The 144,179-nt window shown below is 44.7% G+C and overlaps 5 protein-coding genes and 1 non-coding gene across 8 annotated transcripts; 3 read left to right on the top strand and 3 right to left on the bottom strand.

The window, feature by feature from the left end:
• The first annotated feature begins 7,294 nt into the window (after positions 1–7,294).
• Positions 7,295–23,252, top strand: fam193a (family with sequence similarity 193 member A). The gene is made up of 22 exons (XM_029259151.1): positions 7,295–7,671; positions 9,429–9,494; positions 9,774–10,025; positions 10,338–10,492; positions 10,579–10,746; positions 11,078–11,309; positions 11,524–11,648; positions 12,111–12,258; positions 13,551–13,628; positions 13,841–13,956; positions 14,045–14,302; positions 14,559–14,703; positions 14,970–15,149; positions 15,349–15,600; positions 16,815–17,028; positions 17,247–17,462; positions 17,639–17,927; positions 18,515–18,701; positions 18,887–19,117; positions 19,399–20,227; positions 21,682–21,763; positions 22,194–23,252. The coding sequence occupies exons 1-22, from the start codon at positions 7,480–7,482 to the stop codon at positions 22,285–22,287; spliced, it is 4,509 nt and encodes a 1,502-aa protein (XP_029114984.1). The 5' UTR covers positions 7,295–7,479; the 3' UTR covers positions 22,288–23,252.
• A 4,333-nt stretch (positions 23,253–27,585) lies between these two features.
• On the bottom strand, positions 27,586–33,316 carry tnip2 (TNFAIP3 interacting protein 2). 2 transcript variants are annotated; one of them, XM_029259307.1, is made up of 7 exons: positions 33,196–33,316; positions 32,512–32,945; positions 30,033–30,335; positions 29,845–29,934; positions 29,421–29,681; positions 29,196–29,312; positions 27,587–28,846 (listed from the first exon to the last, which is right to left on the bottom strand). In XM_029259307.1, the coding sequence occupies exons 2-7, from the start codon at positions 32,824–32,826 to the stop codon at positions 28,580–28,582; spliced, it is 1,353 nt and encodes a 450-aa protein (XP_029115140.1). In that variant the 5' UTR covers positions 32,827–32,945; positions 33,196–33,316; the 3' UTR covers positions 27,587–28,579. The 2 variants fall into 2 exon arrangements, with proteins under 2 accessions (XP_018591152.2, XP_029115140.1); XM_018735636.2 differs by lacking the exon at positions 33,196–33,316 and having other exon boundaries at positions 27,586–28,846; positions 32,512–33,178.
• A 496-nt stretch (positions 33,317–33,812) lies between these two features.
• On the bottom strand, positions 33,813–33,886 carry trnai-aau (transfer RNA isoleucine (anticodon AAU)). Its single transcript has one exon. It is a non-coding gene; the product is annotated as a tRNA-Ile (tRNA).
• Positions 33,887–34,459: 573 nt separating this feature from the next.
• LOC108924385 (uncharacterized protein DDB_G0290685-like) lies at positions 34,460–43,631 on the bottom strand. Its single transcript, XM_029259284.1, has 6 exons — positions 42,342–43,631; positions 42,084–42,131; positions 35,402–40,354; positions 35,160–35,213; positions 34,704–34,799; positions 34,460–34,606 (listed from the first exon to the last, which is right to left on the bottom strand). Exons 1-3 carry the CDS (start codon positions 42,393–42,395, stop codon positions 37,418–37,420), a joined length of 3,039 nt encoding a protein of 1,012 aa, XP_029115117.1. The 5' UTR covers positions 42,396–43,631; the 3' UTR covers positions 34,460–34,606; positions 34,704–34,799; positions 35,160–35,213; positions 35,402–37,417.
• A 15,095-nt stretch (positions 43,632–58,726) lies between these two features.
• sparcl1 (SPARC-like 1) lies at positions 58,727–64,637 on the top strand. 2 transcript variants are annotated; one of them, XM_018735764.2, is made up of 11 exons: positions 58,727–58,812; positions 59,792–59,884; positions 60,223–60,288; positions 60,446–60,865; positions 61,126–61,228; positions 62,053–62,174; positions 62,362–62,482; positions 62,702–62,838; positions 63,682–63,830; positions 64,163–64,311; positions 64,563–64,637. In XM_018735764.2, the coding sequence occupies exons 2-11, from the start codon at positions 59,831–59,833 to the stop codon at positions 64,589–64,591; spliced, it is 1,350 nt and encodes a 449-aa protein (XP_018591280.2). In that variant the 5' UTR covers positions 58,727–58,812; positions 59,792–59,830; the 3' UTR covers positions 64,592–64,637. The 2 variants fall into 2 exon arrangements, with proteins under 2 accessions (XP_018591280.2, XP_029114938.1); XM_029259105.1 differs by lacking the exon at positions 58,727–58,812 and having other exon boundaries at positions 59,749–59,884.
• A 67,593-nt stretch (positions 64,638–132,230) lies between these two features.
• On the top strand, positions 132,231–135,700 carry cnga1a (cyclic nucleotide gated channel subunit alpha 1a; the record flags this gene model as incomplete). Its single annotated transcript, XM_029259285.1, has 7 exons — positions 132,231–132,331; positions 132,453–132,515; positions 132,661–132,717; positions 132,809–132,919; positions 133,017–133,121; positions 133,573–133,679; positions 134,250–135,700. Coding segments are annotated over exons 1-7 (1,995 nt in total), but the record flags the coding sequence as incomplete, so codon positions are not given.
• Between the last annotated feature and the right edge of the window lie 8,479 nt (positions 135,701–144,179).

A 144,179-nucleotide genomic window follows, 5' to 3' on the forward strand; every position in this document is an offset into this window, starting at 1 on the left:
CTGTATAAATAAGAAAATCCTTAGGAATAGTTTGATTGGTGGCATAGAGAGTATAGCAGGTGCCTCACAGGTCTTTATTTTGAATCAAGCTTAGTCTTTGGAGCTGGCATAGACAACAGGGTGGCACAGTGAGTAGTGCTGCTGTCTCACAGCCCCTGGATGGGGTGAGAGGATGTGGGTTTGATCCCCACTCACTCTGTGGAGTTTGCATGTTCTCTCTGTGTCTATGTGGGTTTCCTCTGGGTGCTCTGGTTTCCTCCCATAGTCCAAAGACATCCTTTTCAGGTTCACCCCTAGTGTGTAAGTGACAGAAAGTGTGCTCCACTGATGTATGAATGAGTGACCTATTGTAAGTAGTGTATCTAGCAGTGTAAATCACCTTGATGAATAAGGTGTGTGGGCTGATAACACTATGTAGAGTTTGTTGGAAGTCACTTTGGAGAAAAGTGTCTACTAAATAAATAAATGTAAAGGTATGTTACTTGGGGGTGCGGTGGCGCAGTGGGTTGGACCTCAGTCCTGCTCTCTAGTGGGTCTGGGGTTCGAGTCCTGCTTGGGGTGCCTTGCGACGGACTGGTGTCCCGTCCTGGGTGTGTCCCCTCCCCCTCTGGCCTTATGCCCTGTGTTACTGGGTTGGCTCTGGTTCCCTGTGACCCTGTATGGGGCAAGTGTGTGTGTGTTACTCTGACTGTCCTTTGGGTGCTCTGCTTTCTGCCCACAGTCCAAAGACATGTTTCCTGTGAGCTGGTAACACTGAGTTGCCTGTAGCGTGTGTGGATGAATAAGTGTGTGCTGTTGTAATGTGATGGACTGGCATCCCATCCAGGATGTACCCTGTCTCACACCCTATTCTTCCAGCATAGGCTCTGGACCACAGTAACCCTACACTGGACAACTGGATTAAAGGTTGCTGCAAATTTGTTTTGTTATTAACAAGGGGTGCAACCAAAGGGCCTCAGAAGCCTTGAGGAAAACAATTACATGGGTCTATTCTGAGTGTTCACTGAGGCTCTTACTTAACCTGAAGGATCTGATCACCTACATAACTATGGACAAAAATAAGTGTGTTTGTCCTGATAAAGGCTCTTAGTCCAGCGTGTCCGTGTGAAAAATGAGTTTAAGATCTATCCGTACAAACATTTTTAATGGCGCTGCACAATAGGCTACCAGCTGCTTTTGTGCACTTTTATTTCCACTAAAACCTACCAGATAATCCAATCACTGTGTACACAATAAATATGCAGACAGCCTAATACCGTAAATCTGGGATTTGCTTTGACTGACAGCAAGGCTTCGCTTAGCGCTGACGCGTAATTGAAAGTAAATAAACGTCTGGATAATAATGTGCCCGGTGTCTGGATATATTTAGGCTTCGCGGGAAATCATTACTGCGAGTACATTCAGTTTAATCATACCTGTAATTCCGAGGAAAACGGTTCTCACCGCCACTGACGCGTCGACGGGGAGAAATCTTCACTTACTTATTTGTTCATTTTGAAATAGGTACCGGGCGGGTACATATTATTGATATTCGCCTCAGCAGTCGTTTTGGACGTTGACATTCGGCCGCTCTCTCTGCTTCGCGCTTGGGTGTGTTTCTCTCTGGTTTTGCAGTTCAGGTACCTTCTCTCGCAGTGCTGCCATAACTTTGCGTTTGACCGTTCCTTTTTGTTACTGCGTAACTTATTGTTCTCCCAAATCTCTGAAAACTCGTCATTTTCAACGTGTCCTCGGGCGCCGATGGTCTCGCGCTGAACTACTGCGCGGGAAGAAGCGTCGGCGCGAGAACATGATTATGTCGGTTACTGTAGCGGATCATCGACGAATGTAGAAGGTACCAAAAGTGGTGAGCTTTTTCTCATTCGTGTTGCGTATTATTTTAAAGCTCTTTTTTATGAATGTACGTTTTAGTTTGCTAGTGGCTTACCTACCAGCAAAACACACACATCATGATCAGAAACCGCTCGTCTCATACCCGGTCGCAGGGAGGCGGAGCCTAACCCGGCAACACAGGGCATAAGGAGACAAACCCAGGACGGGACGCCGGTCCGTCGCAAGGCACCCTAAGCGGGACTCAAACCCCAGGCCCCGGGGAGAGCAGGACCCAGTCAAACCCGCTGTGCTACCGCACCCCCCTACCAGCAGCCTCCCTGTTAATTCTATGTTATGGATGGATGGATGGATGGATGGAATCCGAGGCCATGGTTCTCAGTCGGAAAAAGGTGGATTGCTCCCTCCGGGTTAGGGGGGAGTTGCTCCCTCAAGTGGAGGAGTTTAAGTATCTCGGGGTCTTGTTCACGAGTGAGGGAAAAATGGAGCGGCAGGTCGACAGACGGATCGGTGCGGCGTCCGCAGTAATGCGGTCATTGTACCGGTCTGTTGTGGTGAAGAGGGAGCTGAGTCGTAAGGCGAAGCTCTCAATTTACCGGTCAATCTACGTTCCTACCCTCACCTATGGTCATGAACTCTGGATCATGACCGAAAGAATGAGATCGCGGATACAAGCGGCAGAAATGAGTTTCCTCCGCAGAGTGGCTGGGCGCACCCTTAGGGATAGGGTGAGGAGCTCGGTCACCCGGGAGGAGCTCGGAGTAGAGCCGCTGCTCCTCCGCATCGAGAGGAGCCAGTTGAGGTGGCTCGGGCATCTGTTCCGGATACCTCCTGGACGCCTCCCTGGGGAGGTGCTCCGGGCTTGTCCCACTGGGAGGAGGCCTCGGGGCAGACCCAGGACACGTTGGAGAGACTATGTCTCCCGGCTGGCCTGGGAACGCCTTGGGGTTCCCCCAGAGGAACTGGAGGAGGTGTGCGGGGAGAGGGAGGTCTGGAGTACTCTGCTCCGACTGCTGCCCCCGCGACCCGGCCCCGGATAAAAGCGGAGGAAGATGGATGGATGGATGGATGGATGGATGGATAAAAAAAATATGTGTTCGTGAAAGAAACTGCACAAATATTGCAATATTTTGACATTTTTCTCAACCTTGCCTTCAGATGCACTTTTCACGCCCCAAATTTCATTCTTCAAATGTCCACTTCGTATAGCCTACTTTGGGTGTCTCATGGGAGAACAGAACCAGTCCTTAAACACATTAGCAAGTCACTAATGACACTATCAATTAAATATTACTGCAGGCAGAAAAAGCACCAGAAGACACGCTACAATGTGCGTTTCACGGTAGGTTATATAAATATGCAAGGAGGCCAGGTTTGCAACAGGTTGAAGTGAACTAATAGGTAGGGTGTACCTTGCTCGAGGATGTTCAGCAGCTGTGCTCGGCACTTTTGTAACAGGTTCGTCACCATCAGGCACGAGGACCGGACGCGGGTAAGTCTGTGGACCCAATTGCGGGTTGGACTTTAATCTCGTAGGTCAGGTTCAAGGGACAAGGCAAGATCAGAGTCAAGAACAGGCATGGGTCAATCCAGGGATGAACATGGCAAGACAAGCAATCCAAACTCAGTGGTCAAACAGAGAACAAGGGTCAAGACACGAGCAGAGGCCAGATACAAACACTGACTACCGCCACTGAGACCACAACAGCACAGCGCAATTGCAAGAATCCATATCGGCGGGTGGATGCGGAGCTCCTTTTATCCTGTGTCTTCTTGATTGGAAGCAGGTGTTGCTGCTGCGCTTGTTGTCGGGGGCGTGACAGTTACTTTCTGAATAAAAACTTTTTCATAAGATAGCCACCCTTCTCACATATCTGAAAAAATATGCATCCTTGAGCAATGAATTTAATCTGGGACTGAGAGTTTCGGTTTTTCATCTTGCATTTTCTGCCGCAGACAAGGCCAACACGGTCAAATTTACCATCGATGATTTATTGTCATTACAGCGTTACAATTACAGATAAATAAAAACTGTCACGGGAGCATTAGGAAATTAAGTGCCTGAGATTCTTGTTTAATGGCAATATGTTTGGAAGCATTCATTAATTGATTAGAATCTAGGCAGTAACCACCGTTCTGAGGAGGCAGGAAGCCCCAAGTTGGAAGACAGATGCCGTCACATTTCCAGAATTCTCCCCCAGATGCCTTTGTTGACAGATAAAGCGGGAAACAATGTGCACCAATTCCGGGGAAAGAAAGACCATCACGCAATAAATACAGTCTAATCCTCAGAAGACAAATTTGGAAACTGCAGACAAACACTGTGCAGCAATGCAAATGATAACAACAAATAAGCAGAAGGATGGAGACTGACAAAGCTGCATTTTAACAGCACGCGCACACACACACAGACACACACACACAAATGCGCACACACTCAGGCAGGCACACAAACTAACACACTGAAAAGTCTCAAACTTTCCCATTTTCAAAGCACAAGCCTGGGATAGACTACCTGTGTTAACCATGTTTGTCTTTACAACAAAAAGTGCTTTAATATGAAATATGTGTTAAAGGGCTCGTGTATTACCTTTGGATAGATGCTGTATTATGCAGTACACACACACACACACATTTTCAGAACCGCTTGTCCCTTACGGGGTCACGGGGAACCGGAGCCTACCCGGCAACACAGGGCGTAAGGCCGGAGGAGGAAGGGGACACACCCGGGACGGGACGCCAGTCCGCCGCAAGGCACCCCAAGCGGGACTGGAACCCCAGACCCACCGGAGAGCAGGACTGCGGTCCAACCCACTGCGCCACCGCACCCCCGTATTATGCAGTATTTACAGCAATATCATATTTAAATGTAATATACACATTTATTTTTCTTTTTTCCAGAAAAGTAGCTTTGAAATTAAATCATTTTTACATAGGGTGTGCAGTGATGCAGTGGGTTTGACCGGGTCCTGCTTTCTGACCGGTCTGGGGTTCGAGTCCTGCTTGGGGTGCCTTTTGATGGACTGGCTCACCATCCTGGGTGTGTTCCCTCCCCCTCCAGCTTTATGCCCTGTGTCGCTGGGTTAGGCTCCGGTTCCCCGTGACCCCATTTGGGACAAGCGGTTTCAGTCTGCGTGTAAGTGTAATTATCATATATAACTTAAGATATATATTCTATTGGGAAAATACTGACATGTAATTTAGTTCTGCAGCCTATACAGCATTATATATAGTTCTTTAGACTATATTAATGTTTAACATGCTTAATGTGGCTTTTTTTTTGAGAACCTTTGATTAAAGAAATATAAAAAGCATTGCAGGGCAAAGAAGGCGAGGAAACTGCCAGTACAATGCCCTGCATTAAACACCGTTTTTTTCTGTGTTTTTAGTGTTTTTTCCACTAAAACTTCTGACTCCTTTCACTCTACTTCTCTAATTCTCTGTGTTGCCTTATTCATTTCTTTGTACCTTATGATTGTCTGTTCACTCTAAGGTTCACTGTTCGGAGCCACACCTTAAAAAATTACTATGATACATTTGTGAGACTATATACAGTATTTAAGTGGATTTGGTAGAACAGATTTAAGAACGGGGCTTAATGGAGTTTCTGATAGACAATCTTGAGACTGAGGACCTCTAGAACGGCCACTGCTGGAGATATTGTTTGTGGAAATAATCTCCACTGTCCTGGATGAGATGGCAACTATGATTAAGGTTACAGTGCTTGAGATGAGGGGCGATAAATAATTGGCGGTAGAGGAGGACCTTGAGGTGGTGAGCAGGCTGAACATTCGACATTTCAAAGCTCTATAACCTTTCTGCACGCTCACTCACTCTCATTGGGCTGTCAGGGTGGTGTTTATAGCTCCGAGGCTCTCCGTCTCCCAGTCTGCTCCTCATGCATGAAAAGTTCAGGGGGAAGACAGCTATGTTTCTTTCCAAGGATGCCGGAGACTTTGTTATGAGCGGAAATCAAAGGTGCAGGCTGAATCCCAACGGCATGAAGCAACCTGCTCTGTCTTACACACAAATCATTTCAGATGCAAAGTGACTGAAACTAAGACAGCAGTGATGCTTTGCTGCTTGCACTTAACACACATGATCCCTCACACAAGAACACCGAAAAGGTTCAAGTCGGCTGCAGTTCACCTGTCAGGTGTTCACTAGGAAACTGTACGCAAACCAAGATGAGCTTTTTATGTAGTGTCAAAAGATGCATCTGTTTTTGGGGCAGTAGGTGGCGTAGTGGTTAGACCGGCCACCGAAGGACCCAGGTTCAAATCCAGTATGCTGCCGCACCTCTCTTGAGTAAGACACTTTACCCTGAACCAATACAGTAAAATCGTCCTACTGTAAAATATGTATGTATTATAATCATTATAAGAAGCTTGTGTTGGAGAGAAGTGTCAGCTAAATAGTCATAAATATTTTAATGTAAATTTGTGAGTGTTTAATTAACATATTTAATATTTTCCTGGGTGTTGTACTTACCTCTATGCCAGACTCATGTATTTTGTGGTTAAAGCACCATGACCTTGTCTGTTACCCAGATATAAAATGTTTTGAATATCATAGTCATAGGAAAACATGACTCTGATGGCAGAAGTACTTAATATGAAATATAAATATTTTAAAAGCCGCTCTCTATTGGTGCAACACCTGCATAAGTAATAAATCCAGTGATAGATAGATAGATAGATAGATAGATAGATAGATAGATAGATAGATAGAGCTGAACTTGGGTAAGTTTTGTTAGACAGTGCCACCTATAGACTGTCGAGGATCTTTACATCGTCTCATCATTTCAACAAATGTATTGTTGTACATTGTACATGTATTGTTGTATGAAACAAACTGATACGAAACATTGACAGCATTCAATCAGAAAAATCTCTTACTCTAAACTGTAAAATCAATTTCTCTGCTCAAAAATTCGGACATATCAAGTCGGATTAAAAGAATTGCGGTGGAAATTAAAAAGCTAACCCTAACCGCCAGTCAATGTTTCATGTGTAAGTATTCCATCGTATGTAGTGTATTTTCCATAAGGTATTACGTCGGCATTTATTACGTAAAATGTAAAAATGCATTTATTTTTTATCCAAGAAATTTCGTTTCGCTAATTTATAATGGTAAATCGGTTAAAAACTTTATACAATAAAAAAAGAACAGGCCATGTGGCTTATACTTTTGTTCAACCGTGAAATTACTTTTTCCACCCCACAAAAGTAACATAGCAGGAAAAAGAAACTACACAAAACTACAACCAATAGAAGGTACGATGACGGGAAATAGCTGTCAACAGCGAATAGCGCGCTGGGTGTTGTAGTTTACGGCATCCAAGAAAGAAGACCCGCGGAAGTCTTCGAAAAGTCTCAGAAACACCCTTTCCCATAATCCTCCACTTTACGCGCACGAAAAAACGTTCTACGCAACGATACGCGAGACGCAAGGTCCAGCAGCCTGTGGGGTCGGCCATATTGGAATCTGGAGTCTGTATAGTCCCCTGAAGACACTGAGTGACGGCTTGTTTTGGAGGCTCTAATAGAGGTATTCTTTGCCGATATTGTGAGCATTTGAGCCAAGACAATTCCAGCCGGGCGTCCGCCTTCTCCAGACGGCAAGCTGTCTCTAACTTAAGTCGGAGCGATGAGCCCCACCGACGCCAAGCGAGGAGCTAAGCGCAGGAAGAACAAGCGGGGCGGTGGCAGCGGCAGCTGCAGCGGCGGAAAGGCCGGAGCTCCGGGCGCGGGCCGCGCTCCCCAGGCGCCCGGGACGCCCGCGGTCATGGGCTTCCTATCCGGCGGCGACGCGACCAGCGCCACGGGCCTCAGCGCGGAGGTAAGGGAGGTCAGTTCGGGTGAGGAGACTCACTGCGTCTCTTCCCACATCGGGAGCGCGCCCGTCGCCGCACCTCGAGGCCTACGGCGGGGGCGCGAGGGCGGATTCGCTACTCCTGTCTCCTCCTGTGGCGACAGCCGGGCTCGCGCTCTCTGTCACACGACAGCCGCCGTCGAGGACACCTGCCCGTGGGTGGGGACCACCCTCTCCTCCTTTCCGTTCTCCCTCCGGCGGAGCCCCGTCACTCCTGGGGTGCGGAGGCTGCATGGGTGGCCCTTCCTTCTTCGCCGGGCTTGCTGGGAGACTCGGTCCCCCGGGTTCCCCGCGTGCCGTGTGCACCTGTGACTGTGTGTGTGTGTGTGTGTGTGTGTGTGTGTGGGGGGCCTGCCCGCCTGCCGCCCTGCTCCTGGTCAGTGGTGGGTCACGGGTTCCTCTGCAGGGGCACCAGGCAGGAGAACATGATCATGAGGTGGAGGTCAGGAAGAATGGCTACTGGGGGGGGCAGGCAGGTGTTGCCCTGTCACTATCCTATCCTCCCTACATCCCTCACGGTATTCAGCGTTCGGGGTGAAGAAGATCCCAGGCTCGTCCCGGAGAGGTTGCCATTGTACAGTTTCACACACTTGTCAGAAAGGTGTGTTTGGGTGCAGATACCGGTGGCTACGAAATGTGACAGTTGAAGATTGCCCTAGAGTCTCCGATCGGAGGGGGAGTCGATCACATTTGTATCTTTTTTTTTTTTTTTGATTCGTCTTCATACTAATTGACGTTCAGATTTTGACTAATAAGTGATGCAAATAATTTTTTGTTGATCTTTTTGGTCATAAAGAATGTTTTTCCACATTTTATCCATATTTTATCCCCTTAAGGCTGTGTGACAAACTCAAATCCAGCTGATGCTCAGTGAGCTGAAGCAGGTAACTCCATTTACACACATAAAGCCCTTAGAGGGAGCCATTACTTTGTTTACCCCACCTGATTAAGGTAAGGGCAGAAGAATGCAGCCGATTATGTCGTCTTACACTGCGATACAGCTGGAACACGTAGTGAAGGTGGATCCTCATAATAGGATGGGTCCTGAACCTTCATCACACTGTGCTTGACCCTTAACCCGAGTAGATCGGTCTGTGTAATGGATCGATTATCATAAACGACGAACCGGTCGGATTGACTCGACCTGGGGTGAGTCGCGATGAGCAAATCATTCCTGTCTGGCAGATGCTCTTGGACTTTGGGTTTAATATTTACCCATCAGCACCCTGTGTCAGGCACCAAAACCTGGCAGGTACAGCAGCTGGGACCTGAACCTGTCACCTTGTGGGTGCAGGCCTTTCGCCGGCACTTTACCACCGCTCAAGAGGCAATGCCCCGTAGCCCAAGTCTCCCCCTGTGGCTCAGCTGCCGATATCGAGGGGGTCGATATCGCCAAGCATGAAAAACTCTGGGACGAGACCAGAGGACAAAGGCGACTTTCCTCTTTCTGTACCCTGCTGCGCTGTTGGCACACTGCATTCTCTGCCATTCAGTGCTCTGCCTTTAACATCTGTGTGATGCTGACCAAAGAGACTTATTAAACATCTGTTTTAGTTAAACTGTTGTCCTGGTGATACCCACTGTTACGGTTTACATTGCGTTTTACATGTCTCTACTGTATTAGAGAGTCGGGGAATAGGTCTAGTGCAGGTCTGTGGGCACTACTGCTTGTAGGAAGTTATGAGTGACGCTGATTTTGTTTATTGCACTGCTGTTGGGTGTAGGTCTCGGTGAATGGCGCACAGTTTCCAGAGGGTCCGGTGAATCCCGAATTTTCGAACATGATGCAGGTAATGGAACGTCGCTCTTTCTAGTGCCGTCTCTAGAACGGTGGTGCTAAACTCAGGGAAACCCTTAAGCGGAATGGTGATTATCTTTGTCTTGATGCTTACTGCCCTTCCAAGACAAATAAACAGCACCATAATAATCTCAAGATAGCGATCGCCTCTGATTGAAGTGCGTTTTTAACGTTTCTATGAGCGTTTATTTTTCCTCACCTTTTGCAGGTTGTTACTACTTCCTTGTACAGCATTGATGTTTGGTCTCCATGCTTCTCCTCTCTACCTCAGACCCCATTCACCTTTGGTCTGGGACAGAGGGCACCATACACAGGTGGCGAGCGCTGCCTCCTCTGCAGGAGCGAGAGGAAGGACTGCCCCTCCCTGGATGGGGGCGTTGCCGGTTCTAGTGCGGGGCCGCTGTCCGGCTCCTCCTCCTCCTCCCCCAACAGTCTGCTGCAGCTGCCCCTGTGGGTGTGTCCCGAGTGCCGGCGCACCGTGGAGACGGAGGAGCGGCCTGTCACCCGGGACCAGCCAATCTTGGTGAGTTTAGACCCCCCCACCTCCGCCCAGGTCTCGGGGGAACACTGCTCCTGTTCACTGCCAGGGTGGGTCGCTCGCTGTTGCTTTTCGCTGTGTGGAGCTCAGTGTTATACGTTAGTGCCCTGACATAATGCGTAATTTGGAAAATGTCCCACAATCCCTCTTGATGCTCTTGTCTGAAAATCTGCCGGTAAAACTGTTTTTTGGTCCATTTCTGTGTCTCTTTTCCCCTCTTATCCTGCTCAGCTCTTGTTGAAGTTACTGTGGACTCTGCACTTCTATCTCAGTGCCTTTTCTTGCTGCTCTGGTTAGGCCCAGAACCAGGACTACTTGTTGCACATGCCCTTGGGCAGCGGCGCCTCCGCTACGGAACCCGTGGCAGGATCTCCGACACTCCCAGGCTCTGGGCTCACTACCCCGCTCTCTTCGGACCCCACGTGCAGCTGCGAGGCCTGTGTTGAGCGCAGGTGAGACCCGGTGCCTGCGTCTCTGCATTGCGGTCCCCATGCCACGAGATGATCCATCAGCCACCGCCTCTTTGTTTCTCTTTCAGGGAGATTTCGGTCGAGTCTGAGAGAGAGTCCCAGCAGCTGCAGAATTACTGGTCTGAGGTGCGCTACTTGGTACGGTGCATTTACCGGCAGACGGGGACACCGCTGGCTGACGACCGCGACCAGCCTTTGGACCGCGACAAGGAGGGCATGAAGGAGTTGGTAGACAGGTGCGCCGTGGGGCCGGGTGCCCCTAACATGAAGCACCGCGTTGCGCTCTCCGCTCTACTGTGTCGTGCAGCATCATTTGCAAGCAGCTGCAGTGCAATGCTCATTATTTTGGTTTTGGTGGGTGTACACATGGCTGCGTTTGACTCGTTCCAGTGGAGTCAGAAGTCTTTGACTCTTTGCACGCTCCAAGTCAGTATTCATGGGTATTAGTAGTTTTGGAAGGGCGGGCTCATGCCAGAATGAGCAAAAAGTTCTGGGCTTGGGAGGTGTGATGTGTGGATGGGGAATGTGCCGTGGTGTAACTCCCCGCCCTGACCTCTTGACCCCCAGGCTGTGTGAAAAGGACCCCTACCAGCTGTACCAGCGGCTGGAGCAGCAGGCCCGGGAGTACGTGCTGGAAATGAAGGTTCGGCTCCTGAAACACCTGTCTGCGGGCTCCAAGGCGTCGGCACCGGCTGTACAGGGGCCCTCGCAGGCCCACCAGTTCATGTCCCTGCTGCTGGAGGAGTACAGAGCCCTGTGCCAGGCAGCTCGCACCATCAGCTCCTTCCTCCTCACGTTGGTGAGAAGGGGTGGGGTGGACAGGGAGGAATGACTGTAGTTCAAAGAAATCCAAGAAAAAAAATTCATACAAATTTTCATCTGGTGCATCTGTAAATGTCAAAGGTGGATGTCTTAACACAAATAAACATTATTATTATTACTGTTATTTTCAAAGAAGTGCAATGGTGAGGTGTTGTAGGCTCCCATTTAGCATCTGCCTTTGTGTCCTTCAGGAAAACGAGCACTTGCAGAAGTTTCAGGTGACCTGGGAGCTGCACAACAAGCACCTTTTCGAGAACCTTGTGTTTTCAGAGCCCATCCTGCACAACACTTTGCCTTCCCTGGTGGCGCAGCTCAGGTAAGGGCAACACGGCTGGACATCCCCAAGCGCTGGCGTAAGCAGCGAAGTAGTTGTGAGTGTTCGTGAACGTTCAGCATTCGTTACCAAACATGAACGCTGCTCTTCACTGAGAGAAACCCCAGCGCTCTCAGGCAGCAGCTTATTTGTACATTTGTTTATTGCTATTTTAAACTGCTCAGTAATGATGTTGAGATGTAGCTGCTCCTTCAGGGCTCATATTTTCTAAGTACATTTTTTAATGATGTAGTTGCATAGAGGTGCCGTTAGAGATTGCTGTGGACCCCAGAGCAAAGTACAGGGTAGATGTTTCCAGCAGCCTCAGGACTTGTGTAACTGCTCAGTGGTGACAGGAAGTGCAACTGTTTTGGCCCCAGAGTTTACGTTGATGCTCAGCTAATGAGAGAATGAACTATAACTCATGTTTGCTTGTGTCTTTGTGTACGTACGTGTGCTATACAGGCACGGGACGGCCTCCCGCGACTCGTACAGTGAAGACATGTACCGCACATTGCTGGAGAGCTACCACCAGCTGGACCGGGAGATGAACGTGGTGGCAGTGGAGTGGCTTGAGTGCGAGAAGCGCATCGACGACTATGTGGACGAGCAGGTGGGTGGCTCGGGCCTCGTAGAAACACCTGAGTCACGCAATCACAGCGTGTTACACCTTGGATGTGGATCACTGTTTCGGGTGGTTAACACCTCCCACCCCCCACCAGCAGTCCTTACCACAACTCTTTAACCATCATGAATGTTTTTTTTCTTCAACATTAGCTGTTCAGTGTTTTGGGAAAAAAAGGCATAAAGGACAGAAAAAACCCATAGCTCGTTAACAGATGAATCACACGTGCATGTAGTGAATGACAGAGCTCATAAATTTAATATGAATCTGACAGCCACCTTGACATTTATTCATTTGGCTGATGTCTTTCTCCAAAGTGACTTACAATATTATTTAATTATTTACCCATTTATACAGCTGAGTAATTTTACTGGAGCAGTTTAGGGCAAATACCTTGCCTAAGGGTACTACAGCTGGAGGTAGGACTTGAACCTGCAACCTTTGTGTCCAAAGGCAGCGGCACTAACCACTACGCTACCAGCTGAGAGCCACTGGCAGTGCTTTTCTACCCCGAGATCTGAACAAAGTCACCACGGTGAGGTGGTACCAGAAAGATGCACAGCTTATTTATTTGGTAGAGCAATCATCTAAATAAATGCATGATGGCTAAAGCAGCTAGGAGACTGAACAGCAGGAAAATTAAATCACCCAGGAGTGTGAACATTAAAGGGCAGCATTAGCCTCTGTTAAAATGAACCTTTTCTTAAAATCAAAATTTTTAGGGTTTTTTTTATTTTTTTAAAAGCTTTTTTTCCCCCAAGTGGGACAATATTTGTTCAGGAGTATGAACGTTAGCTTCTGATACAATCTTTTTTAAAATCCACAGTTTTAGTGCTTCCGGGTTTTTTAATGTCTGTCAAGTTTACTGCCTACAGTAGGATCTGAGGCAGAGCTGTACCTCGTTGTTGTACATCTCTGTTCCGTTACCATAATTTCAGTTCTCAGGCAGAGTAGGCAGTGGTGATCGATAGGTGTTTTGGAGATGAGATATCACATCGGAGAAGGGATGGCGCTCACAGGGATAAACGGTGCGAGTTGGTCTTGTCTGTGCGCTTTGTCAGGGTGCCGGTTTGCCTTAAGACTGCTGTGCTTCCTGACAGCCGTTACATTATATTCTGCGAACTGTGGCTTTTCAACAGTCACCTTCCCGTCCTTCCTCTGGATCAAATACTCAATGCTGCCTTCCAAAATTACCCTGAAAGGCTCTGTTCAGGGAGTCAAGCACCGGTTCACAAGTCCACGGTGCGATTTATTTTTTTGTGTCTTTGTTTTTCCGAAAGGTGTCATTGAAAACAAAGCAGCGCCTGTTGAAAGAAGAACGGGAATTCTTTAAACAAAGAAGACTTATTGAGGAACAGGTAAGATCCTGTGCATGCTGCTTACAGCCTCGGTGATGGAAATAACTCTTCTTTAGATCCTTTATGACTTGGTGGCATGTCTCCGGCACACTGGATTGCTTTGTGTTGGTGGAACAAAGCTCGAATGTTGCTGATGTCAACTCGTGTAGCATTTCTGAGAAGTTCCTGCTTCCCCACGTCAAGCAAACACGTTGTTATTTATGTGTTTTCAGTTAACAGTGAGTAAAAAGTCTCCGGCTGGAGAAGGCAACTTCACAGACACCATGAGGCAGATGCTGTCGTCTAGGCTCAACATACCAGACTGTCCGAATTGTAATTATCGGAGAAGGTTAGTGGCAAGGTTACCTTTTTCCTCGCTTTGTTTACCCGCGTGCAAATTTGCACGAGCGCCTGTTGGTCACGTGACTCTGCAACAGGTGCACCTGCGACGACTGCAGCTTGTCCCATATCCTCACCTGTGGCATCGTGGATTCGCCTGTCGCTGACGAGCACGACGTCCGGCTGCCTCGGCTGCCCCTGCCCCCAGGGGCGACACCTGGCTTCCTGCACGAGGCGCACCCTCCCAGCGTGTCTTCGGCTAGCTCCGGATCTGGCTCGGCCTCCAGCTCTCCCGTCACGGTCCAGCAGCACCCCCGTCTTCTCCTCCTCCCTGATAGCGGTGCTGCCCCTGCCTTGTGAGTCACACCTTCTTCCCAGGCCTCTCCACCATCCACGCTCTGCCTCGTACCCGCTCCCTCCCCCCTTACTGCTTCCTGCGATGGGAGCTGCTCCGCTGCTGGTGCAGACTGACATCTGCCATGCGAGTCGCTGCTGTTCCGGTGACATCCTTTGTGAGGCATTGCTGCGCTCCGGAGGGGGCTGCATTAGTGCACCCTGTTTTGGCACAAGTTTTGCTGCAGAAAGTAATTTTCCTTCTTTTTGTTGACGCAGCAGTAACAATGATGACGAAGTGCCTCTGCTCTCGGCGGACATCTACCCGCTGAACAGCTACTCAGACGCCAAGGTGGTGGCAGTCATGAATGGAATACACGGCGAACTGAACGGCGGGGGAGAGAAGATGGCACAAAAGAACGAGGTGTGTGTTCCCTTTAGGAAGTAAAAGTTTTTAGTATGCCCCTAGTTGACTCTTGGTTGGTTTGCTGAGCTAGTGATTCGCACTCTTTTCTCTCCCTTTGGAGAACCGTATTCGAACACGTCCAATAAGCAAAGACCACTTGAGAACTCGCTAGTCCCTCTCTGTTCATGAGGGCTAAGGAATAGAGCTTAAAAGTGTTTAAATGTTATTGGGCACCTCCCTTTGGTGGAGAATCATTAGTTCTCCCCCATATCCCCGATGCCCAGTCTCCCAGAGCCAGCAGCAGCTCCAGCTCCAGCTCTTCGGAGGCGGATGAGGAGGAGGCTGATCGGGAGAGCGCTGGGGAGCCTCCGGGGCAGCAGGGGGTGCTCTCGCCAGAAAAAAGGGGTGCCTCTAAAGAGACTGCACAGGCTGAAAGTCCACCTCCTTCCTACTCCCATCAGCAGGTGGGCATCTTAGCTGTTGCTTTGATGGTTATGTGGATGAATTATAAAAAATAAGGCAAATAACATCGATGGAGCAGCTGTAAACTTTAATGTCGTTTGTTTACTGAATTTGTGTGCAAAATTGTTAATGTTGAACTAATTTAGTTAATCAGCATTAGATTGCATCCTGATATCCTGATGGGTGTTTGGTCCTCCGCAGACGGAGCCCAGCCCACGACCCTGCGAGTGCCACGCCTGCAGCCAGGCGCTGTCCGGGCCGAGCCCGCCGGGTCCTCCTCCAGCCCGCTCGCACCACACCGGGCACCCGTTCCTCCCAGAGAAGGCCTCCCATCCTGCCTTGCACCTCTACCCCCACATCCATGGCCACATGCCCCTGCACGGCCTATCGCATCTTCCCCGGCCCTTGCATCACCCCACAGTTTACCCCGGCGACCCGCTGCAGCACAGCAAGGTGAGGCAGCTGTGCGCCACCTGTGTCCTCCATGATTACCTTCCTGAATACATCACCTGTATTCTTCATATCAGAGGAAGAAGGTGGGCAAACGTCTCTAGTATCTGGGTTAGCAGGCGGTACAGCGATTACATCTGTTACTTTGCAATGAAGGACCCAGGTTTGAATCCCACCTTTTGCTGTTGTACCCCTACAGCAGAACCTGGTACTGTTCCGGTACAGTAAAAATTACCCTGCTGTACAAATGAGGAAATTTTATGTAAATTAGTTTAAAAACCCAGAATTGTATGTTGTCTTGTTCTAATGGTCAATAATGACAGCTGAACCTGTCCAAAAGTGAGACGCTTCACCTCCCTACTGGTCCGTCCAACTCTGAGGGACCCTTTATGAAACTGAGCGACTTGCTCATTTTGTCAACGCCATCGCTTAAGGGCCTGCCAGTAACAGTCGATGGCGGTGCTCTGACGACTTTCCACTGTCCAGAGACGTGTTTCAAGTGGACCGGTAACTCCAATTGTCCATAGTGTGTGTGTGTGCGCGTGCGCGCGCGTGCATGAGAGATGGTGTCGCTCTTTTGTGTAGATGAGTGGCTGTAGCGTGTCTAGCCCGTAAGTCATCTTGGGTGGCGAAAGTGTCAGCTAAATACTATATAGTTTTTGTTGTAAGTCACTTTGGAGAAAAGCATCGTCTAAATGAAAGCGTGCATGTGTGTCTGACTGATCTGGAGTCAGTCTCTGTTAGTGCCGTTCGCCTGTCCACCACGAGGTGTCGCTCACCATCCAGCCCCAATGATACAGAAGCGTTATAGTGGAGTGAAGTGTTCAGCAGTGCTGTTTCCTCTAAATTCAGGTGTTGTTAGTCAGTCAGACCATTTTATTGAAAACTACTTCTCTGAGGTTTGTACATGACAGCATGGTGTAAATTTACTGTCAATACTGTGTCATTTTACTTTCAATACGGGGAAGTTTCTTGTTCAAAGGTATGTAGTACAGGAGGAATGAGATCTGAACCTGGGTCCTTCGGGTCAAGGATGACGCTGCTAACCACTGTGCCAGCTACTAGCCTGTTTTGTCACAAGTTATCCACAGTTGAGTAATAAGTAATTTAGTAAATAACTTAAGTGTTTCACCTGGTACATCAGAGTTAACGTAAGGGTATATAATGTGCTTTTATAATCCGCAAAAGGAATATTAATGGTCTTGCTGGGCTTTCAGACTCTGCCATCGGCCCCAATATCCAGCCACGCCAGCGGTAAGCACCAGGTGTTTGCTCCGTCGCTGCCGGACCACGTGTACCAGAGCTGCTTTGGGAACGGCGGCGACTGGAATGGTGCCCTGCAGTGCCCTTCGCTCAAGCTGGACAACATCTGGGACACCAATGTGATGAAGAGCTGGAACCCTGCCATCTTCCTGCAGGAGTCGCTTCCAGGTGAGAAGCGGTGCCACGATACTTTGTCGAGGTCCCTCACCTGACTTGCTTCCGTAGATATCTGCCTCCACAAATGGATGTAAATACAAGTAGATTAAAGCGTGTTGAAGCTCAAGCTTCTGGACGTTTAACGTGTCCGAGACCCGGAAAGCTTTCTCGAGCGTGACCGCCCTTCTCCGTGTGTCCCTGGGATGTCTTTGGATGCACCCCTCTTAAAGGCGACATGCCTGGACCGCCACTCCCCGAAGTCCCGCTGCCGTCAGCCAGCAGCATGGCCCCCGTCACCACGGAAACCAAGGAGAAGAAAAACGGGGCCAAAAAGAAGTGTCTCTTTAACTTCCAAGATGCCTTCATGGAGGCCCACAAAGGGGTGTTGGCGACCTCCTCGTCTTCCCCTCCGGTCTCCTGCACAGCCACCACCACCACACAGTGCAGTAAGTTCCCCGGCCCTGTCTTGCACACCTCATCCTAATCCTGCTGCCATGCAGACGGCAGCATATAAAATATAAAAGCGCTGGAATCAGGCAGGTGTGAATTTTTGTTGTGTGATGATTGCAAAACTGGCTCTCAAAAACTCACTCTGTCTTACACACACGCTTTTGTCTCCCAGGTGAAGTGTTTCACAGTGTAGGTAAAGAGGACCACAGACATCCATCCCCAACTGCCCCCCGCAACAGCCCCACAGGTCTGGCCTCCCTGCCCCCCCTGTCCAGCACACCTCTCCCTCCAGTGTCCACAGCGCACCTCCCCAGTGTGGCCTCGCCGCACTTTCCAAAGAGAGCAGCTCCGGCCCCCGGCTTTCTAGATGCCTCGCACCAGGGCCTCTACCTCTCCTCAGCCGAGCCTGCTGTTGCACCCCAGGCTGAAGGCTGCGTCAGTGCCCCGCCCAGTGTGTGCAGGTGAGTTACACCAGCGTCCCTCTTCCATTAACGTGCTGTGTCAACGGCAGTACAAGTTTGAGGGGTAAGAAAAGCAGCTGTTTCTGTTGTACCATGTTCCTGTGAAACATGGCATTATTGCAGTTCCTGTCAATGTATGAATCTCCTGCTAAAAACCCCATCTCACCCAAAAATAAATGAAATGTCAGTGTAAAACCTACTGAAATATGTAAGGCACATGAAATTAATGAAAGAATTGCTGGTCTTGATACTTTGTTCTTTTTTATAATGTCCGGCATCTGTTCCAGCTTTTCTTTTAAGATGTTGCCTGAGACTCGAGGAGATGTTTCCATGCTTTTACCTCTTGGGCCAACCATGTTTTACTGTAGTACAGTAGAGCACAATTAGATGCTAAATGTAAGAAAGTGTAATTCCCAATCTGCGCTCACAGAGTAAGCAGTATATATGTAGGCTTTCCTCCGTTAATTGTGCTATATCTGCATTTCGTTATTAATGCCTGTTACGACACAGCTCACCGTATTGAGCGATCAGAGATAGGGACACATCTCACCCTGATCCTTCTGTGCAATTCCTCCCGGCTCGGGCAGCGACCCGGACTGTGACGGACACCGGTGCGAGGCCAACAGCGGCTACGACCACCAGCCCTACGATGGCGAGGAAAGCCAGGACGAGGACAGCTGCTCCGAGCACAGCTCCAGCACCTCGACCTCCACCAACCAGAAGGAGGGAAAGTACTGTGACTGCTGCTACTGTGAATTCTTCGGCCATGGTGGGGTACGTAACTGCAGTCTTTTCCAACTTTAGCTGTTTGGATGCGCCTGATTATTGGTGGGTGAGAGCAGTCTGTGTGTTCGCTTTTCACACCAGAGCACCTATTCGTAAAAGTGCATTTTACCTGTGTAGGTGCTCCTGTAGCTGTACAGTGCTTTTCTGAGCCCCGAGTTGTTCCTCCCGCACAGCCCCCTGCCGCCCCGACGAGCCGGAACTTCGCAGAGATGCGTGAGAAGCTGCGGCTGCGGCTCACGAAGCGGAAGGAGGAGCAGCCGAAGAAGGAGGACCACGTGCCTGACCGAGACGGCCTGGAGGACAACCGCAAGGTGGAAGACTTGCTGCGGTTCATCAACAGCACTGACAGCAAGCCCACCAGCGGAGCGAAGGCTGCAAAGCGAGCCCGGCACAAGCAGAAGAAGGTAGCGCCTATGGATTTCCTTGGAATTTCGTGCAACGTTAACTATTCAGCAGTTAAGGTGCAGTTTTAAAATACATCACGTTAAAGCTGCACCAGTGATATGATGTTCTCTTTAATGTTGTTTAGAAGGAGGTAGACATGATTAAATTTGGAACCAGCATTATTTGCATGCAGTTAAACCAGCAGGAAATTTGAAGCCCATCAGAAATGAGCTTTTTACGAGTAAAAGGGATTCTGTTCACTTTTCTCTGTAATCGTGTGTGTGTGTGTGTCGTGTTTCAGATGGAGGAGAAGGCGCGGGTGGAGGCGGAGGCACGAGAGAAAGAGGAGCGGCAGAGGGAGGAGGACGCACTGAAACAAGAGCTGCTTCGCCTCCAGGAGCTTCAGCATCTCCGAGCGGCGAAGAAGAAGAAGAAGGACAAGGCCAAGGAGGCGCAGAAGCCGGACGCAGCTCCTCAGAATCCGCAGCCCCTGAAGGAGTCTGCGCAGAAGGTCCTGGACAGCTTCACCAACGGTAAAACCCACCTGCTGCACAATGTCAATCAGATACCGGCACCATGTACAGGACAGGCGGGGCCCAGGGCAGAGCAGGATGGCAGCGTTAGCAAGCAGCCGCTGGCAAACGGGAAGGACACAGGACCGCAGCAGGTCCAGCTGAGTTCCAGTCCAAACAGCGACCGCGAGAAACTGGCAGAGGTGGGCGCATCGCCTCGCGGGCACAACGGCAAGTCCCGGCTAAAGCAGCCTCCAAGCGGGCCCTTGGTGGAGAGCGGAACGAGGTCGACAGAGAACACCAAGAGAGCGGCAAATGTCAGCCCAGCTACATGCGATCCTTCACTGTTGGAGGCCAAAGCCAGGCCCTGTGAGGAGCCCGGAACAGACGTGAAGAAAGAGGACCGGACAAACACCTCGGGGGGCAAGAAGCAGCTGAACCACGTCAAAGAGGAGAAGGTGGAACTTCCACAAACAGCACCACCACCACAAGCACCACCACTGCAGGCCGATTCACCACAGCTGAATGGCAAGGCCCACACAGCCGAGTCCCCGCAGCCCAAAGGAAAGGCTAAGAAGAACAAAAAGAAGAAGGGAGACAAGACAAATAATTCCATAGGTAAACAGGTCACATGCCAAGCTCAGCTCGTACCCTTGTTCACGTAGTGGGAATGTACTACAGGCATGACATACATTTACACAAACATTGATTCATTTAGCAGATGCTTTCCTCCAAAGCAGTGTACAACTCAAGAGCAAACAGCAAAAAGTACATTTCACCATCAGACAGATTAAGTGCAGACATGCAGTTGTCAAAGTACAGTCAATACCACAGTTTAACCAGTGTACGTTACACAGGTAGCTGCATATGGAGTTGGTAGAGAGTGAGGTTTTTGAACAGGTAATGTAGTCCTAGTTTATAGAGCATGTAGGAGATGAGAGAAGTGAGTCTGAAAGAGATGTTCTGAAGCCATTCTTGAACACTGAATGGGATTCAGCAGCTCTGAGGGAGCTCATTCCATTACATTAGAAATCAAAAGCTTTGGGCTCTTGTTTATTTGGCCCTTGTGAGTGGGACCACCGAAGGTGGAGGAGTGTAGCAGTCTGGAGGGGGCATAGCAAACAATTGGCTCCAGTAGGTGTTGGGGAGCAGATCCATTGCTGGTCTTGTAGGCCGTAACCTGCATGGTGAACTGAATATGGGCAACTTCAGAAAGCTGACGAGAAGGGTTTGGTAACATGGATGGACTGCAGGAGCTTCTAAGTAGCTGGTGCACGCACATGGGTTTCATTTAATTGTTGTCAGTCCAGTGTGGGGTTACCGTGGCACATCTAAGTGAAAGCCCGAGTACATGCTGGATGGGACAGTCCATTACAGAGCTATTGCACTTAGTCTCTCTCACACACACACACACACACACTACAGGCAATTTGAAACACACATCATTGGTTTGTGAGAGGAGACCAGAGTGCCTGTGCAAACCCCCATGAAACACATGAGAGCACACAAACTCGACACAGTCCGAGCTGGAATCGAACCCATGTCCAAACGCACAGCTCAGAGCTGTGAGCCACCAGTGCGACCCGTTGCCCTATTGTTATGCCCACGACATCATTACACGTGTGCTCACATTTTTTGCATCTCGTTGGTACATTTATGTGTCACAGTCCGCAGGCAACTTAGACTTGCAGTACTACTTTAGCTGGTTGTATAAGGAAACTCGTCACTTAATATTGTAAGGATGCAAAGCAGTTCAGTAGTACTGATATTACTCTGGTAAAGTTTTACTTCTTCCTTTGCTCGCTTAGTTGTCGCAGTGTCCAGTTTCGGTACCTGCTTGCACAATCAGGGTGGAGACCAGGGGCATCTTCTGGGAAGGAGCGTGTAGAGTTGAGGTGCTTCCTTGGTGACGCACAAACACACAGATGGACAAAGAGTGACTCATGGAGGAGCACTGCATGACAGGAGGAAAGTGAAACACACAAAACACTGTAAAATAGGGTGAGTGTAGTAACAGGCCTTGGACCACATTCTTGAGTTACACATATTTAACACGACTTCCCTTCTCCTAGATGATGTGTTTCTACCCAAAGACATTGATCTGGACAGCGTCGAAATGGACGAGACGGAGCGCGAAGTGGAGTACTTTAAAAGGTATTTATAACGGCAGTGGTCTGTTTTTGTTTGTCCTGCTTAGAAACATTTCCATGGCGACATTATTTTTACTGATGATCGGTCTGTAGCTGTAGCATCGGTCTGTATCTGTGCTGTGACACCTGTTACATGTGTGAAGGAGGAGACGTCATTTTCTTATCAGCATCACAGTGCTGAGAGCGCGTCGCCTCTAGGTGAATAAAAACACACGAAACGTCCCCCTGCTCTACTTTGCTGGGTGTGATGAGCGCTGTGGTCTGTTGTCACACTCGTATCTCAGGAAACAGCGCTGCTCTCGTCTTACGCTCCCTGATGTTGAGATGTCTGTTGACAGTTGGTGTGTTGACCTACATCACCCTCAGTGTTGTAAACACACTCTCTCTCTCTCTCTCTCTCTCTCTCTCTCTCGCTCACCCTCTCACCCACTCAGGTTCTGCCTGGACTCAGCCAGACAGACACGACAGCGACTCTCCATCAACTGGTCCAATTTTAGTCTGAAAAAAGCCACGTTCGCTGCCCACTGATGGACATACAACGATATTTGTTTAGAGGGGAAAAGGAAAAAAAATACACAGAAACAGAACTTTGGGGGGAACGATTCTCCCTGAAGACCTGTGCCCTCGGCCCCCACCCCACCCCCCTCCCCCTGCTGTGCGAAACATGCTCCTCTGGCCCGCGAGGCCACCGCTGCCTTGCCTTGTCCCTGCTGCTATGCGGTTCCTTTCTGGAACACGTCTGCCGTAATATTCTAGCAAAACTGGGAAAAAAAAAAAAAAAAAAGAGAAACGACAAAACTCAAAATGCTTCTTTCTACCGGGATTTGTTTGCTTGTGTGCTTTTCAGTCTGTGCAGGATGTTCTGGAGGCAGGATCCCTGTTTATCCTGGCTTTTCTTTGGCTTCTAGGGTCCCAGCTGCTTCATATATGTTTGGATACTGATCCCTCCAAAGCAAAACAAACAGGAGGCGAAAGATCAGTATAAAAAAAAAGCCCTTTGAGGGAGAAGCCACATTATCAAAATTCACACACACAGACCCCTCCCCCCAATACACGCTCACGCCTCTGAATTCAGATTACTGTCAAGGAACTGGCGTGGTCAGCAAATGCTTCTGTTGAGCTCCAGCCTTAACATACACACACACACACACACGCACGTGCGCGCGCACACACAACGCCCACATCATTTTCCTCCAAGCAGGAGGGAGGCCTCTACTTGACAAGATTACTTAGTTCCATTTTACAGTCCACAGAGTGTACAAGTTGTGCAACTTTTTTTTGTCTTTTTTTTTTCTTTTTTTTTTTTTTGTTTGTAGCCAGCTTGTATCAGAATGAAATTGAAAAAGAGAACAATACTCACACTATCAATCTGTTATAGAGTGTATATTGTGTTAACACTGAAGCCGGATTGGCTACTTTTTAACATATTGTTAAGTAATATAAAAAAGAAACTCTTGTCTTTCTTTTTTGAAAGATGGAATACAGTAGTATGGCAGGACATGTGTTGTGTCTTCATTGGGTTCGCTTTGGCCTTTTAGTGTCGACAAAAAAAATCAATGGGCGCCTGCTGGGGCGATGTTTACAGTGAGTGCCCGTAAGCACGCGGTGGTTAATGTCATGGGTAAGAACTCGACATGCGGAACAAAGCGGAATTGGCCGACCATGTCTGAGCGTAACGCTGCGTCACCCATCAGTCACTCGGTTACTTGAGAACACGCTTGAGTTGCATGCGGGCATTCCGCTTTGATCGCCAGGTCGCGAGCGCGTCCCAGCACGGTGGGCACAGATTACTGATTTCTTTCATAATGTGTTGACTCCGCATAGGAACATTGATCATTCTGAAATCTCGGTGCCCCAACGTGTCAAATCACAGGCGGTGGTGAGTCATGATTGACGGCTGCCTCAAGTGCAACTTTCCAGTAAAGCTGCATAAATATAGTAAGAGGTGTCTCACACACACACACACACATATACAGTGTGTGAAATTACTGAAGGAAAACATCTCATCAGCTCCTTCGGGTGCGGAATCTGTTGACTCCACATAATGTTTCTCAGATAGAGCTGTTGAAGGGATGTGTTTGTTCTTTGAGGTTCGGATCTCCAGCTATAACCCATAAATCCTCCGACTTCCTGTGAACAAGAGCAGAAACTTTGGATGGGGGTGGGTTCCACTTCGTGCCTTAGTATGATCAGGAAGCCGTAGTGAGAAAATGTAACGTCGTGTGAAGCTTCACGTACCCATATATTACTGACTATGAAACTATTTCTGAACGTATTTTTTTTCCAGAAAGGACGTCAGTTCTCGACAAGAGGGACTCGGCTGTAGCCGAAGCAGAAAATATCGAGCGGAGAGCGGGTCGGGGCACCGCGTGGACACCTTTCGGAGAGGGAACTTTTTGTGTCATCTTTGAACTTCCTTAGTTATTTCACACATCCTGTCCTACAGCACAGTGCGTGGTTCAACAGCCACCCTCGCATCACATGAAAAAGTGAAAGATTGAATTAACACAAAGACTTTTGACTGGGGAATTCATTTTTTTGCAGGTATGCAAACAAAAAAAAACTCCTTTGTAATTCCCCTCACGATTTTTCTTTTGGGATATTTACCGGTGTCATCGGAGCACTGACATACGTGAAGTCATATGCTTGTGTCAACCGACTATGCTGGATTCTACGGTGTGATTAATAAGCAGAATATGTGTGACGTCACACTGACAATGAGCTCATCGTGCTGTGGTACCCCTGCGAGAGGCAGCCTGCTGCAGCTTGGGGATGTTTTATTATTGCATTCCGTTTAGAGCTTTTCATTCAGCCTAGACTGCTCATTTTTATTCTCCAGAAATAAGAAGGAATGAGTAACAAAGTTCTGAACTTTCCGTAGGGAGGACTTTTATGAGTATGTGTGTGGGGCAGGGAGTGTGTAAGGAATTTGTTGCCGTTCTTGCTCTTCCTGTTTCCACACTTCTATAAAGAACTGAAACAATCTTTTGTCGCTGAAAATTTAGCGATGGGCATTTTCTGTGAAACCAGTGCAGACAATGTCCTCGCTTGGATTTTCACATAAATGTTGGGTCTGCGCATAAATCAATGCATTGTTATGAAATACGGCAGTTGAGGAAAGGAAAACAAAAACTCCCAGGACGAGAAAAGGGGAGGAGAATAAACCCCTGGGATCTAAGCGGCAGTAGCTGCCCATCCCTGCTGGACTAAACGAACAGTCGTATCATTCATTCGTCATCCGGAGCTATCACGAAATGTTTAGCATTTATACGGCAGGATATCTGTACTAGAGTTCAAGGTAAACGTGCTGCTCAAAGGCAGTACAGCAGTGACCGGAGTGTAATTTGGACCAACTGTAAATATCCCAGGGTGCCACACTACAGGTGGTCCCCAATTTATGATGGTTTGACTTGCGATTTTTTTCAACTTTACGATGGTGAGCTGGCAATAGACATTCAGTAGAAACCGAATTTTGAATTCAGATTTTTTTTTTTCCCAGGCAAACGACATGCGGTGCAATACTCTTTCGCGATGCTGGGCAGCTGCAGCGATCCGCACCTCTCAGTCTTGTCACGCGGAGGTGTGTATTAAATACATTTTCGACTTACGATATTTTCGACTTATGACGGGTTTCGAGGAATGTAACCTCATCATAAATCGGGGACTGCCTGTACTGACTGTAGACAGAACTGTGTAGGGGTGTCATAACGGTGGGTAGCTGGGGGCTTAGTGTTTAGAGCTCCTGCCTTTACACTCAGAGGTCACGGGTTCCAATCCCGCCTCTTGCTGCAGTACCCTTGAAGAAGGTACTTACCCTGAACCGATACAGCAGAAAAGTACCCAGCTGTATAACTGGGTAAATGACCATGTAGCTAAACGCCAAGCTTCTTTAGTGAAGAGTGTAAAGAGTAAATGAAATAGTGTGAACGGGCTGGTGGATCCAGAGGCCCATGAGGAGCCCATCAGGGAAACTCCTGTGTTTCTGCAGCAGCAGATGTTTCATTTCCCAGAAGTGGTCCTCTACCCTTCGGGGTCCCTAAAGCGAATGTTCCGACAGACATGGTAAAAATGCAGATGTTGCCGGCCCAGCACTACGGTACTAGTAATTCTACTAGTAAGTGCGCATGCGGTAGCTACAAGCGCGATCCACCGAGCTTTGAAGTAGCAGACGGCGACGCGCCGTGTTTTGGGAATTCCCGCTTTTATGGGAATTTCCCGGCATTATTGGACACCCAAACCATTAGAAGTCATATTTGCCCGTTGGGTGCTTTCGGGCCACGCGTCAGCCTTCCCAGCCCCCCGGGACGCCGAACCGTAGGACTCGTGGGACGACCTGCCCTTTGACACTTTGACACGGGGACCCTTTGCGCCTCCGCCTCCCCACGGTTCGCAGCCCGTCATCGATGAGCTCCTTTGAGCTGCGGACAGAGGGAGGAGACGTCGTGCTGCTGAGAGACGCCGACAGTTAGAGCTTGAGATGAGTGAAATGAAGGCTCTTTAACCATTTCCTAGTCAAGGATCATGACCTAATTGTTTCCAGACAGTCAAGTGGTGTGTGTATCGCCGGGGGAGAGCGAATGAAGATCTGCTCTGAATGTGGGGAATCCCTGGCAAGCGGTCATGTTTCTTTTTTTATGTCAGCGAATGGGGAGGGGGTGGCGCTGGCGGTGTTGTTGGGGGGGTCCTAACATTTACCTTTCTTTTACCCTTTATGGAGCGGTTAGCTGCTGTAACTGGCAGATGAGAAGTGAAACGAAAAAAGTGGTGACTATTTCCTGGCGGGTGTCACATGGGAGTCCTCCATGGGTTCACATCCACCCCCCACCCCAGGGTGAACCGGACCACCCCGCGCAGAAGCAGCTCGCCCTGCACCCCGTGGGAAAGTGACGACGCGCGTCCCTGAGAAAATGGAAAGAGCAGCGAATACGAGTCCCTTTGCGTAGCCTACTTGAGTTCTCCGCCCACTGGTGCTCTTCACACGCTTCTGACATCGCTGTGAAATTTCGTCGGAGGGTGGAAAAGGACTGAGCAGCGCAAGACGTGTCCCTTGTTGGGCTTGGTTTTGACGCAGGCCGTGTGTCCATGTGAACCAGGCCAGCGGCACCTTTCTGTTGACCCATTTGTGACGGTCTTTCCTACACTGTTTACATTCCTTCGGTGAGACGGCAATTTTCTCTAAAGCCACTTGCCACTATTTACCCGTTGATACAGCTGGGTCATTTCTACTGAAGCAGTTCAGGAGTAGTACCTTCATCAAGGACACTACAGCAGTAGGAGGGACTGGAACCTTCAACCAAAGGTCACAGTAAGCACTATGGCATCTGGTGCCCAGCCACTTCCCAGCCCCTTCCTAGCAGCATCCACCATGGCAGGAGCTTAAAGTCCCTCGGCCCAAATACCCTTTGGAAAGACCCCAAGTGCCCCAAGGCCCACTGATGATGCCCTTTTTAGGTGCTTCATATAAGCGAGGAGTTCCCCTCTCCCTGCCTGGTCTCCAGCCCTCCTGCTGACCACTCCGGCCCAGCAAGAGCCGCGAACACAAAGCCGGTGACCGCTTTGTCCGCATCAAGGTTCATTCCACTACCTCTGGGTAACCTGCATCGTTTCCTTTCCATAATACTGTACTGCTGTAGTTAACATCAGAATCATTTAAAAAAACCAGTCATTTACTTTGCACAATACTGTTAATCAATGTATTTACCCTGAACTGATACAGTAGAAATTACCCAGCTGTATAAATCCCAGTATGTAGTGGAACAGAGAAATAGAACATTGAAAGTAACCTTGGAGAAAAGAAGTTCAATCTTTACAGTCTTGGATCGCCATGGGAAATTGTTTATACACCAAGTTATAACATCAGCAGTACAACAAACTTTCCCACTACCTGGTGCCTGAACTGCAAAACTGGTATTTATTTTTGGGGAATGTCAGCAACAAAGATGAACGCAAAGCTGAATCCATCTGAACAAAACACGTCAATGTCCATAACGCAACTGACAATCAACACCATCCTATTGGAACATTGACGGCTTCATGAAATACCCTGTAATATTTTTAGAGAAAAGAAAAAAAAAAAAAAAAACTTGCACATCTTCAGGTATCACTGCCAGTGCCAAACACAATACTTATAAATCCACAAAGTGCAATGAGTTTGCAATGTCTTTACAGTCTGTGCGTTTCAACACAACTCGGTACGAAAGTTGTACATATTTAGTTGAGGTATATTAAGTAAACAGTTTCTCGCTGGATTCGGTGACTTACCAACTGGACAAACCACCAAACTTGCCAAAAAAAGATTTTTAATGAACTATAAAGGCATGAATAGTTAAATTATTTATAACTAGAAATTTATAACTTAATATTTATTACTACATTATGACAAACAGCATGTCAAGTGCCCCACAAGTGCAATCCCAAAAACATTTTAAAACAGTGATAGCAAACCAAGACAAATGGCACGTCGACGTCGGGCTAAACGTGTGCAATGACGACGTGGTCTGGCTATCACCTACACACGTCAAAGAAAGGGCAACAGTCTGCTGTATAAATTACATAACTTAGCTTAAACAGTACAGCTTGCATACATTTATAATCTTGATAACGACAACACAAAAATATACAAAACAAGGCACGTCAGCATGTTTGGTTGGGCAGCCTCTAGCGGCTCTTCACTCGAAATACGAAATATAAGCTTTCGGTTCACAGAGCCCTCCTTCTTCACACCTCTTGGACGCTGTAGTGCTTATGCGTTGGTACTCCCAAATGACAGTGTGAGTTTATCATCAATGTTTGTTCCATCCCCACTGTATGATGGGGGCTGCTATGAGCGGTCGCACTCCTGGGTGCGGTCACCCTTGTACGTCTTGCGGCAGTGTGGACACTGCAGCTCCTTGGGGCCTCTGTGCTCAGTCCTTCCCAAGCCCTGTGCCGAAGGGCCCGCTGACCGGGAGCTCCCTGGATGGCTGCCACCGCTGCTGCTGCTGCTGCTGCTGCTCCTCGCCAACGGTTCCGTGGCATCCATGTGCGTGCGACTCGGAGCCCGGCACGTGCTGTGTGCTCGACACGATGAGGACAAGTCCCTGGGGTCCTGGAAAATAGAGGGACGTGGATTAGTTTCAAAATCTGCTATTTTCATATTGCTGCTTCCACCGATCCGAGAGCGTTAACCACTGTGTAACACAACATCAGGTGGTCATCAATGTTTTCTTCATTTCTTTATCAACAGTTATAATGCACCAGCCAATGTTGAACGAAAAAAGAGAACGGAACACAAACCGAGCGCTATTGTGTATGACACACTAGACTGACGTGGGTGAGATCTGACTCTAGGTACCAGGTAAACAACCTGTAGCTGTAACTGATTTGTTGTGGTAAGGAGGGCACCGTCCACAAGGGAGCACCGGGGGGACTTCGGGGGGTTGGAATGGTGCGCGTACCTGTCCATGGAGCTGCTGCTGGAGGTGGTCCACTTTTTCCTGCAGGCTCTGGATCCTGCTCTGTGCCCTCTCACGGTCCGCTCGCTCAGAGTTGAAGTCATCCACGTAGGTGAGCACCTGCAGGGGTGCAGATGAAGGGAGTGGGAGGTAAAGGTTACATGCAGTTGGTGGGTGGAGGGTGGCATGAGTCAGTCCGTAGTCGGTTACCAGGCATGGCCTCCTCACCTGTTGCTCCAGCATCTGTATGCGCTCGTGGTCCTCTCTCCTCACTTCCTCCAGTTCTCGGCTCAGCCTGGAGCAGTCGGCCATCTTCTCCTCCAGCAGCCGGTTGAGGCGCGCTATCTCCTGCTGCAGCAGCCCCCCATTGGCTGGGGCCAGACCCAGAGCAGCCTGGGGGCTGACCTCCTTCAGCTTGAGGCACAGGGCCTTCACGTACTCCTCCCTGCTCGAGTCGTACTTCTGCCACTTGGCATTCAGGCTTTCTACCTTGGAAGAGGAAGTACAACAGAATCACCCGTTAAGGCCTTCAGTATTTTCAACTTGGCAAACAAACAAAAAAAACAAAAAAAAAAAAAGGGGGGGGGGGGGGGACCCCATGGAAGGAAGAGAAAAGCCCAGTTAAAATGACAATATGGAGAAGTGCTCTTACATAGGCCACCCGTTGCCTCAACAGCTGATTTTCCTCCTTCAATTTGTTTTCCATGCTGCTTGCCTGAGGACTGGCCTGTGATTCTACAAGCTGACGAGATGGGAGGGAGAAAACAGAACACAGTCAGCATTCTGGGGAGGTGCAGCAAACAGTTTCAGAAACACGCATTCCTCGGGAATGTGATGCACCTTTCCGCCCTCCGGCAAACAGGACAGGCTCTGCACCAAGTCAGACCTCTGCTTCTCCCTGTCGAACCTCCTGAGGAGGCCCTGACACACTCGCACTGTGGCTCCCAGCTGCAACTTGAGCTGCTCCACTTCTTCTGTCAGAGAGGTGCACAGCACGTCCTTGGTGGCCTGCATCCTGTCGCGCTCCTGCAGCGTGAGCTGCAACTGCTGGATCTCCAGGTCCTTCTCATGACCAGGCCGGAGCGCGAGCGCCACCATCTCCTGTTCCTGCTCGCTCACCCGCTGCTGCAGCCGCTGGACTTCCTTCGGGGGAGAACAGAAGAGAGATATGTTGAGGCGCCAAGCAGCAGCCCGTTATCAATGCCATCTCTGAGAGCAAAAAGTGGCAACGGCCCACTCTCACAGCACAACCCACACAGAGCTGCTTTTAGCATAAGACCTGCAAAGGCTGGTTATTTCCATCGCAGCCCCTGCTTGCACCACGTGGGCTGTGAGGCCATTGTGTGATTTTTTTTTTTTTTTTTTTTTTTGTGAATTTACAAATCATGTTTTTACACCGTGCCCCATTTACATACAATGAAACAGTAACACTTCAACACCACTTATGGACAAAAGCTGTTTTTCCCCAACCACTTATTGTTATTATTTTCATTTAGCCGACGCTGTTTCCCAAGGTGACTCAACAGGACTGTATATTAATCTAGTTCCAGTAATCTATTAGAGTGGAATAAAAACAGAGGAACTAAATGACACCATGCTTAATTTCAGTTCTCAAAAAAAAAATTCCCAGATACTTTTTACACTTCAAACCATTGAGTGCTATATCCAGGAACTACATATGAAAACAGATGCCTTTCCTTGGCTCAGTGCTAAAACTTTCAGCAATGTCATACATCTCTGGATACAATTTAGGTGTGTTACTGTATTTTTAGGCCATGAAAAGCATTTTAAAACCTGTGTGTCACACTTAGGTCACTGCCTCCATTTTAAATTTATTCAACAATGATTTCAGTGTAATATGGGCATAGTGTGCTTATTAATGTTGAAGTTACATGAATAATGAAAGAAAAAGAAGGAATTTCTGTAAACTCATTGCCAGACTGAGAAACTGTTGTACTTCTGGGTAGAAATCCCCTCTGGTTTTGGGAACAGCGCTCTGCATTCATTTCACACAGACACACACACACTCTCCTCTGGAAAGAACATTCTGCAACTCTTCGAACCCTTTGCATTTTCTCATAGCTGCTTTGATGTTTTTACTTGGAAAGTTTTGGTAAACGTGACCAAAATCACATTTATACTCACAGTTGTATCCAAACGGCCCCGGGTTACTGTAGACCCTTCCCTGCACATTTCGTAAATAATGTTATGTTTACTTGTCCAAGGTACGGTAACCTCTTGGGGGGCTTCAGTTTACCCTCCCCAAGTCTAGATGCCCCTGGGGGACAGCTGGTAGTGTAGTGGTTAAAGCTGCCGCCTCTAAATCCACAGGTCACAGGTTTGAGCCCCACCTTCAGCTGCAGTACCCCTGAGCAAGGAATTTAGCCTAAATTGCTCCAGAAAAAACTACCCAGCTGTATAAATGGGTCAATAATTGTAAGCTTGTAATAACTGTACCCTTAACATTGTAAGTTGTTTTGGAGAAACGCGTCAGCTAAATAAATAAATGTAGATGGAGGAGACATGCACTAAATGACCCACTCCATGCAGGACCAACCCAGAGGAGGTCTATAAAAACCATCCAAAGAGAAGAAATCGCCTACTGATCAGGTTATTGATCAGGTGATTGATCGGGACTGGCTGCCTGCCTCTTTAAGGACTGTTCAGTTCATTAAGAGCTTCCTCATGGTCACATGGGGTCAAACAGAGGAATGTGTTGCTACATTAGAGTTTTTACTTATTTATTACAAGGAAAGGAGGACGTGATGGGCTTTAAGCTTAGCCACAGGAATCTCCTCAGTGCAAAATCTGCATTATAATCATGTGCATTATACTGTCCATTGTCACACAATGTGTCAGACAGGAGTCTTTTCCACATCAGTTACAATGATATTTGATGATGATCTGTTAAACATTTTGTCTCTTTAATAACTGTGACAAGAGTCCATTTGTCTCGCGTGTTTATTGCTGTGTAATACTTTTATGCAAATTGTAAGCGTCTGTATGACGCCTTTTTTAAACCTTATGAGAAGAAACCGTTGCACTCCAGTACTCTGCGACGACGTCGCACCAATAATTATTAGACACACCGCGGTGTGTGTACCGCACTTTTTGAACGTTAAGCTCCGACAAGTCCGGCAAACATTACAGAAACGTGTGTGACGTGCGGTTTTGACACCTGAACAGCGAATTACACTGACTGACTGACTGACTCTGTACACGACACACGTTACCCGCTGCGAAACAGAAGGATTCGTCGCGCTGACGCTAATGTGTAAGAATGTGCTGTACCATGTTTTTACAGCACTGACTGACTTACCGCGCGGCTCGCGTCCGCCTGCGCCTCCGTCTCTTTCAGCGTCTGCTTCAGTTTGCCGATCTCGCGGCACAGGTTGTCCACGAGGCCCGCGGAAGGCGCGAACAGCACGGGCTCCTCGGCGCGCGTCTCGTACCGCGCGAGGCGCGCGCGCAGCTCCGCGATGAGCGTGTCCTTGGCGCGCACCTGCTGGCCCAGCGCGATCACCTCCTTCTGGGTCTCGTGGAGCATCGTGTTCAGAGCGCGTGTGGTGCAGAGCGCGTCGCTCGCGCTGCCCGTGGCCCTGAGCGGCTCTGTCTCCTGATGCACGTCCTCCATGGCCGCGTGTCCGTCTCCGGCGCTCTATTCCGTCAGCATCTCACGCGCTCGAGTGCGCACGACCAAGTTTGTTCCCGGTTGCTCGTCGCCGCGAGCTCCAACACAGAGCCCCCCCGGCCCTAGTAGTAGTAGTAGTAGTAGTGGAAGGTCAGCCGTGTAGAGGCGCGCGCCTCCGTGTGTCTACGCGCGTATGTAATAATGTGGCGTTGCTCAATGATGTCGAAATAATATTCCAGGCACGCGGGGATTTCCTCGCGGGACTTCCCCCGCCATGCTCTCGGACTTTTTTCGTACTTTACTTTTTTTAGTAAGTTTGGGATACCTGGTGCCCCCCCCCAGTGAAGTTTGCGCCACACGTGTCATACTTACCGTTTCTTATGCTCATTCTTGTCGCCGAAAGTAGAAAGGTACCTAGAAAGAAGCGCTTAATTTGTAACAGTAACGACGAGGGCTCGCTGACACCCTGGCGCGCATGCGCGGTGAGGACGAGGGGCGCACTTGGCGACGCGCGCTTTTTCACTTCTCTTCGTTTCTATTCGCGGACGTACACGTTTTACGCTGTTTACACTCCTTGAAATCTACAGAACGTACAGCGAAGCTGCAGGTGTTTCAGAAAATAGTGAAGTAAAAGTAAAGTACCTCAAATATCCACTTTAAACATGAAACATTACCTTCATGCCACACAGTACATAGTGCCGATACGGAATCGGAGCTGCACTTATATGTCATGAATTTTTGATTTCGTCACTTATAAAGTATGAATTTTGCTGTGCGAAGGGAGACCGGAGAGACTGCACTGCAGTCCGCGCTTGTATTTCGGATTCATACCATTGCATTGTCATCCGAGAACTAACTGCTGTTATTTTATAAATGTGGAATTTAAAATGGCATTGACTTGGTATGTGGTATAAGTAATATAAGTAAAGTAACAAAAATATTTGTAGTAACGTATACAAATATTAATAAAAAAATCCATTAAAAGTAATTGGCCCGTACGGGGATCGAACCCGCGACCTTGGCGTTATTAGCACCACGCTCTAACCAACTGAGCTAACCGGCCACTGTTCGTATGTCAGCTGTTGCTGAGGAAATTACTTTGTTCTAGTAACGAATGAATCATTTTTACGATTAAATGTATGTAATAGGGGGGCGTGGTGGTGCGGACCACAGTCCTGCTCTCTGGTAGGTCTGGGGTTCGAGTCCCGCTTGGGGTGCCTTGCGATGGACTGGCGTCCCGTCCTGGGTGTGTCCCCTCACGCCCTGAGTTGCCGGGTTAGGCTCCGGTTCCCCGCGACCCCGTATGGGACAAGCGGTTCTGAGAATGTGTGTGTGTGTATGTAATAGGTATAACTTTATTTATGGCATTTATTTTATCGCCAGTCATAGTAGAACAGGTCAGTATGTGGTAGTGTGACACTCTGTTTTTTTGTCAGCTCATGCACAAACACAAACAAAGTATGATTAGGATTAATATATTTTTTTATTTGGTCAATACTACCAGCACCTCAGCCACACGATTTACAATTTCAGCAAAAGCAGGCAGAAATACAGGATGATTTGTTTTTACTTGGAAATGATTAAAGCAGTTGAGACTGTAAGACTCAGAAAACCAGTCTATAAAGCAATGCCAAAGCTGTCTAGTAGGACTTCATCGTTTCCACGTCCACGTTCACATCTTGGTCGCAGAAGCGTTGTCCGGACCATTCGAGTGTTTGCTGTGAACTCCATCCGCCCCCTTTGTGTTGTCATCATCAGCCAGGATGTAGTGATGCCCATATACCTGTGCGGAGATCAACGCCCTTGACTGGAACCAGAAGGCCTCCATCGGCAAGGCCTCAACCTGGGGTACCAACAGGGCAGGGGGCGGTGAATGTTACCTGTGTGTTGAACCTGGGGTAGTGGCCTGGTGGAAAGATGTAGAGGTTCTTGTAGATGTAGTATCCATCATGGAACTCCCGGTCACTGTAGAACATCTGGTGGACCAAGGGAAGGGACAACGTGGTTAGAAAAAGACGAAGGACTTAAAACCACATTTCTACATGCAAGGTCCAAGAGCTTCAAGTGAAGCTTCATTAGCCGTAAAAATGTTTCACATCTTTTGCCATCGTCCGGCTTGGAGGTTACGGATCTGCGGTGATTTGAGGGACACTGCTGTTGTACCTTCGAGAAGAAGGACACAACATGACTTGCTTCAGTTGATCTACCCACATGTAGATTGTTGATGTGGGTCGACGTAGATTGTTGACAGTTGAGACTGTAAGACTCAGAAAACCAGGCAGTTTCTGCAGGTAAAGAAATGTACTTTTTGCCCTGTGAAAAACGGAAAGAATTACCCCTTGTTCCTGGAAGCATCTGGATCCGTGTGCACGGAACGGATGGCGAAATACCTACAATTATTTTGAGAAGAAAAAAAGTTATGTGAAAAAACACATCGGGAAAAATGTGGCAATACTAGTCTCAGATTGATGAAATTAGAATGTCGAGCAAAAAAAGAAAGTGGATGAAATGAGAGATTAATGGACGGTAATGGTCTTTCGATTAGCGAGTGTTATTTCACTTTTGACCTTTGACTCACCATCATTGCAGATGCAGCACTTAAAATGAAGACGCAGAGCAGCGCCACCGACTTCATGGTGTTTGCCTGAGAATTCGGTAAAGTGGAATAGTAAATTGTCCCAGAATGTGAGCAATATCAAAGGCAGCATGTCAGCTAAGTGAAGAGGCAGTGGAGAGAGGTACCTTTGGGTTGGTGCGGAGATGTCCTGCAGGGAACGTTCCGGACTGCTGTGCTTTCCACTTGCGCGCAGAGCTGCCCTTTTATAGGTGACACAGCAACACTGGCTGGATTTCAGCAAACAAAATTGTCTCTGTCGCCCAAGTTTGTACGAATAGGTGGGCGCCAGCCTGGCTCATTAGGCGATTGTAATGACTTCGCACCTTTTATTTCGAAATCTCACACGTTTGTACGTAATGAAGAAATTATACCGTTTAAATTTTTGGCTGGTGCATTTTTCATATCAGTTGCATCATGTGTCTTCAACAACTGCTGTTGTGTAATGTCTCACAGGAAGTATTTTTCTAAACATTTCAAAGATAATTCATTGCAGAGCCCAGCAGGCCTGAGAATTATGTAACTTGTATCCATCATTTTATTAAGATATGCTTTAATGTCATCCATGCATGCACTGAAATCATGTTGCTTTCACGTGACAGACCACCTACCGTTTAGCGCTCTAAGTTCAATGACTAGAGCCCATGACGAACGCAACACTGAGGGACAACAGGGGGCGTAGTGATTGGAGCTGTCCCTTTGAAAAGGGAATTTCAGGTTCAGATCCCACCTCTGAATGTAGCACCCTTGATTAAGGTGCTTATCCTGGATTAATACAGTAAAAATTACCCAACTCTATAGATGAGAGCATCATTTTGAGTAGCTTTGTGTGCAGAGGGAAAAGTGTCAGCTAAATGAATAAACAATAATTATGTTTACATACTACAACCCTGCATTGCATAAATAGATACTGAGAATGAATGAATGTGAAGGTCACAAGCACTATGGATGCTGACATTTGTCTGAATAACCTTCTCATTATTGATTCATTGGGAGGAGTTTGCCATTCCATGGCAGCTTCGATATTAGATCTTAAAGGATCAGTTTTCAGAAAGATCCAGGTAAAAGGTCTGTCTGAATTCATAGTCCTGCGTGTGCATGTAGCTACCTCGTTGAGAACTGGGATCCCATCCTTTGGGCGGGATGGGGGGATCCTAAGCGATGGGCTCTGAATCACCACAAACTTTACTTGGACAAGCGGTTTGAAAAATGAGATAGTGAGTACATTCATAATGCTGAGTATGATATTGGTGATGCAATCCACCATTGCTGATGTAATTAAAGAAACAAATTGCAAAATGCAGCAATTAACTTAAAATAGCTTGAAAACAACTGCATTTGCCCACACATTTAATTGCGTAATGATGGCATTTAAATGTATGCTGGAACTAAGTTGTCAAGTGCATGTTTTTTGTTGCTTCTTTTTTTTCAATGTGAAATGTAAGATCAACAAGTAGGGAAGTAAAACTATATTCAGTCTTTGTCTTGTCATAAATCAGTAACAGTGTTGTGGTCTGTGCTGCTTTTGTGTTGGTGGTTTTCAAATCAAAATGACCATCGGCAGAAAAAACAACAGGCGTCTTTAATTAAATCCTTTCATTACACTAAGAAACACGACACTAAATTACGTAGATCTGAACATTATTTTTCATTCGGAATTTTTGCTCTGGGCAAAGCAAACAATTAATTACATGGCTAAATGTTTAGAAGCGACGAACAAAATCCAGATTGATCAGAAAAGAGTTTTGTTTCTGGTTTATTCATTTTTTTGTTCACCCTCTGTGATGCTGTTTCTGCTTAATTCCCACCAGACCAAGAAATCCAGCCATTCTCCTCAGCAGAGTCATCAGGTCTTCTGATGACGTGAACTTTCACCATCTCTTCTATTCATCATCATCTTTACCATCATTATTGGCTTCCTCTTTAATATTCTTCTGCTGTAACACATCATCTTCAGCACGGACGCTTTCATTTTTCATCCTACTCTCCTGTCTCTTCTGCCTCATAGTCTTCATCCTCTCTAGCCTTTTCAATCTTTTTATCTTCACTTGTTGCTTTGGGGTTCTGGTCATCGCTTTCATCATTGCTTTCTCCTTCTTCATTGATGACTTCTTTACTGCTGTCTACATCTTCTTTGTTTGTTTCAAGCTCTCCACCTTTTTCATTGCTGTATCCTTCTTCATTCACCTCAATCACTTCGCAGTCATTATTTTTAGTTCCATCTTCACTGTTTTCATCAGACACCTCATCATCATCTTCGTCATCACTGTTCTCTTGTGTCTCTCCACCATCACTGTCTCCATCTTCATTGACATCAGTTTCTCCACTCTTTTTATCCCTGTCTCCATAATCCTCATTTACCACAGTCTCTTCACCTTCTTCATCACTGTCTCCATCTTCTTCGTTCACATCAGTCTCTTCACCTTCTTCATCACTCTCTCCATCTTCTTCGTTCACATCAGTCTCTTCACCTTCTTCATCACTGTCTCCATCTTCTTCGTTCACATCAGTCTCTTCACCTTCTTCATCACTGTCCCCATCTTCTTCATCCACATCAGTCTCTACACCCTTTTCATTGCTGTCTCCATCTTCCTCATTTACCTCACTCTCTTGACCTTCTTCATCACTGTCCCCATCTTCTTTGTCCACATCAGTCTCTTCACCTTCTTCATTACTGTCCATATCTTCTTCATCTACATCAGTCTCTACACCCTTTTCATTGCTGTCTCCATCTTCCTCATTTACCTCAGTCTCTTGACCTTCTTCATCACTGTCCCCATCTTCTTCATCCACATCAGTCTCTACACCCTTTTCATTGCTGTCTCCATCTTCCTCATTTACCTCACTCTCTTCACCTTCTTCATCACTGTCCCCATCTTCTTTGTCCACATCAGTCTCTTCACCTTCTTCATTACTGTCCATATCTTCTTCATCCACATCAGTCTCTACACCCTTCTCATTGCTGTCTCCATCTTCCTCATTTACCTCAGTCTCTTGACCTTCTTCATCACTGTCCCCATCTTCTTCATCCACATCAGTCTCTTCACCTTCTTCATTACTGTCCATATCTTCTTCATCTACATCAGTCTCTACACCCTTTTCATTGCTGTCTCCATCTTCCTCATTTACCTCAGTCTCTTGACCTTCTTCATCACTGTCCCCATCTTCTTCATCCACATCAGTCTCTACACCCTTTTCATTGCTGTCTCCATCTTCCTCATTTACCTCACTCTCTTCACCTTCTTCATCACTGTCCCCATCTTCTTTGTCCACATCAGTCTCTTCACCTTCTTCATTACTGTCCATATCTTCTTCATCCACATCAGTCTCTACACCCTTCTCATTGCTGTCTCCATCTTCCTCATTTACCTCAGTCTCTTGACCTTCTTCATCACTGTCCCCATCTTCATCCACATCAGTCTCTACACCCTTTTCATTGCTGTCTCCATCTTCCTCATTTACCTCACTCTCTTCACCTTCTTCATCACTGTCCCCATCTTCTTTGTCCACATCAGTCTCTTCACCTTCTTCATCACTGTCCGTGTCTTCTTCATCCACATCAATCTCTCCACCCTTTTCATTGCTGTCTCCATCTTCTTCATTTACCTCAGTTCCTTCAGCTTCTTCATCACTGTCCCCATCTTCTTCATCCACATCAGTCTCTCCACCATTTTCATTGCTGTCTCCATCTTCCTCATTTACCTCAGTCTCTTGACCTTCTTCATCACTGTCCCCATCTTCTTTCTCCACAGTCTCTCTACCCTCTTCATCACTGTCACTGTCTTTATTTACCCCAGTCTCTTCACCTTCTTCATCACTGTCTCCATCTTCTTCATCCACATCAGTCTCTCCACCCTCTTCATCACTGTCACTGTTTTTATTTACCCCAGTCTCTTCACCTTCTTCATCACTGTCCCCATCTTCTTCATCCACAGCAGTTTCTCCACCCTTTTCATTGCTGTCCCCATCTTCTTCATTTACCTCAGTCTCTTCACCTTCTTCATCACTGTCCCCATCTTCTTCATCCACATCAGTTTCTCCACCCTTTTCATCACTGTCTCCATCTTCTTCATTTACCTCAGTTTCTTCATCCTTTTCATCACTGTCTCCATCTTCTTCATTCACCATTGTCTCTTCACACTCATTATCTCTAATTTCATCTTCACTGTTTTCTTCCATTATTTTATTATCAGCTTCATCATCACTGTTCTCTTGTGTCACCCCACCATCACTGTCTCGATCTTCATTTTCCTCTCCACTCTTTTCATCACTGTCTCCATCGTCTTCAGCTACCACAACTTCTCCACCCTCTTCATCAGTGTCTTCATTTTTTTCATTTACCTCAACCTCTGCACTCTTTTCACTGCTGTCTTCATCTTCTTCATTCACTTCAGTCTCTTCACCCTTTTCATCAGTGTCTCCATCTTCCTTGATCATTTCGGTCTCTTCACACTCATTATCTCTAGTTCCATTTTCACTGTTTTCTTGAGTTACCTTATCATCAGCTCCATCATCACTGTCTTCATCTTCTTCATTCACTTCAGTCATTTCAACTTTTTCACTTCTGTCTTCATCTTCTTCATTCACGTCAGCCTCTCCACCCTCTTCATTACTGTCTTCATCTTCTTCATTCATTTCAACCTCTCCATCCTCTTCATTACTGTCTTCATCTTCTTCATTCACGTCAGCGTCTCCACCCTCTTCATTACTGTCTTCATCTTCTTCGATCACCTCAGCCTCTTTACCCCCATTATCAATATTTTCACCACTGTCTTCTATTTCATTTTCTCCAGCTTCATTATTATATGTCTCTGCATCACCTTGGTATCCATTTTCATTGTTTTTTCCATTCTGTATGTAACTCCTACCATATTCATCTTCATCATCGCTGTCATACCAATCACTGTCCAGTGTGTCCTAGAAATATAACAGATAATCTGTTATCTTAAAACACATTTTAACATGTCCCATTTCTTCATTAAACTCAAATATATTTCTTGATAACAGGGACAGTTCCCTGAGACTTCTCACAGGATGACTCTTGGACCCAGGTTTTTTAAAGACAGTAGCAGGCTTTATTTCTATGAACACATGGCCGAAGCAAGGTCTGGGCAAATGGCAAAACAATGGACAAACATGCAGTAGAGACTGAAACTTCACAGCTGTGGTATCTAATTGTGGTCTCTCTCCACACCAGTCTGTCTCTTCTCACTGGGAAGCAGGGATTAGGAAAATGGGGAGCTATTGCAACTAGGTGTGTTTACTGTAACCAGGTACATATGCTAAGGAGGCACAGTAACCAGCACAGTAAAAGGATGTGGGTGTACACACTAAGGGAAAGTGTGTTGGTGTGTGTAGGTGTCACCTCCAACGCACCACATTTATATTTTTCAGTCTTAAACACTGTGTCTGTAATGAGGCCCCTTTTAATATTTTGCCGATCATGAGTATTTAAGCTATCAGAATTACTTTATAGTCATGCTAAAAAGAATCTTAAAATTAATCTTGATTCTAAACATTAGTGTATAATAAAAAAGGACACATGGAATCTGAATGCGGTGATGTTTGTAAATTAGTTTGCTCGTAAAACAGTGAAAACCACAATGACAGAATGTGATGCGGTGGCCTACAGATTGTTTATCTCTGTGACTCTGACCTTCAAATATATATGTTTACGTCAGCTGGGATGGAGCGAGTTGTGCTATGTACGTGAGCAGTGACGTGTGGGATATTACCAACATGCCACACTGTACATAGAGGGCTGCTGTAAACACAAATCAGTGTCGTTTGGTAGGGGATCCTTAGCACCACCTGGCGATACAGCAGTACCATCACTTTCAGTTTAGTGACGACTCCCGTGCAACTCATTCTTGTAGTTTCTTGTACATGTACGGCAACATCTTCTCCAGGAATTATGTGTTTTTCACCATGTAATGAGTAACGCGAGGAAAAGTCTGCGTAAATTGAATACGCCAGTCAACAAAATTTTAACTTTTTTTGTCCCGCAAACTTAAACAGATGTACTTGATATTACTTTTTATGTTGAGTTCAGATCTGCTTTCACAATTTCACAATCAGGAAGGGTTTAAAAGTTACAAAGCAATTAAGTTTTGAAAAAAATGTGTATTACTTAAGCATAATGTCATAAGGCTGTTATTACACCTAAAATATGTACAGACTCACTTGTAAAATGTATGAGCGTGTGCTTTTTGGCCGTCTCTGGCCTCAGCGACATCCCTCTTCAGTGTCCAGCAATAGTTTGGCAACATATTGGGACTCCACTTGCCTTGGTACCGTTTTTCCATCTCCAAAATGTCTTGGTGAAATCTTTCACCATGCTCATCACTGACCTACCTATCTAGGCTTGTGCTTTCAAAAATAAGCTATTGCACTTCACAGACAATGAAAAATGCTGTTTTGCAAACTTTTTCTTTCAAGTGCCCATTTAGTACTGGTACCAATATACTATACAGTATGATATCTAAATATACCGGTACATGAAAACTGTGGGTGATAGAGAAATTCTGAAAACATATTTGAATTCAGCATGCAAAAATACTTAGAAACCAGGCATTTTTTTCAAGGGACAAAACACCTGTTCACTAGTGATTTAGTAAGAATGAAACAAATCAGACAACAGACTCACCCTCTTTACCTTTTGATGGACTGACTTTGCTGTTTGCCTTTTTTTCACCTAGAGCACAAGCAAATTCACATGATTTGTAAGTGATGAGAAAATTAAATTTCACTGTAGATACATTGTGTTGATTACAGCGCTGGGTCAGTAAAGAGGTGATGATTAATGAAAATGAAAAATGTTTAATATTCTATTACGATCACAGGGAAGCAGAATACCGAGCAATAATAATTTGAAAAATAAATATTTTTAAGGGTATGTACTTACTGGCAAGGCAAAGCTCAGAGCTAAGAAGAGGATAAACGCAAAAACAATCTTCATTTTATCCGACACTGCAAGAAAATCCAGTTGTTGGGTCTTTCACTTCTAACAAGAATTAAAATAAATTATCACATACAGTATGAAACAATGATTTTCTCAAATTGGTTAACCTTAAACTCAGCGACAAACACATCATAGAATTTGTAACACTGTCCAGCCCTGCTGTAATAAACCATTTTTGTTGTAACCTTGGATAAAAAACACCGAGAATTACATGTAATACCATACAATTTAAGCACCAAGAAATAAGTAGCTATGATGTTTGTTTTTCTCTCACACACATAAACATCCATGCTGCCTGTAACCAGTGAACTTATTAAAATGACATGCTGTGATTTGCAGTGAACATCAAACCAAACTGCTGAAACAGAGTGAAATGCACTCCAGTTCTTTCAATGACCTGTTGTTGGCAAGTCCAACAAAGGCCGTTTACTAACGCTCACACACACACACACCAATCAATAGCCACTTTCAAAACATTTTCACTACTGTTTCATTTCCAGACAACTTACCCAAGTTGAGCACTCACGGGGGCAGGCTGCTATCCACCATCAGGTGTCACCCTACATTGTGCTCCGTCCTTTCTTTCGTGTTTTGAACACAACTGGGGTGGCACCTTCAATATTCTCTACAGCAAATGTGATCCATGGTAAAAATTTACCCAAAGGCAAAGTACCAGTAGATACTGAGAAGGAGTACAAATATGTAAACGATTCAAGCAATTGAGAGAGCTCCTCGGTCTTGAAGGGTTACCTGCTCTACCACGCATCAGTAGTCGCAGGGGGCGAGACTAACCGGGCTTTCACCGCAGGTCGTGTAAAACAGGGTACGACAGAGCGAGTCTGCTCGAGGAGTCTGTTCTTATTGCAGGGTTGTGAGGATGTTTGCTGATGCAGCCGGTGTGTTCGTGTTAATTATAAAGATCCTCCTGTTGAATAATGACAGGCAGACGTTCCGCCTTTCAGCCCGGCACCCCGAGGTGTCGTAGTGCCATGCAGACGGCCTTGGATTTATTGAGCGCTTGTGAAAACTACTGATTATTTGAGTTCTCCACCTGCAAGGTTATCCGTAGGATGACACCTTTCACGGGTATAATCAGGAAAATCCACTGGCTATGAATAGCCACCCCTCCCAAAATGAAGTTAATTGTACTATTAAAATAGACAAATTCCCTTTGTGAGAGGGTCAGATTAACATTGTTTTTTACTGGAAAAAAGTGATTTCCTGACAGAAACATGTCTTTTAATTTTCTGTTCTTATTTTTAATTAATAATTTGCTGCTTTTGCAGTCTTTTCCAGTGTCTTTGGCACTTTTCATTTAAACTTTTTAGGAAACATTTTGGTAATTTGGCTCACTGATGTTTACAGTGCAAGTAAATACATTTCTGATATCGCTGCCTTTGGGTTTGATACTCCAAGTGTCTCTGTCCCAAAGCATCGTGTTCAAGTAGCAGTTTTATGCTGTATGGGATCTCTTTATATGAGGACCGATTGCGAGAAATGCAATAAATATCCATCCATCCATCCATTTTCTTGCCCGCTCGTCCAACTAGGGTCGCGGTGGCAACAGGGAGGGCGGAGAGGCCCAGCCACCCCTGTCCTCCACAACTTCCTCCAGCTCAGCCTGGAGGGTCCTCAGCCGTTCCCATGCCAGCTGTGAGATAAAATCCCTCCAGCGGGTCCTGGACCGACCTCAGGGCCTCGTCCCAGTTGGCCGTGCCTGGTATACCTCCAAAGGGAGGCGCCCAGGGGGCGGCTCTAGTCTGAGTTCCTCCCGGATGTCCGAATTCCTCACCCTGTCATGGAAAACTGTGAAATTTGTCAAAAAAGGAATATAAAACAAACACAGAAGAGTGAATCCCAAACTAATGGAATTTAGTAAAGCAACATGAAGGCAGTATGACATTAGGTTTGAGCAACAAGGAACTGCTTCTATCAAGAAAATCCCAATGACGTAAGAAAACATATGTGCATTGTGAGTAACTAGGCAACAGGTAAACAAAACTGGGTAACTAGGCAACAGGTGAAAAGAACAAGCACTAGGTTGCCATCTAGCGGCACCTCCTGCACCTAGAGTGACTCTATTGTAAGATACAATTCCTACTGTTGCTGTGAAGATGACAATTCGTTCCATTTTCGAAGGTTCCAGTGGAACCTTCCAGAAAAGTGGTTAGAACTCCTGCCTCCCCGAGCTCCACCGACCAGCCCCAGGGGGCTCGTGCCGCAGGTGCCAATGCTGTGTGATGGAGTCAGGAATGAAAACGTGATCATTAGATGCCGTGCGCAACATCTGCTAGCAATTTTCCGGAATCTTCTCAACACGCATCAGAGGCAGTTGATACTTTGAAACCGCACTTTGAAACCTGTATACTACGTGGCCGCTGAAGCAAAACTTGAGTGCACGCCCTGCGGTCCGCTGCGGTCCATTGCCATAGCCAATGTGAACGAAGCCGAGCATCATTCAATGGCTGCGCTTTTACAGACTGCATGCCATAACGCCCAAAAATCTCTTTTATCCCATTCCAAAACCAACATTCTCTTGCGTTTTCACCCTGAAGTGCTGAGAGCGGCCTTTGTCCATTCCAGCACAGAGCTCAGACCTGGAGGACATCTCCTCCCCCTTCGTCTAGATGTCCGTCTTCCAGGCTGCGGTTCGACAGTGTCAGCAAGCGCAGCGCCTATTTAAACATCTTTGGCTAAGACCAGCAACATGATGTCAGTGTGTCACTAGTGAGACCAACCACACACACACCACACATGGCTTCCAAAGTCTCTCTCAGGTTGCTGATGGAGGGTTCGCTCTCCGCGTAGCTGTCTGGGTCCAGCCTTGGATTTATACTTTGGTCTCTGGAAGTGTCCATTTAGCTAAGGGGACAGAGAGGAGAAAGTAAGTGCAGCAGGAAATGCGTTCCAAGACAGTAAATATGACCACGTGAACTGCATGTGTGGCCTGACTGTTCTGATTTCACATGTTTATTTACCAGAAACTTTTCTCCAAAGCGACTTCCAATGAACTCTATGCAGTATTACCTGCCCACACACCTTCTTCACCGTGGTGACTTACACTGCTAGATACACTACTTACACTGGGTCACTCATCCATACATCAGTGGAACACATTCGCTCTGTCACTCACACACTATGAAGTGCACAGCATGTCTTTGGAGTGTGGGAGGAAACCCACGCAGATACGGGGAGAACATGCAAACTCCACACAGACTGAGCGGGGATCGAACCCACGTCCTCACACGACGACAGCAGCGCTACTTGCTGTGCCGGTTCCGCTCCTACAGCAACCATTATTTTGTCCTGGTGGCATCCTAAAATATTGTACCATACTTCCCCTCGTCGCTGTATGGCGTTTCAGCAAAGCTCCTCCGGTGCAGATGTTCATCCCTCAGTTGTCCTCAAGGACATTTGCATGTAAAGGTTCTCGGTTTTGATTTCACACCCTGGGCTGCTCTGAAGATCTGCTAAAGCTTTCAAACTTGCCTGCGTTTTGCCTCGTTTCCTGGTGGTCATGTGATATTATTTTATTGTGAGCTCGGCAGGGTAAATCGTGAAATATCTGTGTCCCGTGTTCTAGTACAAACACACCTGACCAGAAGGCATGGAAAGTTGTTTACGACGGTGCCTGAACAGGATCCTGTGCCTTATCACGTTAGATACCTGCAGGTATTTAAGCCTTTACACAGCTGGGTAATTCAGGGTAAATTCTTAGCACCGGGTGAGATTCGAACCAGCAACCTTCAGATCCAAAGGCCGCAGTTCTAACCAGTACAGTACCAGCTGCTCATCAGTTTAATGATTTTAATCATGTTGCTGTACAAAAAAGTGCCGCTGGTTATATATCTGTACACATGGAAGTAGTTTTTTTTAGTTACATATCATTGGTAATATAAATTATGAAGTACATTATTGATGAAGCCAGTGATGCAACATTTTTTAATTTTGAGCATTTTACAAAAACAACAAATATATTAAAGATTGACCACAAGCAATAAATACGACAGCAACTGTATTTTTTAGTCAAAATGACATTCACAAGTACAAACACACGAACGTGTCGGCGCGTTTAGTGAAAACAGAGTGGAAAAACACTGAACAAACACACAAGGGATGCTACTAATTTCTACATTTTAATGAATTTCATCAACAGCCTCCGTTCACCAAACGACACGACGAAGCAGATACTGTGTGCTTTTACTGTCCTTCTTGTATCTATTGAAGCGTTTCTACTGCTGCTCACATGAGAATGTCAGAGAGATTTTCCCTTTCCTCATCTTATAATACTGTGTACGGCCAAAACAGACTACTGCAATAATAATTTTTCTCAAAAAAATACTCTCATATAAAATTCCACCCCATATATATACTGTATAGAGTGCAGTTTGGAATAAAGTCATTGGAAAAAGTAAGATGGATTAAAAAAATAAAAATAATAAAACAAGTGAGTTACTTCTATGTTCCAAAGAGACATGATACAAATATGAGTCACTTATTATGAAAAGAAACAATAATACTAATATAATAAAGGGCCATTATGAACACTGTATTGTAGTGTAATATATTATATACTATACTATACCACAGTGCTGTACTATGCAGTACTATACAGCATTATACAGTACTATAGCATTACTGTACAGTACTATAGTACCTACAGCGCTGTACTGAACTTCCACGAGAGCAGCCTGGAGACGCGCGCGCGGCTTGTTCGCTCGCCGCTGTGCACCAGAGAGAAAGACAGAAACACTTCAAGTGATTCATCATCATGTGTCGAGGCCTCAAATTAATTGTCCTGAACCTGTAATGCCTCAGGAGGTGGAGGAGGAGGAGACATTGACTGAGGGGTTTCACAACTTCACAACAACCCGCTTTCATTTCTTCTCTCCCCTCCGCCGCCGCTCTACCTCCGGAGCTCCAGCTCGCTCTGCTCCAGCAGCCGCAGCCGCAGCCGCCCGTCGGGCGCCGCCGGATTCCCGGCGTCGTCGTCTCCCAGGTCCTCGGCCGAACGCTCCTCCTCCTCGCTTTCGCAGCTCCGGCTGCTGTCGCCGCCCTGCTGCTGCTGCTGCTGCTGGCAGCTCTCGCTTCTGCTGCGCTCCTCCTCCTCCGTGCTGTCGGAGACGGAGGGCTCGTAGGTGGCCGGTGGCGCGTCCTCGTCGCTGGGCGAGCGGCTCTCGCTCGTCTCCTCGCTGGTGGCGCCGCCCGCGTCGCTCCTCAGGTTCACGTCGAACGCTTTGTACCAGCGCTGCGCGCGGAGGGAGGGGGAGAGGAGAGGGAAACGAAACGTCACGCACGCGCACCCGCGCGGACACAAACACTCAGCGGATAACCGACCGACGCGCGTATGAATCGCGGGGTCCCACTCACTCTGCGCGTGTTCTCCGCGCTGCCGCGACTGTCGTCTCTCGTGTCCCCGTCCTCGTCAGAGTCACTCTGCGCGAACACATGTGGAACAAGGGCAAAGGTCAAAGGGCACCGCGCTCTCCTGCAGCTACACGGTCAAGGAGGAGTCAGTAGTGCGCGGCAACTGCGTGTCCGATGGCGCGAGGCCCCGTGCGTGAGGCAAAAAAAGGGGCGATTTCTAGGGCAAAGAACCTTAGCGCAAAATATGAGGAAAATGAGGCTCGGTGCCGTAACTGGCTTCTTGCTAAAAGTGCTAAATGAATAAATCTATAAATATAATTCCGGAATTTCTAGGCATTTATTATTTAGAAAAGTTCCTTTCTTCAGCTTCTGCATTGATCGCTGACTTGGTTCAGCAACTGGTACCATCCTATGAAACGGTGTAAATCCTTCGGAGTTTACACCCTTTTTGCACATTTCCGAGTGAAAGCAGCCCGGACCATCGGCGCCGAAATCCGGCCCCGAGTGCAGGGTCGCGGTGGTCCAGAGCCTATCCCGGAAGCAGAGGCCCTGAGGCAGGGTACACCCTGGGTGGGACACCCGTCCATCACCAATAAGGACGGACGGATGTACTGTATACGGCGTGTGAAAAGAAACAATCAAATCACCGCAGACGTTTGCTACTTAAAAGTTCTGTGGTAAAACAGAGTAAACCAGTGTTTTGGGATGATAACGTCTGTATATTAGTAGAGGACAGAGCTTTACTGTGTTTTACCTTGTCATGGGAGCGGTTGTCCACCTCCTCCGATGTCTGTTCAAACACAAAAAGCAGAGCCAGTTTAACCATGGGGGGGGCGGTGGGGGAAAGACTTTTTCACACAACACATCTGCACAGGTGGATGGGCGCGTCACCTCCCTGTCCTCACCTGGTCCTCAGAGGTCGTCTCCGTTGACTCCGAAGAAGTCTGTAAAAGAGCGCAGGTGGTCGAAGCGACCGTGAACACTGTGCCGAAAATACCACGGACGCAAAGGACTGTGGTACCGTGCTGGGGGTACGGCAGCGGAGGGGCAGGAATAGCGGGACGAGAACTTGTCTCCCAGTATTAAACCAAATAACCACCCAAAAAGTCCAACAAACTAATAACCTTACAGCTGTTTCACACAGTGATACTAAAATGCTATTTTATCCCCACACAGACCATTTTTTTAAATTAATCTTTTTTTTTTTTTTTTAACAAGGGCCCCGATGAAAAAAATGGGAAATACCTGGTCCTCCTCTGATGTTTTGTCCTCCGCAGAAGCCTTTGCATGAAAAGAGAAAAAAAGTTCTCAGCATTTTATATATATACGTACACGTATATATATGCATACATATATAAATCAATAAATAAATACATATATAATACATTATATATAATGATAAGGGGGGTGCAGTGGCACAGTGGGTTGGACCAGGTCCTGCTCTCCGGTGGGTCTGGGGTTCGAGTCCTGCTTGGGATGCCTTGCGACGGACTTCCATCCCGTCCTGGGTGTGTCCCCTCCCTCTCTGGCCTTACACCCTGTGTTGCCGGGTAGGCTCCGGTTCCCCGCGACCCCATATGGGATAAGTGGTTCAGAAATGTGTATATAATTTATTAATTTATCTTTTATCTAAAGATCATTTACAATGTTAATAGCAGAGTAACTTTTGCTGTCCCAGTTCAGGCTGTGTACCTTGGTTTGGGCCACTACAGCAGGTGGTCAAATTCAAACCCAGGTATCTCTATTGCAAGGTGGCCGCTCTAAGTGCTACGCCACCTGCTGGGCCTCATTTAAAATTGCAGAAATGTTTTTAAGTTCTACTTCTTTGCGCCTTTCTGTCCGGTTTGGCCCGGTTTGGCCCAGTTCGGCGTCACTGATCTCGATGACCTCACAGGCCGCTGTACAGGTTGGAAGTCGGGGCACGACCGCGGGCCGACGAGCGCCTCTGCTCCGCAGCCGCACATTTGCGCTGTTTACTGAGGACCGCGGTCCAGACCGAGGAACGCTGTGGGTTTGTAATGACACGTTCCCCCGCTGGCGGCTCGGCCGCCACACACAGTCCCACCGCCGCCCTACCCGGCTCCCCTCGTTCCGACTTCACCAATCACAAAAATAAAAAACGAAGACAGCGCCGTAGAAAAAAACACCGCTTACTGTTTTTTCCGAAGTATTTTCTGGGGAGCTCTGCAATAAATCAAAACGGTAATTAGAAAATCTCCTGTTTCAGCTTAAGCAAGAATGACAAACCCTGATATGATTTCCTGGATATGATGCATGTTTATATTTGTTTGAACGTGCTAAATACGAAACACACGGGACACTTTCCATCGTCTGAGGGTTTCGGCGGACGCACCGTTGTTTCAGAAGTGTTGCTCTGGTCAGTGGAGTAGAGCTCAGAGGAGCTGTAGGGCTGCGCCTGTGACATATGTCAATATCATATTTAAAATGGCATATAATAATCAATAATTAATAATAAAAATGAGAAACTAACATATAAGTGCACATCCACATATTATGACGCAGTGATTAATTATGATGCAATTATGACTATGATGCAAGAACCATAACAAAATATTACCTTCCTGCTTCTCCAGCCTTACTCTGCCAGGTAACGTTATTATTTTCACTCCTTAAAAATAAGCTTTGGTCCAAATTCTTTGAAAATATCAGCTTTCAGTTTAGATGAGCAGCTTTAAGAGTCATATTTATAGGTATTATTTTTCCTGTTGAATACAGATCTGTCGCATATTGCACTTCCTCGGGGTTTATTTATACATATGGCCGTATACAGCGGTTACATCAACAGTCGGTTTTTAGAAACCTCCCCCGAGGGGCGGGCAGCCAGTTGGCAGTGGATCCCCGTGTTTTTCCTCCTTAACCATCCCCGACAGTTTTGTCTCCTCTCCTCTTGGTTTCTCTCTTTTCCCCCCAAACTTGTTTTCCACTGTGGCTTTTTGTTGTTTTTTTTTTTCACTCTAATCTCTAAACTCTCCTCTATTGTGTATAACTGTATTTTTTTGTGCATTTTTCTTTATTTTGAAGCAACCTGTTAGGTGTTACAAAGAAATAAACTGAATTTAGCCATCTTATATTTATCAAACTCTTTTCCTCAAAGGGAATTACAATTATTTACCTATTTATACACAATTGAGGGTAAGTACCTTGCTCAATAGGTACTACAGCTGGGATTCAAACCTGTGACCTTTGGGTCCAAAAGAAGCAGCTCTAATCACTACACTATCAACTGCCCCAGCTTCTTGCACTGATTTACCCATTTATAATACTGGGTAATATTTACTGGAGCAATTTAGGGTAAGTACCTTGATCAAGGGTACTACACCAGACATTGGAACCTGTGACCTTCAGGCAGCAGCTGTACCCCCACACTACCAGCTGGCCCCACTGAATATACCCTAACCCTAAGTGCTGATCAATATTTTTCCAGATGCGATCCTTTCCCCTAACTGATATTTCTTCAGCCCTCATTATTACACCAATAATACCGTGTTTGCAAAGTGCACTCTGACAATAACGCCCTTTAAACACCTCTTCGTGGAAGTCCTCTAGAGAAGTCTCCTCCAGCAGGTCCGTCTCGTCCCAGACCGAGTCCCAGACCGGGTCCCAGACGTCTCTGCGCAGAATCTGAGAGGCGGGAGATGAGAAGCTTTTTTTTTTTCCCACAGTGAATTACAGGTTCCTTGTGTACAAACGCAGTAAATGCACACAGAGCAAGGAGGCCACAGGAGGGAGAGAAGGTGCAGCATTCATCACTAGAGTGCTGCCAAACATGCAAAAGCAAACATATCAAGCGCTTCGGTAGCAGAAACCGGAGCTTTCGCAAGCAGTCATACATCAGCTAAATTAAATTATTAGTATTAACACTATTAAGCTTAAATAATAAATGATGCATCAGGTCACAATAAAAAATAAGTCACATTAATTTGATGACATATACTCACCGGGTGAGTGAGGACGGTCCCCAGCAAGCAGACGATGACTACGGCAGCCTTCATCCTGTGGAAAACAGGGTACTTGGGTGGTAGTGACCGCGGTAACTCGCTCTCAGTTTCATAGCACCACTAATTTAACGTCCGCAAAGTCCAGGTGACCAAAAAAAGAACCACTATAGGCCTAAGTATAGGTGCGCTAAACCCTCAAGTGCAGAGTTTACGATTCCGGGGCTACGTCTCACACTCACAGTGTCTCTGTTACAGCATTTTTTCCGCATTTATAGATGGGAATGTATGTAAATCCCTGTGGGAACTGCATGTTCCATGGGCATTTGATGCCAATATACACTGCTGCTTAAAAGTATGTGAACCCTGTAGGGGTGGTCATTATTCTTGCATAAGTTAAAAAAAGCGTATGAAATCTAAGTGTTAAATCTTAAAATGAACGTAGAAAATGAATTAATAATTACGATTTACACCCCCGGTTCTGCTTACTTACTTGGTTCAATCAAGGCGTCTTGAGTTTCAATAATTTCCACACCTGCACTACCTGTGTGTTTCTACTACACACATGATTTCCTCTAAAGAAACATATGGAATTGGTCATTTCGCACCTATTATGTCACACGAGACACACTGATTCTCATCAAATACCCATTTCGTGGTAAAAAAAAGGGACACAGGCACTTAGAAGCAGTATTATATGGAACGTAATGTAGAATCACCGAGAAATGTAAGGTCAACTGATGACCTGCGGTGTTGTCATTCAGAGGCTTCTAGGTAGGAGTCGGTAAAACGGAGTCCTTACCTTGCTCAGGTAAAAGCGCGGTGCACAATGGCCCTGCGAATGTGGTGATGAGCTGAGCTGAGCTGAGCTCGACCCCTCAGGATGAAGCCCTGCGGTCAAAGCCGGAGTCACGTTTAAGGGATCTGATGCTCTCAGCTGGTGGATGACTCTATATATCAGCAGCTCCGGGTCCCACCGCGGGGGTGTGAACTTCCGCAACGCCTCGGCGCCCTGACCAGGATGCTCCCAGTCTTCCCCAGTCTGCTGACTGCTTGAGCCACGACTTCTAATTTAGCGGGACGGGACGGGACGGGGTGGGACGGGGCATGCGGGCTCCGAACACACGCTGGAGAGGAGCGCTCCTCTCGCCCACTGCCGGAAGGCAGCTCATAATGACAGCGTGCGTCCCTCTGCGGGGATCATTTCTTTCCTGTGGAATTAAAAAGATTGATCTATTTTGGCCGTGGAGGGAAACGGGCGTCCGGGCCGCTGCGTTCGCTCGTGTTCGCCGCTCGCCGACCCTTCCGGCTCTTCTGCGTAGACGTGAAAAACAACACACGACACGACAGGGCTTTTTCCGATGAACTCGGAGGCCCCTCGTTCGGTCTCCGCGAGCTCAGAGGAGCACCTCTCAGGGTTTCTTCAACCGTCAAAGCCCTTCCCAGAGGGCAAAGCAAGGACAGCCTGTATTATAGTGGTTGGAGCTGCTGTGTCGCACCTGAAGGTCATGGGTTCAAATCCCACCTTCACTGTAGCACCTTTGAGCAAAATTCTTGCTCTACTAAAGATACCCAGCTGTGTAAATGGGTAAATAATTGTAAGCACTTTAACGTTGTAAGTCCCTCTGGAATACGGATCAGCAACATGAATAAACACAGATCCGCGCTCAGGAAATTCAACGACAGGCTTCCGTCTCCTCTTCTATTCTGTTATTGAGAGACGACACCTTCTCCTCTCCTGGCACCTAATATACTTCCTTCGGTATTTGATATACGTAACATTAGAAAACCGTTTGGAACAAACAAAAACAAAGAAGTTTACACTTACATTGCCATGTATTCATTTATCAGGCACTTTTCTCCAAAGCGATGTACATTTCATAGAAAATACAAAGTATTCGTTACATTAGGAGAAAGAGACACTTAGATGCAGATGTGTGATTCTAAAGTACATTTAGTTTCTTTCCACCACACGAACCAATGTTCATCACGTGAGCAGCTGAATAAAACTTTATCCGAATGTCCACTTTTCCTGATCACCTTCCAAGTAATAATTTTTTTTTTGAGATAGATATTAACATTTATGTTACGTTACAGGAGCAGCTGTGTAAAGGTTTATCCGGCATCATCTTAAAAGTTATAGAGCATGAACATTTACACCTTACGTGAGCTTAAGAGATGATGGACGAAGAGAGCCTGGAAAAGGTGAGGTTTAAAACCCTTTTTAAATGTGGACAGTATACAAGTAGACAACACCGTAAACAATAAGAGTAGAGTCACACCCTAACATTTGTCCATTCAAGAGAATCTGAGTTCATTTAAGGGTCTTAAGTTTAAAACCCTGATTTGGCCTTGTGAGACATTTCTTCAGCTTTACAAGGATCAGATTTGAGTTTCGTGCGGCTCCTGACAGCCGAACCGTGCGAGACCAGAGCCACCGTGTGGTCTTCCTCCCAGTCATAGTTCAGCTGATCCAGCGTTCGCTTCTCTCCCTCCATCAGCCCTCGTTTACTACTTTCACCTGGTGTAACCTCAGTGCTCCTGGCCACGTTTGGACCGTCCAGCACACGGCCCCTTGTCCACTGAGATCATTTCATTTGCATTGTTTTCACTGGAATTCTTTAATCATTTCTTTTTTTTTACATTAAACCTTGAATTGATGCATCACATTTAGTATCATTTGTTTGTGTTTTCTTTATGAGCATTTTTTTAAGTGTACAGTACATAATACATTTAAACTTCTTTATTTAGCAGATATGGGAGGTGTAGTGACAGGGTGGCACAGTGGCGCAGTGGGTTGGATTGGGTCCTGCTTTCCGGTGGGTCTGGGGTTTGAGTCCCGCTTGGGATGCCTTGCGATGGACTGGTGTCCCATCCTGGGTGTGTCCCCCCCCCTCCCCCACAGCCTTATGCCCTCCGTTGCCGGGTAGGCTCCGGTTCCCCGCGACCCCATATGGAACAAGCGGTTCAGAAAATGTGTGTGTATTTAGCAGATGCTTTTCATAATAAGTATGAAAGAGCTGAACGAGAGCAGGTAGACAGTTGTACAGTAATTAATCAAGTTAAACTGCACTCTTATGCTGTGATGTGATACACACACACACACACACACACACACACACACACACACACATTTTCAGAACCGCTTGTCCCATACGGGGTCGCAGGGAACCGGAGCCAACCCGGTAACACAGGGCGGAAGGGACACACCCAGGACGGGACGCCAGTCTGCCGCAAGGCACCCCAAGCGGGACTTGAACCCCAGACCCACCAGAGAGCAGGACTGCGGTCCAACCCACTGCACCACCGCGCCCCCTCCATGTGATGTGATAATAAATGTTAACTGTAATAAGTAACTGTGTCCATTTTAAAGGGATTTGGTGATATTTTATTGTAAATTTGGGGCTCTGAAATGCAAAAAAAAAAAAAAAACTGGACCCCAGCTAGAGGGCTGAACGCTGGTGAGAATTCTAGGGGCCCAAAAGCAAAATATTTTATTATACACAATTATTAAAAGTGCTGCAAATTACACAAAGTAATTACATTTATTTATTGTTTGCACACATTTATTTTATTCAAAGAGTGAGGGGCTGTTTGGGGTTCAAGGGGTCCAAAATTCATAGCTACAACCCTGTGTATGGACACCAGTACAGACACCATCACACAGCATTGGGGGTTAGAGGAATATAAAAATAGTCATCACTGGGCAGTAATGGGTTAAAATTCATATATGAAAATGTATATATAAATATTAAATAAATGTAATAAATGCGTAAATATAATAAATATTAATACAGTAGTCCCCCCTTATCCACAGGGAATATGTTCCAAGACCCCCAGCGGATGCCTGAAACCGCAGATATTACCAAACCCTATACGTACTATGTTTTTTTCTATGCATACATGCCTATGATAAAGTTTAATTAATGAATTAGGCGCAATAAGAGATTAACAACCACAAATAGTAATGAATTGAACAATTATAACAATATAAATTAATAAAAGTTATGTGAATGTGATTTCTCTCTAAAAATATTTTATTGTACTGATTTACATTTATTTATTGAGCAGACGCTTTTCTCCAAAGCGATTTCCAATGAACTCCATGTAGTGTCATCAGCCCGCACACCTTATTCACCATGGTGACTTACACTGCTAGATACACTACTTACACTGGGTCACTCATCCATACATCAGTGGAACACACTCTCTCTGTCATTCACACACTATGGGAGAACCTGAACAGCATGTCTTTGGACTTTGGAGGAAACCAGAGCACCCAGAGGGGACCCACACAGATACGGAGAGAATAGCAAATTCCACACAGACTGAGCGGGAATCGAACCCACATCTTCTCCCATCACCCAGGCACTGTGTACTTAGTCACCCAACCAATTTCATCATGCTACTCAGAACGGTGTACAAGTTAAAACTTATGAATTGTTTATTTCTGGAATTTTCCATGTAATAGTTTCAGACAGCAACTGAAACAACGGATAAGGCGGGACCACGGTACACATTACCTATAGCAATACAGAGAGCAATATAAACAACACAGATCTCCAGACAGACGATAAACACCGGGGGGGGGGGGGGGAACAAACATATTCTTAGTCCTCTAAATTTCTCAGTTCCAAGCATCCTGACGTTTCTGATTTCATCACCTGCACTGGGTGATGGTCTGAAGGCCTTTCTGGGCACTGTGTAAATGTAAACACACTTGTCTTTACAGGCAGACACCCCCGCAGGTGTGGGTGCTGCGGTTTTGTCGACGCGCAGAAACGCTGTAAGGGAGCCCACGCTCCGGCCTGTCACTTCCGCCGTCGAGGACGAGCGCCGCGTCGGGGCTGCGCTCTTATTATGCCACTCGTAACCCTGCGGCGCTGCGTTGCGTCGAACCCGAAACGCCAACCCCCCCGTGTTTTGCTCTTCGGCCCGAGACGAAAATAGTGCAGGAAGAATCCCAGACCTCCAGGAAATTACATCACGTTGTGCAATCAGGAGCGCATCGCTGCCCATTAAACTGATGGTAATTGTTATGGCGGAAACATGGTGAGCGTACTATAAAACATTTACTATACAGACACCACTGTAATTATCCATTTTTTCATTTTGCTCACAGCTCTTTTCTCATGCAGAAAGCTGTATGGATGCGGGTATAAAAGCAAAAATTATAACCGCACTCATTCTTAAACACTAATTCACGCACTGGCCCTCACTGCATTGCACTGAACATAATTAAAAAAATCAAAATTAACATAAAGCTGAACTCATGAGCATTGAACCGTCACCTTCTGAGCGTCTGCTGCCGAACTGCAGGTAACACACTGTTACCATGGTTACGATACACGACACTTGGTCTGGTCCAGGCCATATGTACACACTGGAGCACAGTAGAACAGCAATTAATAGTATAAAAAAATTTATTAAATACATAGAATTTAACCCCTTCCACCCCCCAGATGCTATCTGCAGTCTTGCAAGACAGAAGGGAAAGTGTTAAAACTATTATTGTGACCTGCACAATATTTTATGTTAAAAAATAATGACATTACTACATATCTTACTACATTTCCTTAACATATGACACTGTAAGATAAATGTGTGTAATATCTCTATGTGAAACTCAGCATAATGACCTTTCCCAGAGCCCCCATCCCTCCCCTAATGGGGTTAATTCATTCAGTGAAATTCCCATCTGTGAGAGGATCAAATTATCATTATTTCAAAATATCACTATTATGGAAAAAAAAATGTGACACCCAAAAAGGTAAGGTATATAGGCACTTAAATTTAGCAGAACTAGTCCTATATTATTGTAATTATTCTTATTAATGATAATGTGTTGTTATTATTATTAATACACACACACACACACACACATTTTCAGAACCGCTTGTCCCATACGGGGTCACGGGGAACCGGAGCCTACCCGGTAACACAGGGCGTAAGGCCGGAGGGGGAGGGGACACACGCAGGACGGGACGCCAGTGCAGCAATAATGCACTAATGTTGATTTGCATACTGTTTGGATATGATTTGAGTAGAATGTGATAAGGCTGAATTTTATTGCTATCTTTCACTCTTGTTTTGCACCACAGCAGCTCTATCCATCAAAGAAAAGACATAACGCACATGAAAGGAAAAAAAGCAGATATAAAAATAAATAAATGATATATTAAATGATGATGAATGGATAATGATTTGAATAATTGCAGGATGGGATGGAACGGTGATTTGTCATGGGGTTATAACTGTTAGGCCCTCTTGTGGAGACTTTGGTCATGACAAGTAATCAGAATGGGAAGGAGAGGACTTGTCAGGGATGTGCAAATGAATAATGAGCGACGCAGTGACACGGTGACCCTAATATCATAATGCCGCAGACAGACGTGTCCAACACACCCCCGTCTTTCGCTGCGTTCATGGGGGTTTGTGCTTCGCCCAACAGATGGAGCTAAACTCTTTACGTAAGAATCTCTTCAAGAGGCCATGGAATAAAAGTGTTTTCTCCTTAAAGTCCAGGAAGAGTTTTGGACCCACTGCAGATGACACTTTCGAAAAATCCGGCTACATTGCACACCGAAAATTATTCATAATATATTCTGCTCATATTAAAGTCTGATATAGTCTAAAATATATAGATATGTTGCTTGGTTTATCACCACTTAATGAACTTTAAAGACACTGCTATTTGAAGAACCTAAATGGACATTCTGAGCATCAGTGCTCCAAGGATGAATGACACCCAGTGTGGTTATAATGTACAGCAACCTGTTTATTCATATTATGCTTCTGATCCTTTGCACTATAAAATAAATTGAAAAAAAAATTTCAAAAAATTTTTATGAAAAATGGCTCCCTGCTCCTGAGGACCCGCCCCCCTCATCCCAGCATCCCGCAGGCTGCTCCGCTGGGGTCCCTCTTACGCTGCTTTGCGCATCCGGGGGTGAAAGAGTCGTTGGTCCTCGGTCGGCGGTCGACGTCTCCGTCTGGATGCACACACACACACACACACACGCACTGTCACACACACTCTCACACGCTTACACTCTCGGTCTCAGGACCTCCTTGGCAGCCTCTGAATTCAGGTAACACTCCGCGTGCCGTTCGCTGTTGCTCTGCCGTTGACGTCCTTCTGCGTGATGTTTCTGTGATGATCATGACCCTCTTTATGAGACATATTCTGCACATTCTGATATCAGTTCTCATTTGATTCCTTTCTCAGGTGCATTGAAATGCCTGGAGTCAGAAAGATTTTTTGCAATTCACTTAAACAATTTGCAATGCATTAAAATGAGAAAAAATAACCCGAAGTGCTTAAAAAAAAGTCAGGATATTTATGTACGTGCACTGTGGCAGCAATTAATAGTAGAGTTAATAGAATCATCTCAGGTAAAGTACTGAAGTGCCGCTCAGTAGGCTGTAGAACGCGAAAGTATTTGTTAGAAGTGCTCTTTCAAAAACATTAGAATTAGATGGTGTCACATTTTTAATTCTGGATCTTATCGCCTTCTTAAAAACTTGCTCAAGGACAGATATCACATTAGTAATACAAAATTTAGACATTTAATTTTAGCGATAAGCATAAAATGTAAATAACTCTTGACAAGATTCATGCGAAGTTATGCAAGTCGTTTATCATGTGTGGCAAGGCGTATTTTCACGCTTGTGTGTGTCTGCGAGGGACTGGGGACGGATGTATTGTTCTGCCCGACAGGGGCCGAAACGGCCCCTATTGTTGGGGGCCCGCGCACAAAGGGGGTGTGTACTTAGTCACCTCTTTTTCCAGTCTGGCGCTCTCAGCTGTTTACTTTGGCTCACCGGACCCTGAATGCCACTTGTGAGTGGGGTGCATATCTTGACGCCCATCGTCATGGCAACTAAACCGGCTGGTTGAGGCTCGTGTGCTAAGGGTGAAGTATAGCATGCATACAGATAAAGGTCCATTAGTAGTTTGGGTAAAAAAAAGGCATCTATCTATCTATCTATCTATGTGCTGTACATACGAATGTGTACATGCTGAGTATATATTGCTATTGGATCTTTTATACTGTGGACCAATGTCAGGAAACAGGACACAAGGGTGGATTCACACCGGTCTGAAGCATGAAGACCTGTTTGATGCTCCTGTGTCTTTTGGCGTCTGCATTGTCTGCATCTGTGAGTACATGTTACTTTTAATAATGTTAGCACTGTCTAAAAGACAAAGAAATTGCGAAATATTTGAGAAACATGCTTATGAAAACAGGTAAGACATCAAGGCCTGACTTCATATCTTTCTATGCTGTATCATTGCTAGACCTTATGTTTTATGAAAAGTTCTTATTTTTGAGCTTTTCAGCAAAGGGTTCAGAAGTATGAAATTCACGTGATAGTCTGCGCATCAGTTTGTTTATTAAAACCAGTGAAACAACAAGTGCAAGTCATCATTTTGCTTATGCTGATGAGACTGTTGGCCTTGACTTCAGACTGAGCCCCTTTCTGTCTCTCGAACCAAGGTAAGGAACAAACCTCACGCCAAAGACCAGAACTCTTCTAAGCTCCTGCAGACCCTCCAGATGACGGTAAAACTGCTTCACCCTCACTGCCATACAATTTACTGTACAAACTCCCATTATTCACCACAGTTGAAAACAAGGTACATAAGGTGAAAATGAGGTGTGAGTTATTGTTTCGGCCATGACATCACTGAAGTTGTGTGTCTCTCCTGTTTGTGGGAAGGACGATCCCCAGGCTCAGACCCCGAGCGACCAAGACTTATTACCCACGTCCATCACTTTTGAAGCAAGCAGCCTCGAGCAGGAGGATGAGGATGTGAGCTACAGCCCGGAGAGGGGCGGTGATGAGGGTGGTACTCCGGTCCTGCTGAGTGAGGCGGTGCTGGCACGTCTGCTGGGGGCCAAGGAGGAGGCCACGGAAGAAGAGACCAGCACTGGGCACCTAATCCCCACAAATATGGACTATGCTGTGGACAGTGATGGGGACGGCAATGGGGAAAGTGACCGGGACAGCAGTGGATCGAACACTTCGGAGCCCAAGGATGATGCTCAGGACTCTGACTTGATCCCTGAGATGGTGGACTATGACCCCCAGGAGGAGGCTGACATAAGCTCTGAGAGGTTCGAGGATGGTGTAGGCCAGGTGGAGTATGCTGAAGTCGGCAAAGGGGGCATCCAGACCCTCATTTTTACCGTATCAATTCATGGTAAACACTTTGTTCAAGGGTACTACAACAGGAGGCAGGATTCAAACTTGGGTCATTCAAGTCCAAAGGCGGTAGCTTTAACCTCTATGCCACGTAATTCCAGCACACATTTCCTTTGTGAAACATTTCCTTTCTCTTTAAAGTTAATGAAGGTGTCCTTAAGGGACCTGTTCCTGACACTCCACCACCTCCGCAGATCCGTCTGGTGAGCAGGGACCCCACGGAGGGGAGGGTGAGGAAGGATCCCCGCCCTGTGGACAGGCGCCCAGAGGGCCCCGTGGAACAGGAGGCCGCAGAGGGTGAGTGTTAGCTCAGCGTGGAGGCCCTGTTATGTGCTGACTGAGACACTTCCTGTAGCTTACGGCAGCGTCGCTTCCAAAACCAACCCGCTCCAACTCAGTTCCTGCGGATAAAGGAGACGATTACATTGCCCACACGAGTTCTGTGCCCTGGCATCCTGAACCGCAGTGTTTTCTCCGTGCCTACACATGTAAAAAATTTGCCATAGAATTTGTGTGGAAATATGATGCAATATTACTTCACAGATTATTATTTCCTAACAATTTATGCCACTTAGCTAAGAGGGAAATATCCAAAAATGCATAAATAGATCAACGTATTTTATTGCATGAGGGTTAATCAAGACATGTGTACAATATTTAAAGTCTTTTCAAAACTAAATTACTGAGGACACTGTTTGACTGAACCACATCCTTGCTTAAGCGGTCAACTATGAAGACCGGGTTTGAACCAGCACCCACACGGCTTTCCAGTTCAACTGTGAGCCCACATGGAATTCAGCTTCCACTCTCAAAATGACCCTTTTAGTTGAGTGAAGTTGCACTCATGCAGGTCGAAAAGTGGAAAAGATTTAGGTTATTTAACCTTTTCCCACAGGGGGTGTGGTGGCACGGTGGCGCGGTGGGTTGGACCACAGTCCTGCTTTCCGGTGGGTCTGGGGTTCGAGTCCTGCTTGGGGTGCCTTGCGACGGACTGGCGTCCCGTCCTGGGTGTGTTCCCTCCCCCTCCGGCCTTACGCCCTGTGTTACCGGGTAGGCTCCGGTTCCCTGTGACCCTGTACGGGACAAGCGGTTCTGACAATGACCTTTTCCCGCTCTTTCAGACCCATGTGAGGGTTTCCCATGCAAACGTGGGAAAACATGCCGAGTGAATGAGGAGAACCAGCCTGAGTGTGTCTGCCAGGATCCCATTTCGTGTGCCCCGAGCATGACTGAGTTTCAACATGTAAGTTTAGAACCGCAGACCCCTATCTTACAGCGCTAAAGCAGGCAGAGAATTGTAGCCTTAAAGAACCAAAGGCACCTCGTTGGGACTGTCCAGTACCCTCTGTCCACAGCTGCCTGGCTAATAAAAAACCAGCAATGTGTATTGTCTTTTAGAAATCACTCAGCTGTGAATTTTTCCGGTGCAGGTCTGTGGGACAGACAACAAGACCTATGACAGCGCCTGCCAACTCTTTGCTACCAAGTGTGGCCTGGAGGGCAGCAAGCAAGGACGCCGGCTCCACCTCGACTATACCGGCCCCTGTAAACGTGCGTCAGCGTCATCAACTTGGTGCTTTGAGACTCGTGCTAATTTTTCAAAGAGCGTATCAACGGTTCTCTGATTTGTCTCTCAACTGGTATCGATCATTCAGGAAGACCTGGTTGTAGCACTGCAACCACGGCCATGCCCAAAAATGATCAGGTGTCAGAATTGGTCTATCCATGGTGTCCTTCCTGAATTTCCTGTGTCATGTCTCTCTTTTGCAGTCATCACACCATGCCAAGATGGTGAGCTGCAGCAGTTTCCCTTACGCATGAGGGACTGGCTGAAGAATGTGCTGCTGCAGCGGTACGAGCTCGACAGCAAGGCCCCAGGGCTCCTCACGCTAAAGCAACGACTGCGGGTGCGTCGCTTCCACAAAGAAGAATTCCTTCCTTTTGTTTGTTTGTATTGTATGTAGTTGCACTCAAGAAGAAAACACGGGAATAAAATGACAGAAGTACAGATTTTGACACCACATGGGGTGGATGTCAAAAAACCAGCAGGTTGGTTGAAGGAGCTCCCACGGAAATGAAAGAAGGGCTGAAACACAGATATTGGAGGTGACTAATGTGAGGTGATCACATCAGCAATTAACAAAACCACAAATGGGCAGGTAACAGAGCAATGAACAGATAATATCAGGTGTGGAATAACAGATGTAAATATGTGTCCAACATGCTATGTTAGCCATCTAATGAATTATATTTTTCCATTACACACACACACACACATTTTCAGAACCGCTTGTCTCATATGGGGTTGCGGGGAACTGGAGCCTACCCGGCAACACAGGGTGTAGGGCCGAAGGGGGAGGGGACACACGCAGGACGGGACGCCAGTCCGTCGCAAGGCACCCCAAGCGGGACTCAAACCCCAGACCCACCGGAGAGCAGGACTGTGGTCCAACCCACTACGCCACCGAACCCCCAATAGTATAACAGATGAGCATAATTCCAAACAGACTGCAAGATTGTTCTGTAGATGGACACCTTGAAGAATGATGCATTAGATCAGTACTGACCTCCTCATGTTATTGTGACCTATTATTCAGTGGTCAACTAATGCTCATACTTCTACACACTGGGGGGGAGACGGTATGTGTCCTGAATGTAAATTTTACTTATTGGCAGCAGGGTTTGAAGGATTTAAAGACACAACCTTCAGTCTCAAACATCTTTCTTCTCAACTAACCCACTTCTCCCAGGTTCAGAAGATCTATGAGAGTGAGAGACGTCTCCATGCGGGTGACCACCCCATCGAGACGTTGGCAAGGGACTTTGAGAAGAACTACCACATGTACATTTACCCTGTGCACTGGCAGTTTGCCCAGATGGACCAACATCCTGCTGACAGGTATGAGAACCACCTAGACTGCTGAGCTGAAGGATGTTGGACTCGGGACCATGGGTAGACCAGATAATGCAACACAGCAATGAATAAATGTTGCAGAATGAACTGGAATGTTCTGGAACATTTATCGTTTGGATGGAAAAGGCTAGTTACAATAACTGAATGATCCGGTGAGCTCAGTAACAGAATGAGAATGTAACCTCAGTTTTTTGGTCCCTGGGAGGTGAAGTGAAGAAGATGAAACGGTGGAGGTGGGTCTTTGTTCAGTGGTTTAAGGTATGATTGGAAGTATAGCATTGTGTGGTCGTTTCACACTTATTGGTTGTGTTGTGCAGGTACCTAACCCACTCCGAACTGGCCCCACTCAGGGCACCTTTGGTCCCCATGGAGCACTGCACCTCTCGATTCTTCCAGGAGTGTGACGGTGACAAGGACAATCACGTGTCCTTCAGGGAATGGGGTCAGTGCTTTGGCATCAAAAAGGGTAAGCGCCACAGATTCACCATCAATTACCACATCGATCCCTCTAACGGGGTCCACAAAATGCCTTTTTCGCAGCGTAAAGTTCGTAGATTTTCAGAACAAAGTCAGTTGTTCTCAGTGCATTTGACATATTTTGTGAGTTTTATGAAAGTGACATATTGAAATTGGTTTGCATAAACGATCGCTATTACAGTCTCCAGGAAGAGACGACCAGGTTATAATTTAACATTTACCCCATCTTTTTCCCCACAGATGACATGGATGTGAATTTGCTGTTCTAAACTCACACCACCATCTTATACGTGACTTTTTTCTGCACTGGAGACACAAGAGCCCATCTTCACTCATCCTCACAGTCAGCTTTTCCCTCTTTTTCTGTGAGCTTGAGAAAAATATCATTGTAATAATATGATTAATAGTACAGAGTATCCTGGAGAAAATATGAGGACAACAAGTGATAGCTAGATCGAGGATGAAATGTGTTGTATCGGTACAAATTGGAGCAAAAGCTATAAATATGTGGACGTTTTAGTGTATGTATTAATGAATTTGACAAATTTTATTTTTTGTATAGTCATCATTATGCTTGTATTTGTTGTGTACTATTTAACTGTAACATAGTCAGTGGTATTCTCCATTGAAAGGCTGAGGATGAATATTAGATATTGTGCAGTGCATATTTATGAATGAAATGAACGACTTCAAGAAGAAATATGAGTGAAAATTTAATGAGCGAATTTTAAAGAAATAATGTAATTATTGTACACGGTGTGCTGAAGAAAGGGCCAGAAAACAACATTACAGATAAATACAAGTTGTGTTTAATTATAAGTGCAGAGCTTAATTCTTTTTTATTCTAATAATCATAATTTTTATCCTTATATATTGTAGTTAGACCTGAATGCAGACTGTAGAGATAATCTTTACAGTGTGTACCTATTGGTTTTATTAATTTGTTTAAAAGTGGGCAAGCATTAATCTTTATTCTTAAAATACAGAACATCCTTTTAATGCAATAATAAGCCATTTCATACAACATGTCAAAGAAACGACTGAAGCAAACATCTGATTTCTGCATTTGATATTGAATTTAGCACTACAGACATAATAATGGTGACAAAACTGTAAATTACTTCAAATGTTCAATTATTTTGCTGTACATGTAGATTTCACGTGTCATGCTTTATTAACACTTCTAATAAAAGGCCTTTATTTTACTGTAGCCTGTTTTTAAATCGCTGATATTCTGCAACTGAGGTTGGACGGTTAAGAAGTCCACGGATCACAATGACTTGCAAAATGTTATGTATACCTATACGTATGTACATCTGCAATGTTGCAGACACTTGGTGTGTGTGTGTTTGTGTTTGCGGTGTGTGTGTAATATTTGTTAAGCAGCCTGATGGAACCGCTGGCGGTCAGTGGTGTAACGGTTTAATTGGAGGCTGCTGAGCTCACTGCACATGATGATACGGTCCATTTCGTGGACTCACAAAGGTTATGACACACACCACAAGTGCTAAAGTTCTGACCTGTCTCTCTAATCCTGCCAGACTCATTTGCAAGTTTTCCACAAAAATGCTTTTGGAAACATAATTCATAATTAAAAATGCATATGATGTATTATAATTTCAACATGCACAAGTTTATTATAGGGACACTCAGCTGCTCTGGGTTTTCCACCTTCAAGACCCAGTCAAAGCAACGGTCATAACATAGCATACGACCTAGTCCAGTGACTCACCAGTCGGCGATGGATTCTGATTGGACCACCATTTTTGAACGTTACAGGTAGTTCTTTATAAAGACGGACTGAAACTATGACTGAAAAAGCCTACCTGGAGATCTCGCAGTGCTGAGGTATATTGAAATACTAATTTTCCACTTTCATTTGCATTTACTGATTCAGTAAATGATACAACAAGAATTTCTGTAATAATAAACTGAATTTTTTGATGTATATGGGATTTGGCTGAAGACTGTAAATACATTTATCTGACACTTTTGCAAAATATTATTTATACACACCTATATCTGCAATTTTGCTACTTACAATTATATACCCATTTACACAACTGGGTGATTTTACTGGAGTAACTCTAGGGTAAGTACCTTGCTCAAGCATACTAAAATTGGAGATGGGGATTGAACTTGCAACCTTTGGGGACCACAGGCAGCAGCTCTAACCACCATGCTACCAGCTGTCTCAAAACCCAAACTAATACAATTAAAACACACACTTGTGAGTAGTCGAGCTTGTAAATCTCTTCATTTAAATCTTGTTGATATATGCATAACTCCTTTGTCTTTCCTCTGCAGAAATAAAAAGAAAATGCTTCGAATGTTGTGTCTCATCATTCCAGCACTGGTCCACACGGTGAGTGCTCCTATAGGCTCATGGTATGTCAGTATGTTAACTACACATCTTCTTTGGTTCCTGAACTTTTTCTGGATACGCTTTTGTTTCCTTCTCAGGCTGAATCCGGAGAACCGTCTGCAAGTGCCGAGGCATGGATTCTTCATTTGTGTTACACTATTAATACTTGATTTTTGGTGTCTTAATGATCACCCAAAAATGGTATTGGCTTACATAGGAAACTTTATCGGAACCAGCATGATATAAATGTGTGAATGTAACTGGCCTTGACACACAGTGTATCTGTATTCCATAACCCGTCTCACCCCCCAGGGGGCCGTTGCCAATGGAGGTGTCATGGCCAATGGACTGAACCCAGGGGTTTTGAGCAGTATCATTCTAAATGGACAAGCCCAGCTCGCCCAGGTGTGTCCTTGGACTGTGTATTGATGTAAATGCTATTTTACGTTGTACAGTGTCTCAACGCGATTGTGTGGTGGTTGCAGCTCGTACCCATGGCGCAGGCAGTGGTTGTCCAGCCTCCAGGTGTTGCTATCGGTCAAGTCGCCGTGCCACTGGTGGCCAATGGGGCTCTGCAGCAGGGTGGGGCTCTTCCTGTTGCTCCATCCCTATTGGGTTTCCCACAACTGCAGCCAGCCAATGGGGTGCGTTCATTCCTGCATCGGCCAATCACTGTTGCAGTTAACAAAGAAAGTAAATATTTGTATCCTTAATATTAAGTTCATATACTTTGGTACTTGTCAGGGATTGGATTTAAAGAGCTTTAGTATAGTAGCTTATTTTTAAAAAAAGAGTTCTTACATTGATTGCACGAACATTGCAAACATTGATTGCCAAACAAAAATTGGCATTATGGTGGCTTTTATCTCTTTGTATCAATCATTTTTGTTTCTGTTATTTCCCAGGGTGCTCCTCTCTTAGCCATACTGCCTCAAGGGAACATGGTAGGAGGCATGCAGACTCCAGCGATGAACCCCAGCCAGACAGTGCAGGTAGTGCTTGGCACATGGTATCCCATTGGTTTCGTGGTGGATGGTGGCTCAATGCTTCTAATGCTTCTCACATGCTTCTCCCATCTGCTGTTGTGGGTTCAGATCTGGCCTGAACACTGCCTATGCAGTTTTGACAGGTTCTCACATATTTTGGTGAAGTGGCAACACTAAAAAACCAATTGGCTCCTTATTGTAGTGAAAAAGACCATGAGGTTACTTATCAAGAATGAACAGATGGGTGAACTGTCTAGCACAGGGAACAGTCCTTTGATTTCCATGGCTATTTGTCTGCTGTGGTCCATGCGTGAAGTCTGTTCTACCTCACATGTTTGGATGTACTCTACCCAGATTCTGCCAGTGGTAGGAGGCAACAATATGGTGCAGCCACTAGGGGCCCAGGCTGCAGGAAATGGAGGTCAAAGGGTCAAGGTAGGACCCTTTTAGGAATGAGTGTGTAAACTCACGTGCGCTGATGAGGATGTCACCCAGCAGGAAGCACAGATAGGTCACACTGTTTGGCTCTGAGGGTCTAACGCTGGGTTCTTCATCTCCTCAGCACTCTCTTCCTGAAGGCTCTAGTCCAACATCCACCCCAGAGACATCAACGGTACTGCACTTACTTCAACGTGGTCCAAGATGCTGTCACTAATTCAGACTCACCTCTCCATATGGTGACAACCGATGTCATATATTTTATTCTCAGATTGCTGTAGGCCTTGAAGAAAGACCAACATCTCTGGCTGAAGTTCTGAAGGTACGGTTGTGCTCAGTCGTGTAACCCAGCCTTGTGGCTCCCGCTCCGTCTTACACTGGAATGGTCACCACACACACAGAGTCTCTCCCTTTCTCAGATTCCCCAACTTTCACCTAAAAAGGGTCCCTTCCAGGAGGACTGCAGTGATGAATCCCACCCACAGGTCCCTCAAACCTTCCCTTCTTATTCACCAAGAGCTGTGATGTAGGAAACCGTTTGTCAGTAGCCAGATCAAACTAATGAATGTGTATTTCAGTCCCAATAAAATGATACTCATAGAAATTATGCGTCAATATCATTTGTAAAGCATCTACAGGATTATTAGAGACTCTGTTTGACTCAAATATGGTGTTTTTCCAGATTGTTCCTTGGAGTGAGACGCCATTTGTGACCATGGAGGAACCCTCAGGTTCTGGTGGTTCTTTGAATAGTGAAGTCTTCCCCGGCATCTGAGAACACTGGATTGCAGTGATCGACCGCAGCATCTTCCCCGTTCACACATAACTTCAGTCCATCTTCTATTTGCACTGGGATTCTTGTCCTATAATAATTTATATTTCAGATTTTTTTCATTGCTGTCTTGAGTAAGTTTTTGATACACATATGTGGAAATTCAAAAATGTAAACTGACTTCTTATGACATCCAATAAAGTTTTACTGGATCACTGCCAAACTTCATTAATCGTATATTTTTACTTATTTTTTTCTGAAACTCGCCAACACTGCGGATGCCAGGCAGCACCAATAATGAACAAGGGATTGCAAATAAATACGTGCAACGATAGATGTTCTTTTTTCCAAGGAAACACAAGTACAGCAGGCATCCCTTTTAAGAGCATACCACAGACACAGTCATCCTGTCACCAAAAATTTCTGACAGATTTTTAAAAAAAAAAAAAACTTTATTGATCCTGATGGAAATTACTTTACAGACACTATAACTCAATGAAACCAGCACAAGCAAGACCATATGTTTAATAAAAAATATACTAAATGTGTCATAGGGGTGTGGTGGTGCAGTGGGTTTACCTGGGGCCTGTTTTGTGGTGGGTCTGGGGTTCGAGCCCTGCTGGGGGTGCCCTGTGGTGGACTGGTATTCTGTCTGGGAAGTAACCCTTCAGCCTTGTGCCCTGTGCTGCTGGGTTAGGCTCCAGCTTGCTGCAACCCTGCTCGGGGTGTGCGTGTGTGTGTGCTTGTTTGTTTCTTGTACTGTAAACAGCTGTTCCAAGGCAGGGTCACTATGGTCTGGAGCCTATTCTGGAATCATCAGGAACTAGGCTAAGCAGGGTGGGTCGCCAGTCCATGACAGGGCACTTACACACACACACAAGAATCCACCAGAAACACAAACGGGGTAGAACATACCCACAATACAAAGACCGAAAGGGGACTGAACCTACGCCCAGTCGCACCCGCTGTGCTGCTTTGCCTCCCAAGCATAAAACAGCTGACTTGTTTAACCAAAACCTTTCTCAAAATTTCATCATTAGAACTTTCATCGTGTTGTGTCAGATGATGATGGCGTTGCACCATAATGATCTGAGAAGTTCATTGCGCCACAGCCTCGGTGATGGAACCACATGTCTGGCCCATTCTCAGATATCTCCCCCCACCCATAACCGGTGTGTGTAATTAAAACCTGCAGAACGAGTGACCGGCTGTGTGACATCACTGGGCTCAACAGAACACGCCGTAATCACACACTCCTCCGGACTCATTTACATGCCATTGGGTACCGTGCCCAAGTCCGACTAGCATGCAGGTGTCAAACCACATGACCACAAAGCCTGGTCAGGTGTCTAAGAGCACATATTACATATCTGGCAAAAAAACGTATTGCATTGTTGTGGCCCAGTGCGGAATCACCCTCCACAAGTATTTGTTTCGTGACTCACTTACATTTGAAAATGAATGCTTCAGCTGCATCATTTACATGCACTTTCCTGATGCCTTTTCTCCAAAGGGACTCAGAATGTTCAGAAATACGAAATTATTTATATAGCTGGGCATTTTTTTCTTAGCGGACCGGTTCTAAGGTAACTACAGTACCTGGATTGAGAATAATACAGTAGGAAGTGGGATTCACCTTGGTGAATAAGGTGTGTGGGGGGATAACACTACATAGAGTGCATTGGAAGTCGCTTTGGAGAAAAGCATCTGCTAAATAAATAAATATAAATGTAAATGTAATTCAAATCTGGATAACTGGAGTCAAAAGGCTCTGACTGCTATTCTGTTCATCGTTATTCTAAGGAACTTTGGTAGATTCAATCACTTTCTTGGGACTTAGTGCCACTCGACCCCCCCCAGCGAATAGAGTACCCCTTTACCCTTATATTCTGTATTATGTGTCTACATGTAATTCCTCAGTGAACTGATTATATCTCTATGTTGTTGAGACGTGGTTCTGTTTAACAGGAAATGCAAAAAAAAACCTTGTTAGAGACTCACTGCGTGATACAAGTGAAATTGGCACTGATCTGCACAAAGGGAATTGGAAAAAAAAAATTATTATATACATATATACAGTACATATACACACACACACACATTTTCAGAACCGCTTGTCCCATACGGGGTCACGGAGCCTACCCGGTAACACAGGGCGTAAGGCCGGAGGGGGAGGGGACACACCCAGGACAGGACGCCAATCCGTCGCAAGGCACCCCAAGCGGGACTCGAACCCCAGACCCACCGGAGAGCAGGACTGTAGTCCAACCCACTGCGCCACCGCACCCCCTCACAGTACATATATATAGAGTAAATATGTGACCTCTATGGGGGATGCGGTGGAGCAGCAGCTTTGGCTGGGTCCTGCTCTGCCACGCCCACACCTCCGGGCCAACACGGAACACCTGGGACGCAACGCAGATGGCAGCATAAAAGGCTGCGTCGGACAACCAGCTGATGCGGAACCTTGATCTGCCTCCTCGTTAGCGACCTTCTCCAGCCATTTCCTGTTCCCGAACGCCTTCCCCAAACCCGTCCCTTGTTCCCCCGATCTCCTGCCTCCTTCGGATCATCGACCTCTTGCCTGTACACTGACCTCGCCTTTTGGATCCTCCCTGTTACGACGTTCGCACCTCAAAGACCCTTTGCCCGTCCTCTGACCTCCTCTCTTGGATTTCCCCGAAGACACCACGATTACCGCTCTGCACTTGGGTCCGCCGCTTCCCTCAGACGCGACCATGACATGCTCTCCGGTGGGACTGGAGTTTGAGTCCCTCTTGGGGTGTCTTGTGATGGACTGGCATCCTGTCCTGGGTGTGTCCTGTCCCCCTCCAACGTTGTGCCCTGTGTTGCTGGGTTAGGCTCCGATTTGCCGTGACTCCGCTTCAGACAAGTGGTTTCGGCCTGTCTGTGTGTGTGTGTGTGTGTGTGTGTGTGTGTGTGTGTGTGTGTGCGCGCATGACCTCTGTGATATATAACATCAAGACAGAGCAGAGACTGGACTATCATGTAGATGTCGTTTTCTGTTCCATATGGATGTGGAAATTATAACCGTTGAGCTGCTTGCTGCTGCTCCACACTGTGGCACCGGAGGACTGTGACCATGGCTGTTCAGGCTGTGTGATTGCCTTTGCCTGTGGGCGGTTCCAAAGTGTACCGTGTTTTCCCTGTGAAAGGACAATGCTTGTGCCACTAATTATCCCAAGGGAAACTCAGACAAGGTGCGGTCACTTCAGGTTAAAGTGAAGTGACCGCAAAGGGCTGCTCCTTTGTCAGAACACCACGGTGAGAGATGATGAGGGATCTGCTGCTAGAATGAGCCCACACAGGCCTGAGGTCTCTAATTGATGGTTCCACACACTGGGTCTTTGTTTAAATCGCCTGACCGTGGTAATAGAGCAGTGTATCACAAGAGACTACACAAGCATGTCAACTGATCGGTTGTACCAAGTCATTCTTTGCTCACCAGTTAATTATGTCCTGCTTAAACAGTCAGGACCGTATAAAAAGCTGTTCTGCAGTCCGTTCAGCCAACAGGTGACATTTGTTTTCCAAGCAGTGGAACAAAAACGATCAACTTGGTCAAACACTGAGAGTAAGTGCAAAGAACGTCTTCTCTATGAGGTATGAGAATAAGTTATGAGACTGAGAGTGGGTCTAAAAGTGCGTTCGTTTATTACTTTTTTCATTCAGGGTGAAGAATGAAGCTTCTGGTAACGCTGCTCTTCACTGTTATCCTGATGCATGTAAGTAGAAGGTACTGGAAACATGTGAATGATCCAGAGCATGCATTGTTTTTCTCACCGGATTTACAGCTGATCTCTAATCTTCTGCTCCTCTAGGTCAGTTCAGGGAAGGTAAGGTCATTTCTCCTGATCAGACATGAATGAAACAGAATAATGTGTCGGGTGTAAGAATGAACCCAACCGATAAGGGAAATCAAGGTAAATGTGCATGGTACCGTCAAAGAGCGCAGCTGTATGTGTGCACATGTGAGTGGCTTTCCCCTCTCAGAAGCTGAGATTGCTCACGGGTCTCAACGGAGGGCTTGTGACCGGGCTGAACCCTGGACTGGCACTGGGTGGGCTTCAACCTGCAGTGCTCAACACGGCAGGGGGCATCATCGGACAGCCCCAGTTTGCTCAGGTTTGGACACCATCACCTCTATTTATTATTTAGATATACTCACGACAAAACATAACCTGACATTGGCAGTAAATTATGTAAAATTGTGATTATTCTTCACAGATTAATAGATCTGTAAAATATTGTAATTATTTTCAGATATTTAACAGGCCTGAAGCAGGCCTTGTAGGTATCATGTATGGCAACAGTGAGCTTAACTTCTAGCATGTTACCTTCCTCCCTACAGATGGTACCAGGGGTCTCTCTGATCGCCATGGGGCCAGTTGGACCCCTGGGGGTCCCTTACACCCCAGGTCTTGGGTTGCCACAGCAGCCATCTTTCTATGAGGTGCCTTTCAGCTCAAATCTTGGGGGGCAGCCACAGCCCCCACTTCTGGGCCAACTGGGATCCACTGCCAGTGGGGTAAGAGAGTGGGAATATTGAACCTCTGATGTCAGCGCCCACTTTTGCTCTCTCTCACCAGCAGCTCTGTCCTTTTAGGGGTTGCCGTACTACGCTGGTGCACCACAACCAAACATGCTAAGAGCTCAGCAGGGAGTGGATCCCACCCAGCAGCAACTTGTGGTGAATCAAAGTGTTACTCCCTTTTTTCACTCTTTACTGCGGTATATGAAATAATTTGGTTTACTCTGTAGTAACTGATGAGATGGTAATATTCAGTTCACCGTAGTTTTAATTTGTATTTAACTGTAATGGGGCAGCAGGTAGTACAGTAATTGGAGCTGTTGCTTTCAGACCCAAAAATGTTGGGTTTGAACCCCACCTCCTGCTGTAGCACCCTTGAGCAAGGCACCTACCAGAAACTGCTGCAGTACAAATTGCCCAGTTGTGTAAAAGTTACAATCCTTAGGTTGTAGTACAGTTTAGAACCTGTAGTATAGTGGTTAGAGCTATGTTTGAAGCCCAGTCTGTGGTGTGTACCTTTGTCAAAGCACTTACCCTGAAATCATACAGTAAAACTTACCCAGCTGTATCAATGGCTAAATCATCTTAGTGTGCAAAGCTCACACTGTAAGCTGCTTTGGGGAAAAGTGTCACTTAAATGAACTAATAATAGATGAGGAATGAGAACGATCTTTGTCTCATGAGCAGGACGTCGCTGGTCCGGTGGGGAATGGGCTGAAAAAGCCAGGAGTGGCCCAAACCCCAGCTCAGCGCATCTACAAGGTAAAGGTCTGCCAAGAGTCCCCTAGACATTGATTTGAGTTGGGGGGAGGTGGGGGGTTGCTCAGGCTATACTGGCAAGAAGAAGATACGGTAAATTTTTTTTTTTGTGTGTTTAAATCACATCTGTACGATTCCTTCAAAGTACTACCTTACTCTCCAGTACCGCAAAAACCACGCAAGTGGTCCAGGCATGAGGTAGTGCTGATGCTAAATGCTAATGCTAACGCTAACGGTAGCACTGTGATGGACCGACGTCCCGTCGACGACGTACCCTGACCAGCTGAGCACCCTGCACTTCCGGGATGGGCTCCGTATCACAGCAGCCTTGAGCTGGACGAGCCTTTACTGATACCGAGCGAGTGAATGAGTGTTAATGATAGCAAGCTAAATGGCGTCCGTGACTCACACCCAGACTTCCTTCCCAAAGCGCTCCTTCCTCAGGAAGACCCACGTAGGGAATCCAGCCGCAGACACTCAGGTACAATCTGGCTCTGTGTTCAGGTGGTATTGCACCCGGAGCACACTTTAGTTTGGAGGGGATGGTGAGCCTGTATGGACAATGAACGTCAGAGTTTTGATGGAATGCACAGAACTCATTGAGGCTACTTCCATTTGCGCAAAAAACTGTGTCCCTTCCAGATTCCCACTCAGATAACTCCAACTCCAACTGTCGCTGAAGACACGCCGCTCCCAGTCATCGCTTGACTTGTAGGTGCTCATTGGTTTCCCCAAGTTATCGGGGACGATAGTCCTCTGTAGCCCTCATGTCACTGTTTGATTGTGCGCATTGATGCTTGTTATTAATCAGTAATGACTTCTGAACTCAACTGAGGACGTCTCCTCTCCCCTCCAGGAAATGTCCGCCAGGATCATGTCCATATGATAAATTGGGAAACAATTCGGCGGAAGAACACACGGAATTACAGAACATCGAACAAAAGGTGGCTGAGGGATGTCGATGATTGATGGCGGCACCATGTTTGAAAATGATTTTAATTTAGTCATGTCGTTGTTTAATCACTGAAGGTGGAAATAAACACTAATTCACAGTGTCCTACAACTTGTGTTGATGTAGGTTCTTTTCAGGAGCAACTTCTGCACCACATTCAGAGAGACATTCATTTAGCAGAAATTTCTCTCCAAAGGAACTTACAGCATTAAGCTACTTAAGGTTATGTACCCATTTACACAGCTGGGCAATTTTACCAGAGCAATTGAGAGTAAGTGTCTTGCTCAAGGGTACTGCAGCTGGAGGTGGGATTTGAACTTGGATCCAAAGGCAGCAGCTCTAACCACTACATTACCAGCCATCCCTTTCAGCTCACAACCATCAAGGAATTCAAGAATTCCTGAACCACGTTTGGCCTTTAACCAAAGCAACCGCACCACATGGTCACTGGCTCACAGCGGTGATGTTTCCTCCAACATGAACACAGCTACAAATTCTCACTAGCAACCTCTCAAATTTGCGTTAGTACCACACATGCAAGCAGAAATTTATTGAAATGTCATGGGACACATAAATAGCAAATATATTTAGGTAATACTTTTCTCCAAAACAGCTTACAGTTATTTATACAGGTGCGTAATCTTATTGGAGCAATTTAGAGAAAGTGCCGTGCTCAAGGGCACTATAGATAGAGATGGGGTTTGAACCTACAACTTTTGGATCCGAAGGTAACTACTCTAAACACAACACAAACAGCCACCAAAGTACATGGTTTTAGTTCATTCGTCCGCTGTGTGCACAAAACACCTACAATTAATGAAATTTTACACATACAATTAAAGAAATATTAAATACTCAGTTTTCAGTTATTAATAAGAGCTGATCTCTTGGAGGGGGGCACGGTGGCACAGTGGGTTGGACCGGGTCCTGCTCTCCGGTGGGTCTGGGATTCGAGTCCCGCTTGGGGTGCCTTGCGGCGGACTGGCATCCCGTCCTGGGTGTGTCCCCTCCCCCTCCAGCCTTACACCCTGTGTTGCCGGGTTAGGCTCCGGCTCCCCGCGACCCCATATGGGACAAGCGGTTCAGACGATGATGTGATTATGTTCTCTTACAGCAGATTTTGTTTTGTTACTGCACTCAATAAATAGCCTTTTTTTTGCTCTGAGATTGACCACGCTGTTTCAATTCTGAGCCAAAGCTGAAAGCTAAACTACGGAACAAGTTGAGTTTATCATCAGTAATTATAAAAATACACACACACACACACACACACATTTTCAGAACCGCTTGTCCCATACGGGGTCACGGGGAACCAGAGCCTACCCAGTAACACAGGGCGTAAGGCCGGAGGGGGAGGGGACACACCCAGGACGGGACGCCAGTCCATCGCAAGGCACCCCAAGCGGGACTCGAACCCCAGACCCACCGGAGAGCAGGACTGCGGTCCAACCCACTGCACCACCGCGCCCCCTCATTATAAAAATATTACAAACATAATTCTTGTTTCACAGATTTAGGCAAGTTTAAGGCATTAATGGGTTTTTAATTAAAAAAATGTTATTGTCACATGTTTGTTTACAGGGTGACACTGTCTTAGACAGCTTTCCACACAAGACAAAGAGCTATAAAAAGCTGAGAGCGTCAGGCAAAGAAAGTGACATCTTTTTATAGCACTGATTTGTCAATCTATTCTATACTGACTCCAAGCAATATACTCAGGAACACGGAGGACTACAGGCACCTTGGTCAGTGAAAAGTGTATGATATTATTATTATTAAGTTGACTCCTTTGTCTAAAGAGACTTATTTCTACAGAAGGGAATTTTCGCCCAAGCTCTCCAGGCTACTACAGCAGGAGAGGGATTGGAACCCACAGTGACCCAAACTGCTGCAATCCCTACTGGATATTCAAAGGACTTTTAAGTCATAGGTTATTCATGAGTATAATGAAGGTGGGGTATCAGTTCTATTTATAATCTGCAGATTTTTTCTTTTTTTTTTTTTTTTTTGCTGTATTGTGGGAGACATGGTGGCACAGCGAGTAGTGCTGCTGTCTCACAGTGGCTGGGTGGTGTGAGAGGATGTGGGTTCGATCACTGCTCAGTTGCTGTGGAGTTTGCATGTTGTGTCTGTGTGGGTTTCTTCTGGGTGCTCTGGTTTCCTTCCACCATCCAAAGACATGCTGTTCAGGTTCACCTGTAGTGTCTGAGTGACAGAGAGAGAGAGAGAGAGTGTGTTCCACTGATGTATGGATGAGTGACCCAGTGTAAGTAGTGTATCTAGCAGTGTAAGTCACCGCGGTGAATAAGGTGTGTGGGCTGATAACACTACACAGAGCTCGTTGGAAGTCGCTTTGGAGAAAAGCATCTGCAAGTTTCACCCTTTAGGCCCCAAAGTTAATGTGGAATCAATGCATTCAAGATGAAATAGGAACAAAACGAAATTTTAATGCAAATTTTTTTTCCATACCTGGAAATCACAAATCATTTAAATATAGTGACAGAAAACACCTTGATCCTGTAATAGTGGGGCTGCTAAACTTTCGGTTGCGGTGCGGTGTGTCGTATCGCTGGGTGTGACGTCAGCACCTCACCTCTCAACAGGGGTAATCTGCGGAGCCTCCTGTCTGGTACGCGTGGACTATGATGCCAGGTGTGTCTGTAATGGTGTAATTAAGGTCGGTTGCATGACTCTGCATCTCGCCAACGGGCCTCGGAGATGATGCTCAGACTGGTTGTGCTGAGTGACTTCAGGGAGACCCAGACGCGGTTGCAGAGCTCATCCGTGTTGCTTTCATCGTTTCTCAACTCTTAATCGTTGGTCTAACCGCAGGTTCGTGATCGCTTCTCCGATCATTAAGAACTCCATAAAGTAAAGATATGGAAATCAACATGTCAAATTATGTAATGACAGAAGGCCTATCTGTGTGACACTCTAAGGGTCTTTTGGCATCTCGCACATCGGTAGTAAAAATCACATGAGCTCGAGCTGCAGGGGGTGGTTGGCGGAGACTGCGCAGACAGGTTGTAATTGGCTGTTGTGGACTTAACGGGTTCCGCTTTGGGAGCGTCTGGACCTCCAGACCGTGGGGGTGATGTCAGCCTCCCAGCGCTGCCTTTTCGCCGCAGCCACTGCACCTGACAGTTGATTGGCTCCTGGGGGAGATGGAGAAAGTTTAAAAAGCAGAGGCATCCCTCAAAGGTCAGGAGTTCCCAAGAAGACATACAGGTGTACATCTTGTGATAAGGTAAAATTTTTCACCTGCTTACAGATCTGAATTTGTCTTTTTAATAATAGTAGTCATAATGATAACTTTACACAGTTCCTTTTGTATATGCTTTGCAGTCAAAGTGCTCTACAGGTGGGGAATATAAATCATAATAAATATAGAATTTTTTAAACATATAAATAAATAAATAAATACATCATTCTCTTCCTCAGAAGCTGCGGCAGATTGCAACTTTACTCTCTTTGTTCTAAGCTTAGAAATCATGAAACTGCAAATTGTGGTGATGCTTGCTTGCCTTATAAGTGAAGGCCTATCAGTTCCGGTAAGAACAGTAATTTATTTTTTACTGCTTTATTTTTTGAATGAAGGGCACATCTAGCAGATGAACACAGTAAGGAAAAAATTCTCTTGCCTTTTCAGATATTTCAGTCACCTTTTGGTATTCTTGGAAGTAACAGCAATGAGGTATGAAACCTTTTTAGGTCTTTTTCCAAAAATTATTACTTTTATTGTTGTATTTCTTCTTATTATTACTGTTAATAAAAAATCAAATTAAATTCAATTTTTCCACTATTCTACTTTCCTAGGTTCAAAAGAGCAGTTTAGATTTGCATTGTTTCATTATTTGTTACACATATCCTGTTTTACCAGAAAAGAAGTTGTATGCCTTTAACCTGGTTATTACACTTTTTACACTGTTCTTACCGTTTTCTATTGCAGCTTGTGCGATTCACTGGGTTAACACTTTCAGGTGTTGGCGTTGGTCAGACGCAGGTATGGCATTTTACAAAATCGATGTTACAGAAAATTGCAGTACTGCTCTGTAATCAAAACATTGCAAAATGAAACAAGGCCATTCATGGAGTTTTATGACGTTCGGTTGTCGTGCTTTTCAGGAATTTACAAGAGGAGATTGAATGATAAATTTAGTAAACCTATGAATTCAAGCATTTGATAGACAAGTGAACGGTATAACATCGCCTTTGTTTTAACTTCATGTAGGCCTCATCCTTCCTGCCGGCCTTTAGGATCCAGCCAGACCTGGGTCTACCTACTCAGCTGGTTACCCTTAACCCCCAGGTAGCTGGACCCTTCCTGCCCCAGGTTCCACCAGTGCTGCTGGCTGCTCAGGAGAACCAGCTGGCCCAAGGGGTGTTTCCCCCTTCCCAGCAGGAGCAGCCTTTCTTTCCTCAGGATCCTTCCATCTCTTCCCGACCACAGATGCCCACCCAGGTTGGCGAAACCCCACATTGTGTATCTGCACTACACCATGTTGGTTCCTTAAGAGCTTGGACAGAACTTTGTCTCTTTTTTTGCCCAGCTGGTGCCCCAGTACTACCCCACCATCGCATTTCCCCAGCAACCAAGAGCACAGGTACTGCTGATCACATGACTAACCATGACCACAATGAAAACTTCTCAACCCAGTCAGACCAGCCAAGCTGACCTGGAATTTGTCATGTCTGTAAAATAAAATGTGCTCTTTTCTTTCTGTTCTTAAAATCCTTCATCAAATTCTCCAGTTGTTAATTTAGTGCTCAGAACAATAAATTAAAACAATTTCATGAATACCTCTCTGATAGAACATTACAGCTATCAATAAACATCCAAATCCTTTCTACAGAGGTACTCCTACTACATCCCTTATGGATACCCCCACGGGAGCCCTACCATGGTGCAGCAACAGCAGACCCAGGGCAATGGCCAACCAAACCTGGAGCAGACCACACAGATGCCCAACCTCTTCCTACAGGTACACGCTTCTCTTCTGGGTCCGCGCTGTTCTTCATGCTACCCTTTGGCATCCATGGTGCAGCCATACTTATCACACACTCTTTTTGTTGCGTATTATCTGCTTACTTTGTTCAATGCTGTTTATCAAAATTGTTGTACATTAATATGTAATCGCAGTATGACTTTTTTCACTTGTAGCCAGGTGTCCAACCTCCAAGACAGAGACTAGTAAGTGAACCTCTATTAATAACTATTATTACATATAACAAATCATGCTGCGATATTAAGCATTCAACCAGAATGAATAGTGTAACTATTTTAATTATGTGCTGCTGGTTTACATCTCTACCTCTGCAGGGATATGTCCACAAGACAGAGGGCATCACAGCGCCCCCTAGCAAGCGAGGCGATGCTGTGGGCACAGAGGAGGTAAACCTGGTTTTACCACATGTAGAGTAATACATACTCTGTACGCATTAACTTCAATTAAGGTTGTGGAAAATTGTTTGCTTTATTTATTTAATTTAATCCCTCCCAATTCTCAGGCGCATCCAAACTTCTCCTTCGTGTTTGAACCCTAGGCCACAAAAGTGGCAGATGCTCTTAGAAGGTGAGTCTTTTCCTGTATTAGTGACTTCATAATCTGTTGTGTCATTTTCAGCATTTTTACCAGTTTTTTTATTAGTTTTTAAAGATATTTTTTGCAAAAACTCCATAACTGTAATTTTTCAGCTTTTTGTCTTGGGACTTAGAAATGTACTCCTTTCCATTCAGAAACTATTTGAGGAATGTTTGTGTATATATTTATGTATTCTTTATTTATTTACAGGAAGACGTGTTTACCCTTCTCTCATGGCTTTATCCAATTCCATCTATAGCTGCTGTTTTCTGGATGTTTCTTAGTGTTCATATTTTTGTTGTGGATTTTGTGAAAGTGTTAAAAATAAGTGTTTGGCTTGTGCATTTCTGTGTTTTACCGCAAATATATGTCTAGCTAAATCTATCATTTTACCATACACAATGAACAGTAAACAGAGAACTCAGTTCGACATTTTTCTTTTTCAAATAAACTTGTTTTTCAGCTCACACCCAGTTTCCTGTTATTGTGTGTGTTTAATATTATTAATCATAGACAAAAAATTCAGTCCTACAAGGACTATTCAGATGTTCTTATAACTAAATAAACTGAACATGTATGGCGACCCAGTTCTGTTCTGTCCTGTTGTTACCCAAAAAAACCCTCTAAAAACAATATGTATTAAACTTTAAACAGAAAACAAACAGAATAACCTATTAGCTGGGGCCATTCATCAAATAATTCCAAATATCTACAAATTTAAACAGCCACACAGTGTCTTCAGCAAGTGTTCAGACCCCTCCATTCTTTCCACACTTGTGCTGTAGATGTATTTAAAAAAGGACTAAATTGTTTTTGCCATCAATCGACACACAATAACCCACAATGACAAACTGAAAACACGTTTGTATGTTTTTGTAAATTTATTGAAAATAAAAAAGTGAACTGTCTCTGTAGCACGCCGAGGCGGCCAGGGGAGGGCGCGGAGACCGGGACAAAGCAGCCACAGCTGGGGCTCATTTCACTCCCTATTTCTTCCCCGGTGCCCAGCAGTAGACAGAAGAGACCGAGGAGGAGAACGAGGCGAATCCGAACCCGATCCCCGAGACGACGGCCGCGTCCCGACCGACCCGACTCTCCCGGCCCCGCCGACCGGCACGAAACCTCTCCCTACCTGTTCCCCGGTCCCCCTTTCCCATCTCCTTCCTTCTCCCCTGTCTAAGGGCAAATACAAGCCCACAGCAACGGGCGACTGCATCTCCTGTCTCCTGCCTCGTCTCTTACACTCTCATTTGCATTAGTACTCAGACCCTTCACTTTGGCACTCCAAACTGAGCTCAGATGTGTCCTGTTATTTTTGATCATCTTAGAGATGTCTCAGAAACATGACTGTAGTCCACATGCAGAAAACTCACTGGACTGGACATGATTTCGAAAGGCACACACCTGTATTTGAAAAGTCCCACAGTTCACAATGCATGGTGGAGTGAAAACCGAGCCATGAAGTTGAAGGAACTCATAGACCTCTGAGACAGGAGTGTGTCAATGCACAGGTTTGGAAAAATGGTAAAATACTCTAAATAAAAACTGTAACATTCAAAGTTCCCAGGAGCATATTGGCCTGAATCTATGTAAAATGGCAGAACTTTGGAACCACCAAGACTCTTCCTGGAGCTGGTTGTTTGGACGAAGTGGGTTTTCACGCCACATGAAGGGGCCTAGTCAGGTAGGTGACCAATAACTCAATGACCACAGAGCCTCAGAGTTTCTGTGTAGAGATGGAGGAACTGCCAGAAGGACAACCATCTCTGCAGGAGTCCATCAATTGGGTCTCCATCAATCAAGTCTCAGTGGTTCCCTGAGAAAATGACATATGACAGCCAACAGTGAGTTTGCTTGCTGAAAGGACCCTGAGAAGATGAGGAAAAAGATTATCTGGTTTGATGAGAAAAAAGTCAACTCTTTGGTGTGATTGCCAAATGCTAGGAGTAACAAGAACTAGGTAGTGCTCATCACCTCACTAAAACCGTCTCTGTCGTGAAAAGGGTCCCCACAATCCAAGCACACAGAGGTCCTGGAAGAAAACCTGCTCCAGAGTGCTCACAACCTTGGACTAGGGTGAAGGTTCATCTTTCAGCTTGACAATGATCTGAAAGATGCAGCCAAGACAGTTGTGGAGAGGAAATATTTGCAAAGTGTGTAAGAAGTGGAGGGATCTGAATACTCTGAAGACACTGTTAAATTAACTGGTTCAAATAAAATTAAATATACGTTACGATATGTCTGAACTTTGTCAAATTTATCTGAAATTTGTTTTGCATCCTAACAAAAACAACAAAAACAAACAAGCTGTTGGAAGTGCTTCAGATTTTATTGTAATTAAAATCAATGATACAGAACAGGACATTAGAAATATGCAGGACCAATCACCAATCATCTACATGAAATCACCCATTTACTACAATTGCCAGCTAAAATATTCAATTCAATTCAATTCAATTCAGTTTTCTTTCCTTATTATATCTTGCATTTCTTCCTCTTGATTAGAATCTGAAATGAAAATGTTCAGCAGAAAAGTTACAGCAAATTAAATAAACTAATACAAACTGAAATTATAACAAAATAAAATAAAGAGCAGAGTCATATATATTTCTGTTCATTGTTCCTGTATTGATTTCTTTATATATTACAAGCTGTCCTACTTCATAGTAACCTCTCCCCTTGACCTGAAATTTTGATATGAGTAAAACAAATCAGAGATAGAGACAGCAGATGTCACCTTTTCTTTGGATGCACTTTGACCCCCATCTTCAAGTTAGGTCTAAAATAAGAATTCATTTGTGTGAGTTTATAATAAAGACCAGGATGCATTTTATTTATTGGTGAAAATATAAAAAACGTACCTTCAGAAATTATAGCGGCTTTAGGAGAGGAGCAGCAGTAGAAGAAAGAGACGGAATCGGAAAGGTGTTAGTATAAACAATATGCACATGTGGGATGGTTTAGACAAACATCAAGCAGAACTCACTTCATACAGGACATTATTGTGATATTTTATCTTTGCAGAATATTAGACATGATGAAAATGTCACACAGTACACACCTTTCTTGAAAATTCATAAAGAATAATATTCATGCACTTACAATCATTACGCCATATTCAAAGGAGATCTTTTGCTGAAAGAAACACATTTCAGAGATGAAAAAAGTGTGTCTGTGGAAACCAGTACTGTGGACCACATCGTTGTATGTCCAGAATTTTTAATGAAATAGCAGCTGCTTGCGTATTGGGTAAAACTGAGCTTTAAGTGCATTTATTAATTTTACCAAACCCCCAGTGCTACAAAAACAACCACCAATAATAATGAATCATTTCCCGAAAATTAGAAGAAACTTGATTTCAAAGTCATTTCAATTTACCGTGTTTGCGGGGTTGTAGATCAGTTTCAGGTAGGGCTGCAGGTGAAATCACACATACAAACTTACAAGTGCTTCTTGGCTGCTATTGAGGACTTTAATTTGAATGATTATTTATATTTTAATAACTGAGAGAGACTGCAGTGAGATTACAATAACGGTGGGTCCTACCTGATATTTCGAACCCGCAGTATTGTAAGGATATCCGTACTGACAAATGGAGACAGTGAAAAATTATTAGCATATGCATATGTGGTTTTTCTGAAGATATTATCCTACGGTGATTTTTATAGGGTTTAAATCAAAGAAGAAGTATGGTCCATACCCCCAAAGCCTGTGGTGCATTTGGAGCCTGGAAACCAGAGTTAATAGAGCTCAGTCATAGCCTGGTCACCACAGTGCTAACACGGTTCAAATTAACTTTGACTGAAATGAAACCTATTTTAAGGTCAAAAAAGTTAATTGAGGTGCAAGTAAATGAGGGTACATTACCTGGGGTAGAGGCGGAGGCAAACCTTCATCTCCCTGGACAGAGTAAACAAGGTACTGTTAGTTTCATCTTGCTCTACTTGAGTCGTTCAGCATTTTTCACACTGAAAGAACTACATGAATGCGGTATGAGGTCATAAAGGGAACTTCATGCTCTGAGATCAACTGAAGAATGTTTCACTGCTAAATTCTACTTACAGTTGGCAGGTAAAATATGTTTTCTCCCTGTAACAATACAAGAAAATGTGTTTTTTTTAGAGCAAAATGTATTTCCTTCGTAATACAACAGTTACCAAAATGAAACTAACAACAAAAAGGAAAAGGCAATTTCCTAAGTGTAATGTAAAAAACATAAAGTAAATAAATTATTGACTTCACCTCCTTCAGGTGGAGCAGACTGGCATTCTGTTTGAGGAAAAAACAGACATATGTTCAAATAACATATATTATTTCAAATCTTTCTAAATAGCATAGCATCTTTAAACCTGCATACTAATAGAATATGAACACTTTACCTGGAAAGTTACATTGTCAGCCTGAAATAAGAGAACATAAATATTATTAAATTTATATATTCATAGATAGAAAAACATATTATCATTTCACAGAGAAAAAGATTTTACAAACTCGGAAAACTACCTTGAAGATGGGGAAGAATGTTCCGGTTCCCTTAGATGCAAAAATGAGAGCTTATTAGACAAAATTCATGACAATTAAAACGAGGTGATTTTATTAACTTCTGCATATTGTTTATTAACGTTTGCAAGATGTTAAATTTAAGTTCCACCAGATCAGTATTAAATCTGGAATTTTCCAGCCCAGACTAAAACTTCTTCTGTTTCAAATAGTTGTCCAATGAACATTTCTAAAATCTAGTGTCTCTCATGTCTCTCAAATCAGCCTTTGATGGTCTGAAGGCACTGTGACCCATCAACACTCATCATCTTTATGGTGAACCTAGAAAGGAAGTGCCATCCTTCATCTCTCATCTTTAGCTTACCATCATATTGGGGTTCATCATGTCAGGACCCATTCCTCCATTGGGTCCTCCTGGCCTGGGACCTTCAGGTCTTGGCCCCTTGTGGCCATCTTCTGGTCTTCTTGGAGGTCCTCTGAATGGTTTCCCATGCATGGCACTTGGGACAGGTTCAACAAGACTCTAAAGAAATACAGGTTGCTCATCATTTCTATGGGAACAATCCTGAATCCTGATGGTGTCCAGGTTCATGATTTCACTGACTGATCTCTCACCCATGGTAACAACCTATCTTTGTTCAGGCTTAATAGGAGGACATAGAAGAGTACAGTTATGTCGGCTCCTTTACATGAGTAACTTTGCTCACCACTATAATTTTGTTGTATTGCACAGCAGTACAATGACAAGAAAGTGTTCAATTCAATTCAATAAAATCCCAATCCAAATTTTTCTTACCCTCATGGAAGGTCCTCCAAACTGAGGTGGCCTGTTTTGTCCTTCCATTGGTCTGCCAGTGCCCATCCATCCTGCCATGGGGTTCATTCCTCCTCCATTGGGACCCATTCCTCCTCCCATTGGACCCATTCCTCCTCCCATGGGGTTCATTCCTCCTCCATTGGGACCCATTCCTCCTCCCATTGGACCCATTCCTCCTCCATTGGGACCCATTCCTCCTCCCATGGGATCCATTCCTCCTCCCATGGGACCCATTCCTCCTCCATTGGGACCCATTCCTCCTCCCATTGGACCCATTCCTCCTCCCATTGGACCCATTCCTCCTCCACTGGGACCCATTCCTCCTCCCATGGGACCCATTCCTCCTCCATTGGGACCCATTCCTCCTCCCATTGGACCCATTCCTCCTCCATTGGGACCCATTCCTCCTCCATTGGGACCCATTCCTCCTCCCATTGGACCCATTCCTCCTCCATTGGGACCCATTCCCCCTCCCATTGGCTTATTACCAAATGGCATGCCTCCAGGGTTTTGTCCAGAATTTTGTGGAGGTCTTCCGTTGAATGGAGGTCTGCCTTGTTGTCCTAAAACATGATCAGGCTAGGCAACAAAACAAGAATTTGACCTCTTTATTGGTGAGTTTATAAAAGGAAAAGAAAAACAAAAAAGCTACCATCAGAGATTGTGTGCCTGAGGTACGAGATATGCTATCGTGCCCTTGGGGTGGCAACTTGCCTTTTCAAAAATACCCTGCTATGATAATGGACTAAATGTCCAACAGTAGACTTGTATGTGTTGTGTGTAAGAGCGTGAGCAGAAAAAGTGCTGCTCAAGTCTCTAGATGGAGACTTGCGAAATGAATATGTCCATTTTCAGAATGAGCTACTCACCCAAGCCACAGCTGCCAGAAGCAGCAAAGGCAGAAGGAGCGGGAGACCCATGGTGGACGGTATGTCTGAAACACACAAATTTGTTAACGAACACTCTAGCACCAAACATTCAAATGACACAAATCCATAGGCACTTGGATTTCCTTTCTGCAAAAATAAGACACACTACATTCCTCTATAAGACTCTCTGATGAAAGACAACAATCCATTGTTCAGGATCTTGTCCAACACACCACTGCAATTTCCAGTGAAGCACTCACTGTCAATGCGTAGCTGAAGAACTCTGGAGCCTCAAGAAGAGCATCCCCTTTTAAAAAGAGCATCAACTGTGCGTTGAGCAACACCTGTATAGTTTCGACAGACATCAAATTATCTGTCAGTCGTGGATGTGTGCAACTCGGCAATTTGCCTACTTGTTGTTTTGGCCACAAAATTAATACTTCCTTGGCTTTACACCAGGAGGAGAAAAGAAACAAAGGTCTTAGTGGTTCGAGATGTTCTTAGTGGAGCTCATGCAATGGAAGAGTAAATAAATTGGCTCTTAGTAATATGATGTATTATATTTGAATTTAATCCTTGAGTTACAGTTGCTGTGTCTGAGATTGTACTGTTTACCTGCATGTTTGATGTGTTTTTTTTAAGTAATGGAATGATACAAATGACAGTACCTAGGACAGCTGGTAGTGTAGTGATTAGAGCTACTGCCTTTGCACCCAAAGGTTGGAGGTTAAAATCCCACTTCCAATTATAATACCCTTGAGCTAACTTTTTTTTTACCCCCCCAAAAAATTGCTCCAGTAAAAAAAATACCCAGTTGTGTAAATGGGTAAATACTGTAATTGTAAGTTGCTTAACTTTGTGAGTCGCTTTGGAGAAAAGTGTTATCTAGATAAGTTAATGTAAAAATGTAAGTCAAATAATGCAAAAGTCTTGGCTAACATAAACATGTTGAGAAGATAGGAACCTGTAAATAAAACTGGATTTTAAGTATTACTGAGTAAATCTTGTCATGAGAAATTCACACTCAACGACATGACCCAGGCCACAGTTACTTAGATGACACCAGAAAATTGATGAGTTCGGTGTCTCTGCCAGTCACTTGTCTTCGGACGTGTCAACCACGGGCTGGGAAAGACAGTTGCTAAATACTGCAGGCAACAACATGCAGCAATTTCATGTTCACATGAAATAAACATCCACTGGGTTTTCAATGGCAACTGGGATTACAGTTGAGCAAGAACTCAGACTGCGGTTCCTGAAATGTCCAAACTTATGTTACTCATATTGGTACAAACCTGCATCTTGACCACCTGGTCGAATTGCTGTGGAACGACCATAAATAATTGGCAAGATATGAAAACACATAGCAATTAATGCACACACACACACTTTCTGAACCCCTTGTCCCATATGGGGTCGCGGGGAACCGGAGCCTACCCGACAACTCAGGGCGTAAGGCCGAAGGGGGAGGGGACACACCCAGGACGGGATGCCAGTCCGCCGCAAGGCACCCCACGTAGGACTCGAACCCCAGACCAACCAGAGAGGAGAACCTAGTCCAACCCACTGTGCCACCGCGCCCCCCCCCAATTAATGCATATTTTAAATGAAATATTACCACTACTACCACTATTACTACTGCTGCTTACTTTACTGCTTTATCGCTGACTGAAAACGAGAAGGTAATAGCGCCAAAGGATGGTGATCATCCCACACTGTAGTTGATTCCCTCTCAGACCCAATGACTTTCATAATAACTTTCAAAATTTTAAAATACTGAACATTTTGAAGAGACTTTGAAGACAGACTGATAATCATGACTGTGACATATGTACCAGTTTGACGGACAAGAGGACAATGACTCGAGTCTAATGGATTTGATGGTTGTTTTTCTGAAACTTTTGGGCTGGGTCAGGTGTTGGGTAAAAGGGGATGAGGGCAGTCGCTACAGAGCAAATCCTTTCTCCCAGGGCTCAAATTGGGGAGCCAAGGCAATGGAGCGTTTGCAAATGGTAACCAGGTGGCATGGTTAACAACATGGTTACCAGCATGTAGGTCTTGGCGTGTGTGTGGTGGTGTTCCATATGCTCCATTCTGTACGTGTGCATGTTGGGTTCTGCAGACTGTACACAAGTATATGCAATATGTACTTAATAATACTTTTATGTGTAGGTGTACTGACTGGTATTGGTGTGGTAACTAGACATGGATTAGTTGCCAAGAGTTGGATTCAACTGGGTGGCAGTTCCACACACACACACAGAGAGTAATACTCTTTTCCCCTATGCCACAGTGTCACATTACAAGTTGTGATGTCAGCATCGGGCTGCTTTTCGATGTGTATTTAAACAGAACCAACACACTCATGTTCTCACAGCTTTGTTGATCAAACCTCAGTTGTTACTCTCTGTTGTGACCAGAGGTAATAAGCTGAACATTTCATTTGAATCCATGCTTTTATGTACATTTACAAAGACATTACTTAAATACTATAGATGCAGTTATTCAAGTGTCAGCCTGATATGTGTGCATTATAACTGTAATGAGGAAATGTGAAGGTGTTCCATTCAAACTCCTTGCTGACCATTTTCATGCTTTGATATTTCCTGCAGCTCCCAGATCAACCATGAAGGTGGCTGTCTTTCTCTTGGGTCTCATCGGACTGATCGTAGCTTTTCCGGTAAATATTCCAGCACCACGAAGGGCTTCCAACATTGTTCTGGATGAGTGACATATGACATGGGAAACCGACTTGACCTGTGTTTGTGCAGAGTGACGAGGTACACGAACGTCTGGCGCGTTCCCGAAGTAATTCCGACTCCGAGTCCAACGAGGTGAGTCTCGCGTCTGCACTTTTACTGCATGTAAATATATATGTATGTACATTTACGACTGTCTTTGTCCAGGTTACCTGAATCTTATATGTTCAGTGAGATGTGTATGTTCCACCTGGTATGTTCTATCATCTCGCTGCCTGAATGATTCTTTCTGTGCTCTCCTGTCCTCCTCCTGCAGATGGGGGGACCCTTTCCAATCCTCCCACCCCCGATGGACAATCAGCAATTTCTGCAACTTCTGCTGACACTCTTCAGCTTGGTTCCCTCTGCCCCCGCTCCCGCCCCAGCTCCTGCTCCCGCTCCTGCCCCAGCTCCCTCCCCAGCTCCTACCCCAGCTCCTACCCCAGCTCCTACCCCAGCTCCTGCAGGACGCTAACCAGGTCAGTATCTCCTTTTGCCACATTAACATATATATGTCTTCTAGTGCTCTATTTTTCGCCCTCTACTGAAACATCCAAAATGAAAAGTCCAGACCTTTGAAAGCTGTAAGTTACCTTTACACTTATTCATTTAGCAGAAGCTTTTTTTTTCAGTGTGATGTGAACTGACTATGTAGTGTTCACTGGTCTAACACCTTTGTTCAAGGTGACTACAACGCTAGGCACAAGACACCAAACTCGCTATGTAACACACATTCATCTGCGCACACACTAAGGGCAGTTTAGAAGCATCAGGTCACCTGAAATACATGTCTTTGGGATGTGGGAGGACATCAGAGCACCTGGAAGACACCCATGGATCACGGGGTGAACATGCAAATTCCACACAGATGGTGTCAAAGTAAAACCATTCATTCCCATTAAGACATAAAGGATGTTTTTTCTTTAAAGAACCTTAACTGTGCATCCTTTTGTCCCCAGTGGGATCGCCAGCTGTTGCTGTCATGCAGACAAAGACCACTCCATTCTGAAACATTCCTTGTATTTGAAGGAAGATCTTTCCTCGAGGGATTCCCTGTTGCCTCGTTCGCTTTCAATGGCATATAGTTCAGAAAAATTGTAAGAATAACTTTGTGAACCCATTTTGAATTGTTTGTAATTGAGCATGGATGGTTTCTAAAAATGTGATCTGATCTTGATCCAGGTTGTAATAATAAAGTCACCTTGATCAAATAAAGCACACAAAATTGTACACTGTCAAATCCTTACTGAAAAATGTTGATGAAATAAGTCAAGAATCAAAAATGCATGTGGCCTATCATACTTAGTAATAGTAGAACATCCTCTAGATAGATAGCTAGACAAAGGGAGCAAATAAATAAATAAAAATAATGAAATAAATAAAAAAAATGAAGATAGATAGATAGATAGATAGATAGATAGATAGATAGATAGATAGATAGATAGATAGATAGATAGATGGGGGGGCTGCAGTAGCATAGTGGGCTCAGTGGGCTGCGTGAGCTCCCTCCCCCCTCAGCCCCATGCCCCTGCTGCCGGACTAGGCTCCAGCCTGCCACGACCCCACTTGGGACAAGTGGTTTCAGACAGTGTGTGTGTGTGTATGTACATAGATAGAACAAATTATTGATGATAGGTGCTTGAAAAACTAAATATCATAGAGGTTGTCCAAATAAAAATCATGCAGACAATAGGAAGTACCAACAAATGCACACCACTCTGCAATAAGAGATCAGTAACATGCCAATAACAAAAGGACTCATTATAGAACTGAATGACAGCTTGGAGGCGTGACCTGACATTTCTTATAACAACACAACTGACCCAGTCGATGGCAGAATATTCTCAGCCAAATGCTTCCTGTAGCTGTTAATCTGACCAGCACAGTGGGTCTTTGGGCATGTAGAGAACTTAACTATTTTGGAAAAACGAATTATGAAACAGTTCCAGTCCAAAACTAACATAAAACTGATATGTTTCGGGTTCGGCTGGGGCCTGCTCTCTGGTGGGTCTGGGGTTCGAGTCCTGCTTGCGGTGCCTTGTGATGGACTGGCGTCCCATCCTGGGTGTGTCCCCTTCCCCTCCAGCCTTGCGCATTGTGTTGCCGGGTTAGGGTCCGGTCTGCCGTGACCCCGCTTGGGATGAGCTGTGTGTGTGTGTGTGTGTGTGTGTGTGTGTGTGTGCATTTAGTATATCAATTAAATCCTGATCTATGTATCTAAGTTCAAATAATACTTGCATATCTTTGCAAGTATTTGGCACTGTATACAATAATTCCACTGTACTGCTATTCTATTAAGTGGTGAAGATGCAGTTTTTTTCAGTGTATTTTGTAGACTATTAGACCAGTGTTGGGCCTTTTGGTAATCACTGAATATGAGTTCTTGCTAAACAATAAAAGATCAATGCTTTCTTCTTCAGTTTAAACACCCAGTTGCTGCAGGTTATTGCCTACCGTGTTTAGCAACTGTCTTTCCCAACCACTGGCTGATTCCTCCTAAGACCTGTGACTGAACAAAGACAGGAACAGGTGAAACAGGCTGGTGGCAGTTAAATGGAGTAAATTAAACTGAAAACCAGTTGAATGTAAGAGCTGTTTCTGACACAATTCATACACTAGCACTTCATCTATATATAACCAACCGACGAACGCCTTCAACCACTTGCTCCGAGCAGGGTCGTGGCAAACTGGAGCCTACCCGGCAATGCAAGGCGCAAGGCTGAAGGTAGAGTGGACACACACTGGACAGGACACCAGTCCACCAGAGGGCACACCAAGCAGGGCTTGAACCCTAGCCCTGCCACACAGTAGACACTGGCCAAACCCACCGCACTGCCATGCCCATCTTCATTTATGCATTTTATTCACATATCCTTGATGTCTTTCTCATGCAAGTGTCAGCAGGGACTCTAACATTGCACACCCATGGCAGAGGATGGGGCTCCGGTTGAAGGAAACTTCTCAGTTAAACCTGAGTTTTTGGTCAGTGACAACCATCTGCTTCAATTGGTCAACTCAGACTATTATATAAGGGGCAGCTGGTCTGGAGTAGAAAGAAGACTGGAGGGAGTGGAAGGAATGTGTATCTGTCTTGGTTCTCTTGAGGTGTTATGTATGCAGGCTTTATTACTATTATGTTTTAATTTTAATTTATGATGGATTACTTCAGCGTCCCCTATTTCTCTTAGTTATGCAATTCAACAAGACATATATGGAAATATGAGTGTTCATTACCCCAGAACCACTTTTTTACCATATCATCGCCATTTCCAATGTTCTTCCCAAAGCTGATGCCAAGGAGTGAGTCAGCTGCATATGTGTATGTTGAGGGATTCATGGGTGCATGGGTGGTAGTGTAATAAAGTGGTCTACTTGGTGTCAGCAATGGCCTCAATGGTCTTATTCTCCTCAAACATATCAACAGTTTGCAAAGGAATATGAAAGAGATTGTCAATGGGCTGTATTATGTTCAGTGTTTTTTTCTGAAGATTACTAGCCAACATTTCCGTAAAATCAACATAAGGAATCAAATTAAATATAATTGAATAACACACACAGGTGTCCAAGGGGTAAATTTAAAGCTTGGGGTGTATTGTTTATGGTCCATCCATTCATTCCTTCTACTACATTCGGTTATTTTGCAACATAGCAGTACTTCCGAAAAATAGGTGAGTTACTGCTTCTTTTTAAATACTCAAACAGCAAAGGTGTGCATGGAAACAACTAATTATGTTAAAATTGCTTTCTTGCTTTCTGTGAGTAAAATGTTCTTCCTAGTTTTTCACTTGCAAAATTTTGGTGTTTTACTGAAAAATTGCGCAAACCAATGTGAGGGTCTGCTAACGCACATCAAGAAGTTAGAAATCTGTACAAATGCACAAATTAAGTGTTAATTTAGTCATAAATAATATCCACACTTAATAATAAGATCCTGAACTCGGTTACTTAGGTGCAATCAGAGTATTTCACATGCTCACCGTGGCCCTGGCTGTAGCAGGTCTTTGGCGGGATGACCTGTGAGTTGGGAAAGACAGTTGCTAAACACCTGGGTAACAACATGCAGCAATTTAATGGTTACGTGGAATAATAATCCCCCGGTGTTGCACAGGCAACTGGGATTACAGTTTAGCAAGAACTCATGTACTCTGGTTACCAAAATGCCCCATGTTGCACATACAGATACACCCCTGTGTTTTGACCACGTGTAATAGCCGCACTTTGCCAACAAACAAGTACAAAGGTACAGAAGATGTAGAAATTAATAGCAGTTAATGGATATACTTAATTCTATACTTTATTGCAAACTGAAAAATATTTTATGCTGGACATATGACAAATGTGACCTGTGTCCTCTGTTTCTTCAGGTTGATGAGAAACATGAATGTCCAGAATTTTCCAAACCATCCATTCTATCCAGATAATTATGATATGTCTTCTCTCTAGACTTATGAACAAATATACAGTTATGTATGATTTCTATATAATGTCATATACTTGATGCATACATTTTTTCGACTGCATGAAAGGCATCTTGTTCTTTAGATGGTTCTCTGATTCTCTGCTTTCCTGCCATCTGTCCACAGAATTGGAAACCCAATCTCAATCTGCACCCTCACACCCACCCCTGCGTCAATGGATGGAGTGCTAATCCATCGCAGGTAGCTACACAACCCATGCACACACTGAGGCCAGTTTAGCACCGCCAGTTCACCTGAACTGCGTGTCTTTGGACTGTGGGAGGAAACCCCCGCAGATGTGGGGAGAACATGCAAAGTCAATACATACTGAGCGAAGATCAAAACCACGGTGTCTCGCTCCACTGCTCCATGCTGTGCCAGCAGCAGCAACAACAACAACAACAATAATAATGCGAGGAAGAAGAAGAAACTACATTTGTACAGGATGGAGATCCACTTCTTGGACAGGACCCCAGCATCTGCCCTGAGTCAATTTCCAGTCAGTGTGAACCATCTGCGTCTAACTGGACGATCGAGGCTGTCATATAAGGGGCAGCTGGTCAGACAGTAGATAGAGGACGTATGGAAATATTGATATTCTTTAATCCCTTTACCAGAGAGTAATAGTGCGGTACATGCTGGGGGAACAAAGCAAATGACATGGCTTCAGCACTTATCTCAGGTGGGGTCCAAGCAGACGGATATCTTAAATGGGCTTTTTGTTTGTTTGCTTTGCAGCTTACCTCTCTTAGCGATGGGTGGTTTTTCGGATCTGCAACAACCTGCACTTGCACGATCGCTCCACTCCGTTCTTTCTATGACCACGCAACACAGCGACAAAGGAGAATAACGACACAACGCCCAACGAGCGTGTTTTTATTGTCCCACCATTTACCGAGTTTTAACAACTGCGATTTGCGGCGCGAACGAGGGCACAGATTGGCTCATCTCCAGCCGGGAGCATCTTTATAAAGCAGATTCCGCCAAAGGACCACACAGGTTCAGAAAGCACAAGTTATTTCACGAGGCACATTAGCTATAGGTGAGATGCTGTCTGGAAATGTATCACGTTTTTTCTGTGTAAAATTTCAGACAGGTGCTGATGAACCATAACCTACTTTTTCGTTTTAGCAAACGCCGGCCTTCACCATGAAGTGTGTTGTCGTAGTGATGTGTTTGATTGCCCTCTGCTCGTCGGTTCCTGTGAGTATGATCAATTTTTCTATATTTCGTATATTATACAGTATTTTTCATATATTGTTATATATTGCTCATATATTTTATACATTCTGGAGTTTTCAGGTGTTTTTACCACCTGGAGGGGTTCAACCCCGGCCATGCCGATGGGGCATGGAGAGCAGATAAATGTGCAACCAGAGATTGTCGTGATCTTGAATCCACAAAAAGTTTTGATTTTGAAGTCAAAGTTAAGGGTAAAGTTTCAGTCGAGCAGGTGAACTACTCCAGAGGTCAGTAACAAATACGAACTTGTGGTTTTTCTCTGGACAGCTGAGTGAGGAGCACATGCGCGCTGAGCGCTCATCCAGCCACGAGGTCTGTGCACCGCAAGTTTGTGTGTTATATGCATGATGGGTGAAAATGCAAAAAAAAAAAAGAAAAAATCAGATATGAAAGTCGGTTTGTTTAAAAGTGTCTGTTGCTGAATTTTATTAACGTGCCGGAAAGTGTGCAAGGAAAAGATTATCAGATGTCTTTCTAAGATGCCTAAACCATCTGTGCCCCCCCAGCTTCCGCATACAATGTCTTCAGTAAGTTGCATTAGGACTTGTAAAGTTTAAAAAAAATGTCCTCTACAGAGGACAAAAATGTTTGGTTGTGTCTCAGGAGCTTTAGATGAATTGTTTTGTGTTACTGCAGGGTTGCAGTTCATAGCAAACTGAAACACTGCGCTATCTAAGCACTGAAACACTGTCTTACAGTGTTTTTTTCTCCCACAGGGTCCCAGGGGATTTGGGGGGTTCTATGCATACCCCTCGCAGCCAGGGTACTACAACTCCTACAACCCCTACAACCCCTACAACTCCTACAACCCCTACAACCCCTACAATCCCTACAACTCCTACAACCCCAACAATGGTTTCCATTCCATGCCCATCATGGTGCCTCGCCAAGCTTCTCCTGCCCCAGCTCCAGCTCCAGCTCCTGCACTTGCACCTGCCCAAGCACCGGCTGGCAAATAAAGACCCAACAGGAGCTCCGACAACCAGACAGAAGCCAGTCCAGTGGCTGATCAATGACTAACAGTAGATCAATAAAGTCCAGATTCGTAGCACTGCAAAAAAAATCTCCTGTTTCTTGTTTTCTGCACCTGAATGAATGGGAAAGAATGAAATGAAATGAAAAATGCGAGTGAATTTTAGGTGGAAAGGTGTTTGACGCCCAGGTGTCGGAGACCTGAACATAGACACATCCGTTCAGTTCAGTCCTATTGTACGGTATTGTCAGTTCCCAGTTTCTCAACACACCACTCTACTCATGCTTCAAAACTACAGTAACACTTACACCGTGAATAATGCATATATTTCACAAATAAACCATGATTTATTTGGTGTGTATTTACAGTATTTATATGTATCACTTACATGGTGTAGCTGGTAGTATAGTGGTTAGAGCTGTTAACTCTGGATGCAAAGGTGGCAGTTTTGAATCCTGCCTCCAGCTGTAGTGTTTTTGAGCAAGGTACTTACCTTGAATTGCTTGGGTAAAATTACCCATCTCTGTAAATGGGTCAAGAACTGTAGGTAGCATGACAGTATGTCACTTCTGGAGAAAAGTGTGAGCTAAATTAATAGATGCCATATACAGTTGTGTATCTACACTGAGTCATTGTTTCAACAGGTCAATTAGAGGTGCCAGCATGGAAACATGAGCTGCAGCAACACTTCTCAATTTCAGACCAAACTCCATCTTGAAAAATCATATATATTTAACACTTATTTCAATTCTGTTGAGTTTTTTTTTTTTTTAATTTCACCTTGTTTAAGGGTTGGTCCACACAATATGTATAGATTTTATTGAGTAACTCAGCCATGAAAAGGATAATATGGAACCAGGACCACACCTCAGCGTAATACCGTGGTGAGCTGGGCTTGTCGCTCAGGTGTGGTCCTGATTTCTTTACCCTGTTCCATCACGACTATTATTTTTAATGCAATAAGAACAGAAAGGAAACCACAAAGTTTTTGGCTCAGTTTTGTTTAAATTCCATATAATATTCTGCACTGGAAAAGTCAAGCTGCAAGTTACTGTACAATGAAGAAGATGACACTGCAGGATCAGTGAAATATTACCAATATTACATTTATGACAAGTTAGAAAGTGAAATCAAAATACCTAAGGGCTATGAAGTTACTCAAAGGAGGGGAAATACGGTGACCCTTGATGTTTGAAACAGACTGTAGTAAAATGTTTCGATGTGGGTTTGAATCCCCACGGCTGCTCCATCACTGTTGATGCAGATATTTACCCTGAATTAATATGGTGAAAATTACCCAGCTGTGCATGCAATTTACTATAAAGCCTAGTATTGTAAATCACTTTGGAGAAAAGCATCAGATCAATGTACTGACCATAATAACACGGTACAAAATGTTTTCTCAGGCACCCATCAGTTTTGCTTACAGTGTGGGGGGTTGACAGTAAGTTTTACACTAATGCAATAAATGATTTCCAAATCCATTCCAATCGAAGGGAAGAACATAAAAAAGTGGGCAACGGAGGGCTTTTACTTTTTTGGATACTGACAATGTTTTTCTAATCCCCACATGCACACAAGGTCTATTTTCCAGACTTCAGTGTGTTTGAAAGGACATTTTTCTCAGAAATGCATCCCCCTCTATATGTATATATACAGTATATATATATTGTAGAAATAGTTTTGCTAAGTTTTGCAGCTGGTTAAAGTGGCAAAGTTTTGATCGCTTCCACACTCTGAGTGTTTCTGTTTGTTTTGTTTGTACCGTGACCGATGCCGCCTTGTGCTCTGCGGATTTTCTCTTTCTGCAACACCCAGCATTTGCACAATCTGCACTCCACACATTGCTCTTCCACCCCCGGCTATGACAGACTGTACTTTTCCCACATGGGTGGACAAACACTGTCATTTATTTCCTCATCGTTCACTAAGTATATAAGCTACATCTCAAGGTGAGCACGGAACCTGACTGGTCCATCGCTGGCGAGGTCCATCCTTGTAAAGCAAGTCCCACTGAGACTCATCAGTTGGAAGGTGCAACACGGGACACGTCTTTCGTTGTTCTCTTCGTCGCTCACAAGGTAGGATCCTTCGGGGAAACGCACAATGCACCTGGGCGAAAAATTTCACACCGATTCACGTTTCATGACTTCGTTGCGTTTTTTTTCCTAGGAAACGCCATCCTTCACCATGAGACTTGTGTTCCTGCTGATGTGTTTCATTGCCCTCTGCTCATCAGTTCCAGTGAGCGCTGCCTATTTGTATATGTTTTAATATGTTGCCTTTTAAGATTTGCATGCTATATACTCCTGAGGTCCAGCAAAAAACAGCTTTTCAAATATATTTCTGGGATTTTCTGCCATCTGAACCCCTCATCCAAACATATCGTATGAGATGCATTAGGCCTTAACATTGTAGCAGGGACAGTTTGAGAGATGCACTTAAAAATGGTGTCAAAATTGAATGGCAGGGTGTCAGGATGATACGGACAAAAGTGGCTCATGATGCTTAATGGTTTAAAAAATTATTTTTTTTCATACTGTCTGAATTCTGGCTTTTTTCCCTGTGCAGGTTTCTGAGGAGCACGAGAGAGTTGAGCGCTCATCCAGCAATGAAGTGAGTCCACAGTTTGTGCTTCTGCTTAACACCTAACAAAAGCCTCAGATTTATTCACAATATTCCCATGACTGACCGCTGACTGCTGAAAGGGGCAATAGATCACTTAACGGCTAAGGAAACACATCTGTGGCCTACCGTCCGCAGGTTCAGATCCTAGAATGGTCTAAGCTGTACCCTTGTGCATTATAATTAACATGACTGTATCATGCCATGTATATCACCTGACCTGCTACAGGTAAAATACATTGATATATATACTCAATGGGAAATAAAGCTCTGCTCATCTACCAAATTCCTCATCCCAGACTGACGGTGCTCACTGTCATAACTGTTCATTTATCTGATGCCTTTCAGTGTGCAGTGATACGTTTATACGCTACTGTACTTGCAATAAATTGGTCATGTATTCACCAGGGAGGGGGGCGCGGTGGCGCAGTGGGTTGGACCACAGTCCTGCTCTCCGGTGGGTCTGGGGTTCGAGTCCCGCTTGGGGTGCCTTGCGACGGACTGGCGTCCCGTCCTGGGTGTGTCCCCTCCCCCTCCAGCCTTACGCCCTGAGTTGCCGGGTAGGCTCCGGTTCCCCGTGACCCCGTATGGGACAAGCGGTTCTGATAATGTGTGTGTGTGTGTGTGTATTCACCAGGGTACTTTTTACGGTACTGATTCAGGAAAAGTACCTTGATCATGGGCATTACAGTGGGAGAGGGATTCACACCCCAGGATATTTCATAGTATTTGTTTGGAGTGATGTGGAAAATTGTGCTCCTCTGTTTTTTAGGGTTTCAGGCAACGCAACCCCTACCCCCACCCCTACCCCTACCCCTACCCCTACCCTTATCCCCAGCCTGCATACCCCCCACCATACTTTCAGAACCAACCGAACAACGTGGATTTATCCTACATCCTGCCCCTCCTCTTGGCTGGCATGATTCCGGCTCCAGCCCCAGCCCCAGCCCCAGCTCCTGCTCCTGCCCCTGCCCCTGCTCCAGCACCGGCGGGCAAATAAGGAGTCTGGGGGCTCCGTTGCTCAGCGTCCTGCTGGAACGAGCTGCATCAATAGAGGATACAAGCTTCACAGTGCTCAGGCTAATATGTAACACGGCGCATTAATAAAGTTCACACTCATAATCCCTTCAAACTGCCTCCATTGCTTTTTTCTGTGTGGGTGCAAAAGACGGAAACAGAAAAACACGAGTGAATTTCAGGGAGGAAACAGATGCAAGCGTGGCGTGTGAGGGAACTGTGCACAGACGCATATAGCTACACCGCTTTGCTAATATGTGTAACAATATCATATACAGCTCTGTTTGTGGTGTTCACAAGAACCCTTTATTACCATGATACTGCATCCTGGAATTGGCTGTGGTTCGGTGGCAAACAAGAGTTGCACCAAAGCGCCTATTTACATTCAGCTGGTGCTTTGCTCCAAAAGTATTTACAATTATTTACTCTTTTATAAGGGGTGCGGTGGCGCAGTGGGTTGGACCGCAGTCCCGCTCTCCGGTGGGTCTGGGGTTCGAGTCCCGCTTGGGGTGCCTTGCGACGGACTGGCGTCCCGTCCTGGGTGTGTCCCCTGCCCCTCCGGCCTTACGCCCTCTGTTACCGGGTAGGCTCCGGTTCCCCCGTGTGTGTGTGTGTGTGTGTGTGTGTGTGTGTGTGTGTGTGTGTGTGTGTGTGTGTGTACTCTTTTATACTGCTGCGTAATTTTACTGGATTTACTGTAATTCAGAGTAAGTGCCTTACCCCCTAGGGTTAGTACCTAACGGGCAGCACGGTGGCACAGCGAGTAGTTGCTGCTGTTTCACAGTGCTTGGGTGGTGTGAGAGGACATGGGTTCAATCCCTGCTCAGTCTGTGTGGAGTTACGTTTTCCTCGTGTCTACGTGGGTTTCCTGTGGGTGCTCTGGTTTCCTCCCACAGTCCAAAGACATGTTGTTCAGGTTCCCCCATAGTGTGTGAGTGACAGAAAGTGTGTGTGTTCCACTGATATATGGATGAGTGACCCAGTTTAAGTAGTGAATCTAGCAGTGTAAGTCACCGCGGTGAATAAGGTGTGTGGGCTCATAACATACACAGAGTTCATTAGAAGTTGCTTTGGAGAAAAGTTTCTGCTAAGTAAATAAATTTAGATGTACGCAAGGGTTCAATGGTACTAGGTCACATATGAATCTGCAACCTAAGGGGTTGAGGGCAGCAGCTCCAAGTACTCTACTACTGGCCCCCACCCCCCTCCCCTTGAACCAAACTTCGGTGAAACTGGGTTTGCACAACTACAGAAGATGCAGTTATATGTTGCCATAACTGGCTGACAGCGATATGTACATAAAGTATGACTCCAGGTGTAGATAATAAAATTGATTCATTTCACATGATTTATTTAGATTTGCACTAATGAACTTTTATGCAGATATCAGTGGAACAGAATGAAAATTATGAACAAAATATTTTATCTTGCTCCAGGACATGGTTTGCTGTAAGTACCACAAATGCAGGTGAGAATGAATATCTGAATTTTTCTGGTGCTGTTCTCTCATCGAAGGTTCAGACTGCGCTGAAGTTTCATACTGTACTTCAGACCCTGCAGTGTTTCAAAATTGCTAAAACAATGAGTCATACGTTTGGCAATCATGTGGAGATCCCCTGTAAAACAGGTCCTGAGAGCAGAATTAAAGTTCATAATTTAATCTAAATTATTTAATTATTTACTCTAAATTGTTCTGAATAATTTATTTAATCAGTTCTTCTATGACTTACAGATATTCCAAAGGTTATTATCATGCGGTGTAGAAGTGCAATAGATGTAGAACACACACTGGTAAAGTTTATGAAAAAATAGAAATTTTATGCCTGCGTATGGAATTAATAATTATTTGAATATTTTAGCAGTGGAAACCTTAAAGATATCAGGTATGAGTGTTTATGAATCACAATCCATGTATCTGATCTTTCTGGGTAGTGATTTGGGACACAGAACTGTATCCTGAAGGGTTCTAGTTCAAGACCCAGGAGGGTCTATGCAGCTCTGTGTTTCACAAAAGCAGTTATTGCAAATAACTGTATATCCAGTAGTACAAATGCAAAAACTATAAGCTGCTTTGGGGAAAAGTGACAAGCAGTGAGACGTGAGCAGTGGAATCAAGCTGACTCACGGAGCGATGGGCTCATGGTGCACGTCTGGTGTAAACCAGTGAATGGGACCTTCTACAGGACTGGGTTAGAGCTGCTTTTGTGGATCAGGCAATTAATACAAGATTAATTCAGACATCTAATGAATGGCTTTAAGAGATTCTGCTCACTTTCACTTGTTTTATTCATAAGATCTGAATTCCATGCGTGTCCAAATGCTGCTCAGCACATTAATCGTTTCTTTAAAAAAACTGTCAGAAGTTTATAATATAATATAATATAATATAATATAATATAATATATAATGGGGGGGGGTGCGGTGGCGCAGTGGGTTTGGCTGGGTCCCTCTCTTGGGTGGGTCTGGGGTTCAAGTATCGCCTGGGGTGCCTTGTGACGGACTGGTGTCCCGTCCTGGGTGTGTCCCCTCCCCCTCCAGCCCAATGCCCCGTGTTGCCAGGCTAGGCTCTGGTTTGCCACCACCCTTCTCGGGACAAACAGTTTCAGGTAATGTGTGTGTGAGTGATAATATAATTCCCCGTGTTGTTCTCCTGATTGGATTGATAGCACTTCCTTCTCCTCTGCTGGTAAATATTTTTATACATTGCAATGTCATCTTTACAATCATCTAACCAATACACGAACAACTTGCCAAGGTGAGGTTTACTGATGTCATCATGTTACCATTTCTTCATGAAACTACTGCGTATCTGCATGAGCTCAATCAACATTTCGCCAGAGCGACTGATGAAGCACAGTAATCAGGCTGCCATTAAATTAATTTTATTGAGAGAGAGCTCCTAGAGAGTACATTTTACAAGAACACATGATAAAAATAGTAGTTGGGATGTTGTGTCCTTGAACTTCTCCAGGCCAAGGATGAACACAGGATTGAGGAGCGTTCTTCAAGCCATGAGGTATGTTTTTAAAATTATAATGCTTCATTACTTCTGATATTCCTCTTTGAGAAAAAACTCTTTTGAAACAAAGAGATTCCATGTGCAGTATTGAATTAATACACTCAAGAAAATGTATAAATAATATTATGAAGTGTTTTGGACTGTCTGTCAATGATTTGTGAATCATTTCTTCTCGCCCTCCAGTGGGGGAACAGAAACTCCTTCTTCCAGATGTACTTGTAATCTCTGCTCCGGCAAAGGCTGAGCATCCTGCCGCCGACAGCTCCTGTCCCTGTCCTTGCTCCAGCTCCCGCCCCAGCACCGGCCCCGGCCCCCACCTCAACCCCTGCTGCTGCCCCCCTGGGCGCTGACATTCTACCTCCAGCCCCACGTACCCCTCCACCTGTTCCACCAGCACCTTTCCTTATGTTTCACAGATCTCTCTGATATGTGATAAAGTACAGCACTGAAATCCTCTGTCTTCTGCTTGCTGTGTTGAATATTGACATTGAAATATACATTTATCAATTTAACAGATGCCTTTATCTGAAACAATGTACATTGCTGAATATGCAGTACCCAGCCAACACCTCTGTCCAGGGCGAGTCACAATGCTCATTGAGTAAAAGTACCAGTAATGTGCACTGTACAGGACTGATAAAGTGGTTAATTACACAGCAAAACCAAGAACCAACAGAGTTATTATTCAGCTCAGTTAAATTGGGAAAGTGCTTTTAGCAGGGCGGCACAAGTGGCACATAACTGATAACAGAGAGTAAGTAAGAAAACCAACTGCGAGGTTAGGAGGGGAAAAGAATTTGCAGAAATGTGAGCAAAAGAAACCACTGGGTGATCTGAAGACCAGTGGCTACCCTGGGCAAACATGAAGAAATGGCATAAGCGGGGTCATGGTAATTAGGATCCTATACTGGAAGAACTGGGTATGCAGCTGAGGGGGTACACCCAGGGTGGGATGCCAGTCCATTGCAGGGTAGCCACACACACACACAGCCCCTTACCCATGGACACACTAAGGGCAATTTAGCATGACCAGCTCACATGAACTCCATGTCTTTAGACTGTGGGAGGAAACCAGAGCACCTGGAGGAAACCCACAGAGACAAGGAGAGAACATGCAAACCCCATACAGAATGAGAGGGGATTGAACCTGTGTGTCCTCACGTACCACAGCAGCAGCTCTACTTGCTGCAATAATAATAATAATAATAATAATAATAATAATAATAATAATAATAATAATAATGAAGCATGTTTTTCTGAAAGCTAATTGTATTGCGTGTCTTTGTTTACTTCTCTGTTTCTCAATCAGGCTCACTGAATGGGAGGGTTCCTCCTGTGATGAATGCATTTGCAATGCACTAATTCACATGAGAAAGGGCTTTGCTCTTACATTCTGCAGTCAGGTGATGATGTCCAAACTACCTGTGATGAAAAATAACAAAAAATTGAGCAACACACTGCAAAGGGCTCAGTCCTTGGAGACGGCAATCCACCCACAAAAGAAACATGCAGTAAAATGTATTGATCCCACGACAAAGGAAAGGAGGAAGCCGGATACGTATGCAAAGACACACTCGACTCCATGAGGGTCTTTGCTGCTGGATACTCAGTGCAGTCTCTGCAATGTCTCCAAAGGCCTCTAACATGTAACCCAACACATTGTCACTTCCTTGGCTCATGAGTAACCTCATGTGGCTTGGAGGGGTACTTCATGGCCATGTACTGTACATTTACCATTACTGCCTTTTAACCGTCATTACTCTTCCAGTGAACGAATTACTAGTATTTAGGGTAGCCGGTGGTGTAGTACTCAGTTGCTGCAGAAACTTGAAGGACTTGGGTTTGAATCTCACCTCCCTTGAGCAACATATTTGCCTTGATTTGATACGGTAACAGTTAGCCAGCTTTATACACTGGTAAATCAGGCCTTGTAGAGAAGCGTGAGTTGAATAAATATATTTAAATAGCTTTGTGAACAAGGTAGGGCTGGGAAACTGTGAGCAGATGGTGGTGTCTAACATTGCAGTAAGAGTGGTTGATGTTGTTTAGCCCTTCGTGGGTTGCATGGCCGCTTCTCCTGCTTCCCATGAATGACAGTCACCTGGACCTTCGATGCTTTTCCTGGTCCAGTTTGTGTTCTTTGACCTCATGCTCTTTTGACAGATTGGAGCCACCAGGAATACATCATGCCAACAAATGAAAATCGACATTCTCAATGTTAGGGAGAGGAGTAATAATAATAATAATAATAATAATAATAATAATAATAATATACTGAGAGTGGCCCAAATAGAATAGTCTGGAAATGTGTTGCAAACCAGAAACAACCTGGTGCCAGTGTTTAGCAAGGGAAGGCCCGGGTTACACCAGACAGGCTGTGCACGTACAAGCATTGTGTAAGATGAGCCAGGAAACAGGGATTAATGTCATTATTCTTAGCCTGAATCACTGATTAATGTTTCTGATGAAAGGCAATTGGCAGCGTCTTTCATTTCAAAATCCGACAAATTAATTCGGAGCTTTTCTATTGGTCAAGCAACATTTAAAATGTACTTTTGCAGCTTGGAACGCTTAGACTTACAGCACAAGGCGCTGTAATAATTAAGGCACCTGAGCAGAATTACTATTAAACTGCGCTCAGAATACCACGGATGAAAGGTAAACAGCTGTAGCGTACCTTGTGCTACCAAATATAATACCAAGAAAGTATCAGTCATGTCATTGTTAAATATCTAATATTCTGAGTTCGCTATGGTTGATGAGTGTTTGGATGATAGCTTAAGACTGTAAAAATAAAGACAGTTGTGTATACATTATGAAAAATGAATTGATACAATCAATGCAATATGTGTTGGGCTTTGTTATAGGTCGCTGCACCATGAAAGCTGTAATATTTATTTTGTTTGTGTGGCTGACCCTTCATGGAACCGTGAGTATAAAAAAGAAAGCTAATGTAACAGACTGAATATCAATGATATGTTACTAAAGCACTTATTCAAATAGCTTTTCTGGTAGTTCTAATAGTGTGTATTTGTTCAATAATCCTTGGTAATTATGAGTGAAATGAGAAACATACCTCTAAACACTAATGTAAGAAAATAAAGTGTGGAATAAAATAGAATTACAGTGGAATTAAATAGAATTATATTTAGAAAACTTTTTTCTCCAGGTCTCCTGCCATCGTCCCCGTGGCCACCCCTATGGTACTAGGGTAAGTATTCTCAATGGGATTTGGTCCCAACATGGTACAACTGCCAATACATTAAAGCTCATATAGAATTATACATCCTTGCTTGAAAACAGTAAATCTGACAAGAGTCTGTAATTCACATTTCATGTCAATGGAGTGAAAGTTAAAATCTGAAACTTTTTCCTGTGTGTTGTGTGTCGATTATTATTACTGTGTTAAATTATTTCAGCTGCATTTCTGGTTTAGACCTGTTCATGTCAAAAATATTTGAAATTACATTCCATATCTCCGGAATCTCTGGAAGCTCATGCCATGTGTGTATCACTGGAGTTTATAAATAAAATCTGTTTCTGCATCATCTGTTATGAACAAAGAAAGTAGGTGGATCCTTTGACAGGTCCTTGACGAACACCGACATTTGTGTGATTTAGTTTTTTTAACTGGATTAGAATTTTTCAGAGGAAACCATAAAGCTTGTGAAGTCTAATGGTTGCCATGTCCTTCTTTTAGAGGGAAAGAGTCTTCCGGTTACCATCAGTCAACCTCAGGCCTCCTTTCCACCTGATGCCGCCGGTTATAGCTGCCCGTTATCTGCCTTTCTTTCCATGGCTGATCCGAAGACCCCTCCCCCCTCCTGCCCCAGCTCCTGCCCCAGCTCCTGCCCCTGCTCCTGCCCCTGCTCCTGCTACTCCGATCCCAGGCCCCAGATCAACCTTGGCTCCTACTATTGTCCCTACAACAACCCTGGCAACAACCATGGCTCTAACCACGACCCCTGTAACGACTACGACTCCTACCACTGCCCCAACAACGACTACAACTCTACCTACCACAGTCCCTACAACGACTACGACTCCTACCACCGCCCCAACAACGACTACAACTCCTACCACAGCTCCAACAACGACTACAATGCCTACCACCGCCCCAACAACGACCACAACTCCTACCACAGCCCCTACAACAACTACGACTCCTACCACCGCCCCAACAACAATTACGACTCCTACCACCGCCCCAACAACGATTACGACTCCTACCACCGCCCCTACAACAGCTACGACTCCTACCAGCGCCCCTACAACAGCTACGACTCCTACCACCGCCCCAACAACGATTACGACTCCTACCACCGCCCCAACAACGATTACGACTCCTACCACTGCCCCTACAACAGCTACGACTCCTACCACTGCCCCAACAACAGCTACAACTCCTACCACCGCCCCTACAACAGCTACGACTCCTACCACCGCCCCAACAACGATTACGACTCCTACCACCGCCCCAACAACGACTACGGCTCCTACCACCGCCCCTGCAACAACTATTCGAGGCGATGGTCCCTGAAACAGCATTTCTGATCTGCTGCATTAATTCCAAAAATTCACTTACCTGCTAAAACATTTCCTCCTCTAATGCCTCTGCATAATAAACATGTTGACTAGGAACAAATGACCAAATATCAAATAAAGATTTGCTTCAAGCTAAATGTGTTCATAACCATTTAACTTTCATTTGTGTGAATCATTTCTGGTTTTCATTACTGTAAGCAAGATTATTGGGTGTTTTGATTAATATAAGAAGTCCTGCAATAAAGTCACTGAAAAGTGGACCATTGTTTTTGTATTTCTCATGCTACAGACAAGTTCTAAGTTTGGGGTCAGACAACATGAATTGGAAATTTAGCAAAGTTTACATGAAATTTTCCTGGGTGAAAATATGAAACAAATTAAAAATAAAATAAAAAAAAACGTTGGTTTGAGAAGTGTACGAGTGGGTTGAGTGCAGTCAGATGTAAGTGTGAGCTGTGTTTACGTGTGACAGTACGTCTCACGCAGTTTCACACAGGATTACATGCCTAGAGGATAATAAGCCCTTTCCGTCTTTCCTCTGCCTACGCAGCGGTATTACTGGATTAAAGTGACTACTGAAGGGCGGCGACTGTGTCAAACCAACAACACGGCCTGGGACAGGTGAGATGTGCTGTTTTCCTGGTCCCAGAGACAGGTGACAATGAAATGGACTCATGTTTTTATTCTGTTTCTTTATTGTTTACCCTGATTTACCAATTATGCAGTCTTTATTATATTATTCTTTTATGTCTCATATTCTTTTCGTTCTTATGTATACTACTGTGAGTTGCATCTTGTAGAAAGTTCTGGAACACAAAGCAACTATGTAACTTGGTGAAACACCACACTAGGGTGGGAATCTGAAAAGCCTTAGATGATTCTATTTTGGAGTGCCAGTCGATAAGTGAGTTTTAGGCTCCAATGTGCCGGCAGACACATGGGACACACACACGAGACACATGGGTGCATTAACATCTATGCGGGTGTCCTCTTTTTTTGACAAGTGTGTGTATGCCTGGTTAAATTTAGCAGAAACAGCAACAAACCCTTATTATGCCTTATCATTGAGACTCCAAAGAACCTCAAATTGCCTGAAAATGATATATTCCAATGCTGTTTTCTGGCCTTTGCTCCAGAACGTCTCCAGCGTTCACACACCCATCACTTTCAAGATATATATTAAGAGACTAAAATTGCCCTGGATGAATTCAACCGCTTTGCTAAAAACTCCCAGGGGCATTCTTTAATTCACTCAACATGAATATGAAATACTTATAACAGCTCATTCCTGTGTTCCCTTATTGCTCCAGTGTACAATAAAAGCTTTTATGCAACAGATGAAAAAATAAGCTGCAATCAGCTGCATTAGAGCGCTTTAGTAAACAATAGAACGGCTAATAAACCATAACTAGTGATTACTGACACATAATTTTTGAACAAATCACAGCTGCATGGACCACTGGAAGATAAGGTCTCCAGACAGGTTGTCGATTCATCACTAAATTACAGTGCATCGAAGAGGGAAAATACCTAATCTCCTCCGATGGCGTAAGGCCTTCACAGGGCCGTTGCTGTGTGCGAGTGCCCCCTGTTGTTTCCGAGCACAGCTGAAGTGCTTGGGTCCTTTCAACAGAAATAACAGAGCAGACGCTATCCTTCCATAAATCTTCAAGGCTGACTCTCATTATTTTAGGAGCTGACATGAATAACCTATCTCAGATTCCCAAGGCTGAGCTCTTTCCTTAACCTTCTGCTCACCAGCTTGCTGTCCTTCACATTACCAAGCAGAACACTAACCGAGACCTCGCCGTTCCGACCTCTGAAGACCCCGCTGACTGCAGGCATCGCGGTGGAATGAGTGACAGCCTGTCCTTGTGGGTTCCTTTGGTCTCATGGCTGTGTGCGCCGGGCTGGTTGTGGCCAAGAGACACTAATTATGCCCTGCCAGGTATAGGAAATGTAAGGCTGGTACTCATCAATGATGCTTCATATTTATTTATTTTAGTGATTATTGAAAGTGTCAGGCGGGTTGCCTTCGTACCCGTATGAGCTCCTGTTCCTTTGTTTTACACAAAACAATCAGTTATATCCAGATAAATTCCAACCTTCATTTTAAAACCAAAGGTCATCCAAGGAACTCTCAAAGGTCAAGAGTATTGTCTTGAGTGTTCGCTACCGAGGTCTGAGTGACTTAGAAAACTAAGCTGTATCAAAGCTGGTATTGAGGGGATACTATTTTTCAGATTTGAAAGTAAAATGTTAGATTATCAGCAATACAATGAATTCAAAGTTTTGGTCTAACAGATCTACACGGTAATAATGACTATTTTTTTCAGATTTGAAAGTAAAATGTTAGATTGTCAATAATACATTGAATTCAAAGCTTGAGTCTTAGGGACCTACATGGTAAAAAAATGACTAATTTTTTTCCAGAGTTGAAAGTAAAATGTTACAGCAGCAATAACAATCATCGCACCCTTTTGCGTTACAGGTCTATATGTGAAACAATGTGGTGTTTTGCACCCTGTTATAATGGACCATTACCCTAAAAGGCAACACAGCCTAGAAAAAGCTTTGGAAGATGATGGAGGACTAGATGTACAAGCATGTGCAAACTTGCAGACCATTTGTATGGTCCTTCTCAAATGGATTTGTTTTTCAGGTGGTTTGAGAACAATTTTACACCAAACTGAACCTGCTATTTGGGGCTTGAAGAACCTCTATCAGGCCACATGAGACTTGAGAAATTTCAAAAAAAGATTCACTTTCCAGCAATTTCACTGATGCCATATAGAAGTCGATGATGTATACCTCATGTAATATACGTATATAAGTAATGTAATGTACTATATATATATATACATATATATATATATATAAGTCCCAACTTTGTTGCATAAAATGCGGGGCTGTTCATTATGCAGAAGAGTTTTAGCAAACCTTAGAGTAGATTTACCTTCCTTAACATCCCATGGAGTTCAGCTTGGGGGCGTAGCTAAAGTCACCGCCTGCTCTATGCCCCCACAGCACCCGATTCCAGCATGACGTCCACCTCATTGAAAACCACAAGGATACGCATTTACTTGCTGTTTGGCCGTGGTTACAGCAGGAGCCATTAGAGGCAATCAGTGCTCATCTGTCTTTTTCCATCACGGGGCGGAAAGGACCACTGAGCTCATCCTATCCTTTCACTGGCTGTATTGCTGCATCGATTCTCCTTATATATCTTAAAGGACATGTATATACGCTCTTGAAAAGATCCCCACAACAACCTTGGACTCTGTGCTCTGACTTTATCCTGCTTTAACTTAGGCTACATTATCCAAATAGTAAATATGGTAAATAGGCAAATAGGGATGAGTAAATAGACTGTAAATTGAGAAATAGAGTAAATAGATTCAAAGAGATGAGTCTTTCATATTTTTCCTGCACACATGCTGAGGAGAGACATTTACATTTATTTACTTAGCAGACGCTTTCTCCAAAGCGACTTACAATGGATACTATGTGCAGTATTATCAGCCCACGCACCTTATTCACTGCGGTGACTTACACTGCTAGATACACTACTTACACTGGGTCACTCATCCGTACATCAGTGGAACACACACACTCTCTCTCTGTGTCACTCACAAACTATGGGTGAACCTGAACAGCATGTCTCTGGACTGTGGGAGGAAACCAGAGCACCCAGAGGAAACCCAGACAGACATGGGGCGAACATATAAACTCCACACACACTGAGGGATAAGCCTTTATTCTAGGTTTTCTCATCCTTTGGCTATTAACCAGTTTATCGTGTCATGATTTTTGCGTTTCTTTACATTTACTTTTACATTTATTTATTCAGCGCATGCTTTTCTCCAAAGCAACATACATCTTTCACGTTCCTCACAAAACACATTTTCTGTGTGTCTCTGTGTGACCCAGTCTGGCCCCAGAATAATGTACAGAATCACTCATGTCAGTCAGAGCCCTTCTGTTTGTCATTCTTGCCAATTTTTTTCAATAAATTGAATTATTTAGCCCTCAAGGTGGTCTCTTGGGAGCTCAGCTTTGATGCTGAGAAGTTTGTTACTTTAGATGTTGCTGCCAAAATGTTGAGCAACTAGACCTCTTTTCAGCATGTGCTCATTGATGCTCGTGGTTGATATGGTTGGTGAGATGAAGGAACTTGCACCTTCGGACCTGTCCGAACCGGTTGTGATGAGCCACGTATTCAGCTGTCGGGGAAATGCATTGTGGGCGATGCCTGCTGCGCTGTGTGTGGTCACATCCCACGGAAGCCGTTTCCGATCACATCCTCGCTGACTCCTGGGACGCTGGTTGTGTGCATGATGACTTTTTTAGGTGCCCTGCCAGTCAAACATCGATTGAACCTCAACCATTTTACACACTGACTCTCGCAGCTGAGCTGTGGACACAAGACGAACCATCCTGAACAGCGTAAGGCAAATTGGAATCACTATATTTACTCAGATTATAAAGTATTTATTTTCTTTCCCTACAAGCATCATTTCTGATATATAAATTGACTGAAATTTTGGACACTGCCTTCCCAGTACCTTGATTTACCCCATATCCAACCCTGACAGCCAGGGCACCTGTTGCAACCAAATAACGTCACATCCAGACAAGATGTGTGAAAAAAATCATAATATTATTCACAATTTATTTACATATTTATAGTTGCCATGTTTTTTAGTCATGTACTGTATATCATATCATATTAGTGATATGTATATATACACTGTATATAATTTAAATTTATGATAAATGTAGAAAATGTATGCCCTTTTTGACAGCTCATAGTTCTTCCTGGGTTTTGCCTGATCTGTCTTCAGCTAAAACTTCAATGTTCATCTCATATCTTGTGTTTTGTGCCAAGCGACATGGTAGCACAGCGAGTAGCGCTGCTGTCTCACAGCACCTAGGTGGTGTGAGAGGATGTGAGTTCAACCTCTGCTCAGTCTGTGTGGAGTTTGCATGTTTCCTCTGGGTGCTCTGGTTTCCTCCCACACTCCAAAGACATGCTGTTCTAGTTAACCCATAGTGTGTGAGTGACAGAGATAGAGTGTGTTCCACTGATGTATGGATGAGTGACCCACTGTAATTAGTGTATCTAGCAGTGTAAGTCACCATGGTGAATAAGGTGTGTGGACTGATAATACTACATAGAGTTCGTTGGATGTTGCTTTGGAGAAAAGTGTCTGTACAGGCTGGGAGAGCTGTGGGCAGGTTTGGGGTGTTCGTAGCCCTTGCTGGAGGCGTCCCTGTCAGGCAGGATGGCATTCCTGGGGTGGGCGTTCTAACTGGGGGCCAAGATGGAGATCATCCCTGCGCCTGGTGTTCTTCCCATCCCAGGCTGCCCCTCTTCTGCTGTAGAGATCCAGCAACCTACTGACACCGGAACAGCCCAGGGACACATCCAACCTGCCAGTCCATTCCCCACCATGGTTCAGTTCAGTCCTGCATTGCCCAAACCTTTAACAAACTGCACAAATGGAGAGAAATGTTCCCAAGTGTTTTTCTCACACCATCGCAGACACATTCCTCTCTTTTTCACAGTTAATTGTATAATTGTGTATCAGTGACATTTTTAAAATTAAATGCAAAATTAATCGAACGTTGAAAAATGACTTCTTAGAAAGGCACATTGGTTTAAATTAAGAAAGTTTTTTTTTTTTTTTTTCAGTTTTGTTCACATAACTTTTATTTTCTGGATATTTAAATGGTTTGTATTTCTGGTCTTTGTAACTGCTTTAAATAAAAGACTCTAAATGGAACAGATTATTGTGTTTCAGACATTGCCAGTTTCGCTTTGAAGACAACTTGTTTCAGCACTTTGTTATTGCAGTTATTCTAGCAGTGATACAAACTTGCTCAATGTTCAAAATGAATTACTGATATGTAGCCCAGTGAGAAACCCAAATAAAGAATAAGGCACAGACCAAAAGCGCAAACCTTCTTTTCTCTGCAGAACACAGCAGGTTCTATTCATGATTCCATCAGCTTCTGGAATATGGAATATGGTGTTGAAATAAAAATTGCCTTCAATAAGAAAGAGAGGAAAAGACACGTTTCTGACAGCAAAAAAAGCTCAGTTTATCTTTAAAAATATATCAACATTTTTCTTTCTAGAGACTATACACGTATCTTTGGCTGTCTCACATTGTCAACATTAAACAGATTTATGGCAGTGTCCTCACTGAGCTGCCAAACACTGAAAAGGGTTCGAGATGATAAATCTTGACATGACGCATGAACCCAATGAACTCACATATGTCATCAAAGTGGGTCTTTTCGTTGTCAAAGTCAAATCCACAGCACGCTTTGGAGATGGTGAGCAGATACACAGAAGCTGTGAAAGCCCTTTTTTCTTCTTAAAATAAAGGCTGTGAAGGAATTTGGCTTCTTTCCATGTCTATCGGGATTTGGTTTCCTTTTTCGGGGAGCAAATAAAAAGGCGAGAATCATTTCTCGAGAAATCATTTTCGTTTTGCCACAGCCATCGCTACGCTGTAACTCTCCTAAAGGTAACACGTTCTACTACGTCCATCTCTACGCTCTAACACTGCTACTGCACTACATTTGCCTCTATTCTCTAACTCTCCTAAAGGTAACACATTCTACTCCATCCATCTCTGCGCTCTAACGCTCCTGTTCTGCTACACCCATATCTATGTTATTACCATTGTAAAGCGAACACATCCTGCTACATACAGTGCTGCTTGAATGCATGTGAACCCTATTCTAACGGTCACTATCCGTGTATGAATTCTAAAAATGAACTTATACAATCTAAATGTTAAATATTAAAATAAACTTGAATATGATTTACACACCCGATTCTACTTAACTACTTGGTTTAACCAGTACAGCTTGGGCTTCACTTATTTTTTACATCTGCACTACTTCTGTGTTTCTACTACACACATGATTTCCTCCAAAGCGACGTATGGAACTGGTCATTACACACCTGTTATGTCACATGAGAAACACTCTTTCTCATTAAATACCGATTTTGTGGTAAAAGCTAGGGACATTAAGGGGTTTGCACACTTTCAAGCAACACTGTATGTCTCTGTACGTTAACACTACTGCCGCATCCGTCTCTATGCTCTTTACCCTCCTACTATGCTCTAACGCAACTATTCTGCTACACTTGTACCTAGGCTCTAATACTCCTAAAATAACACATTCTGCTACGTCTGTCTCTACGCTACAACACTCCAACTCTGGTACATTCGTCTTTATGCTGTAAAGGTAGCAACTAAATATATGACTCTAAGTTCATTTCAGCATCATGATGAAGGCACTTTTTCTTCTGATCTGCATTGTCGGATCTGCGTTCTCAGCACCGGTAAGTGCACATGAACCTTAACATTGCAGCCGAAGCAGCAATGGTGTGGTGGCTCAGGAGGCCGGATTGTAACTTAAAGGTGACTAGTTGAAGTTCCAGGTTAGAGCCTGCTATAACAGCACTGAGCAAGGTACTTCACCTCAGCTCTTCTAGACAATCAGCTCTTTAAACAGGCACACATTTTTAATGAGTGCTTAAGCAACCAAATGATAAACATGGCAAAATATCTCAAGTAGAACATGTTCATCACAGCATTCCAGAGAAAGCCAGAAACACTTGGAAGAAGTGCTTTTAGAGAGAACAAGCTTGGGATTCCTTGGGATACATGTTACACACACTACATGTGCTGCATAGGATCCCAAGGAAGTTAAGCTTCTTGGTCTTAAGCCATGGAGATGTATGTTGACAATGCTGGATGTTCTCTGTGGCTTCATGGTGAGGTTGGTTGGACTGGTCCTTGAATATAGCCGTTGTAATGCATGGGATGGAAGATCTTGTCCTGTGTATCCTGAATGCCCATGTTGGGTCAATATCGTGCCAACGTTTTGGCTTATGCTCCAACAGGCTGTGGAGCTGGTCGAGCTGGAGGCAGTGGTGGCGGCGCAGCAGGCGGTGAGTGTGGGTTCACTTCTAAACACCTCGTTCGTTTCATATTTCTACATGTTTGGGTGGTTGGGGTGTGTCAGTGCCTTCCTAATGGACACATGTCCCTCTACTTACAGTTTGGGACTCGGCAGTCTGCTGCTTCGGTGAGTATCATCGTCTCCTTGATGGTGGAGAATTGAAATGTTCATAAAGACTTGTGTTCACTTGCGATCTGTGTTCTGATCTTCACGTCTGCACCCTATCTGTCCACTTTCTGGGACTGCTGTCCAGGTGAGGGGCTGTAATTCTTTATTCGAGTCTGGGAGCCGAGTTTGTGAGAGCACTGAACGTTGTTTTTGGTGCTCGGGTTTAAAAGAATTCATGTTATACACAAGTGATGCTTTCCTGATTACACTGATCGGCCAAAACATTAAAACCACTGAGAGGTGAAGCGGATAACATTGGAATAACATTGATTATCTCATTACAATGGCACCTGTCAAGGGGTGGGATATATTAGGCAGCAAGTGAACAGTCACTTCTTGAATTTCATGTGTTGGAAGCAGGAAAAACGGGCAAGCATAAAGATCTGAGCAACTTTGACAAGGGCCAAATTGTGATGGCTAAATGACTGGTCAGAGCATCTCCAAAACGGCAGGTCTTGTGGGATGTTCTCAGTATGCAGTGGTTAGTACCTACCAAAAGTGGTCCATGGAAGGAGAACCGGTGAACCGGCAACAGGATCATGGGTGCCCAAGGCGGTGGTTTGAAGAACATGACAAAGAGTTCAAGGTATTGACTTGGCCTCCAAACTCCCCAGATCTCAGTCTGATCGAGCATCTGTGGGATGTGCTGGAAAAACAAGTTCGATCCATCGAGGCCCCACCTCGCAACTTACAGGACTTGAAGGATCTGCTGCTAACGTCCTAGTGCTAGATACCACAGGACACCTTCAGAGGTCTTGTGGAGTCCATACCTCAACAGGTCAGAGCTGTTTTGGCAGCACGACCTACACAATATTAGGGAGGTGGTTTTCATGTTTTGGCTAATCGGTTTAATGTTTTGGTGTAAGTTCCACTCATCAATAAGATAGAGAGTTTGACCATGCGGGTGTCATCTTTAGCTACATCTCCTTCCATCTGTGCTCAACCCCCATTCCTCATGTTGAGAAGTGCTGTCTCCCTGCCACCCCCAGGTGCTCCGCTCTCATGGTTTTGTCAAGGAGATCCCTCAGTCCTCCAGCAGAGAAAGCTTCGAGGTCGTGAGTTGGTTTCTCTCCTTTCTCTGATGGCTGGTTGTTAGGGTTGGAGCGAGTGTTTAAACCACTCTCTTGCCCCCCCCCCGTGGCCTCCCGCACAGCTGGACCCCTACGGCTTAGTCGCAGCCCCCGCCGCCCCCATCAAGCTCACCGTCCAGGTGAGTCTCCCTCCACTTTGAGTGAAGTCATAACCATTGAGATGAGGGGTCGTGCGCTGCGGTTTCCCACGAGCGGAACCCACACGTGTCCGACGGCCTCCAGCGTTGGGACGCGCTCTTACTCGCTCTGGCTCGCTAAAAACACACCTGTGCCTTATTTAAGTGGGGACGTGCAAAGCAGAAACCGACGCTGTGGTTTCAGGATCCGCTAAAAGACGACGAAGACGATGACAACAGCAATGATGACCTCGATGACTGAAGCTGAGTCAGAGAGCAAAACCTGCCCACTTCCAACCAAAACGGCTACACAGCCACTTCGAAAGTGACCATTACATGACTTCATGGCAATAACTTTGTGATGAACATAAACCCAGTTTCTGATGTGCTAAATATCAGTTATAATTGTACAGGCTTGATCATACCCAAAACCTATAAATAACTAAAGTTTATTTCCTTTTTCTGAAAAGGTATGTTTGATTTTGGTCAGTCCATGCTAAAAATCGATTTTAAAAACTACCTTCAGTCTACTAATACTCCTGATATTTTTACTATTTTTCCTGGCTTTCCAGTTTAGAGGAACTTAACCATTTTTGATAATTATTCTAAAAATGGACAGTTAGTCAATAGTGATTTAGCAGCATTTGTGCTAGGAAAATATAAAAGATTATTAGCTTTCGGGTAAAATTAAACATAAAATTCATATTTCATTTATTGTCTGCCTGCTGTTTATTGAATTAATTTGTGTGATTTGGCTTGACTCTCATCACAATATCTTGCATGAAAATTCCTTCAAATAAAATGTACCCATTAAACGCTTCAATGCAATGAAATGCAAATGTGTTGTTCCTGACTTTCTTTGGGAAATTTAATGTGTTTGATGACACACACACACACACACACACACACACACACACACACAAAATCCTTAACTGACCGCTGAGTGGACATCATGCTGCCTTTAACTTTAATGATTCTTTAATATATGTGAAAATTAATCATATGCCAAAATTGGCACTTTTATTTCTTTCTTTATTTATTTATTCTTTTTTTAAATTTATTTTACATTTTTATATGTCTAAGTGAAGGGTATCTTGCGTGAACATTCCTGAAAAACTTTTTAGCATCTCATATCCTGGAATTAGTTCCAAGCCTTAGAGCATATTTCACATGATTTTGTCATGTCAGGCGTATCTTTGCACATATTCATCATGTGGTGAAAGTACCACCTTACTCTTCAGCAGTAAGTGCCCAGAGTGCTTATGGGAGCAGGACTCAGGTGTGTAATGAAAAGGCAGAGCAATTAAAGAGTCTCGAGACCTCGCCACTGGTCATTTTCCAAATCCCGGGACAACAAGCCTCACGCTCCCCCGGGAGTGATGTCAGTCCCAGCATGCTCCCTGCCATTGGTCACCTGCTTCACTCAAGGCTATTTAAATGTTGCACTTTCACTGGAACCCTAACGGAAGCCCCAGAGTTCAGCTCTCCTTTCTGTCCCCAGGAGCTACGGAAGGTGATGTATATCTCCCATGGCTTGCTTTATTTATCATGTGATAGATATTTCTGCATGCATTGTCAATGTCAAGGTGTGTGATGTACTGGTAAAAGGGACGGCTGGTAGAGTCACGGATGGAGCCGCTGACTTTGTATCCAAAGGTTGCAGGTTTGATTCCTGCCTCCAGTTGTTGTACCCTTGAGCCAGGTATCTAAACTGCTCCAGTAAAATTACCCAGCTGTGTAAACGGGTAAATAATTGTGACCTTAACATTTTAAGTCACTTTGGAGAAAAACATCAGCTAATTGAATAAATGTAAAAATATTCCCTCGGATGGTGGAACTGCTCAGTGATACGCAGTAAGTCAGATATAGTGATGAAAACACACGCGCTGAAGAGTTTCAGTTCTCTCTCAAAAATGAGTGAACTTTTCCATTTCAACAGACTCCTAGACAGTATGCCCTTCGTCCCAATATACACAATCAGTTTTATTCAATTGTGTGCCATCACCCCACATACTATCACCTAACATGTTTTCATATTTTATTGCTTCCTCTTCTTTCATTTTTCCTATTGCTGCCTGGGATCCCCTAAGTTGCAGCTAAAACTCCTTTGCTTTGCAGGAGAATCTTCAGCGATGAAAACAGCAGCTCTGTGTCTGTGTTTGGTCAGCACCATATGTGCCGCACCTGTAAGTATCATCGTCGGCAGGACACACTCCACACATTGCGCTCGCTGGCCCGAGCAGCTCTGGAAATGCAGGTTAAGGTGGAATGTGTTTCCTCGAGTGTTGAAACTATTGACAAGTGTCGCCCTGCTGACTTGACGCGTTTTTTCAGATGACCTCCTTCTACGAGTACCGTCCGCAGGCTGGAGGTCCTCGCCAACCCAGCCAAAATCCGCAGGTACATTGGACGGGCAAAGTGTGTGCGATGGGAAATAGACAGAGAACAGACAATATATAGGTCAAGTATAGAGGAAAAGCAGAGTATATAGTATAGACAGGCTATAGGCTGAGAGTAATCAGGGTGAAGACCAAGCATAAACTCTAGAAAGAGATTACAGTAAAGTCAGTTCAAAAAGTGTACACAGAGAATAGTGTAAAGTTGACCAACATAATACATATAACATGCAAAATATGTGTTAATCGACTGTTTATGTTATTGGTAAGGCTTCTGGTCAACAGTAGGCTATTAGTACTTACGTTTTTGGGGAATCAAAAGTTATACGCGGATTTTCGACTGCGTGGGGGGTTGGCGCCCCTAACCCCCGCATTGTTCAAGGGTCAGCTGTATATATTGTATATCTATTATAAAGTAGTGTATATAAGTACAGAGAATAGACAGAGCAGCCAGTATATAGACAGTGTAGAGTATGTAATGCAAGAAAACAACTTCTGGGTGCTCTGGTTTCCTCCCATACTCCAAAGATAAGCTGCTCAGGTTCACCCATAGTGTGTGAGTGACAGAGAGAGTGTGTTCCACTGATGTATGGATGAGTGACCCAGTGTAAGTAGTGTATCTAGCAGTGTAAATCACTGCGGTGAATAAGGTGTGTGGGCTGATAACACTACATAGTATCCATTGTAAGTCGCTTTGGAGAAAAGCGTCTGCTAAGTAAATAAATGTAATTGTAAACCAAATCTATTATTTTCATACTCTTGTCTGGGCGATGTGCAGGGCTCAGCTTATACCTGGAACATAAGTGCTTGCAAGGTTACGAGGTGTGAAAAGCTGTTGACAGTCTAGAATGAGATTATGGGTTGCAACAGAAAACTAAATCAACCTATCAAATTAGAAATAGAAAAGAGAAAATGGTAACATTCTCTCTTGTTTGTTGTTTCGATCCTTTCAGCAGAGGAACGGTCCATTTGTCCCCCTAGTGCAGCCCCCTCAACAGCCGGCCATCAATGCCCCCCTCAGCATTGAAATGGTACGTTCTTCCCTCGTTCCGTTCTGCTTGGGACTGTCATTCATCTCATGGGACCCCAGGATCCCAGGACCCCCCTCCCACCCACTGTCTCCCAGACTGCTTCACTGTCTCAGTCCAGCAGCTCCGATTCATGTTTATTCGGTGTGGCTTTTTATTCCCAACCGATTGGCTTCTCATCCAACCTCAGAGTGGCTCTAATTCACATTCTTCCAAAGTGGATCTTTGGTTCAATTTAAATTAAAAACAGTGTTTTCACATTCATCCACAGAGCAGCTTTGGTTCTCATTCATCCAGAGACTGTGCTTTATATTCACCCAGCGCTGAGGGGCTGGAAATGATGTCCACTCACAAATTTACATTACATTTACACAAATTCCTTTGCCAGATGGGTTTCTTCAAAGCGAGGAAAAACTCAGAATAAACAAAAATGCACTTCATAAACAAATGAAGAGCTTCAGATGCTGACACGCGACGGTTGTCCAATACCACCCGTGCACATTATGCAATTAGCAGTGTATAGAATTGAAGGGAAATGCAAACGTGATTATGAAATATGATGTTGTGCAAATTTACAGAGCTGTTAGGAGATCAGGAAAGATGTAGTATTAGGAGATCGACTCCTTCTGGGATCCTTCTTGAAAGCTGAAAGGGATTCAGCAGCTCTGAGGGACAGGGGGAGCTCAGTAGATCTCCTTGGATCCAAAAGCAAGAACCTACAGAATTTCCATTTTGCACCTTTCATGAGTGGCACCACCAAGCAACCAGAGGTTGAGGAGCACGGTGCTCCTGTCGGCGGTGTGGAGAGATCAAGTCAATGAGCACTTTTCTTCAACTCCATCTATAGAGAGGTTCAGGTTATGAGATTTCAGTCACAGCTGCTGTAAAACATGGAGACAGATTGGATGAGACATCTCTTTATTACTATGGTACACTTTCAAGCATTTTGTAATGCCTTCGTACAGGTGATGCTTCCAAAGTATGGTAACAATGGAGCACCTACAGGAGGCTGGCAAGGTGCCGAGGTGAGAGTCTCTCCATCCATCTAGACCAGTGGTGACGTGAGGATGAAGAGGTCTCTAAAGAGGCGTTGTTCTGATTCTACCTCCTGCAGACACTTCCTTCTCAAGCATTCCTGAAGTACAAGATGCCCAAATCACCTGGGATGAAGAGCGTGGAGATTGTGAGTCTTCGCCTTCCCGGTAGAATAAGCTCGGGGCTTCACCGCCCCTTCCTGTGACGCGCCCTCCTGTTCGGAAAATAACAAGGCTTTACCGCACCTTTCATGGAAATCGATCCATCAGCAATGCACTTTCTACAAGCTTGGCTTGCTTGCAAGTAATGGAAGGGAAACTTTGCCAGCAATCATCTGAGCCATTAAGTTAAATTATAACTTGCCCTAAGAGCTGCATTGATTAGACATCTGATGAGAAACTATTCTAACTGCTGTTTTGTTTGCTCTCCAAGTTCTACCCCATTGACTACGCCCAGCAACAACAGGTGAGCTCCAAACAAGTCTTACGTCCCCTTTCATACATAATAAAATGGCACTTTAAGTAATTGTGTTTTTACTTGGATCGAGAGAAACTACTATATAAGGTCCTCTGTGTGAAAGAGGTGAATTGTAGGTAGCGTGCGAGGGAATTGCATCCAAAAAGAGAAGAGGTTTCAGGCTGCTAATGGGAAATAATGCTCTTAGCAATGCAGAGTCCCACTGTCACTAATCTGGACAAATTATATCCATTTATGAGCAAGAAAAATGTAGAGAATGAAAAACTGCAGGAAAATGTACAAACTTTTTCTGTTCTCATTGTCTCAATGAGGAGGTTGGTGTTAAAATTTGATTGATGCTTTTTATATTTCATTGTTATACAGCTGTTTGCTACATATGGATACATGCCCCCAACTCTCCCTCAGCAGAACCAGAATGTAAGACAAGCATTTTTAGTTCTTTCAATATTCATTTTCACTTTGCATATGACAAGAGTCTACATGTTGACTCTGAGCATCACTGGCTCACTCTCTCAGTGAGCATCATTGACTCTGATCAAACATGACTCTGAGCATCATTGACTCTGTCTTTGATGATCAGCATTTATTTGAGCATCGTTGTTTCTTATAAAGAGCGACTCTAAGCATTGTTGACTTTGAGCATCATGGAGTTATCAAGAGTCAATCTGAGCAATGATGACTCTGAACAGTGTTGACTGCTGGCATTGTTGGCTATCAGTGGTGTTGTCTTTGTTTAGTGCTGACTCAGCATTCCTCCCAGTCTTACTACTGCTGATCTCATGTTGCAGCCATTCCCATCCTTCACTGTGCCCCAGGGTGGGGCTCAGACTGGACCCCTGGAGCCACCCCACCCCCTCCCCCCAGCCCAGGCTGTGCAGTCAGTCCCCAAGGTCACCCCACATGAGCCCAAGGTAAGCTCTTCACACGGAAGGCCTGGGGAACTGTCATTTATATGATCAAGGAAAACTAGAAGGAGCGGAAGGTCAATAGGAGCGGGAGGGTGGAATGGACCAGTTCAACGCCGTTTGAGGGTCTCAACGGATTTGACAATGAGCGAGTCCAGCGTGTGGCAGCTGTTTGTATTCGATCTTGCTGTTGACATGAATTACATCCAGTTTTCTCCTCATTTGCAGGTCTCTGGAGTAACCAAAGGGCTGAAGTAATGAGGAGCACATGACTTATTGTAAGTGAACACTTTGTGAACCTGGACAGACACCACGTGCTGGAAGGAAAAGTGCGAAACTGAGATCAATTTATGCTCAGCACACGTGACCCTCACGTGGAGTCTGTGTGGTTCTGTTTCCAGATGCTGTCCAGATTCATCCACCCGGTCCGAGGGAGGCTGAATGGGACGCCGCTAGACGGCTGATCTGACTCCTCTCATTCTGGATGGTTCTGACCAGAACGTTAGGATGCAGCATGCAGGCAACCGCAACCTTAACCCCCAATGTAGAACCTGTACGTGTAGAGTTCTGTTTTCACTAGTGTTTAGGGGAAATGATCAAGAAGATCCAGGTTTACCTGAGATGTATCAGTGTTTGTAAATGCGCGCTGGCTGGAGGAGAGCTGCTGGTCCAGAAAGAAATGGAAAGAGCGACGTGGTGCCAACAGGAAACAGTAATCAAGCAACAGTGACATTTACAGTGTTTTAATGTTATTTTCAATTATATTTATGCCACCGATGGGCCTTGATTAAATTTTTATTTCGCAGCATTTTGTGTACCTTGTGAACTGAATCGTAAAACAACAACAGTGATAATAATAAGAACAATGAAAAGGAGCGGGACACAGTGCGAAGCAACGCGAACATTCTGTGCTTCGGTTATACAACAAATTTCTACAAATTTTTACTGCGCCTTTAACAATAGTGGTACTTGATGAACATTAAAATCGTTACATAATAAAATTGAATAATTTGAGACATAACGAATGAAACATTAATGTAATAATAAGCACACACACACACACACACACACACACACACAGTCTGAAACCCCTTGTCCTGAGAGGGGTTGCGGCGACCCAGAGCCTAACCCGGCAACACAGGACGCAAGGCCGAAGGGGGAGGGGAAACAACCAGGATGGGACGCCAGTCCATTGCAAGGCACCCCAAGCAGGACTCAAACCCCAGACCCAGCACAGAGCAGGCCCTGGTCAAACCATCTGCACCAACTGCACCCCGTGATGATTATAACTTATAATTAAAAATGTAATAATGGAATAATTTCTTTAAAATTAATAATTTAGGATAATTTAAGATTAATGATTTTGAACATGTGGCACCTTTGTTCTGTGTGAAAGAAACATTAACATAATTGATTTAGAATTTAGAATTAAAAAAAAATATTCCCGAAACATCACTGTTAGCTATTCCAAATGATTCTTCATTATCATCATTTATGCTTCTTTTCTCAGCCATGAACTGAAAGGTTATATCAAAGATGAGCAAGGAAAGTCATCATTTCATCCCTTTCCTTCCATCCCGAAACATAAAACCTCTGTGGAAAAAGACTAAAACAAAAGACAGGAAAAATATAGAAATATTTATAAAAAACAACAAATACTTTGAAAAAAGGCAGTTTTTTTTCATAGGAGAATTCCAGTGTTGAGTGTTTTCATTAGTATGGGATATAACATGAATTGTAAATAATTTATTCTAATGATCTTTGATTTTTACTCCCAGATTTAAATTATTTAATCATATTACAGAAATTATAATAATGGTTAGACAATTAGACAATTAAAACCGTGATACAGCTGTGCTAATTGTTAAACTTGTCACACCTGGGAATGGAGGTCCGTGAAGAATGGCCGTTCATGATGGTTTATTATGGATTATTGGCCTATCAGACATAGGGCTTCAAATTTAAAATATGGAAATGATTATTGCTGCACTGCTGTCTCATTTCGTGATGATTTTCATTGAAAAATCTCAAATTTGCCGCCTATGTAAACATTCCAGTGAGATACCGCAGTCGAGGGTGTGAACGGTACCGCACATCCAGTCTCCTGATTCGATATCTATCTGACGTCCAAGAGCTTCCACCTCGTGTCTCCCGGGAACTGGGAGCAAGAGTTTTCCAGAACACACACAATGAAGCTGGGGTGTGAAACCCAGAACCTCACAGACCTCCAGTAGTTACTGATACTTCATTTGTACTCCACTGTTTGTGGCAGCAGGTGGCGCAATGGTTAGCGCTTCCATGTTCCTGACCCAGGTTCGAATCCCACCTCCTGCTGCAGTACCCTTGACCAATGTACTTGCCCTGAACTGATATAGTGACGACTAGACATCACCCAGCGAAACAGGCAAATCATAAGTGGCTTAATGTGTAGCCCTAATGCTGTTAGCCTCTTCTGAGAAAAATGATGAACGAATAATAAATAATAGCTGTTTTAGTGGATGCTCACAGTCCATTACACTTCTGCTTAATACGCATTAACATAAAACATTAGGCGCAGTAATAACCTGAGAGAGTCGCCTCCCTCCCTCCATAAATCAGTGCGATCACTTCCAGACGGGTAAAGGACTCGATGCTGAAGTGCGAGGGTGTTGTATGTGGTTCGGTCCCAGAACGCCACACGCAGTCGGAACTGCTCATCTCCCGTCTGATCCGGAACCCCGGCGGCCAGCAGACGGAGCGGTGGCCTGAGGTTTGCCTGCCTGAGCAATAGAGACATCACTTCCAAAAGGCTGTTCAAAGCAGACAACCCTAACTCTAAGGAACGCACCCCTGCATAATTTTCCCGCTATCTGATGGGAGCCAGATGAAGAGCGGCGCCGCGTTCCTCGGCGTGAAAACATCTCCTCCATCACGACCGGGTCGGTTCCAACGGAGGCTGAACAAAGGGGAGCGGAGCACAGGCGTCTGCCGTCTTCTCTTGGAGACAAAGGGCTATAGGTGTGTCACTGGAGCAGATAACAAAACCGCTGCTGCGTGATTTATGGCCCATATCTCAGAAACATCGGTCTTTTGTCTGACTTGAAATTAAATCTTTGCATAAAAAGACAAAGTGCGCTGTTAATCATTTCACTTTGTAGTGCACATGCTGACAAGTGGAATGCTGGGTACGCTGCACTCGCTTTCAAGTCCATTTCTTTTTATGCCGGAGCAGGAATTTTGGAAAATTGCACTGTAACAACAAGTTTAGCCCACACAGTAATTTAGCATCATTCATTCATTCATTCATTCATTCATTCATTCAGTACAGTACAGTACAGTATCCACACCAAGTGCAGAGTCACAGTGTAATAAAATGCTAAAAAGAGAATGAGAAGTGAAACCCCTTCCTCACTTGGAAGAATAAATGTGCCTGTGGCCTGAAGTGTGATGTAAATGTAATACATCTCTGCTGGTTTCAGTCTCTGATTAAATGCTCTGCCTTTTCATGATAAAGTGAATGGAAGTAATTCAAACTCTACTGTTACCAAAGTGAAGCTACTTTGATTTTTTCATGTGTAAAATATTAACTGTTGGGGGCCTTTCGGTGACACACTGCAGTTGAAACCACTTTACAAAATGATTGGAGAACAACTGTATATACATACTGTATCGGATATACAGTATATAAATATTTATATAGCACTTGTCCCGAGTGGGGTCACGGCAAACTGGAGCCTAACCCAGCAACACAGGGCGCAAGGCTGGTGGGGGAGGGGACACAACTCAGACAGGCTGCCACTCCATCGTAAGGCACCCCAAGCGGGACTTGAACCCCAGACCCACCACACCGATCAGGCAAAACATTGAAACTACTGAGAGGTGAAGTGAATAACATTAATTATCTTGTTACAATGGCACCTGTGCAGGGGTGGGATATGTTAGGGAGCAAGCGAACAGTCACTTCTTGAATTTGATGTGAACAACGTTGACAAGGGCCAAATTGTGATGGCTAGACGACTGGTCAGAGCATCTCCAAAACGGCAGGTCTTGTGGGGTGTTCCCGCTACGCAGCGGTTAATACCTACCAAAAGTGGTCCAAGGAAGGAGAACCGGTGAACCGGCGGCAGGATCATGGGTGCCCAAGGCAGCGCTTTGAAGAACATGACAAAGAGTTCAAGGTAATGACTTGGCCTCCAAATTCCCCAGATCTCAAACCGACTGAGCATCTGTGGGATGTGCTGGAGAAACAAGTCCGATCCATGGATGCCCCACCTCTCAACTTACAGAACCTGCTGTTAACATTTTAGTGCCAGATCCCATAGGACACCTTCAGAGGTCTTGTGGAGTCCATGCCTCGACAGGTCAGAGCTGTTCTGGCAGCACAAGGGGGACCAACACAATATTACACAGGTGGTTTTAATATTGTGGCCAATCTGTGTATATATTTACATTACATTTATTCATTTAGCTGATGCTTTTCTTCAAAGTATCTTATAATGTTAGTCTACCTACAATTATCTATCCATTTATACAGCTGGATAATGTTACCGGAGCAATTTTAGGGTAAGTACCTTGCTCAAGGGTATTACACCCGGAGGTCGGGATCAAACTTGTGACCTTTGGGTCTAAAGGAAATAGCCCCAACCACTACTACCCCAGCTGTCCCCCTTATGTACAATACATATATACAGTATATGGAGTATTATAAATTTGCAGATAGATGATTTTATTTTGCTGGGCCTAGAGCTAGGCCTACAGATTGCAGTACCCTTCTAATGCACATAGGACTTGAACCCAGGACTTTTTAGCATTGATCCATGTAGCCTGTATCATTTGGTGGCTTGATTTTGCTACGATGAGTTTTCCCACCTTATTCTGACAGCAGTTCTGCATTCAGAGTGTGTCTTTCAGTAAATGTTAGAGATTATGTGACAGGGTGGCCCTTTATTATAATATATTTATCACAACGCCAATAGCGGAGTCCCTGATGTCCACCGGCTGTATCAGGTTACATCGATCAAACTGTATTAACACATCTGGCCTCAATTGACAAACTGATCAGCTCCCACTCCTATCAAAGGCTGAAGTCACATCCCAAGTTCATGGATTATTGATCAGTGCTTTATAATTTCCCTATGAATTCACGTACCTGTTTCCTCAGCTCTTTTCCAGTCCAGATCTTCAGTTCTTTTTGTCATTAAGCTGCTTGCATTGTGGTGTCCGATCTTTACCGGACAGCTGGTGGGCGGTGTTGGCAGTCGCTGACAGTACCGTACTGTATGTAATGAGATTTATTATCATTGCCTTTTTGCCCCATCGGCTCGTCGATGTTCATCAGTAAGTGCATTTTTAATGGTTGATTTATGTCGTGGGTGATATTAAACCAGTGATGTTCTTTCTGACATCACTGGTGCCTTTGCCATCAAGGATGATGCGCAATTTTTTTTTTTTCAGTTTCTTCCACAAGTCATGATGCAAATGTACAGGATACAGAGTGAAACTAATAACTCAAGTCAATCAAATTATATTTGACTCAGCGCCTCTCGCAAGATAGTCCCTTCCCGGAAATCTCATCCATTGTAACACTGGTGTGATATTAAAAGTACGAGATGAAGTGACTCAGCTGACCCTGAAACAGCTAGGCAGTGATTACTGATGCTGAAAGACATTTTAATTTCCATATGGCATTACGTGTGTATTATAGCGAAGTCCTTTCTGGTGTCAAATCTTCACAGAGATGCTACTGACAGAATCTGTGTTTTTTGGAATTCCAGAAAACTTGACCTTGTATCCAGATAAAGGTGTCATACACACTCCATCCCTGGAATGATCGCTCTCATGGTTATGCATTTTATGTATTGCACCATATTTAAGACTGTTCGTTCAGTCATTTATTCGTTGTGTGGGTGGGTGGACATTGTCACCGACAAGGGGTACCTGCAAGTGCAGTGGTTAACGCTGCTGCCAGTGGGACCAAATGTCATAGGTTCAAATCCCACCTCACACTGTAGTACCCATGAACAAGGTACTTATCCTAAATTTCCCCAGTAAAATTACCCAGCTATAGAAATGGGTAAATAATTGCAAGTAGATTAACACAGTAAATTGCTCTGGATAAAAGTGCCAGCTATATGAATAAATATATACTGTATATGTATAAATAAACTTGCAAGTATACTGTATGACACTTAGGCTCACCAGGTGGGGTTAGGGTTAGAGCTGCCCCTTCCATTTCAGTCCCACACCTGCTCTACTACCTTTGATCAAGGTACTTGCCTTGAATTGATACAGTAAATGGGGTACAGCTGTATAAATGGGAAATGTTGGAAGCTTTATATACAAACAGAAGATTATAATGTAATAATACCGGAGAGTTATTATGTTCAGAAGGTCATGTGACTTTAAAATAACCTTTGAAGCCTGTAAGAGGAAAGCAGTACGGCCAGCAACACAGGAGTTTTGCATGCAGAAATACACACACACACACACACACACTCACAAACGGACAGACCCTTAACTGTACACGTGTGTAACGTGGACAAACGTGGAACCTGCAGTGGTTCTACTCCAGGCCGCCCTCAGTCAGACCCCGCTGCCCATTTTCCACACAATGAAGTTAGGTAGGTCTAATGGGGTTACGGCGCCACTGCTTCGTGAACCTCGCAGGTTCCGTTCCAATTACCCTGCGGGGGTGGGGTGGGTAACAGCAAGCAGGCACAACCCAGCAGGATGTGGCCAGAATCAATCACCTGGGTGGTTGTTTGGTTTATTGCATTTACACCCCCCCCCTCCTTGTGTTCCTCTGTCCTGCATCTCCATCTCACCTGTAATAAATGTTCATGCTCAGTCTCCGGAAGAAGAAGACGAAGAAGGAGGGACGGTACTTTTGTGCTGCCTACGTATTCCCGTTCATTATTTGAACTCGGGCCTTAGCTGAGCTGTGACTCCTCCCTATCGTTTCCATGACAACACCACAGCGGCCAAGAGCATCATGCTCTACAGTGGTTCTCATGATTGAGAGATACTTAAACAAACGCTTATAGTTCTAGTTGATTATAATTGACTTAGATGAACTCAATGAAATTAAATCTATGAAGTTGTGTTACAGTCAGAAGATAATTCAGCAGGTGTTTTGTTTGCGTTGTGGTGTCACCTCTTTGCTTTGTTCAAGTTTACCGCGATGTGTTTGCTCTGAAAATAATACAAGCTGATTATTTTAGAGTACAATGTATCAGCACGTACCCTTGCATGATAAACTACCGTTGTATTCCTCTACTGCTGTGTTTCACATATGAGCCCAAGTCTGACCATCAGCATATTGCAGGTTACAAGTACATGTTGCCAAAAGCAATAAAATTAACACATAAATGTAACATAGTATTTCACATTTTGTTATTATATGAAGGTGAGTCAAAAGCGTATGCAATTTTTTCTTTTTTTTTAATAAATTCATTCCGGATTCTTTTCGACTGAACCTCATGTTTCACAAAGCAGCAACTTAACTTTTTTTTATGTTGACTGCTTTGATACAGATTAATATTTTGCAAGTGGAGTTAAAAAGAAAATCCCCTTCTACCTACTGGCAGTTTCATAAGTTCACCATCACCACCCTGAGGGATATGAACCAGTAACATGATGTTATCAGACAAGGAAGCTGTGCTTTGATAATCCAGCGTCTGTGTCTGAAGATCTTCATCTGTTGTCGATGCACTATTCTTTGCTCGGTGTGTCGCTTTGGAGAAAAGCATCTGATGAATGAAGATACTGTATGTGATTTAAATGTGAAAAAGGTTGGAAAAGTACAGAAGTTTCTGAGGGACTTGGACCTACTGTTTGGGGACAAGTGCGTCCCATTCATGCCATCCATGTCCATGTGGAGCAGCACAGGCAGAGTTAAAAAAGCCTTGGATGAAGAGGATTAAGACAGATTGCTGACAGGACAGAAGAAAAGAGCCCCCCCCCCAGTTCTAATCCCCCCATGTTGGTTATTCAAGGTGAACCATGCCACAGGTGTGGTAAACCTGCAGGTAACGCACCAGTCAGGATGGGATGTGGAGCCCCAGAGGACACACTAGAAAAAATACTGCGCTGGGTGTGGTAAAGGGTACATGGGTCGCTCAACGACCAAAACTGCTGGGGACAGAAGGGGGGTGGAGCAATACCAGTGGAGGAAACTTGAAACGCAGAAAGCGTACAGAACGTTATTTCCAGCAGAAATAAACTCTCTGCACCCAGAGTCCCCTTTGGAGTTTAGGAAAGAGTTTAAAAAGAGTTTAAAAAGGAAAAATAAAATTGAACGTCTAGGTGTCACGGTCCTGCAGAACAACCTCAGCTTAACGTCTCTTTTTATAGCTCAGCCATAAGGCTTATCCATATTTCCTGTGTGTGGGGGGCGGGGGGTGGGGGGTGTTTCGGGAGGGATCGTCGTTCATTCTCTAAATCCCCAAATCCCGCTCAGGGCCAACCGAGCTCGCCAAGGAGGTGAGCTGATGGTAGCAGGTCCAGTTAGCAACAGACCCAATACGAGAGCGTTTCCGATGGCAAGACGAGCGAAACTGCCCTCGTCATGGTCGGCACGTTCCGATCCGTTTTAGGCTGAGGACTTTGCGTCTCCCACACGAAGCCAGGTGAGCAGGATTATTCCATGAAAGCTTTATTGAAGAATGTTCAGATGAATTACACTGAAAGATGATTTTTTTTTTTTTTATTACTGTGAAGTCATGTTGTGTTGTGTATAATTGCTGATTTTGCCAATAAGCCCAGTCTCTGATTTAGTGGTTAAGACATTCAGAAAGTGTGTTTTCAGACTAACCCTAACCATCAGTCCTAACCCTAACCGCTAACCCCAAGGCAGGGTTAGCTTGAAATTCTGCTTAAAACTGACGATGAGTTTTAATATCTTGGAGACAGAAGCGGAACAATAATTCAAGGGATGTTTCTTAGCATTTTGAACAGTTTGACACAGCATTAAGGGTAAGGAGGGATATTGTGAAAACAGAGGCAATTTAGAACATGTATATAAGGGGCTTTATTATCATTCATTCATTTATTATACTGGTGAAGAAAGTGTCCTCTTTTCCTAGGGACATGAAATATGAACACAGTATAATTTACTGAAAATTGACAGTTTTTGGTTCAAAAATGACAATGTAGCAGTCAGTTAACCCTCTAAACAATAATAATAAAGGCGAACATAGGACGCATAAGGTTAGTAAAACCTCCTGCTCTGCTTGTTCTCATCGACATTATCCAGTCATGTGACACACACACAATACCTTTTATTATGAATGGTAATTTATGATGGTGACTCCACCTACTTTAAGGCCACACCGGTCAGTTCACCCTTCTTAGGTATCTGGTCTCTTCTTCTCGGTCTGGGCACAGTGTCCTCCTGGCTTCCCATTGGCTCTCGTAGCCCCCCAGATTGAACTGGCTCCGCCCCTTTCCCACCATCGACAGCTCTGCACCTGTAAGCTGTCTTTTTTTTTCTCCAGCTCTTGTGGACTGACTGTAGACACCATGCCGTCGCTGGTGAACACCCACCACACTCACCTGGTCCCTCCGCAAATAATCCTGCCAGAGATGGACAGCGATGAGCAGGAGGACTCCGACAGCAGGAAGTGAGAATTTCTATGTTTCAAAATTAAACCAAATGATATACTTCCTACTCAGAAGTACAAGTGACCTGTCAACCTGCAGAAACCATGAGGAGTCATATTTATTGCCTTTTTTTTTTTTTAGAGGATGCTGTCCACCTGGTCCCAGGGCCCTGTTTAATATGAACAACAGCAACAATAACGAGGAGTAAGTCTGTCAAATCTGTGCTTATTACAATGTCGTTACACTTATCTCAAGGAGCATTTTTAGATTTGTGGCTGCCTAGTTTGGGTTTGGAACAAAGCATGTACTGGTAACAAGAGGACATAAACCTGCATTGGCTTTTTGACAGAGAAGAAAAGAGAAAGAATAAAAAAGAGAAGAAAGAGAAGAAGGAGAAGAAGGAGAAGTAAGAAGATGCCAGACTTACTTTTTTTGCTCAGTAATTCCCAAAAACTAAAATTAATGGAAAAAATGCTCATTTCACTGTCCAACCCTAGAAAAAAGGAGAAGAAAGAAAAAAAGAAAGACAAAGAGAAGGAAAAAGAGGAACGGGAGAAAGAAAAGGAGAAGGAGAAAGAAAAGGAGAAGGAGAAAGAAAAAAAGGATGAGTGAGTGTCCAAATGAGGACAAGCTGGGCTACTAAATGAGGTCTGGTTTGTTTGTTTTAAATAATCAACATGTTTGTGCCTATATGTCATATATCAGGCCCAAGGAAGTGTTTGTCATCAACCCAGGAGACAACATCTACTACCAGTGGCTGTTCGTCATCACCATCCCGGTCATGTACAACTGGACCGTCATCATCGCCAGGTGCTGCGCTGCATAGGTGCAAACAAACAAGAAAAATGTATTTTAATTTACTTGATTTGCATTACTCAAGCAACAGAGCAGGTGGAAAAAGTCACTGGGTCAAATCCTCAGAAACTGCTTTTTAACCACATAGTGAGGATATACATGTAAATATACAAATGACTCAAATGATAAGGAATTGAGCTTCAGTTGATGTTTATTGAAGTATAAAACGCTACAATGAATGTGCTGTTAAAGAAAAGCTCAGACAAAAAGTCCTGACTGTATGACGTTGAAATTACTATTAAAGGGTATCAGTGTAGCCAGTGCTGAAAATCTCCAAAACTGTCATACCTGCCTTCAATAAGAACCGCTATCGACTTATTCTTGATTGACAAGCTGTTCTTCCAGTGATGTCAGAGACAATGATGGACTTTGCAAATCAAAAATATCCAGTTGCGTTTTTGCACAGAGCCTGCTTTGAAGAATTGCAACACAAGTACCTGGTCATGTGGTTCTTCCTGGACTACATATCAGACATCATTTACCTGGGCGACATGATGTTCAGGTCAAGGACAGGTGAGGCCATGTGAGAATCTCTGATGCTGGTGGTTACAGTGCACATTATGCTATTCCCTTTAAAATAAATACAAATTATTACATCGTATATATTAATTTATTGAAAAAGCAGTTGCACTTGGGCAGAGGTTTTCAAAGCCATACGCTACATTCCTCAAGAAGAACACACCACACCACCAGCTATAGTAGTACTTGTGCGCATTTTGCTTCTAGCAATGTGATTATATGGGGCAGCAGGGGGCGTAGTGGCTGGAGCTGTTGTCCTGCAATTATAGGACCCTGGTTTGAATCTCTGCCATGGTACCCTTGATTGAGGTACCAACACAGTAAAAACTACCTAGCAGTATAAATGAGTAAATCAACTTAAGTTTGGTCAGTGTAGAAACCTCAAACCTTTGTGAATCATTTTAGAGGAACCATCAGATGTCATCAAAAATATTAAGAAATAATAGCAACAATGTAATGCAATTCCAGACAACTTACTTCAGTACTTCAGATGGCTGGTTTCATATGGAAAACCGAAACGCGATCCAATTGTAATTTTTACATTCTTTCTTGTGCTGTACTCAGGCTTCCTGGAGCAAGGCTTGCTGGTCAAAGATGAGAAGAAGCTCAGGGAGAAATACGTCCAAAGTTTTCAGTTCAGATTAGACGCCGTGTCCATGTTGCCCACTGACATCTTATACTTCCTTCTGGGTCTCGACTACCCGGAAATCCGCATCAACAAGCTACTTCGTGTAAACCGAATGTTTGAGTTCTTCCAACAGTCCGAGACCAAGACTGCCTACCCCAACATCTTCCGCATTTCCACCCTCGTCATGTACATCGTGATCATCTGCCACTGGAATGCGTGTCTCTTCTACTCGTTCTCAAAGTCCATTGGGTTTGGATCGGACACCTGGGTGTACCCAGACATCACAGTGCCAGAGTATGGAGAACTGCTCAGGAAGTACTCTTATAGCCTCTACTGGTCCACCATGACTTTGACCACCATCGGTGAAACTCCTCCCCCAATCCTGGACTCAGAATTTCTCTTTGTGGTAGTTGACTTCTTGGTGGGCGTCTTGATCTTCGCCACCATTGTCGGTAACGTGGGTTCCATGATCATGAACATGAACGCTGCCAGGGCAGAGTTTCAACACAGGGTGGATTGCATCAAGCAGTACATGCACGTCCGGAAGGTCAGCAAGGACCTGGAGGACAGGGTCATCAAGTGGTTTGACTACCTTTGGAACAACAAGAAGGCAGCCGACGAGAAGCACGTGCTGAGGTACCTTCCTGACAAGTTGAAGGCCGAGATTGCGATCAATGTCCACTTGGACACGCTGAAGAAGGTGCGCATCTTCCAGGACTGCGAGGCAGGTTTGCTCATTGAGCTGGTGCTCAAGCTCAGGCCACAGGTCTTTAGCCCCGGGGACTACATCTGCCGCAAGGGTGACATTGGGAGGGAGATGTACATCATCAAGGATGGGAAGCTGGCGGTGGTTGCTGATGACGGCATCACCCAGTTTGTGGTCCTCAGCGATGGAAGCTACTTTGGTGAGATCAGCATCCTCAACATCAAGGGTAGCAAGGCAGGCAACCGCCGCACAGCCAACATTCGCAGCATCGGCTACTCCGACCTCTACTGTCTCTCCAAGGACGACCTGATGGAGGCGCTCACCGAGTACCCGGAGGCCAAGGGCATGCTGGAGGAAAAGGGAAGGCAGATCCTTATGAAAGATGGCTTGATTGACATGGACCCATCTAAGCTGATGCCCGATGCCAAGGACATGGAGGACAAGGTGAACCGGATGTATGCCACCTTGGAGCTCATGCAGACCAAGTTGAAGCGCCTGATGGGCCAATATGATTCCACGTACCAGACGATGCGGGACCGTGTCCGTCTCATGGAAAAGTACGCTGGAGAGACGTGGGAGGAGGACTCTGAGGAAGAGGAGAAGAAAGAAGGGATGGAAGAAGGAGAGAAGGCTGAAGAGAAGAAGGAAGGAGACGATGGAGGGGAGAAGGAGGAAGAGAAGAAAGAGGGAGATGGAGAAGTGGAGAAGGTGGAAGAGAAGAAGGAAGAAGGTGAAGAAGGCAAGAAAGCAGAGGAGTAGAGAAAGAGCTGTCAGGGCCATATTTGTGGGACAGTCATCATAACTCATTTGATTGACTGACTAATATCTGGACCCACGAGATACCAAAAATACTATGTTTACAGCATTACAGCCATCTTCTCCTTCAAAGGAGGATGGGCAGGTGATAGTGCTGTGGTATTGTGCGGAAGATGGGAGGAGAAACAGTTTGAGAAACAGGGTGACAAGGACAATAGGGCAGCCATGTAAAAACAAAGGTATTTACTTGTCTTTTATACTCTTATCAAACACACACTGCAGCACCGTACAGACTGCCATGACAGTGGTAACAGTTCACTTACCTCCATTACCAAAATGTGGTAATTAATGCCGTAATTAAGTTAAGACCTCTAGCTTTCTGGCATCCAACAGCTTCACAGTTACCCGTACAGAAATTTTAATCACATAAATATATGCAATCATTTGATGAGTCACAAGAAATACGCAGCAAACACCAGCAATTCATTGGCAGAAACATGTAGATAACTCCCCTAATGGATAGGATATATTGTGATTTATGTCAGGATTTAAGATTTGGGCGGAGTTCTCAAAAATGTAAATACATATTTCTTCTGCATGGCTAAGCACAGAGTTGTTAATAAAAAATACTTTGTCTGACATGGTTTGCTTTACTTTGCTTTATGGAGCTGTTTTTTTACAGTTAGTGAGGTTAGTCCACTGAATTAGTGCTTTATAAATGTTGTCGGAAAACTTTTATGAAGCCGTTGAGTCGTGATGTATTTTGTTAAGGGAGGGATGTTGTTATGGTGGAGTGGTTGGAGCTGCTGTCCTTGGACCCAAAGGTTGCAGGTTTGACTCCCACCCTAAGCTATAATTACCCCTGAGCAAGGTAATTACCCTGGACTGCTCCACTAAAATGACCCAGCTGTATAAATGGGTAAATAACTAAGTAACATTGTTTGTCACTTTGGATGAAAATGTCAGTCGTATTTTTATATGAAGTTTGACCTTTGTCAGTTCATTCTTCCAACCATAAGAGGGCAGTAGAGATCATATTCACAATTCATAGAACGTTGTCATAAAAACCTTAATTTTTCAGTCAACGTGACACATTTGATTATTAACTTAGAACTTTTTTTTTTAATCATCTTCAGGTGCTTTTGCTAGTTATGCAGGTGTGTTGATCAGTTTATCTGTGTAAGTAATGCTGCAATATCAGCTAAAAATTATGTCTCCAACAATAGTATTACTGTAATTCATATATGAGATCTCAGATATGGACAGAATAACAGAGTGGGGATTGGTGCTTCTTGTGTTCAGCCTCAACAAATCATTCACCCGATAAACTACAGTTTCTCTCTACTATTCTTCTCTCCAGTCTGGAGAATATAGTGCCACCATCCCAGTATAACTCCCCCTATCCCAATATAGCTTCCACCATCCCAGTATAACTCCCCCTATCCCAATATAGCTTCCACCATCCCAGTATATCTCCCCTTTTCCCAGTATAATGGGATCCCTGTAGTTACTCCACCCTTTTTCGCTCCTTCGGAATCTGTTCACTCACCAGTATGAGGCGGGGGTGCAGAATACCATGGAACTCAGGAGATCAGGAGAACACAGGAGGAGACCCTGTGGATCCATTGCTCTCGTACCATCAGCCAATGGCACCCTGGGATTGATTTCTGCTCTTTGGAGCTGTGGGTGGGAGTGATGTTGCTGTTAGAGAGGCCTGTGATCAACATGTGATACAATCATGTTGATCTGGAAATGGACCCCCCGCAGGGCTAGGTGGGTCTCCGAACCCCGGCGCGTTCCTCCTGATTTCCCCCAGTGACGCTCTATCAGCACGGACACATCTGACACGACCCAAAAACTCTGGACTTGTGCAAAATAACCCCCCATGGACTCGATCCAACACCCCTGCCCCACTCCCCATGAGGACAAATAATAAAAGTGCGCAGGATAAAGGAGCCGGCAGCATGCGGAAGGGTGGGAGGGTGAAGAAAGCAGAGGCAGATCGTATCTGGGCCGTCATGTTCAGAAGACCGGCGGGATCGGTTCTGCTCCTCGTCTTCACCGGACCCCCCAGGCAAACGAGGGGTCTGATTTCGAGATCCCCCATCCGGTCAATAAATAAACCCCTTACAAAGTGATGGTATCACCGCAGGCTGGGAAAACGGAGAAGTAAAAGGAGCAGCAATACCAGCACGACCGACGTACGAGCCGGGGTTTGTATGTCCTGGAAAGCCAGGTGGAGCGTCTTCGGAGAGGTGGAGAATATCCTAAAGAAAACAAACGTACAAACAAACAAACAAACACACCCACACATCAGCTCCCTTCTCCCTGCTTCCTGGAAGACACCGCTCCCCGAGGTTCTCTGATTCCTATCAGTCAAACTGTTGATGAAACACATTTGGCTCTCGCTGCGAAGGGCCCCCTGTCCGGTAATGAAACTAATCTTCTGTGTCTCCATCAGAGCAACAATAATTAACATCACAAACGATGTGGAGAAGAACGATAGAGGGGCAGTGAAGGACGAAGACGAAAAACAGGGAGAGTCAGAGGCTCTGATTTATGTATCTCTTTTGAAATAATTATCCGTTCGTCTAACTGACCTCAGTGTCCAACAAAACTTACCCTGTGAGGTTTGTACACAAAGCGTCTTACTCTGATTTACCCATTTATAAAACAGGGTAATTTTTACTACAGACAACCTTTTTACTTACGCAAATAGACCATTCTTCAACCCCTTACGTAAGTCAAAAGTTATGTATGTCGGACTCCCCCTCCTTCCCATCACCTAACATAATAACATTAATAATTTTCCCATCTCACTTATTGCACCTTGACGTTTCTTCGTTATTATTGTTGTTTTCATGCTAGCTGTGCAGCATCCGTCACTATCGTATTTATAGTCGATACGGCTAAACCTGGTTCCTATAAACGATAATCTTTGACCACCTTCACACTTCCTTATTATTTTCAATTTCATATCCAAATCGCTTGCTGTACGGTTCTCGTTTTCCTTCAAGTGCACGTTTACCACCAGGCATTGCGAAGAACGAAATGAGTAAAAAATACAAATATTTTACATTAACTTTTATTCGTGATCCAGATGTACGACTCCGAAAAAACAAAAGTTAATTTTGCCAACAGAGCGAGAGATGTTAATGCGGACACACAGTTCTCAAAGTACAGCCAGTTAATACAGTAGAAGTGTTGAACCAGAATGTATTAATAGAGTAGCTGCATATGGGATTGATAGGGAGCAATTTTGGGGAAGGTTTATGGACCAGATAGGAGAGAATTGGGTGTGAAAGAGGTGTGTTTTGAGACCTTTCTTGAATGCTGAGAGGGATTCAGCAGTCCTGAGGGACAGAGGAAGCTTATGCCATTAATTTCATTCATTTGCAATTCAAATTCAGACACCAGTGAGATGCGTTAGTGCCCTCTAGGAGTACTCCAACTTGCTTCTGGGACCCACATTATGGGCAGAAAATGTGGCATTCTGCCGATGAAGGGAGAACAACCACGGCCCCAGCTGGCCACTGTCTGCCACACATGTATCTGCTCTCTTTGTTATTAATGTCTGTCTAAAACCATCACTTAATTACGTGGCCTCTTAACCATTTTCCCCTTCTTCACACTCTCCATGTCCACTTGCACCGCAGGTTTGAGAACCTACAACACAGACATTGGTCAAAGCACTGATTTGTGTCAAAGTCAGTTCCGGTTCCCCATCACTTTGATGCAGGGCATTTTGGCCATAATAATATTTAAAAGATACTTCTACAAACGGAAATATAGATTAAAGATCTGGGTGTGTGCTCAAATAGACTATGATGGATTACGGTGTCACATACAAATTGCGTGTATATAAAGTAATTTATTACATAAATTACATGCACTTAAAAGTGTTTTTCTTTTTTTAACATGTACAAAGCAGGGATAACCAAAGATGGGGAAGATAAGTGACAGCCACGAAATCCTGGCGGTTCTGCTGTCACTCACACTTAAGGTCTGATGGTTGAAAAGAAGAGGCAGCAATCACATGCTGGACACCCAGGTTTGACCCGGGGGGCATTAATGGGAATTAATACTCCGTCCACGTTGGCAAGAGGCAGGTGCAGCATCACATTCTCAAGGGGAGACTTGCTGGTTCCCCTCAGTTATTTTGTGCACGTCCCTGTATTGCTCTTACACTGAAATACATCTAGAGAGTGTAACGAAGGGTATCAAACAGCAGGATCTTCACGTTTTCATGGCCTTCAGCTAATCTATTAACCCCATTTACAGATGTTATCGCTAATGGGTGGCACAGTGAATAGCGCTGCTGTCTCACAGCACCTGGGTGGTGTGAGAGGGCATGGGTTCAATTCCCACTCAGTCTGTGTGGAGTTTGCATGTTCTCCCTGTGTCTGTGTTGGTTTCCTCTGGATGCTCTGGTTTCCTCCCAGAGTCCAAAGACATGCTGTTCAAGTTCCCCCATAGTGTGTGTGTGTGTGTGTTCCACTGATGCATGGATGAGTGACCCCTTGCAGGTAGTGTATCCAGCAGTGTAAGTCACTGTGATGAATAAGGTGTGTGTGGGCTGGTAACACTATATAGAGTTCAGTGGAAGTTGCTTTGGAGAAAAGCATCTGCTCAACAAATACACGTGATGGGTCTCTGTATCCACTTGAACCTCTGCAGATATATTTAATTTTATATAAATATATATACATACATATGACTATTCAGCCATCAGAAGGTCTCCAATGTGTCATTATTGAAGTAACAATATGACCCGTTGCTGGGAACCTGAACAAATTCTTCATCCTCTGCAACTAAAGGTCCAGTGCTGTGTCTCACTTCTTCCCCGCCTCTGCTGCACAGTCCCAACATCATGAACGCATGACCGTCCTCAGAATTAACTAACTGTAATAAACTCACATGGCATTTATAGGCGTGGTACCCCGCACTGCGGTGAGGTATTCTTTTACAAGGGCATAAAAAATCGTAAATCATGGTGTTGGATGAAGTTAATTGAACAGCAGCAGGGAAGAAAATACTTTATGTTATGCAGCGGAGATCTACGTATGGTCATAACCCACCATGAGCGCTGAACATAGGAGTAATCTCTGCAGATATACTTAAGTATATATACATTTATTTTTAGTAGCCCTCTGCACCCAGCGGGTGGCTCAGCGGTGAGTGATAGTCGCCTTGCAATTGACGGAATTAGGTTTGTATCCCTGCTTCTACTGCATCGACCTCAATCAGATATAACCCTGTAAGTTGCTTTGGAGGAATTTGTCACGTGGATGACTAGTTAATGACTAATGAACTGGTTGGTCCGTCAGGAACGAGTTTGCCTTGACGATCTACAGGCGTCCTCCAAAGATCAACAGGTGCGGCACGATGAAGGAGAGGCCTGATCGAGATCCAGCGGCTGGAGGCCGAACCGTTTCAGTTTCGTGCTTCGTAGGAAGCGGTGTTGCGCAATCCATGAATGTCAAGCCGGAAAAATGTGCTGCGCACAAGTTGTGCAGGAGGGTGTTGGACTGATACTAAGTTCTAATCAAGCACATAACAAAGGACCTTTCATTCAAAGTGACCTTCAGTACTTCACTCATTACTACTGAAGAAATGCAGGGTAGGTACTGCAGCAATATCTCGAGTGGGTCTTGATCCAACAGCCTTCAGGTCGCATTCTTCCTGGCTCAAACTTACAGCAGAGCTGCTGGAAAAGTCTGCCTTTCCTTCCGAGACCTCTTTCACTTTGACTGTGATACTGGATCCAGCAGTAATGCATCAGAGCCTGATACACACTTGAACCTCGTGACCTTGTAATCAATGTGTTTATTTTGTTGCCCGCTGGGAATGCAAAATAATTTGCGCCGCTATGTGGCTACTGCTCGGAGCCGTCATTTGGAGAAATGCGCTTTTAAACTAGGTACATTAGTTACTTACAAAGGCATAATTATGGGCCGCTCACCAGCCAGCCTGGGAAATTACTTTGGTTCGGCTCAAACCGGGAGCCGGAGGCAGCATCATCCACGAACAGTAGTTTATTACCGTACTTTCTGCACACTAGCGGTCGAGAGCGCATTGCTGACGTGACTGACGCCAAGTCATGCTTATCCTGTGGAATTCCCTTTGGATCCTTTCCCAGAATAAATTTGCTTTTAAAAGTGATCTGTTCTTTATGAGGGAAAAACAAATATTTGCTGATTGTAAAATTTGAGTAGAATCATCTAGAATAAAATAGCGATGTCTACATCTCGAAGGATGCGGGGCGCAGTGGTGCAGCAGGTTTGGCCGGGTCCTGCTCTCTTGTGGGTCTGGGGTTCGAGTCCAGGTGGGGGTGCCTTGTGATAGACTGGCATCCCATCCTGGGTGTGTCGCCCTGCGCTGCTGGGTTAGGCTCTGGTTTGCCACAACCCTGCTTGGAACAAGTGGCTTCAGCCTGTGTGTGTGTATACATCTCAAAGCCTGCTTATTCATACTAGTTTTGTTTTCTCTGTTCCATTTATTTATGCATAACATTAGATCAGTTTTTCAGAATTGCTCAAAGGCAAACGATTGAATACAAATTAAGTGCAACTTTTCAGTAAGTATGGGTTTTTAAATACGTATATATATAAATTCAAGCGGAATAGTAATGTCTATCCTGGGGTCTGAACCTTAAACCTTCTGGTCACCCTTGAAGTTGATGGACACCCAGAGTGATGTTTAGGTTTTCATAATTTAATATAATCCAAGAATGAACTCTTTCCACAGCTAGAAAATGAACACATTTATTTTCATAACCAGAAGTTTATAAACAGAAGCCCAGCAGGGACTGTTAAAAGCGGCAAAGCAGATCATTTGCTTTTAAATCACTGCAGAAACAAAATTACCACAACTGTTACAAACAGTTGCATTTTCTATTTCATCCCATATTTATTCTCTGTGATGCTGCTGAACCCCTTTTTCACAACAGTCTGTGACTTATAAAAGGCTGCAAAACATGCAAATGTAAATCCAGACTCCTGGGACATGAAACAGTGATCAGCCCCCATTGTGCTTAAAAGGCAAAGTCATTTCACTTTTCCTAGTTAATACCAGATACATTTATCAACTGCTGCCTGGACATCTAATTATTTTTATATATTTATATATTGCACAACAGTAAAATTTCTAGTGATAAACTGCATATTTTGGGTCATTTACCCATTTTAATCACTGTGCTACTCAGCATACACTCAGTATTATATTACACTCTACCACCCTTACAGATATATATATATATATAATATACATATTTATACCATTTTATACATGACTGGGTGATGGTCAGTAGCATAGTAGTAGGAGGTACCAGCTTTAGAAGCAAAGGTTATAGGTTTGAATCCCACCTCCAGGTATAATATATTGGAGCAAGGTACTTACCCTAAAATGCTCCACTAAAATTACCAAAGTGTTCAATGGGAAAATAAATATAAGTAGCTTAACACTGTAAATTGCTTTGTAGAAAAGTATCACATACATGTCAAGTGGGTTTGTATTTAAAGTGACTCTTCTTTTACAGGGACCATTTTATTTCTGTTTTCCTGTGAAACCCAAATTAATACACACACACACACACATTTTCAGAACCGCTTGTCCCATATGGGGTTGCGGGGAACCGGAGCCTACCCGGTAACACAGGGCGTAAGGCCGGAGGGGGAAGGGGACACACCCAGGACAGGACGCCAGTCTGTCGCAAGGCACCCCAAGTGGGACTCGAACCCCAGACCTACCAGAGAGCAGGACTGTGGTCCAACCCACTGCGCCACCGCGCCCCCCTCAAATTAATACATATTGAGCAAATTTTCACTTTGCACTCAAACCTGCACAGATGCTCACATCCTACAGGGAATAAAAGGCACCTAAATGGCTGGGGGAGCGGCAGTGAGCTGAGGGCTGAAAGGGTATCTCCAATCCCAGGGACCATGACCTATGGTATTGGTCTGCGTGCAGGAAATTCTCACATGGTTAGTTAAGGTCAGGAAATGCATCAGTCAAAAATAAACGTATAAATAAATGAATAAAATAAAAAAAAAACATCCTTTTTCTCGCAAGTCAAAGAACAACAAAGAGCAGAGTTTATTCTTATTCTGCATGAGCTGTGTGGAATCAGATAAACTCTCTCAGAGCTCATTTGACTCAGCTGGTTTTTACCACGTGTGACACAGTGAAAGTTGGCAGTTCCAAGAGAGCAGCATAACTTGATATTCTGCTATGTGCACATACGCGGCGGTCCGACCAAAAACGATGACGGAGACGATGACGACAGACGTTCTTGTCAACGAAAGCCATCGGCTGTGGCTCATCTTATCCGTTGATCTTTTGAAGGCGGTCATCAGATTGATGTGTGAGCCAACGGACGATGGAATGAACCTAGAGAACGCTCTTT

The sequence above is a fragment of the Scleropages formosus genome, chromosome 16 (genome assembly GCF_900964775.1).
Source record: "Scleropages formosus chromosome 16, fSclFor1.1, whole genome shotgun sequence".
Classification (NCBI taxonomy): Eukaryota; Metazoa; Chordata; class Actinopteri; order Osteoglossiformes; family Osteoglossidae; genus Scleropages; species Scleropages formosus.

Excerpts from the sequence above, each read along its gene's own strand:
- fam193a (XM_029259151.1), top strand. The coding sequence starts at position 7,480 with ATGAGCCCCACCGACGCCAAGCGAGGAGCTAAGCGCAGGAAGAACAAG. Across the intron at positions 13,629-13,840 it reads GAAGACTTATTGAGGAACAG|TTAACAGTGAGTAAAAAGTC; the intron begins GTAAGATCCTGT and ends ATGTGTTTTCAG. Across the intron at positions 19,118-19,398 it reads CCCGGCACAAGCAGAAGAAG|ATGGAGGAGAAGGCGCGGGT; the intron begins GTAGCGCCTATG and ends GTCGTGTTTCAG.
- tnip2 (XM_018735636.2), bottom strand. The coding sequence starts at position 32,826 with ATGGAGGACGTGCATCAGGAGACAGAGCCGCTCAGGGCCACGGGCAGC. Across the intron at positions 30,336-32,511 it reads AGGCGGACGCGAGCCGCGCG|GAAGTCCAGCGGCTGCAGCA; the intron begins GTAAGTCAGTCA and ends TCTCCCCCGAAG. Across the intron at positions 29,313-29,420 it reads TACAGATGCTGGAGCAACAG|GTGCTCACCTACGTGGATGA; the intron begins GTGAGGAGGCCA and ends GCACCCCTGCAG.
- LOC108924385 (XM_029259284.1), bottom strand. The coding sequence starts at position 42,395 with ATGAAGATTGTTTTTGCGTTTATCCTCTTCTTAGCTCTGAGCTTTGCC. Across the intron at positions 42,132-42,341 it reads CTCTGAGCTTTGCCTTGCCA|GTGAAAAAAAGGCAAACAGC; the intron begins GTAAGTACATAC and ends CTTGTGCTCTAG. Across the intron at positions 40,355-42,083 it reads TCCATCAAAAGGTAAAGAGG|GACACACTGGACAGTGATTG; the intron begins GTGAGTCTGTTG and ends TTATATTTCTAG.
- sparcl1 (XM_018735764.2), top strand. The coding sequence starts at position 59,831 with ATGAAGACCTGTTTGATGCTCCTGTGTCTTTTGGCGTCTGCATTGTCT. Across the intron at positions 62,839-63,681 it reads CGCTAAAGCAACGACTGCGG|GTTCAGAAGATCTATGAGAG; the intron begins GTGCGTCGCTTC and ends CACTTCTCCCAG. Across the intron at positions 64,312-64,562 it reads GTGCTTTGGCATCAAAAAGG|ATGACATGGATGTGAATTTG; the intron begins GTAAGCGCCACA and ends TTTTCCCCACAG.